Source organism: Sapajus apella, unplaced genomic scaffold (assembly GCF_009761245.1).
Source record: "Sapajus apella isolate SASKATOON/1434 unplaced genomic scaffold, GSC_monkey_1.0 scaffold4, whole genome shotgun sequence".
In the NCBI taxonomy this organism is placed as follows: domain Eukaryota; kingdom Metazoa; phylum Chordata; class Mammalia; order Primates; family Cebidae; genus Sapajus; species Sapajus apella.
This window is the reverse complement of record NW_022436944.1, coordinates 57,391,071-57,535,249: the sequence shown is the minus strand read 5'-3', so window position 1 is coordinate 57,535,249 and position 144,179 is coordinate 57,391,071. Positions and strand designations below refer to the sequence as shown.

General features: G+C 42.2%; 3 protein-coding genes, 1 long non-coding RNA gene, 1 other non-coding gene and 2 pseudogenes across 6 annotated transcripts in view; 4 read left to right on the top strand and 3 right to left on the bottom strand.

The window, feature by feature from the left end:
* Positions 1 to 18,916, bottom strand: part of SLC22A14 (solute carrier family 22 member 14) — a 35,168-nt gene extending 16,252 nt beyond the window's left edge. Inside the window, exon 1 of the mRNA XM_032270465.1 lies at positions 18,355 to 18,916. Within this exon, the coding sequence (XP_032126356.1) occupies positions 18,355 to 18,483 (129 nt within the window). The 5' untranslated portion in view covers positions 18,484 to 18,916. The remainder of the gene's footprint in view (positions 1 to 18,354) is intronic.
* Positions 1,034 to 1,138, top strand: LOC116544753. Its single transcript, XR_004266020.1, has one exon. It is a non-coding gene; the product is annotated as a U6 spliceosomal RNA (small nuclear RNA).
* Positions 3,379 to 4,250, top strand: LOC116544263 (annotated as a pseudogene).
* Positions 18,917 to 24,455: 5,539 nt separating the features above from the next.
* On the bottom strand, positions 24,456 to 35,529 carry SLC22A13 (solute carrier family 22 member 13). The gene is made up of 10 exons (XM_032270462.1): positions 34,997 to 35,529; positions 27,835 to 27,938; positions 27,432 to 27,586; positions 27,036 to 27,204; positions 26,705 to 26,825; positions 26,528 to 26,622; positions 26,093 to 26,307; positions 25,796 to 25,904; positions 25,067 to 25,282; positions 24,456 to 24,821 (listed from the first exon to the last, which is right to left on the bottom strand). Exons 1-10 carry the CDS (start codon positions 35,372 to 35,374, stop codon positions 24,728 to 24,730), a joined length of 1,656 nt encoding a protein of 551 aa, XP_032126353.1. The 5' UTR covers positions 35,375 to 35,529; the 3' UTR covers positions 24,456 to 24,727.
* A 7,058-nt stretch (positions 35,530 to 42,587) lies between these two features.
* On the bottom strand, positions 42,588 to 142,070 carry OXSR1 (oxidative stress responsive kinase 1). 2 transcript variants are annotated; one of them, XM_032270447.1, is made up of 19 exons: positions 141,656 to 141,946; positions 124,824 to 124,936; positions 118,624 to 118,732; positions 116,020 to 116,156; positions 108,807 to 108,948; positions 92,621 to 92,676; positions 86,383 to 86,492; positions 84,123 to 84,224; positions 83,303 to 83,436; positions 66,888 to 66,936; positions 66,212 to 66,277; positions 59,739 to 59,861; positions 53,694 to 53,729; positions 50,353 to 50,499; positions 48,916 to 48,980; positions 46,001 to 46,053; positions 44,432 to 44,500; positions 43,516 to 43,580; positions 42,588 to 43,101 (listed from the first exon to the last, which is right to left on the bottom strand). In XM_032270447.1, the coding sequence occupies exons 4-19, from the start codon at positions 116,108 to 116,110 to the stop codon at positions 43,027 to 43,029; spliced, it is 1,383 nt and encodes a 460-aa protein (XP_032126338.1). In that variant the 5' UTR covers positions 116,111 to 116,156; positions 118,624 to 118,732; positions 124,824 to 124,936; positions 141,656 to 141,946; the 3' UTR covers positions 42,588 to 43,026. The 2 variants fall into 2 exon arrangements, with proteins under 2 accessions (XP_032126338.1, XP_032126328.1); XM_032270437.1 differs by lacking the exon at positions 116,020 to 116,156 and having other exon boundaries at positions 141,656 to 142,070.
* LOC116545143 lies at positions 57,368 to 57,486 on the top strand (annotated as a pseudogene).
* On the top strand, positions 109,137 to 131,876 carry LOC116544240. Its single transcript, XR_004265863.1, has 2 exons — positions 109,137 to 109,179; positions 131,803 to 131,876. It is a non-coding gene; the product is annotated as an uncharacterized LOC116544240 (long non-coding RNA).
* Positions 142,071 to 144,179: the final 2,109 nt, after the last annotated feature.

Below are 144,179 nucleotides of genomic sequence, written 5' to 3'. Positions count from 1 at the left end.
GTAGGCAGAAGATTTAATATGTATCTAATTGGAAGCCCACAAGGAGAAATGGGGAAGCATTAAAGAAATAAAAGAATACCTTTTCTAAAATTTTTAAAACAAATTCTTAGATCCAGGAAATGTAATTTATCTCCAACCCATGGCTAGACACATTGCCGTGAAGCTGCAGGACACCAATGACAAAGAAAAGATCTTGAAAATCAGCTGGAGAGAAGACAGGCCACTGACTAATGAACAGCTTCAGCAGTCTCCTATTAGAAGCAGGCACAGGCGAGTAGATCGCTTGAGCCCAGGGGTTCAAGACCAGCCTAGGCAACACAGTGAAACCCTGTCTTTACAAGAAAATACAAAAAAAAAAAAAAAAAAAAAACTTAGCCAGGCTTGGGGGCATGTGCCTGTAATCTTAGCTGCTCAGGAGGCTGAGGTGGAAGGATCACCTGAGCCCAGGGAGGTCAAGGCTGCAGTGAGCCATGATCACGCCACCGCACTCCAGCCTGGGCAACAGAGCAAGATCCTGTCTCAAAAAAAAAGAAAAAAAGCACTTGGGAGGCCAAGGTGGGCAGATCACCTGCATTTGAGAGTTCAAGACCAGCCTGACCAACAGGGAGAAACCCCGTCTCTACTAAAAATACAAAATTAGCTGGATGTGGTGGTACATGCCTGTAATCTCAGCTACTCGGGAGGCTGAGGCAAGAGAATCACTTGAACTCAGGAGGTGGAGGTTGCGGTGAGCTGAGATAGTGTCATTGCACTCCAGCCTGGGCAATAAGAGTGAAACTCTGTCTCAAAAAAAAAAAAAAAAAAAAAAAAGAAGAAGAAGACAATGAAAGTTAAGCAACAAGGAAACCAGGGAAGTGAAGAATATTTTCAAAATGTGGATGGAAAATTATAGACCACCTAGAATTGTATACCCAGCAAAACTGTCTGTCAAGAACTAGGGTAAAATAAAGATAATTATAGAGATAACTAGAAATTGAGAGAACACACAAGCAAGAGACCTGATTTGATTAAACTTTTAAAAGAAAAGAAGGATGCTGGCTTCAGCAGCGCGTGTACTAAAATTGGAACGATATAAAGAAGATTAGCATGACCTCTGCACAAGGACGACACACACATTTGTGAATGGTTCCATATTTAAATAAATAAATAAAAGATAAGAAGGAAAATGTCTCTGGAGGACAGCTGGAGATGCAAAAATGAGCAGTCAAAATGGGAAACATGTATGCAAATTCAAATATTGATTGTATGAAATAAATACAATCATTGAGATTGTATTGAATCTACAGTGGGGAAGAATTTGTATCTTAAGAACGATATTGAGTATTCTAACCCATGAGCATGGAATGAAGATAGATAGAGCTGACAGAGATAAGAGATAGAGATAGCTCCATATGTTTTTAAGTTAAAAAAAAAAAAAAAAAGCTTGTGAATACATCACAAGTTAAAGAAGAAATCATGGTGGAAGATTACAAATATTTATAAATGAATGATAGTAAGAACCATAACATATCAAAACGCATGGGTGGTATAAAAAGTGGCACTTGTGTGAAGTTTAAAGCTTTAAGTGCTTTATAATAGAAAATCGGAAAGACTGAAAATTAACCAGCTAAACACCCATCATAGGAAGTGGGAAAAAACACAAAAGAATAAATCTAAAGAAAGTAAAGGAAGGAGGTAGTAAAGTTAAGACAAAAATAAAGGAACTAGAAACAGAAGTATAAGAAAGGGAATCAAAGTTCAAGGTCAGTTCCTTGAATAGAGATAGACGAGCCTTTAGGGAAATTATGTAAAAAATTCTTAAAAAGACAGAAGGTACAAATAAGTCTTTTATATATGCAAAAAGGAATATACAGATATAGCAAGACTGAAAATATTAACTGGATACTAACATCAACTTTATACCAATGAATTTGAAAACTTAGGTGAATTAAATTCCTAAAACAAAATTACTCAAAACAGATTTAAGAATAAATGGAAAGTCTTAAAAGTTCTATAGTGACTAAATAAAGTAGAAGTAAAAAAATCTTCCTACAGATTAAGTGCCTGACTACCAAACCTTCTTTTTTTTAATTTAATTTAATTTAATTTTTTCTTTTGGCAAGATTAGAGAACAAGACTACCAAACTTTCATGGGACAGATCATTCCCATGTATACAATTTATTTTCAGGGAATAGGAAAAGATATATACTGCCAAAGAATTTTACTTCAATAGCACAACCAGAAAATTACAGTACAAAAAAGGAAATCACAGATACATTTTATTAATAAAAATGGATGCAAAAACTCTAAATACAATGTTAGTAAATCAAATTTAATAGCATATTAAGAGAAAATATATCACAGTAAAGACAGTTTTTTCTTTATCTTTGAGACAGCGTCTCACTAGGCTAGAGTGCAGTGGCACAACCTCAGCTCACAGCAGCCTTGACCTCCCAGGCTCAAGCAATCTTCCTACCTCAGCCCCCTGAATAGCTGAGACTACAGGCGCACCCACCACACCTGGCTAATTTTTATATTTTTTGTAGAGACAAGGTCTTGTTATGTTGTCCAGGCTGGTCTCAAACTCCTGAGCTCAAGTAATCTGCCTGCCTTGGCAGTCTGCCACCATGCATGGCCAATTAAAAACAGTTTTAACCAGAAGTGCAAAGATGGTTTTACTATTATACAATATATAAATACTTATATAAGGAATAGATCAATACTTAATAGATCAATGGAGAAAACCATATGATCATGCTTATAGATGCAGAAAATGCATTTGATTAAATTTGGCAATTTGTGATTTTTAAAGAAAAATCCTAAGAAAAATGAGAAAGTCTTTGATTTAATAACAAAAACTATCTCCCTCCCAAAAAAAAATCCTAAAAAGGAAACATTAAAAGTGTTCCTTTCAAAATCAGAGGAAAGGCACAGATGCCCATGCTTATTCAACGTTATACTGGGTGGCCCTAGCCAGTGCAATGAGATAAGAAAGAGAATGAAAGACATAAAGACTGAAAAGAAAATAAAACCCAAAAGAATCTACAGATAACTAGAAACAATAGGAGAGCTCAGCAAGGTAGCTGCAAATAATGTGAATATATAAAAGTCAATTGCATTTCTGTAAACCCAGAACAATTAGAAAACATAATTTGCAAAAGTATGCCATTCAATAAAAAAATCTTCAAACTCACTCAAAATTTTCTAAAATGCTAATGTCAGCAACACTGTGATAACATTTCTCACCTATCACATTGGCACATTTTGTTGATGAGGCTGTGGGGAAACAAGCATTTTCATACACTACTGATGGGAAGGCCAACTGGTACAACCTTTCTGAAGGACAATTTGGCAATACCTGATAAGAAAGAACAAGGAGTGGCTGCTACACCGGAAAGATGGCTGAGGAAGAGCAAAGAAAAATCCCTTTGGTTCCAGAAAATCTCCTGAAAAAGAGGAAGCCTTATCAAGCCCTCAAAGGCACTCAGGCAAAGCAGGCACTTTTGGCAAAGAAGGAGCAGAGGAAAGGAAAAGGGCCCAGGTTTAAGCGATTGGAATCGTTCCTACATGATTCCTGGCAGCAGACACGTGACAAGGTGCGTGTCAGATGACTGGAAGTGAAGGCTCACGCCTTGAAATTGCCAGATAAACATTCTTTGGCCTTTGTCGTACGCATTGAAAGGATTGATGGTGTGAGTTTACTGGTGCAGAGAACCATTGCAAGACTTCACCTAAAGAAAATTTTTAGTGGTGTCTTTGTAAAAGGCACTCCCTAGAACCTAAAAATGCTGCGTATAGTGGAACCTTATGTGACCTGGGGATTTCCAAATCTGAAGTCTGTCCGAGAACTCATTTTGAAATGTGGACAAGCCAGGGTCAAGAATAAGACCATCCCTCTGACAGACAACACTGTGATTGAGGAGCACCTGGGGAAGTTTGGTGTCATTTGCTTGGAAGACCTCATTCATGAAATTGCCTTCCCAGGTAAGCATTTCCAGGAGATCTCATGGTTCTTGCACCCTTTCCACCTCTCAGTGGCCCGTCATGCTACCAAAAATAGAGTGGGCTTCCTCAAGGAGATGGGCACACGTGGCTACCAGGGTGAACGCATCAATCAGCTTACCCGCCAGCTGAACTAGAACCAGGGGCCAAACTGCAATAAATTTTTATCAATGAAGTGGAAGCGTGTGTTTTTGGGTTTGGAGAATTTGTATCAAGTATCTTCAGAGAAGATTATTTCCTGCTTTATCTTTAAAAACTGGAAAGGAAGGGTCAAAGAAAAGACAGTAGCTGGCCAGGTGCGGTGGCTCATGCCTGTAATCCCAGTACTTGGGGAGGCTGAGGTGGGCGGATCACCTAAGGTCAGGAGCTCGAGACCAGCCTGACCAACATGGCAAAACCCTGTCTCTACTGAAAATACAAAAATTAGCGGGCATGGTGGCCTATGCCTGTAATCCCAGCTACTCGGGAGGCTGATGCAGGAGAATTGCTTGAACCCAGGAGGCAGAGGTTGCTGTGAGCCAAGATCATGCCATTGCACTCTAGCCTAGGCAACGAGCAAAACTCTGTCTCAAAAGAAAAAAAAAAAGAAAAAAACAGTAGCTTATATTCATTGCAAGCACCTCTCATCACAATCCAGTTCCAAGGAAAAATTCCAACATTTTCTACATTGGCTGCTGCCTCGTCTGAAATCAGCACATTCCATGGAGGAAGGAGTTCTGCTTTGCTGCATCTCTTATCCTAGGGTTTAATGTTGGTAACTGAGTAACTCTAGCATTTGTTCAAGGTTCCCTAAGACTCTTGCAGCAGTGGACAAGCCCAGGGACATAATTGAATCCGGTGATTCCTGGGGCCTTGTGAGAAAGACTTGAAATACACATAGGAGGAAAGGTACAAAAATAAATGTTTACTTGTCTCTGCAAAAAAAAAAAAAAAATAAGAAAGAACGAGTTAACCCAGACACCCTGATATGTTTACGTCTTGCACATGCTCAGAAAGAACTGCTTGAATGATTCGTCCTTAGCTGACTTCTGGAATTGAACTTTTGGAGTGTTCTCTGTGCTACCTTTAAGAGTGTTTGGGGCCAGGTGCAGTGACTCATGCCTGTACTTCCAGCACTGGGGAGGCTGAGGCTGGAGAATTGGTTGAGGTCTGGAGTTCAAGACCAGCCTAGGCAATATAGCGAGACATCCCCACCCCTATCTCTAAATAAACAATAAAAAATTACCCAGGCATGATGGAATTCACCTATAGTCCTAGCCCCCTTGGGAGGCTGAGCCACTCCTGATAGCTTGAGCTCAGGAGTTTGAGGCTGCAGTGAGCAAGGCCTTATCTCTAAAAATAAGTTTAAAAAGAGTGTTTGGCATGGTTGGAAGTGTGAGCCATGCTGTACCAGCTTACCAGATAGCTTGTGCCTTATACTGAACAGCCTTCCTGCTTGGGTTCTGAAAGTGGGCAATGAAGTTTCAGTAATTACAGTTAGTCACGAAGGCACTGTGTGGCTTCATGTTCAACCCCAGTAAAAATGCTGGGCTCAGGCTCAGAGAGAGAGTCCCTGGCAGAAAAGACTTCACATAGGCTGCTGCAGGTCACTGCTGGGGGAGTAAGGGCATCCTGTGTACTTTCATTGGGAGAAGATGGGAAGATAACACCTGTATCCCCCAGACTCCACCCAATGTGCCTTTTAAACCCTTATTGACCTTGCATTGTACCCTTTTGTTGCAATAAATTGCAGTAGTGTATATAATCACTTTTCTTTTCTGAGACAGAATCTCACTCTGTCATCCAGGCTGGAATGCAATGGTGTGATCGTGGCTCACTGCAACCTCTGCCTCCCAGGTTCAACTGATGCTCTGCCTCAGCCTCCCAAGTAGCCGTGACAACAGGCACATGCCACCAAACCTGGCTAATTTTGTATTTTGAGTAGAGGCAGGGTTTTACCATATGTCCAGGCTGGTCTCGAACTCCTTACCTCAGGTGATCTGCCCACCTTGACCTCCCAAAATTCTGGGATTATAGGCATGAGCCACCTCACCTAGCCCTATAATAACTTTTGAGGCCCATGAATGCTTCTGGTGAATCACAGGGCCTAGGGGCAGTCCTACAGACCACCGATACCCCTAAAAAACTATGTATACACTTACTTTTTGATTTAGCATCCCACTTCTGGGAATTTACCCTGAAGACATACTTCCAACAATAAGAAAATACATGTGTACAAGATTATTTGCACAGCAGCATTGATTGTATTGCAAAATATTGGAAGCAACCTAAATATCCATATACATAAGAGACTGGCTGAGTAAACAATGGTATAGTCACTCAGTGCAACAGTAGAGCGGGCGCAGTGCCTCACACCTGTAATCCCAGCACTTTGGGAGGCTGAGGCAGGAGGTTTGCTTGAGCCCAGGAGTTCAAGACCAGCCTGGCCAACAAAATAAGACCCCATCTCTATGAAATATAAAATAATTAGGCAGGTGTAGTGGTGCGTGTTGTTAGTCCCAGCTACTTGGGAGGCTAAAGAAGGAGGGTCACTTGAGCCCAGGAGGTTGAAGCTGCAGTGAGCTGTGACTGCTCCGCTGTACTCCAGCCTGGGAGTTTCACTTGTACTCACCCGATAGGTGAGGCCATCTCAAAACAAAACAAAACAAAACGAAAAACAGTGATATTACGCAGCTGTAAGAAAGAATGAGGAAAAGTCTATTCATTGATAGGGAATGATTTCCAGACCATATTGGTAAGTGGAGAAGCAAAATGCTGGAGCATCTCTAGTAAGCTGCTCTTCATGTAATAAAAGGGGACATAGGAATATACATGTATCTGGTCATTTGTGGAGAAAGCTGCAGGAGGATAAGTCACAGACTAATGAGACTGATTATCTCTGAGGGTGAGTGGGTGGGAATGGGTGAAAAGAATGAGGAAATGGAATGGGGCAGACGGGAAGGGAGGGGAGGGACAGTTCTCTGAGTGTAGCTTTTTGTGGAATTCTCAATTTAGAACCTTAGCAAGGTTTCACATACACCCCTATTCCCAAATAAGTAATTAATTAAAGCCAACCTGTACAAGGAAGTAATCCAAACAGCAGCAAATAAACCTAATGTGATACAAATAACCAACATAACTGCATTGAAGGGGATGGGGAAGACGAGGACTAACCTAAGTAACTTTGAAAAATAGCATATCGCCGGGCGCGGAGGCTCACGCCTGTAATCCCAGCACTTTGGGAGGCCGAGGCGGGTGGATCACGAGGTCAAGAGATCGAGACCATCCTGGTCAACATGGTGAAACCCCGTCCCTACTAAAAAATACAAAAAATCAGCTGGGCATGGTGGTGCGTGCCTGTAATCCCAGCTACTAAGGAGGCTGAGGCAGGAGAATTGCCTGAACCCAGGAGGCGGAGGTTGCGGTGAGCCGAGATCGCGCCATTGCACTCCAGCCTGGGTAACAAGAGTGAAACTCCGTCTCAAAAAAAAAAAAAAAAGAAAAATAGCATATCAACTACATATTGTAAAGCTAAAGATGAAAAGAACTGTATACAAGTATTGTTACCCTACTTGTGAATTTGCTTTCCACAGAGATGGATTTGCAGTTCTGAAACTAAGTGTATGCTATATTTAAGCAAATAAGTAGATGGTAAGTGTTGGGTTTCTGTTAGAGAAAAAAGTTACAAAAAAGGACAGGGAAGCCGGGTGCGGTGGCTCACACCTGTAATCCCAGCACTTTGGAGGCCAAGGCAGGTGGATCACCTGAGGTCAGGAGTTCAAGACCAGCCTGGACAATATGGTGAAACCCCATCTCTACTAAAAAATACAAAAATTAGCTGGATATGGTGGCATGTACCTGTAATTCCAGCTACTCTGGAGGCTGAGGCAGGAGAATTGCTTGAACCCAGGAGGCAGAGGTTTTAGTGAGCCGAGATGGCACCACTGCACTCCAGCTTGGATGACAGAGTAAGACTCTGTCTGAAAAACAAAGAAACACACACACACACACACATACAATGGGGAAGGCTAGAATAAAGACTGTGGTGTTGGATTGGAACCAAAGGTGAGAGAATGAACTCATGATAGATTGATTGATAGACAGACAGATAATGTGTACATGTCTATTTTCTAGCTCTGTCCACTAGATGGCCTAGAAAAAAATATCAGCTTAGTAGCAATGAACACATCTAGTACTCAGATCTTGGTTCCTAAATAAAAGAAACAGGGTTCTTTGGAGAAATGGTTGATTCCAGGATTGGCAAAATGTGGGTAACATCCCCCATGGGCACTGAGGAAGGAGAATTGTCCAGACCCCAGGCACAATTAGTGCCTGAAGAATATCTTAGTTTGTAGTGTTATTACTTAGCTATTTCCTTTATATAATCCTTCATATATAATCATATATTAGTTTATAGAATTAGTGTCTGAAGTATAACTTACTGCTTACATACACCTAGCTTGTATAATCATACTTAATACTTATATCTACCATACTTTTGTCGTCAGAGCTGTACTGACACATTTAGTGCTGATTTATAGAATGCTTCTTTACATATATATATATAATTGCATTTTAGGTTCTGGGGTACATGTAAAGAACATGCAGGATTGTTGCTTAGGTACATACATGGCAATGTGGTTTGCTGCCTCCATCCCCATCACTTGTATCTGGCATTTCTTCCCATGTTATCCCTCCCCAACTCCCTACCCCCTGCTGTCCCTCCCCTAGTCCCCCGCCCAACAGACCTCAGTGTGTGATGCTCTCCTCCCTGTGTCCATGTGTTCTCTGTTCAACACCCGTCTATGAGTGAGAACATGCAGTACTTGATTCTCTGTTCCTGTGTCAGTTTGCTGAGAATGATGGTTTCCAGGTTCATCTATGTCCCTGCAAAGGACATGAACTCATCATTTTTTATGGCTGCATAGTATTCCATGGTGTTTATGTGCCACATTTTCCCTGTCCAATCTATCATCGATGGGCATTATAGAATCCTTCCATATAACCATATAGTAGTTTGTAGTAGGAGGAATGCCTAGAGCAGTCACAGAACAGAAGCAGTACATAGGAAAACAGCCAGACCAGGACAAGAACCAAAGACCCGGGCAGTGGCGTCCCTGCCTGAAAGGGCATACACTGTATGGCAGGCTTGGAGCAAGAGCCTCTCCTCCTGAGAAAGGAGTTGTAGTGCCTTGCATCCAGTTCCTGTGGAAAGTAGGCCTCAGGCCTGAGATCCTGGAAATAACTGAGGGAGAAGAACCCCTCTGGTGTGACCAGTCATGGAGGCTGTACACCCTGTCAGTCTTTTCTCACTTCTGTGCTGGCTCAAATCATCTGTCCATAAATATCTTAAGAGAGGAGCACAAGTCTGTCAGCTCCCACTGCACTGGTTTACAGTATCCTTCTATTAGAAATCCTTTGAAGTCTCCAGCCACCAGATAAGAAGTGTTGCACACGACACCTGTTGCACACAGCCCACCTCCTTGCCTCAGTGACCTAATGGGGATGGACCCCTTTTCTGTACACAACCCTCTACTACTGCACATGGCACGGCCCCCTACTGTGCACGGCCCACCTCTCTGCCCAGGTGACATAATGGGGTGGCCCCTCACTTGTGACTCATGTGATTATGTATGCCCTATTACTAAGCCTATAGATGATGACCTCGCTGATGACCCTGCCCCCTGCTTGTACCTAAGAAATACAGACTCTTCTGGGCATTCAGAGCTCTCACTGATCTCCACTCACAGGTTGCGTGGCCCCCCGAGTCCAGCTGCTCTTCACCAGTTCTTCAGTGTCCTGTCTCTTTACTTCCCAGATCCTGCACCTCAGCACAGCATAAGGGGCACCCCACGACCCTGTGAGGTCCCAACAGCCCTACAGAGAAGGGACAGTACAAGATGGTTATAAAGTATCTTTTGATACCAGAAAGCAAGAAAGCACCCTAAAATGATGGGGCATGTCGAACACAGGAGCCGGACTGAAGGCATCCCCAGCAGCCAAAATAAATAATGATAGTAATAGGTTAGAAGCCATAGAATAAATATATGAGTCCATAATGATGTAAATAAATAACCAAATAAATAAGTAGTATAAAAGGGACAGCTCTTCCTTACTGTAGAATTCTGCAGTAATAAGTACAGAAAAAATGAAAATACAAAAGTCACCATTAGGCAAGCACCATTTATAATTGTTGCAGGCAAGAATTATTGATGAGTATTAAAATTAGAGGATGAAAATATGAGAAACAGATATTTACATAGTATTAAAGTGCGTCTCACCATAAGATATTTATCATTTACAAAGGGGAAAATAATAACTTTATAGTGAAGAAATTTGGCAGATACCATTTTAACCAAGTAATCAAAATTTAAATCACCAGTCATGGGATGTGATAACATCATACATCCCGCTAACATCATACACCCTGCTAACATCACACACCCCGCTAACATCACACACCCCGCAAACATCACACACCCCGCTAACATCACACACCCCGCAAACATCATACACCCCGCTAACATCACACACCCCGCTAACATCACACACCCCGTAAACTTCACACACCCTGCAAACATCATACACCCCGCTAACATCATACACCCTGCTAACATCATACACCCCGCTAACATCTTATACCCCGCAAACATCATACACCCCGCTAACATCATACACCCCGCAAACATCACACACTCCGCTAACATCACACACTCCGCTAACATCACACACTCCGCTAACATCATACACTCCGCTAACATCATACACCCCGCTAACATCATACGCCCCGCTAACATCTTATGCCCCACTAACATCATACGCCCCGCAAACATCATACGCCCCGCAAACATCATACGCCCCGCAAACATCATATGCCCCCCAAACATCATACACCCCACTAACATCATACACCCCGCAAACATCATACACCCCGCAAACATCATACACCCTGCTAACATCATACACCCCGCAAACATTATACACCCTGCATATGATGTACATATGATGTACACCCCTGCATATGACAGCACTTCTGAGGTATTCTTGCCAGAAATACATGCCTTAATATGATCATAAGAAAACGCCAAACAAGGGGTGTTGGGGAAGGGAGAGCATCAGGAAGAATAGCTGATGGATGCTGGACTGATCCCTGGGTGATGGGCAGATCTGTGCAGCAAACCACCATGACACGCGTTCACCCATGTAACAAACCTGCCCACCCTGCACATGTAGCCCTGCACTTAAAATAAAAGTGGAAGAACAATTTTTTAAAACCATCACCAAACTATTCAGGGGTGAATAACTCCCTAGTACCTTTCAAGTGTCAAAGCACGAAGAAGGCTGAGAAATTTTCTCAGACCGTAGGAGACTAAGAAGACGTGACAACTATTGCAGTTGGGATCCTGAACTGGGTCTCAGACCAGGAAAAGGACATTGGTGGGATAACTGGCCAAGTTCAAGTTAGGTCTATAGATTAGTTAATAGTATTGTGTCGGTGTTAATTTTCTGGGTTAGGTAAGTAAGATGCCAACATTAGGGGAAGCTGGGTGTAGAAGGAATGGGAAGTCTGAACATTTTTTTGCAACTTTTTTCTTTTTTTTTTTTTTTTTTTTTTAGAGACAGAGTCTCACTCTGCCACCCAGGATGGACTGCAGTGGCGCAATCACAGCTTACTGCAGCTGAGCTCCTGGGCTCAAGCGCTCCTTCTGTCTCCGCCTTCTGAGAAGATGTGACTATAGGTGTGTGCCACCATACAGGGATAATTGTTTTATTTTTTGTAGAGACGAGGTCTCGCCTTGTTGCCTAGGATGGTCTTGAACTCCTGGCCTCAAGTGATCCTCCCATCTTGGTCTCCCAAAGTGTTGGGATTATGGGCATGAGCCACTGTGCCCAGTCTCACAACTTTTTTTAAAACCCTAAAATCATTTCAAATTAATACAATTTTTAAAAATGGGAAACTTTAAAAGATACCATTTATAATATTGAAATATAATTAGGAACAATCTAACTCAATATGTACAAAACACCCATTAAGAGGACATTATTAATTTTTTTTAAAGAAAAGGAAACAAGCATTTGTGAGGATGTGGAGAGATTGGAACCCTTTTGTATTGGAATGTAAAATGGTGCAGCCGTTATGGAAAACAGTATGATGGTCCCTTAAAAAATAAAAAATAGAATTACCATTTGATTCCACAATCTTCCTAGTACATACACAAAAGAACTGAAAGCAGGAGCTTGGTTGGAGATTCGCACACCCGTTGTTCACAGCAGCATTGTTCACAATATACAAAAGGCGGAAACCAAACAAATGTCCACGGAAGGACAGTGGATGAAGAAAATGTGGTCTATACATACAGCAATGGAATATTAGTCTTAAAAATGAATACAATTCTAATACATGTTATGGTATGGATGAACCTTGAAAGCATTCTACTAAGTGAAATACCAAATCACAAAAGGACATGGATGACTGCACTTGTATGAGGTACCTAGAGCAGTCCAATTCATAGAGACAGAAAGTAGAATGGTGGTTACCAGGGACGGAGGGAGGGGGAAAGGGGAGTTATTATTTAGCGGGTACAGAATTTCAGTTTGGGAAGATGAAATAGTTCCGAGAATGGATGGTAGTGAAGGTTGCACGATGATGTCAATTACTTGACGCCGCTGAACTGTACACTTCAAATGGTTAAACTGTTCAATTTTGTGTTATATATATATTACTACATTTTTTAAAAAAGGTTTAAAAATATGGGCTGGGCGCGGTGGCTCACGCCTGTAATCCCAGCACTTTGGGAGGCCGAGGCGGGTGGATCACGAGGTCAAGAGATCGAGACCATCCTGGTCAACACGGTGAAACCCCGTCTCTACTAAAACTACAAAAAATCAGCTGGACATGGTGGTGCGTGCCTGTAATCCCAGCTACTCAGGAGGCTGAGGCAGGAGGATTGCCTGAACCCAGGAGGCAGAGGTTGCGGTGAGCCGAGATCGCACCATTGCACTCCAGCCTGGGTAACATGAGTGAAACTCCGTCTCAAAAAATATATATATATGTGCAAAACCTGTGTGTAAAATAATGATAAAATGTACAGAAATATGTGAAGAAAGAAAAGTAAATGCAGAGCTACCTCATGGTCATGAATAAAAGTTGTCAATTCTTCTCCATATTGATCTACAGAGTCAGTACACCTCTAGTCAAAATCCAAAAGACATTTTTATAAAATTATTTTTGACAAGATGATTCTAAAATTTATATTGAAGGACAAAGGGTATAAATACCTAAGAAAATTCTGAAGAATAATAAGGAAGAATGATTTGCCCTGCAAATTATCAAAATTTATTATAAAGTTATATGAATTAATGAAAACATGCCAACATAGAAATAGCTATAGAAAGCCCAGAAATATATCCATGCAGACATCAAGTTGTGATATCTGAGAGAGAAGTGTCATGATAGGTCAGTAAATGGAAAAAAATTAAAATTAGATTCCTCATATCATAAACAAAAATTCCAGCCCTATTAAGAACTTGAATTTCAAGAACAGCACTTTCAATAGAAAATATAAGGGAATATATTTCTGACTTTCAGGTGAGGAAGGATTTCCTAATCAAGATGCGAAAACTATGCTATTTTGTGCTAACCATATAATTTTAAATTTGACTACAGGTATATGAGAATGCCTAAATTGTAGTATATTTATACAGTGGAATACAATGTAGCAATATTGTTTGTAGTCAAATTTAACAATATAGCAGTTTTAAACAGATAAAACTTAAAAATGAAAATCTTAAAGTGGAAAAAAACCCAGACACAAGTGGAAGGAGATATTCGTGCACACGTACACACACGTACACACACACACACACACACACACACACACACATCTGAAAAAGGACTAGAATCAAGAATATGTAAAGAACCACAAATCAGGGCCAGGTGCGGTGGCACACGCTGGTAATCCCAGTACTTTGGGAGGCCTGAGGAGGGTGGGTCACCTGAGGTCAGGAGTTCAAGACCAGCCTGGCCAACAAGGCAGAACCCAGTCTCTAGTAAAAATACAAATATTAGCTGGGTGTGGTGAAACACTGTAATCTCAGCTACTCAGGAGGCTGAGACAGGAGAATTGCTCAAACCCAGGAGGCAGAGGTTGCAGTGAGCCAAGATTGTGCCACTGCACTCCAACCTGGGTAACAGAGAAAGACTCTGTCGAAAGAAAGAGAGGGAGAGAGAGGGAGAGAGAGGGAGGGAGAGAGGGAGGGAGGGAGGGAAGAAGAAAAATGGGTCAAAGACCTGAACAGGCATTTCTCGAAGAGGAAACTCATGTGGCCTACAAATATGTGAAGATGCTCAACCTCTCCAATAATGAGGGAAATGCAAATCAAGACCATGGTAGGACATTTACACCCATTTGATTGACAAAACTTGAGAATTTTGATAATACCAAGTGGCAGAGAAAACTACTTTGGATACATTCCTGGAAGAATTATTCATAGGCCCACTCTGGAAAACAATTTGGCATTGTATTATAAAGCTGAATATCCATATACCTTACCACCCAGCAATGCTACTCTCAGGCATATACTCTAGCGAACCATTTGTACACATGATCCAGGAGATATGTATGAGTCAACATGTGTAAGTCTCAAAAACAGGAGGAAGAGTGAAAAAAGCAAGCCTCAGAAAACTGATGCTCTTTTCATAAAGCTGGAAACAAGCAAGACTAAAGAAATCATTTCAGTATATCACGCAATAAAACTAGAGGATTTTTTTTTAACAGCAAGGATGAAATTCAGGAAGCCATCTCTGAGGGGAGACAGAGGGAAGAGGTGGACTTAAATCATTAGAAACGCTCTGGTTCCTTGGTTGGGTCATGGGTTCACAGGTCTCTGTTTTTATTTTGAAAAAATATTGTGCCCACGGACCCTCTCCTGAAACATACACTCCCGCTCTTCCTGCAGGCCCCTCCCCTCTGCTGGAGACTGATAAAGGCGGCAGTCACCCGCTGTGATGACAGGAGAGGGTGTGCCCTGTTTAGGGAACTTCCCCCGCTACTACTTGCTCTTAGTACTTTCCCCAGCCAAACCCCATCTTCACAATGCTCATGTTAGTGGCTGCGGAATCTCTGTTAAGGTGCTGTTTACTTTCATGGCTGCTGCTTGGCACTGGGCTGTTCCTCACTGCTTCCTCACTATCCCAGGCAACTTTTCTGTACACATCAATGTGCAGAAAGCTCTCTTTGTTCCCTGGGCTCATGTCTAAGAAGGAAGGTTGTTTATATGGCTCTTGTAAAACAAGCTCATAGTGTCCTCCAGAAAGAGAAACCCATCTCAGAGTCCACGGCAGTTCACAAGGTTTCTGTTTCCTTCTGTTGTACTGGCCCCAGCACAGAAAGTCAACACCGAGACAAAAGTATGCCAAATTGCAGGGTCTTTATTGCCGGCGGCCACGGAGGACTCGCGTCTCTCCAACCCATGGCCCCGGAAGGAGGGTATCAAGAACTTTTATACCCATAAAACCACCTTGGCAGTGAGGGTGAGGGGCAGGGGTGGGGGTGAGGGGCTTCAGACATTCTGAGGGCTAGTGGATCCTGTAAATCACCTCCTGAGCAGAGATGTGGGTGAGGGGCTCCGGACACTCCGAGGGCCAAGGGACTTTGGACATTCTGATTGTTACTTAAGTGGTTCACAAAAGTCAAGATTAGCATTTGTTTACACATTGTCTGGGTAGGGTGGAAATCACGGTCCTTAATTACTTATTACAAGTTGCAGGGACCAAGATGGCATGGGCTTGGACTGCTTGCCTGTCACATTGGGGTTACAGAGAGCAGTTTCAACAGAAAGCCGAGGTATGGCTGAGGTATGCAGTTTTATGGGGCTTTTACCATGTCACATTCCAGTCCCACCGGCAGCATGACGCCTTATAATTCGTATTGATTTTTTGTCATTTTGTAGTATGATGAGATATCTTGTTTCTGTTCTTGTGATTTTTTTTTTTTTTTTTTTTTTTTTTTTTGCGGGGAGGCTGATCACCCACATTATCAGTCCAGGTGTCCTCGAAGGGGACATTCTTCCATGTATTCTCACATTCCTACCCTCTGGTCCTCTGTCTCGTGGGAGCTTGCTCCCGAAGCACTGCAGGAGACACTGAGGCCTGTTGTAATGACAAACCGAGGCATCCTCTCTAAGCTGCTCCTCTCATTTCTGCCAAGATCCCTGCAGATCCCAGCATTCTGGAAAAGTTTCTCCAGAGAATTCTTTAGAGGACGTGTCCTGGCTGAGACACTAGGGTCCCTTGCCTGGCTGGGGATAGCACTGTGGTGGGCCTAGACAGCAGGGATCTGTGGGGAGGCCGAGCTGCATATGCCAAATCTAAGGCCAGCCCTGGAGGAGTGGCCCTTCGTGGCCACCAGCCTCCATGGGGTCCTCACCTGGGAATGTTACCAAGCTGCCCTGCTAACCCCTGCCAAGGCTAGGACCACTTTCAGAAGCCACCACGAGCCCCTCACTCTGCTATTGGACAGGGTGGACAGCCTGGAACAGAGTTCACTGTCTGCTTAGGGAGAAGCCCCCTTTCCTGCTTAGGCCCCTAGTTTCCTGCCAGTCACACTAGGGGGCTGCCTCCTTCTCAGACTGCGACTGCAACTCCGTAATCCAGGGAAGAGGTCTCCAACTCATCGTCCATGGGACAAATCCAGCCTGCGACACAGTTCCCTTGGCCAGTCTATTTGCTACCTCACTGTATCTTGGAATGTGATTTAACTGCCAACAGGCAATTTCACATAAATGCAGCATTTTCTTTTTGAAGTTTGGCCGATGGGACAGCATTCCCATCCGGCAACAATGAGCAAAGCTGAGCAGCGGCCCCTCCTTCAGACTGAGAGTCTGCTTTGCTACTGATGGATTGATTGAGACAGAGTCTCACTCTGTCGCTCAGGCTGGAGTGTAGTGGTCTGATCTTGACTCACTGCAACCTCTGCTTCCTGGGTTCAAGCGATTCTCCTGCCTCAGCCTCCTGAGTAGCTGAGACTACAGGTGCGCACCACTATGCTCAGCTGATTTCTGTATTTTTAGTAGAGATGGGTTTTCACCATGTTGGCCAGGTTGGTCTCGAACGTCTGACCTCAAGTGATCTGCCCGTGTTGGCCTCCCAAAGTGTTGGGATTACAGGCATGAGCCACTGCACCTGGCTCCGGCTGCTTCTGATTTGTGCGTGCAGGAGGCCCAGCAGGGTCCGGCGCCATTTGCTCTTTTCGCTTGTCTTTGCCTCCTGCCTGGCTCCAGGCTTGGGATTCCTCATCTCAGCAGGATTTGGAGGTGCATCAGAGGCAGGGAACACAGAGAGAGAGCACGCTCAGATGTGTGTGTGCTGGGAGGTGGGGGGGGGGCTGCATAAGCCCCCCCAGAGAGATGTATGGCTAATCCTCAGAACTCGTGAATATGTTTCCTTACACGGCAAGGGGGGAGTTAAGTTGCGAAGCTAAGGTTACTACTCTGCTGACTTTAAAATAGATTATCCTGGATTGTCCAGCTAGGCCCTATTAATCCCAGGATCCTTAAATGCTTAAGACTCAAAGAAATGCGCAGTGAGAAGGATTTGGGCAGCCATTGCTGGCTTTGAAGATGCAAGGGGTCCCGAGCCCAGGAATGAAGGAGGCTCTAGAAGATAGAAAAGGCAAGGAAGGAAATGAGCTCTGCCCTGGAGCCTCCAGAAAGGAAGGCAATCCTGCTGACACCTTGATCTTAGCCTGCTGAAGCCCAATTGTTCTTCTGACCCCCAAAACCACAAGGTAATAAGTCTCTGCTGTTTGAAACCACCACGTGTGGGCCTTTGTTACAGCAGCAATAGGAAACTGTACAGGAGGCACATGTGTAAGGCTGGAGGGGGCGGAGGAGGATACAGACTTCCCAGGGAGGGATGGAGAAAGCCACCACTGTCCTCCAACACTGACCTCTCAGAGATGTGGCTTCTGGACCAGAGCCAGCTGTACCAGCCTCTCCCGGCAGGGACCGCTTCAGCATCCCCCAGCACCACCTGATACCCCAAGGCCCTGGAGCACACCCTCTACAGATCCCAGAGGTCCCCCATCAGGTGGACAGGCCCCAAGCAATTGGTTCTCAATGTGCCAAAGAGGTAACAGGCTGGGAGAGGCACAGCCAGGAGCTGCACGCCACCTGCGACAGGAGAGGGCCAGACGCCACACCTGAGAACTCACCCTTTCTGGGAGAGCAATCTGCTCCTTCCACAGACTCCCCACAGCCAAACAGGCCCAGGCAGTCTCCTGTCTACACCTGTGCTGAGAAGCAGCCGCATAATTGCTGGGAATCACCATAATTGCCACCCTCCTGGCCCCGCCCCCCAGGAGACAGGACCACAAGCCAAAGCCAGGACCCACCTGACCACAGTCCAGGCCCAGCCAGACCCTCGGAAACAGACCGTTTAGGTTCCACTGGTGTCCAGGAAGTCGTGTCACAATGGAGTGGGGAGGTCCGTGGGATGGGCTGGGAATGGTGAGGGGCAGCATTCTACTCCAGGGGCAAGGCAGGTTGGGAAAACTGCTGCCTGATCCCGCGCTTCCTCCGTGTGAGGGCTCCACCTCCACTCCGGGAAATCCTCCTCTCCTTCCAGATGTCACTCATTGGTCAGCTTCCTTCAAGCGTTCCTGAACCCACAGCTGGAAATAGCTTGGCCCTACCCCACTCACCTCTGCTCTGTCTCTACATGACGCTCCCTTGCAAAACAGCCTTGGTCAGAGCTGCCCGTGACTGATCTGTCTCCCGCATTAGCTGGAGGCCTCCTCTGCCAGATTGTTGAATGGGGCTTCAAGCTTCATACTTGGGGGAAGGGAGGTCAAGGGGGCAGGACGGCGAATCAGCACACGTCCTGGTACACGGCAGACCCGGGAGGGGAGCTGACAGCCCCTTGCCGGAGAAGAGAAAGCTGTGCCCTCCCTCGGAGCAGGCTGAGGCCCAGCAGGGGACAAGCCCCACTCCCCTGCAGCTTGCTGGATCCACCTCTGCTTCCTGAGGTTGTAGCAAAAGACAGCTCTCTTCCTGTTTTTATTTTTATTTTTATTTTTGAGGCAGAGGCTTGCTCTGTCGCCCAGGCTAGAGTGCAGTGGTTCGATCTTGGCTCACTGCAACCTCTGCCTTGCGGGTTCAAGCGATTCTTCTGCCTCAGCCTCCTGAGTAGCTGGGACTACAGGCATGCATCACCATGCCCAGCTAATTTTTGTATTTTTTAGTAGAGACAGGGTTTTTGCCATGTTGGCCAGGCTGGTCTCAAACTCCTGAACTCAGGTGATCTGCCCACCTCGGCCTCCCAGAGTGTGGGGATTACGGGCGTGAGCCACCGCGCAGGGCTGAGAGCTCTCTTTTTTTTTTTTTTTTTTTTGTCCCCTGCTCAGGACATGGCCCAGAGAAGCTCCAGAGAAAAAAGAGCAGCAAGAAAAGCTGATTTCCCAATCAGCAGACACAGCATGTACTCAGGACCTCAGCAAAAGTAGGGCATTGCTGTGGTTTAACATTTGTCCTCTCCAAAACTCATGTTGAAACTTCATCTCCAGTGTGGTAGCGTGATGGGGCCTTTAAGATGTAATTGGGTCAGGAGGGGTAATCTGTTAACAATCGCCGTTCATTAATAGATTAATGGGTTAACGAATTATGGGAATCGGGCTGGTGACTTTATAACCAGGCGAAGAAAGACAAGCTAGTTCACTCAGTTCCCTCACCTCTGTCCTCTTGGGACTCTGCAGAGTCCCTAGCAGCAAGAAGGCCCTTACCAGACGTATCCCCTAAACCTTGGACTTCCCAGCCTCCAGAACGATGAGAAATAAATTTCTTTTCTTTATAAAAAACTCAGTTTCAAGTATTCTGTTATCAGCAACAGGAAATGGACTAACACAGACACTAAAACAAAAAAATTAAAAGAATTTCATGTATCTGAAAAAAAACATCGAGGTATTAATCACAGGGAAACCTACTTACAACTATTTTGCAGTTTCCTGCTGCTCAGTCTTCACTTGTTTGGGGGCAGGGGACTGCAATCTTATTAGTATCTGGGACATCGTTCCTTCCTCTTTCACCAGACCTCCCTCAGGGTGTCTGCAGGTCACCTCAGTGGCTGGTCCTAGGCCCCTCAGCCTCTCTCAAGTTCCCCACTCTTGAGCAGCAGCACTCTGGGGGCCAAAGGGACCCGGCAGGCCGCACAGCGAGCACCCGGCAGCCATCACTTTCACACAGCTGGGCTAAGTGCTCAGGACTGAGTCACCATTGCCCTGACCTCTGAGGAGCAAAAGCAAGGAGGTGCACAGCCAGGGTGCAGTGAAGCCAACACCGATACCCTGCAGAGCAAGGGCCAGCCCTAGGGAGACCCTGGGCACTGGGAAACTGGGTTTTTCCTGGTTTCCAGACCAATTACTGTCAAGGCCTGTCCTGGCTCAGACCCCAACACCTCTGCAGAAAAATGGCATGGACCATCCATGGATGACACCAATCTTGCTTCATCTGAAGACCTCTGGGAGCAGGAAAACCCCAGACAGAGTGATAGTATTTCATCTCCAAAGAAACTTAGAGGCAAAGGCAAATTCAATTCAGAGGCTCCCCACCAACGGCCTGACCCCGGTCTCCTTGCCTACGGTGGAGAAAATGGAGAAGAGAGGTGAAGGAGGAAAAGGCCCAACCTTCGGCAGCTCCCAGAATGTGTGGGGGCAGTAGAGTTAATGGCCTCGCCATCAGCTGCTTCACTGACATCTCCGTGCAGCAGAAGTGCAGGTGATGGAGTAGGTTAAAGGTTTGGTGGTGGGAAGTTTGGGGAGCTGCCGCAGGATGGTTCTCTGGTTTCTAGCACTCTGCTAGAAGGTGGGAGGATGGGAGGTGTGCAGAGTGGAGGGTAGAGGTAGCCGCGGGGGAGGGCTGGGCAAAGCTGGCGGGAGCGCCGCGCACTAAGGACCCAGTTGAGGCTGGTGAGCGTTGGTTCAGAGAGGAACCGACTTGTCCAGGGTGTGACTCCCTATAGCAATGGCCAGCAGTCTGGGAGGCAGGGAAGGAAAAGGCCGATAACTGGGCTCATTCGCTGCTGCGGTTTTGCTACTTGGGTACAACCAAATGGTAAAAGGATCAAAGTGTCGACTATTGGCAACAGAGACAGAAATAATTTCCATCTCTCAATGGAAGTGAAAATGATGGCTTGCTTCCTCTAATCAGAGTAGAGAGGACTGTGGGAGGTGAGGAGAAAGTAAAAGAGTCAACAGACCATAGGGCCCAGTGAGGCTAAGGATGGTATTATGGGAAGAAGGTTCGTGTCCCTCCCAAATGTACCTATTAAAGCCCCGCCCCTCAATGTGATGGTATTTGGCGGTGGGACCATTGAGAGGTAAGTAAGATTGCATTAGGTCACGAGGGTGGGACCCTCAGGATGGAATTAGCGGCCTCATAAACAGAGGATGAGATGTCAGATGCGGTGATGCACGCATGATGTCCCAGCTACTCAGGAGGCTACGGCGGGGCCCAGGAGTTCCGGTCCAGCAGAGAGAAATTCTTTCTTTCTCCATGTGTGTGCACTAACTAAAGGTCATGGGAGGCCCAGAGAGACCGGGACATCTGGAGCCGGGGAGAGGAGAGAGGGCCCTCACCAGAACCTGACCGTGCTGGCACCTGATCTTGGACTTCCAGCTTCCAGAATTGTGAAAACATTCATTTCTGTTTTTCAGCCATGCAGTCAGTGGTAATTCATTGTGGGGGCCTGAGCTGACTCAGACAGACGGGAATACCGGCAAACGAGCCAGAAGGCTAGCGTGCTGGGCTCAGGGCATGAGAAGTCAGTCGGAGAGTCCTTCAGCTATGCACTCAGATGCCAGCACTTCCTGAGATTTTGGAGGTGGAGATGGATTTCCCCAAGCTGATGGCAGGGCTGGAGTGGAAGGGACAACCTTGAGTCAGGTAGTGGAGTTCTGGATGGATGAGGCTATGGTCTAGAGGGGAGCCCGGAAGAGAGATGGGTTTCCGTGAGAGGAGGCGTCACAGGTGGGAGGGGTAGTGGCTGAGAAACTGTCATGGTGGGCAGCAGCCTCCCCATCACCCTCCCTCCTGTGGGAGAGAGGAAGAGGCAGGAGGCAGAGCACCTTACAAGCAGCCCTGAGGACATGGACACCCCTGCCAGAGATGGAGACACCGTTCCAGCGACATAAGGTAGTGCCTGTGGTGGAAGTGGGTGAGGTGGTGGACAGGCCAGTGTGGCTGGAGTCAGTGGGGACCGTGTCAGTGCAGACCAGCAGTTGGCAGGGGAAGTGTGGGGCCATCTTAGACATTGGACATTCTAACACGGGAAGGCTGAGGCCCAGAGTAGGAGGGTCCTGCCCCCAAGACCTGAGATCTGAGTCTTCCACCAGCCCCCACAAAGCTAACCATAGCACTGAGTAATGGGTTCCTTGCTGGCATGTCCCTCAGATCCAGGCTGTTCTGTGTTCTGTAACACCCTCTGGGGACAGCGGTTCAGTATGTGCTGGCCACTGCCTGGCCCTGTTTTGCTTCTCAGAGTAGAGTCATGATCAGGCTGCATACCTTCTCCTTTGGGGACCCAGAGGCCTCAGCAGCCAACCTCCCATCAGTCACTGCTAAAGGGCATTTACCCATTCATCAGAACAAACTGGAAAAAAAAAATCTTTCTCCCCAACTAACCATAATCCCCTCAAAAAGAAAAGACAAAGTCTCCAGGGGCTGGGCACGGAGGCTCGTGGCAGTAATCCCAGGACCGTGGGAGGCCAAGCTGGGCAGATCACCTGAGGCCAGGAGTTTGAGACCAGCCTAGCCAACATGGTGAAACCCCGTCTCTACTAAAATTACACAAATTAGCCAGTCATGGCCGTTTGGGTCTCTTCCTGGAAGTGACAATCATTCTGTCTTAAAGGGAGCAAGTGTCCACATCTTAGAGAAGTAAACTGCCTTTAGCTGGGAAATGGCCCTTTCCCCACCTCTATCCAGTCTTCTCCACACCTTGGCAGTTTCAGCCTGGGAGGCACATTGCACCCAGAAAGACGTGCGAGTGTCCCCGAGAGGACTCCAGGGTGGGCACACAGTAGGAAGCTAAATAAAGATTTTGTCAGCACTTCAAGGCTGAGAACTGTGAGTGAGGAATATCCATGTGTTTGGAGGAGAGGTGCTGTGTGCTTCCATGCTGGGTGTACAGGAAACTGGTCCAGCACCTACCCCCAGTCCTGACCCAGCCATGTAGGAGAAGGTGAGCAAGCATGGGGGGCTGGGGAGCTGTGAGAAGACAGACTGGAACCTTCCCCCGGTGGGAGGTTAGCTGGGGGCAAGGCAGGGGCAGGGGTGGCCAGGCAAGCTCTTTTTCTGCCATTTGGTGAAACAATGATGTATGGTGTTCTTGCGGGCCAAGGAGGTGCTGAGGAAGGCAGCGTGGCTCGAGGTCTCTTGATGGGCACCTGTCCAAGATGGCCATCTTTTTTTATTTTTTTATTTTTTTTGAGACAGAGTCTCATTCTGTCACCCAGGCTGGAGTGCAGTGGCATGATCTTGGCTCACTACAACCTCCACCTCTGAGGTTCAAGCAATTCTCTGCCTCAGCCTCCCGAGTAGCTGAGATTACACGCATTCATCACCACATGGGGCTAATTTTTGTACTTTTTGTAGAGACGGGGTTTCATTTTGCTGGCCAGGCTGGTCTCAAACTCCTGACCTCAGGTGATCTGTCCACTTCAGCCTCCCAAAGTGCTGGGATTACAGGTGTGAGCCACCACGCCCGGCCAAGAAGGCCATCTTCTAAGGTCAGGGGCTAACAGCTGTAAGAGAGGCTGTGGGAGCAATGCTGGCTGGGGCTGGAGGAGTGCATTGGGAGCATACTGCTCATTCCGAGGAACAGCACCAAGGCCTGGGAGGATCTCTGAGAAGCCCATGAAGATGCCCCCTGGAAAGGCAGCTTTCAGAAGCCTGGCAAAGTGCACCAGCTGGCATTAGCCAATGTGTGCCCCAAAGAGCTGTGGCCAGCAGCAGCTGGGTGAAAGGACCTCTGGCCTTTCCCTTACCCTGCGTGGACCCTGGAAGGCCCAGAAGCAGCTGAGCACGAGCAGGAGGCAGGGGAGCAGGGGAGAAGAACAAACCTCCTCTCCCTCCCCACCCTGGTCCCCGAGCCACTCATAGGTTAGGCATGAGCTGACTGTAGGGCGGGCGTTGGGCAAGGTGGAAGTTTCAATTTCGGCTGAACTGAATCTTCTCTCTCCAGGAGCCAGCGACCTATGGGGCCATACCTTAGCCAGAAGGATCTGGTCCATCTGCAGAAGGAGCCACAACCTTCCCTCCATCCACAGCCTTTTCATCCACCTGCCTGGGTACAGTCCACAGCTTCACATTTGTTTTCTCTCCCCTCCTGTTCCCACAACTTGAAAAGGCCTTATCTTGTGTTCTGTTCTGAGCTTTACTGTGTTTTGAGGGCAGGGGACACCAGATTGAGGAGATCAAGACAGCCATACCCCGTGAAGACTGTTGGAGGACAAGTAAAACCCAAGATCCTTCCCAGACAAGGTATCGGGGGCGGGGCTCTGGAGAGGAGAAAGGGGAAGGAGGCCAGGAGGTCCTGTCCCAGGTACTTCTGGGACTGGGCTCAGTGGCAGGTGACAGTCATGGGCTGGGTTGTGGTGTACTGCCTCCATAGCAAGGCTGGTCTTGCACTGTGTCCCCACGGGTCCTGGCCATATCCAAGGGGGTGTTTAGGTAGCTCCCTGCTGCTGATGGTCCAGCTCTTAGAGACCTCAATCAGAAGTACGTGCTGCTCACAAAGGCCACTCCCGGGCTGGAAGTTCTTCCTGTGGCTTCCATTTCCTTCTCTGAGGGCGCTGATCTGGGGGACCTAGAGGGGGCAGAAGGCTGTCACTGGCGACCCAGGAATTGGCCCCATGACAGTGTCCCTCACCACCCCCTTCCTCAGAGTAAGGGGAATCTGAACCAAAGCCAGCCAGACGTCTGTGGTTCTGGAGGACCCCATATTCGCCTCTAGGCAACAGTGGACTAGGGATGAGGTGGAGGCCTGGGCATGCAGAGTGTGTGGCCAATGTGGGACCCAGGTCATGGTTTCAGAGCAAGCAAGCAGCTCACCGTGGGCGGGGCTCTGGCTCCAGGTCCTGGATGGTGTCTTTCAGGTCCTGGCCACGCGTCTCTGGCAGCAGGGCGCAGAGCAGGCCGGCCACGATGGGGAGGCTGCCATAGATGAGCATGGGGAGGGCAGCGTAGCACTCTCCCAGCAGGATCACTAGTGGTGTGATGATGCCCCCAAGCCGGGAGAAGGTGCCTACCAGCCCCATGCCTGTCTGCCTGGGGGAAAGCCAGGGCAAGCTGAGTAGACCTGGGCCCAACTCTGGGCCTCAGCTTCACCCCAGTCTATTTCCTTGGGAGAGCCTAGACCCCAAAGGTCAGCAGGGTCTCCAGCCTCACCCAGCCTGTCCAGTGCTCCTGCTGTCTGCTCCCAACTGCACCCCTGTTCCCTGCCTGCCACACCCCTGCTGGCCTGTCTAGTCTCAAGTTGGAGGCTGCACGTGCTGACCACCCTCCCACCCCGAGTGTTCCTTCTCTGGGGCCATTCATTCTTAGCTGTGTCCCACATTCACATCCCAGCCGCCAGGGCATGGCCTACTTGCACGTCTGTCCTCCACCATCCTGGGGACAACTTGAGGGCTTGGGCTAGATTTCCAGGTGCCCTGGACCCCGCCCAGCACTGCTGCCCCAGAGCCAGCCCTATCAAGTTGTGGCACAGGGTGAGGGCCGAGAAGGGACGGCCAAATCAGCGTCACAGCAGCAGAGGAGCAGGAGTCACACCGCAGTTCTTACCGGAGGACAGTGGGGAAGAGCTCGGCAGAGTACACGTAGGAGATGGTAAAGGCGGCCGATGTGGCCATCTTCCCCACCACAGCCAGCACGGTGACCACCAGGGGCAGATCTGGCAGAGGGCAGACAGCCTCATCACCTGGGCCCTGCCCCCAGCCCCGTCCACTGAAACTCCCTACCCCATCTGTACCCAGACCCCAGGGAAGCCTTCACTCCTGGAAGCAGAACAATGGCCACTGGTCTAGCCCTGGCAGCTGGTGGGTGAGGGGGCATGGGGGTGGGGACAGCCAGCCCTGGTACCTGCTGGGATGAAGATGATGATGATACACATAAGGCCACCCAAGACCAAGTTCCCCAGCTGGCTCCACTTGCGGCCAAACCTTTCCATCATGAAGATGCTGCAAGAGCGAGCAGGCACCTCAACAGCTCCAAAGATGAGCTGCGTCAGGTAGATGTCTAGGCCGAAGTCCCCTACTTGGAGGCTCAGCCCGAAGTACCCCACACTGTCCACAAACCTACAAGGTGATGAAGCATTCCTGTCTCTGCTGGGTGACGAGACACCACCCACAGGGAGAGCCTGCCTTGGTCAGCAGTCACAGCACGGGACACTGGCACAGCCAGGGAGAGACCCTCCCCGCCAGATAGCCACAGGCCACCCCTCTGCTGACACAGACCAGGGAGACTGCAGTCCTGTGGCTGTGTCCTCGGGCAGGGGCCCGGGCCCTGGGCGCTCACCAGACACAGAAGAGAATCAGGGTCATCTTCCGGAGCTGGGGGTGTCTGAACAGATCCAGGGCATTCCCTGAGGGGCCTGTCCTCTCTGGGACCAGCTGGGAGGAAGAAGCAGAGTGAGAGCCAGGCAGGAAGGTCCGTGTGGGTCTGATGCCCGCCTGCCTGGGCCTGCGGGAGTACCTGGCTCAGGAGCTCTGGGGAGAGTTTCCGCCTGTTGACCGAGGCTGCCTTCTGGATCAGCTGTTTCGCCTCATCCATCCTCCCCTGGGTCAGGAGCCACCGTGCAGACTCTGGCAGAACCCTGTGGGTCAGGAACAGCTATGACTTGGGGCCTGGAGTTCTAGGGAGCTTTCTGGCTTGTTCCAATGCAAACTGAACCCACACCCAGCCATGACAGGCTCTCTCTGTCTCCCAGGCTAGCCGTGACTGTCCCAGGAACGTGGGTGCTGCACTCCAACCCCCCCGTAGCACAGCTAACCCGGGGGCTGCTCCTGGCACGTCTTTTCCTCACCAGAAGTAGAAGAAGAGCAGTAAGCCAGGTGCGGTGCCGGCCATCTGGAAGAGTCTCCAGCTGCGGAAACAGTAGGCGAGTCCAGCGAGCGCTATCTGCCCAAGGGAGAAGCTGCACTGGGACAGGACCACGGCCTTCGTCTTCCACGAGGGCCCCACCCACTCTGTCACTGCGGAAACAGGGAGGTTGAGGCGGGGCTAGTCCCTGCCATTCATTCCCCGTTCCTCCCAGGTGCCACCTGGTCCGGGCCGGGCCTTGGGGCCAACGCAGGAAGCGCCGGTGTGACCGTTTCAGGCGTGGGGTACCTGACAAGACCTCCACAGGCAGTTTGGGACCGTGGCCCTCCCCGGCCCTGAGCCTCGCCCTGTGGCTGACCGCCGAGGCCCAGACACTCACGCAGGGTGACACTGCTGAAGCTGAACCCGGCGACAGCGGTAGCCACAGCAAAGCGCAGGGCTATGTAGAGCTCAAAGCTGGGCACAAAGGCGGTGGCCAGTCCGACGGCAGAGAAGAGCAGCAGCTGCACCAGGATGGTGGCCTTGCGGCCGATCCTGAGAAAACAAGGCAGATCTGCGGCAGGGTCCCTTGCAGGAGGCATCTGAGGGGAAGGCCACACGGGGGCCAGCCCTCTCCCAGGGTCTCTGTCTGAGGGAGGAGACATGGCATTTCCCAGAGCCCCATGTGAGGGTCGGGGGACAAAGGCTTTGCCCTAAAGGCCAGTGTGAGGGGCACAAGGGGGCCTGGGGCCCGTGCCGGAGCCGACAAGCGTGCTAGGCCGGAGCGGGCAGGGGGTTCTTACCGGTCACAGAGGGGCCCAAACGTGAGGCTGCCAGCAAGGAGCCCGGCCATGAACACTGACTGCGAGGTGTCCTTCAGGTGCTTCCGATCACAAACCAGGTCGAACTGAGGGGGACGGAGGCAGATGTGAGGCCAGGGGCCGCACGAGGGCAAGCTCTTCACCACTCGGCCCACTGCAAACCCTTCAGGGCAGGAGCTCCTGGCTGCCGAACTGCGTGCCCAGGCGCTCCAGGGCACTGCAGGGAACTCACCAGCGTGGCAGGGCATTTCCGGCTCCAAAGGGAAATACAAGTTGACATCTCTCTGACATGACACAAACTACTAGCTCAGGATACTTCACGCTTTCAACGTGCGACCATGCTACTTTCCTTCCAGTGACATCATATCTATGTGAATCTGACATCAGATCTATAGCAAACCGTTTTTGGTAGTTACTATTAAAAAAAAAAAAAAAGCAAATGCCGCATGAAAATCGAAGTGGAAGAGAAAGTGAGGGGGGCAGTGTTTAAGGACCGAGAGTTGTACAATGCCCGGTAGGTGCATTCATCCTATTAGTAAGTAATTCTATTTCAGAGTAAAATTAAAATATTTTTTTCTGTCAACTTATGCATTTATTCCAAAAAATGTCTACTAAGTCGTTGGGAAGTAAGTGCATGCTGAGTGAACGTAACGACTTAATGCATGGGGCCATTAGGCATTTCTTTCGGCCTGGAGATGCCATGTGAAATTATGGACACACTAAAGATGCAAATTGTGGGAACCTGCGACAGACCATTAATGGCTGCTTCCTAACAAATGGAGCCGCTTCCCCATAGCCAGGGCACCCCAGGACACACTTGGGCCTCTCCGTGTTTTCCTACCTGATTGCAAAATCCCCCTGAGGTGCCCACCATTCGCAGGCAATCAGAACCCTAAGGAGCCCTCACACATGCCTTGAGGAAGGCAATTAGGACAGAGGAACACACACACACACACACACACACACACACACACACACACACACAGAGGGAGGGAGGGAGAGAGTGACAGAACATGCAGGTGTGAGACAGAGAGAGACCCAGAGGATGCTAATCCACCCAAGACCTATAGAGAGAATCCCACAGCCTGAGAAACCAAGAGAAGATAACTGGGTCCACACCCCTCCGTACACGTCCGCTGTACGTGCACCAGACTCACTGGACTGACCCCCATCCCGCTGGGTTGTGGGCCCCTCGGGGAGCCCCTCATGCCCCTCGCGCAGAGCTCAGCTCCACACACAAGTGTTTGTTGGGGAACCGTCACGCGTGCTCTCCTCCGGCTTCCCAGCAGCAACCGCTTCGTGCTCACCCTGTGCTGGGTGCTTGCTAAACACTTTACATGCATTAACTCACAGGACTCTAATAATAATCCTTCACTTAGTGTCATCTTCCTGAGAAAGGAAAGGTTAAGCAGCTAACCCTAGGGCCCACAGCTTGATGGTACCTGGTGGCGTTGAGACATCTCTCTTGCCCTAGACAGGGAATGAATCTGAGTGAAGGCTAAGAGGATATCTGCTGAATGAATGGATAAATGAAGGAATAAACTAATGCCTACAGCTAGCTAACTAACCAATCACCATCAGTTAAATAACTTTTAGCAGGAAATGAACCAGTCCAGGAGTTACCACTGCGCTCATACTTCTGCTGTCAGTAACAGCTGTTAATGTTCAAGAACTTTCAACCGGCATCAAGTGATGAACTGACTGCCCCTGGGAATGAAGTGGTGAAGGACAGAGGACTTGAAATTGGGGCTCCAGCCAGTTCTACCCCTTTGGTTCTTGTCTAGCAGCCACAGATTGCCTTTGTAGTAAGGCGGCATTTAAAATATGAATGATCAAGGCCTGCTGTTGCCAGGCTCAGGGGTCGGAATTGAGTGGCTTTGTGTGACCTCGAGCCTGTCAGCCCACTTGTCTATGTCTTGGTTTCCCAATTACAAAATGTGAGTTAAATATACTACATAGTATCAGCAGAGAGGATGAAAGGAACTAACACCTGTAACATGGTCAGCCCAGTGCCTGTGTCACAGGATGCTCTCAACACCTGTTATCTAGGTGGCTTCTGCGCTCACAAAGCTCTCAGCTGGTGGCAGACAGCTCAGACACAAGGGGGTGAAGTGCTCTGCAGGCATGAGTGCCAAGCCAGCGAGTATTCTAAGCTGGCACCCCTGGTCAATAGCCAGCATTCACTACCTGTCTTCAGTTTATACACCCCTTATGACATTAAATCCTCATTCTAACGCTGTGATGGCTTATCATTCCCTTTGTGCAGTGTGCCCTCAATCACGCCGGGGTCACCACCTAAGACGTGGGTTTGGTCTCACCACCTGCAGAAGTCTGACCTGCTGACCCTGACTCAACATCGGATGCGCGAATGCACTCTCACACCATCAATGTTCCAAGTGGGCTAGGGATGACTGTCGGCTACTGTCAGAGGGCGAAATGCAACCGATCAACCCAGACCCTCTGTCTGTCCACACATTTATTCCCCTAAGACTTTACAACAGAGGTTCTAACTTAACACACTTGTGGATAATTAACATGGTTAAGAGAGGTTATATGAAGGATAAAGCTTTAGGTTCCCGGCCGAGAGTAAATGCTATCAACAGGTAATTGCCCTTTGATCTTCCCCGGAGAGAGCCATGGTTAGGGTGGAGACAAAGGGCTGTGGGATGGACAGACTTAACTGGGAAAGCCTCGTCCCCATTTTCCCCCTAACTTGGTGGACGGGCTGGCCGCCTTCGGCATGCCCCAATAAAACCTTTCGGCCTTCCAAAAGGTTTGAGACTTATCTCCAACTTTTCCTAAAAGTTAATATCTTTACTATTTTGCCAGCCACCCCGAGTGAAGAGCAACAGTGCAGCAGCAGAGACTGCGGCCTGGGGAGCTGCTGAGGTGTGCCCAGGCGCTCACGGTGTTGTCCTGTTGCAGGTGTTGGAGATGAAGAGGCACCAACTTGAGATGCCAGTCATCCTCCCCACCCTGGAGAGTTCTGTCTGCAGCTTGCCATGGTGGTCTACAGAATCCCACCCTCATTTCTTGGAGCACACCCCATCCTGTATCCCTCCCCTGTTCCAAAACCTTCAATGGCTCCCTTTGGTCTCTAGCAGAAAGCCCAAATTCCTTAGCACCATGCCTAAGGCCCTTGAAGAGCTAGCTGTTGCCTAGCTCCCAGCCTCTTTTGCTGTGTCAGCATTCCTAAATATGCTAGGCATTTTCACGCCTCCCGGCCCCAGAAATGGCTGTTCTCTCCACTTCCCCTTCCCTTCTATGCCTACTTCTTTGGTTCCAGGATAGATCACATGATTGTTACTATTCACTGATGGTCTTCCCACCTCCCATTCGGAGGTCCATGTAGACAGGGGAGTCACTTTTTTCTTTTTTCTTTTGAGAAAGGGTCTCCCCAGGCTGGAGTGCCGTGACATGAATGCAGCTCACCCCTAGCTCAAACAATTGTCCCACTTCAGCCTCTGGAGTCGCTGGGGCTGTAGGCATGTGCCACCATGTTCAGCTGATTGCTCTATTTTTTGTAGCGATGAGGTCTCGCTATATTGCCCAGGCTGGTCTCAAACTCCTGGGCTCCAGTGATCCTCTTGCTTCAGCCTCCCAAAGTGTTGGGATTACAGGCACGAACCACTGCACCCAGCCCATTTTTTTTTCTTTTATCAGGGATGGACACCCAGAAATGTAGGTTGAAAAGCAGAAACATATTCTGACCTTCAAGAGCACATAGCCTATAAGGAAATACACTTTTTTCTTTACAATTTAGTATTGTTTGCATTTAAGTTTAAATATGAAGTTGCCATTTACAATAAGGAAGCTTGGGATGTCAGCTCAGAGAGGGTCCTCTGAGTCAGTGGGCAAAGCCCATCCTCACAGGTGAAAACCAGAGATAGAAGAACTCACACCAAGCCGACTGCACTCGAACCGAGCTTGGGATTATCTGTGGTGCAGGGCACAAAGTGTACATTTCCCTGGGAGTCACAGTCTTTGGAAGAGTGGGAGTGAGGAGAGCATGTTAACATAGGGCAAGAGGCCCAAGGTCCAAGCACAGTGCCAGCACCGTCTAGGAGAGAGGTCCTGAGTGCCGCCACACCCAAGGGAGAGACTGAAGTCAACATTGAGTCTGAAATATTTAAAGTAAATACAAAACTGTTTCAGCAATGCAGACCATTAAGTGTGCTGTTGTGAGCAGTGATGCCACTGGTAAAGCATATCTACCGATATCCTACACAACCAATTCACATCTGAAAATGTACGGTTTCTGACAACCGTGTGGTCACAGTTGTGGTTGGCGGAGAGCCGTATACTCGGACTTTTTGATGCTTCAGGGCAGGAGGGTTGTAAGAGATCACAACTGCTGAGTATCCACAAATAGATGGATTTCTAGTCAGTTTTGCAGTGGTATCTCCGTCCTCATTCAAAAATGTGAAAGAAGAGTGAGTGCCTGAGACAGCCCACCACGTCCAAAGACCCTGTTCTTGTCTGTAGAGACCCAGATTCATCTCCGAGATGATCCCTCTGCTGTTGAGGAACTTGCCAAGAACAAACGGAAGCCTATCACTCCAAAGACTCCCGAAAAGCTGGCCCTGGACTGGAAGGCTGCTGAGGATGTGGAGTGTTCTGCACTCACAGAGAAGGCCTGAAAATGCAGTTAACGAAGCCCCCAGAACCAGAGAAGAGCCTCAGGCGGGCGCTCCTGTGAACGTCTCAATAGAGCCCTTTCAGCTCAGATTGCGTCCGCATCACACTAAAAGCAATGTGTAAGTCAAACTAAGGGTCAAAAATTAGGCTGGGAGCAGTGACTCACGCCTGTAGTCCCAGCACTTTGGGACGCCAAGGAGGGTGGATCAAAAGGTGAAGTAACTCACCTTTTGAAATACATCAAATGGTGTGAGTTCATAATCTGAAAAAAAAAAAAAAAAAGTCTCTCCTGTCAGTCATTCTCTCATATGCTTAGCATAAATGGGCAGCTTAAGAGTGCGTGACATGGTGTTCCTAGAACACAGCTGAAGACCCAGCACGCCGAAGACATGTGAGGGCGACGCTATCTATGGGACGGATGTCTGTGGAATTCTAACACCCTCTTTCAAGTTAGGGAGGTCTGCTTCATCGAGGAGCTGGGGGTGGAGAAGGGGTGGCAGGGGACTCCCCTTGTTTCTGTTTTGGTGTGAGGAATCTTCCAACAGCCAGTGTAGGCTCTCTAGTTTAACAGATGTCATGGGGAGTCTGCTGAAGACTCTTCCTCAGTGTTAGAGATACTATCGGCTTGTTTTGGTTGTGGTTCCCAGTTGCTAAAAGTGTTTAGGTAATCTTTTTACACCCCCCACAAATCCTAATTCTTACCTTGGTGTTAACCAGTGCTTTCTCACGTGATAAGTCTTTGTGTCTGCATTCTTTTCAGATGTGTCAAACAAAAACCAAAGAAGAGAGGTCCCAAACCCTTGAAAACATCCATCTAATTTCTATACCCCTGCCTGTCAACCCCGACCCACTGCAGGCACACCCACTGCTCCCAGACATCCCGCCTGCTTCCTGGGGCCAGGCCTCTCCTGTGCTATTCTCTGCCTGCAAAGGCTTTCCTCTCTCCTCTAGCAACATTTTTCTAGTATCTTGGTGCCCAGTTCACACATACCACCTCCTTCGGGAAGTTGCCTGCCCACTCCCACCCTCACCCCGCCACCATCAGGAGGAAGCAAATTCCAGGCCTTAGAATCCACCCAGCCCTTTCCTGACCACTAGGGGTCCTCCTTGTTGAAGGGGAACAAAGTACCTTTCTCCTCCGACTTCTCCCCGCACAGTTAATCCTCAGGGGGCTTTGGCTGAATACAGTTGCATGAACAGCCCAGCACGGGGTGTGAACAAGGCCTAGGGTAGGCTGTGAGCAATCAGGAAGGTTTTCTGGGCTTTGAGAATGAGCATATTTGGCCAGGTGGGCAGAGAGTTTAACACATACAAACCACACCACGTTTGGGTTGGTGAAGGCTGGGATCCACGGCTGTGATGCTGGGGTGATGATGGAGAGCCCGGTAAGGGTCAGAAGGGGCTAGGCTGGCCAGCCCCAGAGCCTGGGAGCATGCATAGGTCCCCCTAGAGCTCCAGGTGGGGTAGGGTGGGGAGAGTCGGGAGGGGACAGGTCCACAGGCTGCCAGGCTTTTGGGAGCAGTGTTATGGTCACATATAAAAAAGCAAAAGTTAGGCTTTGGTTGGCATATTGGTCTCTGAAAACCTCTAAAAATAAATACTTTTTCAGCCATAGGATGGGGCGGGGGAAGTGAATGTTTAATCCCAGATTTTCCACCATAAAGAAGATGGGAATTACGCAGATCCCCTCCAGCACCCGTGCCCCTCAGGTTTCTGGACTATCTGTGCTGCATCCTACTCCTGTGGGAATCTAGACAGCGGGAGTCTGGCACGAGAGCCCCAGCTCCATGATCAACTCACTGCCTCGCCCTAGCTAAGCCACCTCCTCATTGTGGGCCTCAACCCCACCATTTGGGAAGCAGCGGAGTGGGACCAGATGCTTTCAGAGGACCCCGCTTGCTTGGAGGCGGCCAGAGTGGGAACCTTCCTGCCTGCGTCTCTCCTAACAGAACGAAGTTAGCAAGAATGAACGCTTAGTTATCCACAGGACAATCCTCGAGTCCAGACTGTTCTCCAGCTTCCCTAGGGCAGGCTGGCAGAGAACTAGAGAGAAAAGCTGAAAGGTTTGAAGCCCAAGTCCAGCAAACAGGAAGGCGGTCAAATGGACAGGGAAAGGGATGGCATTAGAGGGCTGGGAAAAAGGGGCGTAGGCAGACATGCAGGGACAGACTGAAGGAGAGAGCTGGACAGACAGATGAGCACATGGGGTTAGAGAGAAAGGTGTAAAGACGGGAAAAGCGGAGAGGCCAGAAACTGGGTGGATAGCCAGAGAGACAAGGAAAGAGAGGGACAGACAAAAGGATGGGCGGAAATGGACAGATGGGCAGACAGACCGGACGGAGATCATGACAGACAGATGGGTCAACAGGCATGGGTGCCCATGGTCAACCACAGGGGCATAGGGGCAGATATGGAGACAGAAATAGGCAGTGACCGAGGGCGAAGACTCGCGCAGGAGCTGACAGACCCACAACAGGTAGAGAGACCGGCAAAAGGACAGCCCTACCTCATTCTTTAGGGAGGGGAGCCTGTCCTCAGGATATTCCCAGCCCAGATCACAAGGCTGCGTCTCATTGAAGCGGTGGCTGAGGATGTCCTGCAGGCTGGCATTGGCGGGGGGTGGCCGGAACATGAGGCAGGGATCCGGGCGGCCTGCATCGTCCAGGGGCACGCTCAGTGCCAGCTGCTCAGCAGCACTCAGGTTGAAAGTGTGGTTCTTCACCCAGGCCACTGCACAGTGGTGGGGCTCATCCAAGACCATAAAGACATGGGCAAAAAAGTAGAAGGGACACAGGAAGTTGGGAATACACAGCAGGATCCATAGCCATATCTGGAAGCGACCAAAGTCACCTATTTCAGCCAGGACCTGGACAAACTGAGCCATGTCTGCTGTCACCACTTCTGCAGCCTGAGTACACTAAGTAGCTCTGCAGCTTGGCTCTGTGAACTTGGTCCTCTGGGCAGTGGTGACAGCAGCTGCATTAATGCTTAATCCAGCCTTGTCCAGCCCCACCTGTCACGCCTTAGTCCCCTAGCCGTGAATTGGGAAGGGTCGAATATTATGAAAAAATAGTCCACGTGGATGAAGCTGGAAGCCGTCATCCTCAGCAAAGTAACGCAGAAACAGAAAACCAAACGCTGCATATTCTCACTCATAAGTGAGAGCTGAACAATGAGAACATATGGACACAGGGAGGGGAACATCACACGCTGGGGCCTGTCGGGAGGTGGGGGACAAGGGGAGGGAGAGCGTTCGGGCAAATACCTAATCCATGTGGAGCTTAAAACCTAAATGATGGATTGATGGGTGTAGCAAACCACCACAGCACATGTATACCTATGCAACCAACCTGCACGTTCAACCCATGTATCCCAGAGCCTAAAGTAAAAGAAAAAAAATAGTCCACTCCAGCTTGTATCATCTGAGGATGTTTTACGGACTGTGTAAAAGACAGAGGCATCACAAGAGGAACCAGGAGGACCGTGTCAGGCCCAGCACACAACAGTGAGCTTAGCCAAATGTCAGATGCCTTATAGCAGCCAGGCAGCCCGCACCACCTCTAATTGCAACATCCTAAACAATTCACACCCAACTCAAATGACAGACAGGTAGATGGGTCAACAGGCAGAGGTAAAACTGCTACGGTAAAACCCGGAGAGTAGTTGCAGCACTCAGAGGGACACAGGCTTCCCTTCTAGGGACAGCCCATACTAGGCAGTGTGGATACGCAGGAGAGCAGCGAGCACCCAGCCTGCAGATTAAATTTGCCAGCAGCCCAATATGGCCTCTCGATCCTGATGATTTTTCTCTCCTGTGAGTGTCTGGCATGTGGTGATATGCAACACCTGCCAGTCTTAGGAGGCAGCATACAGGCCAGGAGCCCCACCAAAAGCAGAGGTACACGGCCTTTTCAATACCAAAGACACCAAGAACACAGAGCAATGACAGTTGTACTTTGAGCTCCGCTTCAATCAAGAAGGAAACCATTAATGTACTGTAAAGGTGTAAACAGATGCAAGTAGCCCAGCCTCCCCGAGCCCTCTCAGTGACAATGCACACAGGACAGAGTGTGCCTCCACCGCAGCCCACACGCCCCAGGTGCATACGCTATACATGCCTAAGAAAGCATTTTCACGTTCTGCATTTTGAACGATTTTAAGGGATCAGCAGAGGAACATTGCTGAAGGGAATGCAAGGAAGCAAGGTTGTGTGGGGCAGCCCTGGCCCACAGCTGGAGGGAGCCTGTTAATCAGTCAGCCTGCAGTGCAGGTCAAGGCAGGACAGACAGTGGAGGGCAGAAGCGAGGCCAGACATGCTGCTCAGGGACATGCTTTGCTCTTTGCCCCACCCCAAGCCCTCTCATCAGGATCACCATTGTCCCCAGCTCCTTCTGTGCCAGACCAGAACACTCCTTGAGTGTTCTTATCCTCAGCATTGTCTCTATTGAGTTGCCAAGAAAACAGCTGCTACCAGTCGCCACTGGCTAGTCTGGCATTCCCCTTATGGGGAAGACCTGAGGTGGAGACATAAGCCTCGCCTCTGCCCTCATCACCTCCTCACTCCGGTCAGGAAAGGGATTTTTGTCTTGTTTGGCTCCGAGTAACCAAAGGAGCTAGAGCTGGGAGGGAGGACACGAGCTCTGCCACTGATCCGCCCTGAGAATCTGTCCCCCCCAGCTCTGGCTCTCAATTACCCATCTGGATAAAGGATGGTTTCTAAAGATTTCCACGTCTCGGTGTGTAATTCTAAAACAGAGAAAGAGTACGGTTGGCAGATTCCTGACAGGAGTGAGGCCTGACCAAAGACCCCCTGGATCATATTTCTCCAGCTGAAATACGATCCCCAAACCTTGGAACAGAGGCACTGAATGTCACTGGCCTCACGTCACCGCCACATTCCCCTAACCCTAATGTCTTGGTTTACTTCTTTCTCCCCTTGACTTTGTCCTCCCTTCCTGCTCACCGCATCCTGTAAAAACCGCCAAAGGCTCTCTGCACTGCTTCAAGGCCCATGACAAGGTATCCTCTTGGAAGCTGTCTTCCTCATCTTCCTCTTGGTACCTGCTTTCATTCAAGGCCAAAGCTAAGAGTCTTCTAACCAGCAGAGCAGTTTAAGTGGAATGAATACTCTCCCCATGTGGGAAGCATCAGGAAGACCACCGGCAAACATGGCCAGGGAGCGGAGGGAGGTGTCTGTGTGCGGGCGGAGGGACAGGGAGACATTCCTCAAAGATACCCTGCAGGGGTGGGCTAGATGGTGTCTCAAATCTCTTTCAAATTTGCAATGTAATGATTCTATTAAATAAAAACTGGTGGTAGAACTTCTGGTTTCTGGTCTGGCACAGAAGGAGCTTGGAAGTTACCACTCTTTTTTAACAAGTAAAATGTTGAACAAACTGAAAAATGAATCTCTTCTGAGATCTGTCAGAGAAGTAAAGTCACAGGGCAAAACACTGCCCACAAAGCTAGAGACACACAGGTAAATACAGAGAATTGCAATTTAGGCCAGGTGCAGTGGTTCACGCATCTAATCCCAGCACTTTGGGAGGTCGAGGCGGGTAAGATCACTTGAGGTCAGGAGCTCGAGACCAGCCTGGCCAACATAGTGAAACCCTGTCTCTACTAAAAATACAAAAATTAGCCAGGCATGGTGACACGTGCCTGTAATTCCAGCTACTTGGGCGGCCGAGGCTCAAGAGTTGTTTGAACCGGGGAGGCAGAGGTTACTGTTGAGTCAAGATCACGCCAGTGCACTGCAGCCTGGGCAACAGACTGAGGCTCCAACTCAAAAACTAAACAAACAAACAAACAAACACAGAAATAGAATTTACCTGACCAGAAATCCACAAGAAACCTCTGCAGGAACCAGCACCAGGATAAGAAAACCTGAACTTCAAATGACGAATTGCTGGAGACTCGATGAACTCCAGAGGAGGACCCCCATGTCGCTGTGGCTTTTACTTCCCAGAGCTCTACTGGGTTCACACAGTGAGTATCAGAGAAAAAGTCTCTTATGCGTCCAGCAAGGAGAGGCAAGTAACCATTTGAAATAAGCCAGAGTGTTCTGTTCTTTACCAGGCTTGCCCTCTGTCAGACCCTATCCTACCCAGGGGAAGAGAAAGACCTAACTCAAGCCTGCTCTAGCCAGCCTGTCCCACTTGAGAGGGAGTGGGAGACTGAAAAGCACTGGTAACGTTCACAGAGCAGACACACAAGCTCACTAAAAGACCGAGACCTAATCACAGGACTATAGAATGCTTTCCCTCTCCCCATGCTTTCCCACATCATCAAAGGCCTATTTACTGGAATTCCCTTTACCCAGTACACATCATGTCTAGCTTTCAACAAAAGATTACAAGGCATACTAAAAGGCAAAAACACAGTTTGAAGAGACAGAGCAGGGATCAGAACCAGACTTAAATACAGCGTGTTTTTGGGCAGTGTTTTGCCCTGTGAATTCACTTCTCTGATAGCCAGGAAGAGTTATTCATGTTGGAATTACCGGACTGGGAATTTAAAACAACTATGATTAAGATGCTCTTAGGAAAAGTCAACTTTTCCTCTTCTCTCCTACCCACACAATAATTAAAAGCAAAGACTTCTGTGACCCCAAATACGTGGAACTTCTCCCCACCAGCAAGCAATCAATCCTGTAGCAAACACCAGCTGGGATTCTTCCAATTCAATGCCAACACTATCTACCTGCAGACAGCACCAGACCCCATAGGGCTTAGTTCCCAAGGCTGGGGCTCCCACTTTCAGACACCAGTTGCAAGTCTGGGTCTCTGGAACTTCTGACTGACCCACCTCAAGCTGGAGTTCCCCTGACACTTCTTTGGGTTAATTTTGCTAGAGCAGTTCAAAGAACTCAAGGAAATGCTTATGTTTGCCAATTAATCATAAACAATATTTAAAAGGATAGAAATAAACAGCTAAATGAAGAGATACATAGGATGAGGCCTGAAAGAGTCCCAAGCACAGGAGCTTCTGTCCCCGTGGAACTGGGCTGCACTACCCTCATAGCATGTGGATTTTTTTTTTTTTGAGACAGGGTCTTGCTGTGCTGCCCAGGCTGGAGTGCAGCAGTACAATCATAGTTCATTGCAGCTTCATACTCCTGGGCTCCAACAACCCACCCTCACCTCTGCTTCCTGAGTAGCTGGGATTACAGGTGTGTTATTGCACCCAGCTTCCAGCACAAGGATGAATTCTTGTTCACCTTCCCTGTCAACCTCCATGTGTTCAGCTCACTAGAAGCCCCCAGTCCTGTCCTCTTGGGCTTTTTTATGCAGACTTTACTGAATAGGCATGATATGAATAGAAGCATGGACAACCATATCAAAATGTGATTGTACAAAAAGGGTATGATCTAAACCCAGCAAGGCCTGTCTGTTCAGATTCTTCTTGGCCTCACTGTGTAGCATTCCTTCCTCCAGGATAGAGGGCAGGTTCCCCTCTGGAATGAGGGCCTTATGACCCACAACCTAAGATTAGAGTCTTGCCTTGGGCAGAGGAAAGGAGGCTGGAGAAGGTAAGAGAGAGAGATTCTGTTTACTGTAACAAGGGTTTATGGGAGTTATGAGTCAGGAACCATGGACAAAAACATATACATACACACATGTACATATGTCACAGATGCTAAGGGCAAGATAATAAAAGGAGTTCCATAACCCACTCTATCAAATTCCTTGGGTTGACCTCATCCCTCCCTTTTAGGGTTGCAGTTTCCCCAGCTATGTGATGGCTTTAAGCACTTCTAGATAGTCTGTAGATCAATACACACACTTTACAGTTTACGTGTACTTTGGCTTCTATTCACATGAAAAATTAAAGCTGGTGGTGATTCCCTGACCCACAACCCAAAGCTCTCTGCCAGTGGCCACTAAAATAAAGCATCCGTACACCACTAAGGGCAATGTCCTCTTTATTGATTAAAAAGGAAGGAAACATGCAGTAAAATACAAAGTCCAAAAAAAGGAGGAAAAAGTTGAATATTTTACATCTTCCATAACCTAGCATACATCGTAAGGAGGAATCTCCACTTATTGGTAATCATTATTCTATCCTCCAGATTATTAAATATTATCAGCTGGCTCTAGGATTTGGTTGAAAACTTACGCAAAAACCCCAACAAATCCATTAGTCATTTAGAAAGACCCAACATTTCACAAATAGCATTGGCACATAATACTTTGTGCTATAGTTTGCCCCTACTCCAGGGACAAGGGGATCCTGGGACCTAGTGACAGAGGTGCACTCTGAACCAGCACTGCCAGAAAGGAGTACGGTCACTCACTAGGTTACGTGCTGTTCCACCTGGGCAGCGTCTGTTCATGTATCTTCTCAGTATGACTGCACAAGCCAGCAAAGGGAGTCTACCACACATCATGCCGAAGAAATAACACTGTCCTGGGACTTGGTGCCTGTCTTCTAATTCCTAGCAGGGCAAACAATGAACTGAAAAAAGACAGAAAACCTCAGCCCAATTCTACTTGTCATGCCTGCCCCACTGCAGTTCACAGGTAATGACGGGCTGGAGAAAGTGAACAGGGGGATGGGCTGCTGCTCACTCTCAGCTGGGCACCAGACCATCTCCTCGTAGAATGCTAGAACAGAGTGATACTACTCCCCCTTGGATTCATAAATAAGTAGATTATGATGGGTTTGTTTGAAATCAAAATAATAAAAAAAACAAAACACACTCTAAGGTAAGCTACTAGTCTTGTGCCAAATAGGATGCTATCTCTTTTCTATACCTCATTCCCATCTCCCCATCCTTGTTTCTCTCCACCACCACAAAAAAGAAAAAGAAAAGCTAAATAATTTTCTGGCAAGCTGGTCAATCTTCTTTTCTCCCTCCTGGCTCAGCAAGCTCCCTCCTTTTACCAAGACTGTTGAGACCTTGGACTTGGGTGTCTGATCTTACCTACTCTCCTCCCAACTCCCAAAATCCATCCCCTCTCTTTCTCCCAACGTCCATCTCTTTCCCAACATGCCTTTGCACCTAGGGCAGGTGAAGAAAGCCCATGACTAAAACTAAAGGCTCAGAATCAAACAAAAGGTGTGACAAGTTATTTGTGGGGAAGGCTTTCAGATATGTTCTGAGAGAAAAGGTAACCTTGTTCATCAGACCAACAATGCTGGAAAGGGCTTGAGCTATTCTGTAAGGGCAACTCCCCACCCTTCCCAGGGGCCCACAGCCCATCTTTGAGTCCCCCCTTCCCAGGGGCCCACAGCCCATCTTTGTGTATCTTTTTAAGGCCAGATCGAGTATCCCACTCATATATAAAACTCAGTAGGGTTACTAGCAGTTAGACAAAGACTGACTATGAAACAGTAGGAAAAAAGAAAAATCAACCTCACTGATTATTCACATATTGCATTATGAGTGCTCTTTTTTAAACCTAAAGAATAATTTATATTATTTCTGTAGAAAATCAAATGAACACTGTCTACTCATAAAACCTAAAGGTCACGGCACATGTGGTTTCACTTTCCATCTTGAGTTAGCTTCAGCACACAGAGACCTCCTCCAAAGGGTCAGTGCAGGAGGGCAGGCAGAAGGCAGGCCTCTCCGGCCCAGTGTGAGTCTCCTTTATTGCTGTAGAAATCCCAGCCTTGTATACCCATTTCCTCACGACTTGGAGGCCAGACGAACTGATTTTCATGGGAGGATTGAGTTTTTCTTCAATATTTGAAAATAAATACTTCTCCAATGATATGAATTATGATTTTCCTGTTCAAAAACCACCTCTGGCTTCACATTTACAAGCCATTACTTGATGTTGTCTGTAAAAACAATCCAAAGTTCCACTCTGAAGGATCCGGTGGCTGAAGTTCGGCTACAGTCAGATGTTTTGCACCAGCTGAAGTTAAGGCTAGCAACCCTTTCTGGAGAGAGCAATGAAGAAGGGGGTGCCTGAGAGCAGCTTCAGCAAAACGCTTAGAAACACCATGAACAAAACAAGAATACAGTTTAGGCTGCCTCCATCTGAGGCTGTGCTTTTTCCTAACAAAGGTTGCTAGAATTCACATCAGGTACAAAGAAAAAACACTAAATTAAATTCTCTGGGCTTCAGCTGAACAATCAACTTTGAATTCTACTTCAGTGGTAAAGAGATATCCCAAGATGTCCATATCCTGGCAGGTGTGGGAGAACAGGCAGGATGAGGAAGCCCAATATAGCTGCTACTTTTCCACCTGGGCCATCACTGGAGTAAGGCAAGAATGAGCTGACAGATCTCCCTCCTGGGCCTTGAAGCACATGGGCCACTTCTCAGATGGAGGAAGACAGGGGACATATGAAGTAAGTTTACTAACGGAACTCTGGGGATGCTGGCCACTGGTGATCCAACTTTACTTTCCCTGTGGGAAAAGGAGGAATGATGGCAGGAAGAACATAAAGAAAGACTTCTAAAGCTCCTAGCTGGGAGGTTTGTTGCTGGGTTCTTTGGCAGTAGTGGGTTCAGGCCAACAGAAGCAACAGAGATACGCATGTGTGGAATCTCCTTGGGCCACCTCTTCCAGGGCTGTGGTTTAGCTGATGCTGAGCTGGGCAAATCCTATTAGTTTACCATCATCAGGAATATCTGAGCCTTCGACACCAGATGCCTAAGAACCAAACAAAATGAGAAACTGTGATTATTTATAAACAAACTTGCAGGTAGCAAATAAAGCTGACATGGAATAGTGGGAGGTAAGCACTGAGCAACAGATCCCTAGGAGACTGACGAAGCTGTTTATTCCAGAAAAGAGGGCAGGGGAGCTGGGTGAACAGCCTGAGTCAGAATGGCTAATAGTTTCTCTTATGAATAGCCAAGGGTCTGGGACAGAGGTTTCCTAACATGGAGAGAGGAAGAGTCACCACTCAAAGGGAAACGTCAGCCCAGGGCACAGGGGAGGCTAAATGAATACAATCTACCACATTTTAATATTCTCATCACTCAGGGCATATAGAAGCTGGTCTGAAGAAGCCACCAGTGTGTAAAAGGTAAGATGTTTTCATAAGGAAGAAGAGATAAGTACCAGTTTGAAAGTGACAGATCGATTTGATTGAGGTTCTTCCACAATTTTCTGCAAATTTGCTGCCACTGTAATCATACAAACGGAGAGGGTGTTTGATGAATGAGAAGTCACATAAATCCAATTTCAACCATATTTTAAAAGCTTAAATGGTAGTTAAGAATATGCTCTGTACAATCAAAATGGAAGCAGACAGATGAAATAATCACTCCCCAAATGAAAGGGTCTTTTAAACTCATTTCTAAGTAGTACACACCTTGAACCACTGTCAAATTAACTTTCTTTAAAATGTTGCATTAACCTAGGATAAAGACATGCAGGTAAAAGAGGTATGATTTGCTTATTTATGGATCAGAAAGCCCAAGGACAGAAATCAAAAACGAGCCTGTGGTCTGTTTTTGTTCCCTGGCAAGCTAAGAGTGGTTTAAAAGTGACAGATACTGCACCTGGCCAGCAAGGCCTAAACTATTTGTTACCTGGTCTTTCACAGGACATCTGTGCCTACAGACATGTTCTCTCCTTCAGTAACATGGACCTGTGGCCTCACTGGGCCTTCTTTCTTCCTTCCTGCTTTTCTAGGACTAAATCTCCAATGATTTTTGCTCCACTTGGGCCACAAAAATTATGTATTTAAAATAGATCAGATATGGCCAAGCCTACTTTAACTTGTGATCTTTGCCATAATTTCTACTAGTCTCCTAAAGACCTTGGGTGTGCTCTCACTTACTATCACTGAAGATCACAAAGCAAACTCATAAGTGAAATTTTGTCTGTGTGTAAGAAACTGTCCCCATTACCTATAATTTCAGCAAAGCCAAGAACCATTTCAAGAACCATCAGATCTACTCAGTGGAATAAAAACCTGCTTTTCTATGTGCTAAGTAAATAGACAGCGACACAGGAGCACATGGGCAGTTACCTATTACTAAATCCCTTCCGTCAACCAGGCCAGCAGAAATGAGTTCCTGTGAGACACCCTCCGCTGTATCTGCAAGGACAAAGAAGACAGTGCTCTGTTTTTTTGTGCATGCTTAAAACTGTTAACTCCCAGAGCAGTGTGGGTACCAGTACTGCCAAGCTAGGCCCAAGCTAGCTGCTAGATCCACAGAACCAAAAAGACAGGAAGTCCTCCCACACACAGACTTCCTACCACTGGGATTGTCTCAAGTGAGGAATTCTCACAGATCTAGCTAGAGAGTAGACTCTGTATAAACCAGGTGGCAAATATCTGGTTTACAGAGCTCAATGTAAAGACAACTTTCTAAATGGTGTGATTTAGATGGGTTCAGGCCCAATCAGAAGAGCACTGACAGTGACGATGCAGAGGAAATTCCTGTTTTTGAGTACAATCCTGGACTGAGCTCTCAGAGCTCCGTGGCGTGATGCTGAATACTGAACATCTCCAGGGCTAAAAAACCAGAATGATTTATTCTAAAAAAATTGAGACAACAAATTGCAATCTCTTCTCTTTGGGAATCAGACTCCAAGTTTTATGCTAAAATCATTTAATTTTTCATTCTGGGGAGTTTTGTTTCGTATCTAGCTATCCCAGGTGGTACAATCTGAGCAATGGGTATAACTACTAAAAAGATGAGGACGGAATATCCCCAATTAACCTCATCTTCAACCGACTCAGTGGCACTGATTCCCAAGGGTTTGACACTGAGCTCCTCAGAGGGAACAGGAAGACTGCTGGGGAGAGAGGGTCCACACATTCACAAAGACGACCAGCAATTTAAATTAATTCCTGAAAATGTGACATTGCCTGGCTTTAAAAAAGGAAAACAGATACACCTCTGTACACCTGCATCTGTTCTTTCCGTGGTTAGTTGCTCACAATAGTGAGACAGCAAGAAGAATAAGCATGATACACAGAACAGATATTTGCTGGCGACTCCCCAAATTAGAACACCGAGTAATAAAGGCAAGAAAGAAAACACGCTGTGTTCAAGGTGAAGTTCAACAGCCAGAAACAGTATATGACAGGGCTCAGCTTCTGTCAGAGAGAGGGGATTGCAGGCCTTGTTTCTTTACCATCCTGGAGGACTACGTATAAAGCAAGAACTTTGGACTCTGACAGACCTGGTTTGAATGCCGCCTATACCCCTTTCCAGCTGTGTGACTTTGAACAAGTTACTTTGTCTCTCTAAGCCTTGATTTCATCATCAATAATATGAGGATAATAATTTTTCTGTAGTAGGCTGCTATGAGAATTTAATGAGATAACGCTTAAGACAATGCCTGGCCTATAGCAAGCTGTGAAGAGCTGTTATATATTTATTACTGTCTGTGTTACTATACAAGGTTTTCTAAATGTGTTTAGTGGTCAACGAACTGCATTTTTATCTTACTCATATACTCTCCAAAACCAGGAAAAATTGTATTATCCTTTAAAAGCAAAACTTCACAAAGGACAGAAACTTCACAACACATTTCATCACATCTCAAATTAGAAGCGATTTTGTTTTCAATCCGTTTGATGCCTCACCTCTTCCAGGAGTAAATTCAAATCGAATATCATTTAGTTCTTTTTTGGAATTCCTATGAAAAAAGCAGAATGCATAAAATGAGAATTTCCAAATTTATGCAAAGAGAGTCTGCCAACATATATTAAGAAAGCTGTGCCTCAAGAAAGACTGCTTTGTTCCCATAGATCACATGATTTATTCAGGTATGTCCACACTGCAGAGCTCAGAGCAAAACCAATTCAGAATGACCATCTACTTGTCCTACAACCCTTTGAATCTATGTCCCTTACTGATCAATATAAAAATTTCATGCCTTTGAGAAGATTATAGGCCCACTCCCATCCTTATTCCTACTAAGAGGAGCATATAAAACTAAGAGGAAAATATGTATGAGCAAAGGGAGGTGTGAGTAAAATGATACAGGATGCCGTTTTCATCCTAATCCCCACTCCCACATGCTCACAATCCGCTGCCTACCACTGGTGATCAGTCTTGGCAGACTCATAAGATGAAATACATGATACTCCCTTAAATTCCATAGGAATTCAAAGAATGCACGAGAGAGGGGGATAATAAGGAAAAATTTTAGAGGTAGTTTTTAGATAGGGCTTAATGCATAGGCAGGATTTGGGTAGGCAGAGAAAATAGGGAAAGGAATTGGGTCCATACTGGTAGCAGAGTTAATGCATGACTCCAGAAATTCAAACATGACTGGTGAGGTACAGTTACAGTGATGACCCCACCACGTACTGAGATTAAACAGGATCCCTGGAGGTTATGGTTAAAGATAGAAATTAGAACATTATATCTAAGGGCAGATATGCCTGCTCACTTAGGACTCAAATCTATTTTATATAAACAATGGAGAGAGTTTACTTCTATTTGATGAATAACATACTTGAGGGTGTTACTGAAATTGTGCTTAAAACAGAACTACCCATCTCAAATATTAGCTGCCCTGAATGATTTTCCCATGCATTGCATTCTCTCTATACAGATACATATAAACTTATACTTCTGCATGTATATACTATCTGAAATTTGCTTTTAGCTGTGTTAGTATAGTTCAAATCAACTTCCAACCTAGACTTGATTATCAAGGGAGTCATTTAATTTTCTCTTTTCTAGGTATCCATCTTTCCACAGTACCGAAGAGTGCTATACCTAGTCTGTGCTTAATACATAATTATTCAATCTGTTCTTTCTGAAAGTGCAATAAAATTCAGATTGAAATGTTCAGCGTAAGTTTAGTGATTTAACTGGCACGCCAGGCACAAATATCTTCAGAGATAAAAACATGGTAAATTAGATTAAATGTATTCCTTATCATCACTTCTGGCCACTTAACTTCAGAGTCTTTACCAATAAGAGTAAGAATCCAGCCTCCTACTTCCATAACAATCTTTACAACTACTCTCAAGAAAGCTAAGTACACATCACTTACAAGTATCTTCTCCACCTTGTCAAACAGAATTTTGTCTTTTATTTTACAAATAGAATTTTTGTACTGTCTATTAAGATGTCACAATAATCTTCTTAAAGAGACAAGTGGTACTCTTTATGTAGAATTAAAACAGCATGAGGTTGTCAAGACATCCTAGTAATGCAGAATTATTTGAGATGAGACCAGGTATACTGAGTAGGCTTCTGTAAAGGAAAGGTAACCAAATCTGCTTTGTTCACATTTGTGGCATAAATGCATTGCTCCTAGTGGCAAGGGGCAATGATGTTCTCCTTACCACATTCTCCAAAGAGCTCTTGCTGCCTGTATTTCCAATTATGACCTTACTGAAAGATGACTAGGAATTCATACGTACAAGGGTAATGAGTTAATAGCAATTCAGTGGAACTCTTTTTTTAAATGTTACTATAGTTTTAAAAGGTCTAAGTTGTCTCAAGTGACACTTTAATTTTTTTTTTTTTCCAAATGCATTTATGAGTAGAAAGAGACCTAACTAGAGCAATACAACAGCCACAGCTATTCTGACAAAAAAGCTCTGGAATTTGAATCCAGCTACTGGTGGTGGGGGGAGGGCAGTTAAAATGAACAGATTGCTACCTATGGTACTTCCTGTTGACCAATCTGTCAGGCCCTCTCTATAGGTTCCCACCAAGAACCACCAATTTAGAGTACTTGCGGCAAAACAGAAACAGAGTACGAAAACATTTAGAGGTTTCCTTTTAATCTTCTAAAAACAAGGCATTTTTTGACCTGTCACAATAAAAACGTCCTCCCCAGGGCTGGATGTGGTGGCTTACGCCTGTAATCCCAGCACTTTGGGAGGCAGAAGTGGGCAGATCACGATGTCAGGAGTTCGAGGCCAGTCTAGCAAACATAGTGAAACCTGGTCTCAACTAAAAATACAAAAAATTAGCCAGGTGTGGTGGTATGTGCCTGTAATTCCAGCTACTCGGGAGGCTGAGGCAGAAGAATCACATGAACCCGGGAGGTGGAGGTTGCAGTGATCCGAGATTGCACCACTGCACTCCAGCCAGGGCAACACTGTGAGGCTCCGTCTCAAAAAAAAAAAAGTCCTCCCCTTCTTGGGTTAGTTGATCTCACAGTCCATGGTGCTTATATGGTCACAATTATAGGACTGATGTTCAGATAAGCCTGTTAGTGCTGCTTCCCTAAAAGCTGTTCCTCAATTACGGACCACACTTCCTAACCACACTAGCTACACTGCAAATGCACAAGCTCATCACCAGTTAGCATAGAAACAACGAAGAAACACGAGCATCAGTTAGTCATAACACCGGCTAACATCCTGGTCCTCACACTGTTGCTATCATTTCTGAGGAATATAATACACCACCAAGCAAACAGGGCTTGATGCTAGAGGACATGCAATCCAATTCCATCCAATTACTCTCAGGCACAGACTATTAGAGCACATGCAGAATATTCAGAAAACAAAACAAAACGTCTACTTACCTTAATCTTAGTACCAGACTGATTGGGATCTTGGTTTCTTGTGAACCTGATCCTGAAGACAAAGCCTAAAAAGCATTCAAAGGTATCAAGTCATTGCCTGAAACATTAAGTGGGGAAGTGACTAATGGTCACTGGCAGAGGAATCATCTACTTGGCAGCAATTTTCTTCATCTCCAGCTGAGGTCATACTAATCCCAAGGACATTCCCTGCTGGAGGAGGACATGCACTCCAAGGCAGCAACAAAAGCATTTACATTTTATATTTCTGAAACCCCTGTTCCCTGCTACAAGAGTGAAAAACACGAAGCTAGGTTTCTCATTGTTTAAAAATCTGCCAGAGCACCATATGGCAATACAAAAGGTGGAGCCTGAACCAGCTGCCCTTCAGGAATCCCATCCAACCCATACATAGGTTCCAATCTTTTTATGGCTAAACTAATCCTCTCTGAAAATTGTATAGCTATCACTTGCTTATGAGAGGGCATGCATTCAATTTAAGTTGTTTATAAAATGAATCTAATTTTTCCATCAGTTTTCTTAAGACAACTGTATCTTTTCCCATATGCGGGGCAGAAGTGGAAAGCTTGAGGGATGAAAAAGTTAAGCGAAGTAAGTGCCACGACTAATTGGAAATGCTCAAAGCCGTGATCTCCAAAGGTAGAACACAAGATGATCTACTGGGGTGCAAAAGAGAAAAAAAATCAGACCTTTAATTTCTATTTCTTTTCATCTAAAATGTTAGACAAAAAAATGGAACTTCTAATATTTAATAAATGAATGGACACTCAAAGTTCTACTTTAACCATGTAGGGTAAGGCCACATGTTGCATGCAGTATCTGAGGTTTCTTAAAGAGAGCACAGGAGTTACACAGCATGCAGGAGCTCACTGGGGGGCCTCCAATCACTTGGCTGCTCTCAAAGGAATATAATTTAATAAAGTTTGTGTGCACCTGACAAATGAGTTCACAGATTATAATATGAAGACTTAACAAAATCAACCCTCACAAAATTGACAAATAACTTAAAAAGAGAAAAACCATGGATAGCAAAGAGTATTAATAAAAATATAAGCCTGAGTGAACAACAAAAACGGTACAGCCATCCGATTCTCCTAGTCTCTGTTGAACTCCATGAGCTGCATTCTGAAACAGTAAATGTAATAATTATCTGATACAAAGCTGACAAGAAATTAGCCCCAAATTTTTGATGTGTGGAATATTTCCATCATTAACTTATTCTGTTGCTTAAAAACCTGCATGCGATCCTTGTAAAATTATCTTTCCTGTACATGCTTAAAAATGTGAAGAGAGAATTTCTAACTTGTTTCAAAATCTACCAAGACATTAACCTGATTACATTAGGTTGTGTTCCACACTAATATCTGCTCTTTTTAGCTACCCAAAAGAATGACCATTAAAGCATATCCCCGGCTTCACCTGAGCTGGTTTTGCTGGCTCTGCGGCGGGTGGGACAGAGACTTGAGTTGGCTGTGTAGGCATCTGCCCAGCTGGCTGAGGTAGATGAGCAGAGATCTGCTCTGGAACTTGGAGCAAAGTACCCACAGGATCAGTTGTTGGAAACAGCTATAACAAAAACACACATACAGTGCTGCTTAAGTTGTGTGGAAAGGGAAGCAGGTCGCTGACAGCAAGTGCAGCCTTTCAGGGTGATATTTTCAAAGTAGTTTTTGGGCAGTGTACAGTTTTTGTGTCTACTCTGAATATATCTATTCCAAATGGAAGTCAAGTACTTCTAGGCTTTTAAACTTTTAACAACTCTGTGAGGTATAATTTATATTCCTCTAAATTTATCCACTGTAAGTATACAACTTGGCGATTTTTGCACAATATATAGAATTGTGCAACCATCACCACAATCCAGTTTTAGAACACTTTCATCACCCCCAAAAAGCCCTCTCGTGCCTTCCTGCTTCCACACCCTGCTATAGGCAACCACTGATCTACTTTCCATAAATTTGCTTTTCTGGATATTACATGTAAGTGGAATCATATAATATGTAGTCTTGTGTCTGTCTTCTTTCACTTTGCATTATGTTTATTTTTAACCACATCTATTCCATTCCTTTGTACAGAAAAACTGCAGGTCCAAAATACAGATTTAAGTATGTAGTACAAAATTACAGAAGTTGTATTTTTCCATGGATGGGGACTTCGTATTTCTTACAAAGACAATCAACAAATAATTCCTTAACATATCTGAAATGCATTTTAAAAATGAATATGATGCTTTAAAACTAAAAAAGATATTTTATATATGTCATTTTGTATGTCTGAAATATTTCATAAATTTTAATTATGTAGTTTGGGAGAAATGACTGATACTGAGTATAAAAACAAGCTAAACGTATTCAAAATTATGCAGTTAGTGGGGGAAAAAATGATGCAATGTCCAAAATGTAAAGTTGAAAGAGAAAAAAATTCAAAGAGTAATAACAGAGGCCTGATAGAGGTGATATTATATAAGCAAAATCAAGGTGACAAAAAATAAAATTTTGTGATCATTTAACTTCATACATAAAAATTCATAAGTTGCTCATTGGTTTTAGATTTTTATAGAAAAGTAGGCCTTTAAGAGGACTTTTGAAAATGTATAAATACTATTTCAAAAGACTATTTAGCTTCCAAATTGTTTGTACTTATATTTATCTAAAGTAAAGACAGAAAGGATATATTTTTAAAAGTAATGAGAGGATGCACAGAAATTGGAACCCTTATTGATAAGCACATAAAATGGTGCAGCCTCTATGGAAAACAGTATAATGGTCCCTCAAAAATTACAAATAGAATTACCATATAACCCAGCAATTCCACTTCTAGGTATACACCCCAAAGAATTGAAAGCAGGGTCTCAAAGAGTTGTACACCTATGTTGACAATGGCATGACTGACAACAGCTAAAAGGTAGAAGCAAACCAAGTGTCCCCCGACAGATGAATAAATTGTAGTGTGTGTACACACACATACACTCGCACACACACAGAATGGAATATCATTGACCCTTAAAAAGTAAGCACATTCTGACATATGCTACAACACTCATAAACCCTGAGAACATTATGCTGAGGGAAATAGGCTGGTCACAAAAGGATAACTACCGTGTAATTCCACTTATATGAGGTACCTAGAGTAGGCAAATTCGTAGAAAACAGAATGGTGGTTGCCAGCAACTGGGGAGAATGCAGTTACTGTTTCATAGCCACAGAGTTCTAGTTTGGGAAGATAAAATAGTTCTGAAGGTGGATGCTGGCTCCCGTACAGTGTGAATATACTTAATACCACCAAACTATTTACTTGAAAATGATTAGGATGGTAAATTTTACATTATGTGAATTTCATCACAAATTTAAAAACTAAGTAATGAGCATGAGAATGTGAGGAGTTCATGTGGAGATGATATTTAGGCAAAGGAACAAGACTGAAAAACTAGATAATCTGTAAAATAGCCTCTCATTCAATTTCTGAGAAATCAAGTATTAGTTAACATAGGTTAAATTAGAAGTAAATAATCCTGAGGTGTCAGTGGATTAAAACAATAAAAGTTGTTTCTTGGACACACTTCAAGTCTATCTCTCGCCAGCAGGGGCTAATAAGCTCCATAATCATCCTCACTCAGGGATGCAGGTCGTGGTAGCAGGAATAAGGAGGCACAGAGAATCACGAGCGGTTCTCACTTCTGTTAACATGTCACTGGCCAGAGTAACTGACATGGCCATATGTAACTTCAAGAGTCAGGAAAAGGCAATTCCCTTACCAAGAAGAGGAGCCACACATATAAGTAAACGGCAGTTCTAATATAAGTTGACTGATATCAGTCTGTTAATATGTGAAGGAAGAGTATTTGTTTTTACTCTTAAATAATATAGTTCTATGTAAACAAATAAGGTACACAGCCATATATACAAATGTACTTTCTATACAAAAGAAATGAAAAAAAGGTTACTTTTTAGCAAAGAGACAAGAATAGAATTGGTTTAAGAGCAAGAGATGTGTTTAAACCAAATACTGAGCTCAGAATGAAGATGCTGCCGGAAGTAAGACTATATGACAGAACAGATCATAGAAATGATTGTTTTCCTCTGGTAATGAGAATAAGAAAAATCAGCCCAACAAGAATTTGTTTAACAGGATTTCCTATCACATTGATGCAGTAACTACAGAAAATAGAATTTATTTCATAAGAGAAGAGGCTGAAAAAGTTCAAAAAGGACAGGTGGCATATGACAAATTCCCACACAAATTAATGCAAAAACACTTCTTTTTGGCAGGGCACGGTGGCATATTCCAGCACTTTGGAAGGCCAAGGCAGGGGACTGCCTGAGCCCAGAAGCTTGAGACCAGCCTGGGCAACATGGTGAGATCCCATTTCTACAAAAAATACAAAAACTAGTCAGGCATGGTGGTGTGTGCCTGTGGTTCCGGCTACCCAGGAGGCTGAGGCGAGAGGATCACTTGAGCCCTGGGAGGTCTGTCACTCCAGCCTGGGAGACAGAGTGAGGCCCTGTCTGTAAATAAACAAACAAATAAACAAATAACTTTTCACTTCAAGCAGCCCAAGATAAAAAAAAAAAAAAAAAATTCATAAAATCAAGGATACAAGGAAGAACATTCTGAGTTCTTAGGCCAACTTTTAAAATTTGATTGGTATAAAGTTGCATTCCCATTTAAGCACACACATACGCAAAAAAAAGTACTTAAAATTGAAACCAAAACAAAAGTACATATACTTGAACAAGAATTCAAAAATCACAATTTCTTACCTCAGAATTTGATATTGATTCTTTCACTCGGGGAGACTAAAAGAAATACAAAGAGGATGCTTGTTAACTCACAACTCAGGTTACCTGTAGTCAGTCCCTAACTGCAAGTGATGTTAAATGCAAGTCAACTCCATTTAATTCTGATCCATATATTAACTCACCAGCAACTCTACCAAAAGTTTTCTGGAAAAAATAACTGTCATGATAATACTGTATTTGTTTGTCCAGGGAGCCTGTAACAAACACATCAATGTACTTACCATAATTTAAAATTCCATATTTTAAAATTGTGAGTTTTTAAGCAAACAAAATGGGACTGTCACATTCTTCAAAGTAAAATTCTTTCTACTAATGGTGAATATATTATGTGTAAAAGATCCCAGACAAAGCCTAAACTTTTAAGCTAATAATCCAACACATTCTCAGAGCAGAGTAATTCTGCCTGGGCTTTAATGGAGAAAACTCTTGAGCCAAAATTGATCTGAATGCTGCATGTCAAGAGTCTTCTACCCTTACTCTTAGTGTTGGATACTTGGGAATCTTGTGTGTGAAGAAACATGGGTGGTCCAAAAATAAAGCATGGACCACCAGTAAAAAAAAAAAAAAAAAAGGAGTGAAAATAAACTGATACATTAATACAAATTGAGGTGAGGTCTCAAATATCTGGTGTAACCACATTTATTAGGAAATTACCAATTATAATCTGTCATATGAAAATTTAAGCTGTTTATCTGGTAAATCATAAAAGTTAGCAGTAATTCTGGATATAGGCACTGTAGTTTACCAAAAAACTTACCTCTAAACACATAGCAAGTTATGGTAAATTCTGCCAATGATGGATTTAGTCACAATATGTAAAAGATAAATTTATGTTTTTTCAAAAAAAAACTTTTATCACCATTTCATTAAGGAGTATCAAAGTTCAGGTAATAGCTAATATAGCACACCAAGTAAGTGGCCAATCTAAAACCTTAAAAAAAAAAAAAAAAAACTATGTAAATACTGAATTCATCCAGAGTACAAGAAAAAAAACTTTGTAAATAATTTCAAACTTACAGAAAAGGTGCTAGAATAATAATACAAGAACATAAGTACACCCTTTACCCTAGTTCATCTATTATTAACCTTTTTCCCCTCATCTGCTTTATCATTTGGGTGCTCACTTTGTCTTTCTTTCTAAATATATTTTTCCTATACCATTTGAGAATACGTTGCATTTATCATGGCTGTTTACCACTTAATAATCAGAGTGTACATTTCCTAAGAACAAGATGTTTTCTTATATAACTTCACACTACAGTTCTCAATAAATTTAACAGTGATATAATTTTATCTGATTTATAGTGTAAATGTCAACTGACCCTAATGTCCTTTGTAGCCTTTAGTTTTTCTTCCAGTATAGGACGCAGTCTAGGATCATGTATTATAGTTTTCATGTTTCTTAAATTTTTAAAATCTGGAACATCAACATTTTTGGAGAATTCACTCTCTCCACTCCCACCACATACTTTAATATATGTCCCTCACTTGGGATTTCTCTGATATTTCCTTATTATTAAATTTACATGAATTCCCACTTGGAATTCTACAAACTGACGTGTCCTTCTTACTGTATCACATGTTCATTTGCCCCTTGTTGGTGATGTTAATTTTAATCTCCTTGTCAAGGAATTTTCCTACTTCTCCAGTATATAAAAAAAACAACAACTATTTCTTCCCTTGCAATGAATAGGTAGTATGTGGGGACACACTTTAAGACCTTGAAAACATTCTGCTTATCAAAACTTCCCCCTATATTTAGCTTCATTGATGATTCCTGCCTAATCTTGTCTTTATGATGATTATTTTAAAATGATGACTTTCCATTTCTAACCCTCATCCGTATTTACTGGTCAGCACTTGGCCGTCTATTGTAATGAAGAACCATTCCTTTTCCCCCATTTTTTTATATTTCTATTTGTTATTGATATGGACTCATAGATACCTATTTTCTAAATTATTTATAATTAATTATTGCACTTTATTTCGATGGTTAAATTGTCTCAGATTTCAACAGTAGGACTAACTTCAAGCTGGCACTTGTGTCCTTATGAGTTTTTTTTGAAGTATCTTTTCCTTCCAGCAAAAGAAGATAATATTCAAGATTCCTCTTATATTTTCCCTGCTCAAGCCCTGGAATCAATAATTTCTCAAAGGAGCCCTGGTTTCCTTTAGTAGGGAATGGTATTACAGGCCATTATCTGGGTATAAGCCATGTCATTATTGGGGTTTCTTTGCTTCCAGGCCCTTCAGTAGACAAAGGTGAGAAATATATGAAAGTGTAAACACACATATATACATACATGCACACACATTCATTCACACACATACTTTACAAAGCTTGAATTCTGACCAATGCCTCCAATTCAAATTCATCCCCACAGGATTCTTTCTCACCTTGCCCTGCTCCATACTTACATATAATCTTCTTCTATAGTGAGAATCCTGGTTCCCAAGAACAGAGACATTTACTCATTTGCTCAATCCTGCAAGAGTTTCTGAACTGCTGTGCATATATAACTATGAAAAATAATCCTAATAAAAGGAGTTTAAGGCTTAAGTTTTCTCTTTCCTCCATCAACTCCACCTGACTGAGCACACACAGTCAAATGCTATATCACAGGTTGCTTGAATTCTTTCTTTTTATATTCCCCTTTAGTACATTCACTTAAAATAGAACTGCAGGCTTCCACTGCAGGCCATGATGAATAAACAAGGACCATATTTATCCTTCCACCTGAAACAACCCCACCTCTGCAAAAAAAGACAAAATATATGAAGCAAGAATTTTCAAGACATTCGAAATTTGTCAAACAGTGATCCATGAAAGACATGGAAAAAAAAGTGGTGGGCCTTGTCCATGTATACTGCTTTGAAAGCTTCCAAGCTGTGGCACAAGGAGATGAAGCCCAGATGAAATCCAAGGAACTGCCTGAGTTGAGGAAACAGAGGTAAGAGTCTGGGATACTAAGGCACATTAAGTTAATAAAACAGTAAAAGGAAGGAGAAAGCTACAAAGAGTGAACCCTAGAGAGTTGCAGAGGGTCACTTGTGAATGTTTGACAGAATACTTATCAATGAATGCACGTGAGGAAATGCCTGAGAAGGGTGGGGGAGGACACCAAAAAAGATGAGAGGGAACAGTGCATAGCACTCACACACAGCCAGCAACAATGCCTATTTCCACCAGTCCGACTGGAAAAACTGGTAACTCACAGGGGATTGGGTAGTGTTCTTAAAAAGGTCTTGTCTCAGTAGTGGGGAATAAATAGCTGTAGGCCAAACATTACTCCAGATCCAGCCAACAAATCATAAAAGCAAGATCTAAAAGCATTAAACTATTTCCAACTAACTTTAATATATACCAGAACAAGGCTCAAGAAGATTTATAGAAATACAAAATTGTCAGCAAGCAATAACATGGAAATTACAATGTCTGGCATCTAATCAGATTACTAGATATAGAGAGGCAGGAAAACACTTCTCAAACCATAAGGAAGAGAACAATTAACCAAACAAAACCAATTCAGAATTGACATGGATGTTAGAATTAGCAGAGAAGAATATTAAAATAGTTACCATAATTGTAATACATATCTCCAAAAAGTTAAGTAGAGACATAGAAGATGGGGGAAAATAATTAAACTTCTACCCTGAACGCGCCCGATCTCGTCTGATCTCGGAAGCAAAGCAGGGTCGGGCCTGGTTGGTACTTGCATGGGAGACCGCCTGGGAATACCAGGTGCCGTAGGTTTTAAAAAAAAAAAAAAAAAATTAAACTTCTAGACTACTACAATGCCAGAGATGAAAGAGACTGGACAGGATTAGAAGATTAGATATTGCAGAACTTGAAAGCTAGCATAGAAACTACACAAAAGTGGCAGAAAAAAAAGAATTTTAAAAAACTTAAGAGAAACAGTGAGCTGTGACTTTGAGCTGCCTATTATATATGTTACTGAAGGACAGAAAAAAATGTTAAGATATAATGGCTGAAAAATTTCCAAAATTGATAAAAACCTATAAACCCGCAGATGCAAGAAACTCAACAAACCTTAAGCGCATGCGCGCGCGCACACACACATACACACACACACACACACAAAAGATGAAAAACACACCTAGGCATATCATAATCAAATTTTCCAAAAACATTTGTAAAGAGGAAATATTAAAATTAGCCAGGGAAAAAAGGCATTTACTTATAAAAGGAACAAGAATAAGAATGTCATAAAAATTTCTCAGTGGAAAGATGCAAGCAAGAAGATAGTGAAGAAACATCTTTAAAATGCTGAAAGAAAAAGCCTGTCAACCTGGAACTGTATATCCTGCAAACATACCTTCTTAAAACAAAGATAGACATTTTCAGACATAAGACCTTAAAGAAATCATCACTAACAGACTTACAACACAAAAAAATATTAAGGAATGTTTTTCAGGCATAAGGGAAATAATATAAAGATGGAAATCTGGACCTATAGAAGAGCATTATGAAAACGGGCAGAATTTTGTCAAAGCCATTCTCAGAATCTAAGAAAATAAAAATGATTTTTCTCCTTAAATGATTAACATTAAATCTTATAATGATTAGTATTATGAGATTTCTTAATACTGAACCATCATTGCACCCCACCCCATTTGCTCATGGTGTATTCTTTTCTTAATATAGTTCAATTTAGTTTTAAAAGATTCATGTTCTTAAAAAGATGATCTCAAAAAATGGCTATAAAGATAACATGAGAAATACTGGACAGAAAACTACTTACTCTGTGGCCAAAGTATATGTTTCTGTGTTGTTTAGATATCAATGTATTAGATTATAAGAAAGCTACTATAAACTATTTCAAAATTACCAAATTTCTCTATAGATAGCTAGAGAGTAATAATTTTATACTGAAAAGCTATAATGTATCTCTCCAAATATTTGTTAGTCAGAAGAAAAACAGCATCATCATCCCTTTCACAGGAACCTAGAGCTACAGAATTCATGTAGCTCTAGCTTCCTCTGGTAGCTTTAATAGAACAATACACGAGAGTATCAATTCAGAGAGGAGTCACATGAAAAAGAAAGAAAGAAAGGATGCCATAGTCTCACATTTATAAAGAAAACATTAAACTCACAATTGTATGTAAACAAATGTTTGCATTTGTTATCTTCTAAACAGTGTTTCCAAGCTTAGCACTTAATAGATTTTTGCCAACTTCCATTGGCAAGGCCTCTACAAACTTAGCTCTGCAAAAGGACTAGACTCAAAGACCTCATTGGATAAACAAGGTCAACAAATATTTAATGTTGATCAGCAGAGAGTTGTAAGTGCTTTCAACAAAGCAGATCCTAAAAGCAGGAAGAGATATGCCAGTATATTCACTATTCATCCCAGAAAAATAGTCCTAAGTAGTCAAAGGTGTAACACCCTCAAACATTTATATTTCCTTATAAAAACACTTCCAAGTCTTAGGAATTAGTCCTGCCAATCCACTTGAGGAAGTGCTTTTAGGCAAGAGTGATGAAATGAACCAAAAGGAAGACTCTTCTCTTCACTGTTTTTAGCAAACACACACACACACACACGCACACACACGCACACACAGGTGCACGTGCCATATATAGTTAATATATCTAGGATGTATCAACTGAGTAAGAGATAAACTGTTTTTCCTGAGGTAGGATAACAGACTTCAGGGGAAAAGCTTCCATTGCTGGGCCTTCAGGTTCACTAACCTTTTCTTCTGCAATGTCTAATTGGCCACTAATCCTATCCAGTGTATTCTGCATCTCAGACATTTGCAGCTTTCGTCTCTAGATTTGGGTCATTTTTATATACTCTAAATATTATCATATTCACGCAGATGTCCAAGGCCAACTTTCCATGCAGAATTAACTGGGCTCCTATTATTAAGTTGTTCAAAAAAATCCTGTCACACTTGTGTTCTTTCTATTTTAGCTGGTTAAACTGAACAAGAACCACACACAGTTCTAGCTAAAGTACACAGTTTAATAAAATTTACCCTGAGTTGTGAAATTGCTGCCTTCCCTTCCTCACTTTCTTCATCAAATTCATCATCACTCCACTCCCAGCCTCCATCCTCTGTCTTATGAAGACGGCCACTGGAACCTGGTACTCTCCGAACCTGCTCATTAGAAAGAGAAGCAGATTATGGTAGTGTTCATATTTACTAAGTAGAAAACTCCGTATTTCTCTCTTTTCCTGTCACTTCAATCCATTAAGTAGATAATCATTTTCCCCATAAATGTTCCCATACAAATTCATATCCTCCAACCATCACTTGCTCTGTTGACAATCTCTACCACCTGTCTGTAGTAACAAGCACTGTACTTCTATACCTGAACCCAAACAACATCAAAATCCTATGTAAAATCACAGGTAAAATCTGATTTTTCATGTCCTGAGACATTTAAGGGAAAAAAAGAGGTTTTGGGTGCTCAAAATGAATAAACACAAGATTTAAAATCTGTTATTTTTTATTTTTAAGTCAAAATTATGCTTGCATATAATTTCCAAAGTACTAGAGCTGTGCATGTTTTGTTAAGAAAAGCAGCAACCTTCTAACCTTCATCTTCATCTCCAACGGCAACCACTTTCAACTCATTTTACTTATCCTTCTGGATATTCATCTCTTGAATACGTGTTCCTATCGTTGATTTTCTGGTTTTAGGAATTATCTGTGGGACTTCCCACAATAGAAGATGAAACTTTAACTCTGTTATGAACTCTCTATTCTTTTCTCAAGATAGACTATAATTTTGGTTAGATCAATATTCAGTGTTTACAGAACATGACTTTATATATATATCATATTCAGAGCTGAGCCTTATTGTATATTACCATTTCTATTTCCCCTGTAGTTAGTATTTATTCTGTCTCAGCTATTTAAATCTCCTTTCACCACATTCAAATGGGTATTCCTATCAGTATCATCTTCTTGAAGAAGACTCTCACCAGAACCTCCTGATATCCTAGACTGGCTTCACAGCACGTCTGCTATTTCAGATCAAACTCTACCATCATCCAGAGGATTGTATGTTCTGGATCACATGACTTCTGTTTTTACTTTAAGCACCATCTCCATTATTAGCATTTATTAAAGCCATGCATTTCTGAACTTATCTTGATTCCACCTTCATACTTCATTCGTTGTTTGGTTAAAAAAGAAAAGGCTGCATCAGTAAGCACTTTCTTTCATAAATTGAAGATAACTGCATCATTGTATCTGGCTTCCAGAAGTGCTACTGAGGTAATCATGACTCCTGATACTGTCTGTGACATTTCCCCCACTCCCTGGAAGACAACAGATTATTCTTTTCGCTCTAGTATTCTGACCTATCATGGTAATGTGTGTTAGCATTACTCTATTTTTATTCATTGTGCTGAATGCTCAAGACTCTTTCAATCTGGAAATTCATGACCATCCAGTTTTGGACATTTTTCTTGAATTATTTTGTCAATGATTTACTTTCTTCTGTTTTTCTCAGTTTTCCTTTTCTGGAACTCCCTTTACTTAAATGCTGAACCTTCTCAAGTGGTTCTCTAATATTCTTTTTTTTAATTTTTCCTACATTTGGATCTTTTGAATTCTCCTTTTTGGGAAATTTCCTCAACCTTTCTATTGAATTTTTCATTTCTCCTATGTTTTCAATTTCCAAAAGCTTTTTGTTGGTAATGGTCCTGGTTCTCTGAAAACTTCCTTATAATTCATACAACATACAACTGACTCACTGAAAGTACACAATTCAATGATTTTTAGTGTATTCAGAGTTGTGCAACCATCACTACCATAAAATTTAGGACATTTTTATCACCCCTCACAAAACATGCCATATTCTTTGGCAATAAGTGCCCATTTCTCTCCAAAGCCACCAGTCCTAAGTTGTCACTAATCTACTTTCTGTCTCTATACATTTGTCTATTCTCAACATTTCACATAAATTGAATCATACAATGTGGTCTTTTGTGACGAGCTTTTAAAACTAGCATAATGTTTGAAAACATCATCCATGCTATAGCATGTATCAGTACTTTGTTGCTTTTTATTGTCAAATAATATTCTAGTGTATGAATATACCACATTTTATAAATCTCATCATCAGCTGATGAAACACGTGGGTTGTTTCCACTTTTTTGGTTATTATGAATGATGCTGCTATGAGCAGCATACACATTTTTCTGTGGACTTACGTTTTCAATTCTCTTGCGTGTGCCTAGGAGTAGAACTGCTGGGTCACATGGTGACTCTGTTTAGGCTTCTGAGGAACTGCCAGACTGCTTTCCAAAGTGGCTGCTCCATTTCACAGTCCCATGACCAGTGTAGAAGTGTTCCAATCTCGCCACATCTTTACCAACAGCTGTTACTGTCTTTTTGATTATAGCCATCCTAGTGGGTGTGAAGTGGTACCTCTTTGTTATTTTGATTTGCATTTTTTGATGGCTAATAATATTGAGTATCTTTTCATGTGTTTATTGGCCATTTATATATCTTCTTTCAATAGATTTCTATTCAGATGCTTTGCCCATTTTAAAAAATGTGTTGTCTTTTTATTATTGAGTTGCAAAAGTTCTTTATATATTCTAGATACAAGTCCCTTATCATACATATGATTTGCAAATATTTATTCCCATTCTGTAGACTTTTTGCTTTCTTGCTAGTGTCTATTGAAGCACAAAAGTTTTAACTTTTGATAAAATCAATTTACCTATTTTTCCTTTTATTGGTTGTATTTTTGGTATCATACCTAAGGAAGTTTTGCCTAGCTCAAGTTCCCAAAGATTTATAGCTATATTTTCTTCCAAAAGTATTATAACTTTAGCTCTTTTCAGTCCATTTTGAGTTAATATTTTTGTAGGATGAGAGGAAAAGACCCAACACTTCATTCTTCTGCCTGTGAATATTCAGTTGTACCAAGGCCATTTGAAGATGATTCTTTAGTCTTCACTGAATTGTCATGGCACAAATGCTTCTTTAAAAGTATCACGTTCATTTTTTGTGAATGTAAACTCTTTTTTTTTCTTTTGAGACAGGGTCTTACTGTGTCACCCAGGCTGAAGTGCAGTGGCGCGAACATGGTTACCTATAGCCTCTACCTCCTGCACTCAAGCAATCCTCCTGCCTCAGCCTCCCGAGCAGCTGGAACCATAGGCACATGCCACCATGCCCACCATTTTTTTCTTTTCTTTTCTTTTTTTTTTGGGGGGGGTAGTCTGGGTCTTGCCTTCTTACCCAGGATGGTCTAGAACTCCTGGGCTCAAGTGATCCTCCCGCCTTGTCCTCCTAATGTGCTGGGATTACAAGCATGGGCTACCAGGCCTAGTGAATATAAACTCTTCTCTTTAAAGAGAGCCATGATTTTTATTTAAATTATCTTCCTACAAAGTCTGTTTCCTATAAGTTTCTTTTTTTTTCCTTCTATTTTGTCCTCTATCTTTCACATTAAGAGGTTTACTTCAGTTATCCTGTGATCCTAGATCTATGCTCATATTTAACAGCAAGGAACTAAAACACTGATTGGAAGCACTGAGCTTTTAGGTGAGTGGGGTTTGCTTCACTGCAGAATGATCTGGGCATTTCCCACCTCCAATGTCAGTATTTTTGTTTTTCCTCTTGGGTTAGTCAGACTGATCAAATAAGGATTTTCCAATGTCTTGTCTAGGGGGTAATAAGCCTTAATGTTTATGCTACGGGAGGTGAATGAAGTAATATGAACAGAGATTCTTAACATTCAGTGTGTAAACAATTACTTAAAAGCCCTTTTTCAGTAAGTGATTCCCATCTTTAACTGTGCCTGGGGTCCTTCAGTTCAGACACCATTTCTTTTACTCTTCGGCAGGATAAACCTCCATCTCTTGGAGTGCAACATGGAGTGAGGGAGGGAGGGAAACCAGAGTCTCTAAGACTTTCAACCAATCCTCCAGTTTTTAGCCTTACTTTCACTCTCACTTCTGGAGGAAGCTGGCACTGTTAATTCCCTTATCTTTTGGGGTTCTGTTGTTTAAGGAAGCTTCTAAGCTTTTCTTAATACTAGCTTAGCAGTTATAGTCCTCTGATTTGCCAAGTCCCTTACCACTAACTTGCAGGCATCACAGTTTTGCAAATTTGGTTGCAGCTTTCACTTCTCCCATTTGTAGTCCACTAGGGGTTTATTCCTTTTCTTTTCATTCTCTTTTTTCTTTTCTTTTTGAGATGGGGTCTCTCGCTCTGTCACCTAGGCTGGAGTGCAGTGGCATGATCTTGGCTCACTGAAACCTCTACTCCCCAGGCTCAAACAGTCCTCCCACCTCAGCCTCCTGAGTAGCTGGGACCACAGGCACACACCACCATGCCCGGCTAATTTTTGTATTTTTAGTAGAGACAGAGTCCGCCATGTTGCCCAGGCTGGTCTTGAACTCCTGAGCTCAGGCAATCCGTCCACCTCAGCCTCCCAAAGTTCTGGCATTACAGGCATGAGCCACCGTGCCTGGTCTCCTTTTTAATTCTCTTAACAATTCTTTCAGTAGATTATTTTTGGCAGGAGAGTGGAAACAAATGTAGGTATTCAGCAAGGCTGGAGTGCAATGGTATGATCACAGTTCACTGTAGCTTCACCCTCTCAAGTGATCCTCCCACCTCAATATCCTAGGAAGATGAGACTAGATGTGTACACCACCACACCTCATTAATTTTTAAATTCTTTTTGTAGATATGGGGTCCCACTATGTTGCTCAGGCTGGCCTTGAACTCCTGGATTCAAGCTGTCCTCCCACCTCAGCCTCCCAAGCACGAGTCACCACATTCCCAGCCTGAGGCTCACTTTTTTCTTTTGAGACAGAGTCTCGCTCTGTCGCCCAGGCTGGAGTACAGTGGCACAATCTCGACTCACTGCAACCTCCCTCTTCTGGGTTCAAGTTATTCTCATGCCTCAGCCTCCCGAGTGGCTGGGATTACAGGCATGTGCTACCACGCCCAGTTAATTTTTGTATTTTTAATAGAGATGAGGTTTCACCACGTAGGCCAAGCTGAGCCTGAACTCCTGGCCTCAAGTGATCCACCTGCCCTGGCCTCCCAAAGTGCTGGGATTATAGGTGTAAGCCACCGTGCCCGACCTACTCTTCTTAAATTAATCAGATTTCAGATACTAAATCAAGATGTCTCTCAGGTGGGATTTATTATAAACAATAATAAGCACAGAAATTTTAAGATATATATTATTTAAGAATATCCTGTGTGTCAGGAGCTATTCTAGGCTCACTGAAGATATGGTAATGAAAAAAAGTCCCTGTTCTCATTAAGCTTTTATTCTAATGGTACAGAAAGACTGTAAAACGTCAGATGGTGATAAGTAGGATAAAGGGACAGAGAGTCATGGGAGGGTATTATTTTAGTAATCAGAGAATATTATTCTGAGGAAGGGTCATTTGAATAGACTTGACAGAAAGCGAAGGAATTAGTCAAGTGAGATTTTAGCCTAGATTTTAGATTTTAGCTATCCATAAGGATAATCTTCCAGGTCTCACCCACTAGAGACATGACTTTGATTGGTTTTGGATGACACTGTTTACGTTTCTTAAGTCCCCAACTGATTCTGATATGTAACAATGAGTTACAGCCACTGAAAATGGTGTATCTCTAAATCAGAGAGACAAGTTGACTATTCTACCAGTGCTTATTAAGAATATCATTTCCAAGTATTTAATATACTTTTCTGGTTCTTTATTGTGTTAAATTATTGGAATAATATCAAAATTTCCAAGCAGTGAGATCTATGGAAGAGAGTAAGTCACTGCTAGTATAATTCTTCTAACTTCTTGGACAGGCCTACCACTATATTATATAAGGTATAAATAAGACCTTTACCTTCTTCAGGTCTACCTCAGCAGAAGCCCAAGCTGCCTCCTTTCCTGCACATTGGATAAGTCTGCTTGAGTGAGTAAGTAAGAGAGGGGAAAAGGGAAAATTTTCTTCTCCCTGCTCTCACTGAGGTTCATAAAAGTATCATGGACAGGAAAATTAATATATGCTGCCCAAACTGAGATATTACAGCATTCTCTACACTCACATTATGACCTAATCTCTTAGAAATTACGTATGCATAATAAGGTTCTTTCAGTCTTTCAGTAAAAGTAACAGAAAATTTGGAGTTACAAGAGGGTACTGTGACTTATGGTCAAAGCTATAAATGCTATGTAAAATCACAACTCACTCTGGTAGCTGGAAACAGTTATCAAACAGAGTTTGTGACTGATTTACCAATTAATTTCTAGCATACCTTTTCATCCTAATAGATAGCAGAGTAATACCAAGGCATACAGTAGACCAAAGATATCTGCTGAATGAATGTATCAAAGAATGCTTTAGAAAGGACTGAAAGAAAACCAGTAATACTCATATACTGTTAACAATGTATTACTTAACATATTTTTAAAATGCAAAAATAAAGTAAATCTACTCTAAGTAATTTTTCAGGAAAACTGAGTTAAATTCCGATTTACCTTTTTTGCTCTTTCAGAAATGGTTGGTGCTCTCTGCAATATTTTTTCTTGAAGAAATTCTTTATTCTGGAGAGGAAAAGTAAGTATTTTGTTCTTATAAGTTTTTATGGAACCGAACAAACCCCACAAAAATGTTCACCATAATCAAAATGTGATATAGTGACAGGTCTGTAATGAAGTATGAGAAAAACTTTTTTACTCTGAAGCTCCTTTAGTACATTATTATCACAATTTCATAAATTGAGACAGAAAATTAAGATGTAGCACACCGTATGAACCATTGCCTATGAAAAGTTTGCTGTACTGTATGTTCTTTGAGATCATGGTCCTCCATTTCCAACTACAGTAACATCCCACCACCTGATATCTCCAGGAAATGAGATGTTTACAAATTCAGCAGCAAACCTTAGTTAAAATCAGAGTTCATTATTTTTCACAAATTATATTTATAATGGCAAAATAATCATTGTTCCTATGATTAGTTTAACCTAATATTTAAAAATGGATTTACTAAAGTATCTTAATTACCAAAGATTGTATACATAGTGCTTTCTACAATTATTTTATCTACCATCATTTTTCCAAACATAATCATGCAGCTCTGAGCAGTGAACATAATCTGAGTAACTGAGGAGCATCCTATGAATACACATAATCAAAAGCTGGGATTTCCTACCTTTGCTTTCTGGAAAAATTTGTGCCTTAACAGTTCTGCTGCTGTTGGTCTAAAACCACGGGGGGAAGGAAGAAAAGTTTTTACAGTTAATTCAAGTGTAATGTGAGATTTCATCATTAAAAATGAGAAAATAAATTTTTCAACAGTAAAATAAAAACTCAGTATACTCTACTTTCCTTAAACTGCTAAAAAGCAAAAATAAAATAAACTTGGTATAAGACATTCAATAAAATAAAAAACTCAAAACAGAAATACTCTGACTGTAATTACTGTAAATTGAGAAAATCATTAGTGAAATGTTTCTTCTGGAAGCATGATTTCTTAATGGAGTCTAATATATTTGTTATTTAATAATAATTAATATTATTCATTTAATATTATTTCCCAATAAGTAAGCTAGACAATCTCTATCTAACATTTTTAGCAAGGCATAAAAACATACTTAAACATACAAAGAAGAAATGGATCAGATCAAGACCTCCACTTCTTGCCACACGGTAGCCTGCCAGCCTTCAATTTAGGTAACCACAGATCCTTAAAAATAGATTTCACAATCTCCCTTTAAAAATGAAAATTCTAAAAGTAAAGTATATTCCCCAAATTTAACAAAACTCAGTGTTTAACTCATCTCTTCTTGGTTTTATTTCATTTTGAGTAAAGACATGACTGTCAATTTTACAAGCTTTTAAAAGAGTATTATTCAGAATAAAGAACTTAATATTTAAGAGACTGGACCTGATTTTGCCACACACCTACCATGTGATCCTGGACCTGATTTTGCCAACACCTACCATATGATCCTGAGCAAATCACAGCTTCTCTAAGGTTCAGTATTACTTAGCCAAGCCCCTAAGAGCAGTTCTTAAACACTGCAGTACATTAAACTATCTGGGAAGAATGTAAAAACCCCAATGACCAGCTGGGTGCAGTGGCTCGCACCTGTAATCCCAGCATTTTGGGAGTCTGAAGCAGGTGGATCACAAGGTCAGGAATTCAAGATCAGCCTGGCCAATATGGTGAAACCCTGTCTCTGCTAAAAAAAAATACAAAAATTAGGCAGGCGTGGTGGCACACACCTGAAGTCCCAGCTCCTTGGGAGGCTGAGACAGCAGAATCACCTGACTCCAGGACCTGGAGGTTGCAGCAAAATAAGATTGTGCCATTACACTCCAGTCTGGGTGACAGAGCGAGGCTCCGTCTTAGGAAGGAAAAAAAAAAAAAAACAAAAAAAAAAAAAACAATGACCAGGCTGTACCTCATACCAATTAAAGCAGAATCTTCAGGACAGTTAACTCTTCTTATTGCACTGATCCCTTTACCATTATGTAATGCCTTTCTTTGTCTTTTTTGATCTTTGTTGGTTTAAATCTGTTTTATCAGAGACTAGAATTGCAAACCGTTTTTTCGTTTTGTTTTGTTTTTTGCTTTCCATTTGCTTGGTAAGTCTTCTTTAATCTCTTTATTTTGAGCCTATGTGTGTATTTGCACATGAGATGGGTCTCCTGAATATAGCACACAGATGAGTCTTGACTCTTTATCCAATTTGCCAGTCTTTTAATTGGGGCACTTAGCCCATTCACATTTAGAGTTAATATTGTTATGTGTGAATTTGATCCTGTCATTATGATGCTAGCTAGTTATTTTGCCCATCAGTTGATGCAGTTTCTTCATAGTGTCAATGATCTTTATCATTTGGTATGTTTTTGTGGTGACTGGTACTGGTTTTTTCTTTCAATATTTAGTGCTTCCTCTCTCAGCATTTGCTTGTCTATAAAGGATTTTATTTCTCCTTTGCTTATGAAGCTTAGTTTGGCTGGATATGAAATTCTGAGTTAAAAATTCTTTTCTTTAAGAATGTTGAAGGCCAGGCATGATGGCTGATGCCTGTAATCCCAGTACTTAGGAGGCTAAGGCAGGTGAATTACCAGAGGTCAGGAGCTCAAGATCAGCCTGGCCAACATGGCAAAACCCCATCTCCACTAAAAATACAAAAATAAGCCAGAAGTGGTACTGCACGTCTATAGTCTCAGCTACTCAGGAGGCTGAGGCAAGAGAATCACTTGAACCGGGAAGTGGAGGTTGCAGTGAGCCAAGATTGTGCCACTGCACTCTAGCCTGGACAACAAACACTAAAGACCCTTCAAAAACATCAATAAATCCAGGAGCCGGTTTTTTGAAAAGATTAACAAAATAGACAGACTGCTAGCCAGAATAATAAAGAAGAAAAGAGAGAATCAAATAGACACAATAAAAAAAGATAAAGGGGATATCACCAGTGATCCCACAGAAATACAAACTACCATCAGAGAATACTATCAATACCTCTATGCAAATAAACTAAAAAATCTAGAAGAAATGGATAAATTTCTGGGCACATACAACCTCCCAAGACTAAACCAGAAGGAAGTCAAATCCCTCAATAGACCAATTTCAAGTTCTGAAATTGAGGCAGTAATTAATAGCCTACCAACCAAAAAAAGGCCAGAACCAGACGGATTCACTGCCAAATTCTACCAGAGGTACAAAGACGAGCTGGTACCACTCCTTCTGAAACTATTCCAAACAACAGAAACAACAGAAAAAGAGGGAATCCTCCCTAACTCATTTTATGAGGCCAGCATCACCCTGATATTAAAACTTGGCAGAAACACAACAAAAAAAAAGAAAATTTCAGGCCAATATCCTTGATGAATATCAATGCAAAAATCCTCAATAAAATACTGGCAAACTGAATCAGCAGCACATCAAAAAGCTTATCCATCAAGATCGAGTTGGCTTCATCCCTAGGGCATAAGGCTGGTTCAACATACGCAAATCAATAAATATAATCCATCACATAAACAGAACCAACGACGAAAATCACATCATAATCTCAACGGATGCAGAAAAGGCCTTCCATAAAATTAAACACCGCTTCATGCTAAAAACTCTCAATAAACTAGGTATTGATGGAACATATCTCAAAATAAGAGCTATTTATGACAAACCCACTGCCAATACCGAATGGGCAAAATCTGGAAGCATTCCCTTTGAAAACCAGCACAAGACAAGGATGCCTTCTCTCAGCACTCCCATTCAACACAGTATTAGAAGTTCTGGCCAGGGTAATCAGGCAAGAGGAAGAAATAAGAAATAAAAGGTATTCAAATAGGAAAAGAGGAAGTCAAATTGTCTCTGTTTGCAGATGACATGATTGTATATTTAGAAAACCTCATCGTCTCAGCCCAAAATCTCCTTAAGCTGACAGAAACTTTAGCGAAGTCTCAAAATATAAAATCATTGTGCAAAAATCACAAGCATTCCTATACACCAATAACAGACAAACAGCCAAATCATGAGTGAACTCCCATTCACAATTGCTACAAAAAGAATAAAATATCGAGGACTACCACTTAAAAGGGATGTGAAGGACCTCTTCAAGGAGAACTACAAACCACTGCTCAAGGAAATAAGAGAGATCACAAACATAACATTCCATGCTCATGGACAGGAATAATCAGTATCGTGAAGATGGCCATAGTGCCCCAAGTAATTTATAGATTCAATGCTATCCCCATCAAGCTACCACTGACTTTCTTCACAGAATTAGAAAAAACTAATTTAAATATTACATGAAACCAAAAAAGAGCCTATATAGCCAACAAAATCCCCAAGCAAAAATAGCAAAGCTGGAAGCATCAGACTACCTGACTTCAAACTATACTACAAGGCTATTGTAACCAAAACAACATGGTACTGGTACCAAAACAGACATATAGACCAATGGAACAGAACAGAAGCCTCAGATGTAACACTATACATTTACGACCATCTGATCTTTGTCAAACCTGACAAAAACAAGCAATGGGGAAAAGATTTCTTATTTAATAAATGGTGTTGGGAAAACCAGCTAGCCATATGCAGAAAATGGAAACTGGACCCCTTCCTTGCACCTTGTATGAAAATTAACTCAAGAAGGATTAAAGACTTAAATGTAAGACCTAAAAACATAAAAACCCTAAAAGAAGACCTAGGCAATACCATTCAGCACATAGTTATGGGCAAAGACTTCATGACTAATACATCAAAAGCAGTGGCAGCAAAAGCCAAAATTGACAAATGGGATCTAATTAAACTTAAGAGCTTCTGCACAACAAAATAAACTACTATCAGAGTGAAAACGCAACCCCTACAGAATGGGAGAACATTATGCAATCTATCCATCTGACAAAGGACTAATATCCAGAATCTACAAAGAACTTAAAAAAATTTACAAGAGGCCGGGCGCGGTGGCTCAAGCCTGTAATCCCAGCACTTTGGGAGGCCGAGGCGGGTGGATCACGAGGTCAAGAGATCAAGACCATCCTGGTCAACACGGTGAAACCCTGTCTCTACTAAAAATACAAAAAATCAGCTGGGCATGGTGGCGCGTGATTGTAATCCCAGCTACTCAGGAGGCTGAGGCAGGAGAATTGCCTGAACCCAGGAGGCGGAGGTTGCGGTGAGCCGAGATCGCGCCATTGCACTCCAGCCTGGGTAAAAAAACGAAAACCCGTCCCCAAAAAAAAAAAAAAAAAAAAAAAATTTACAAGAAAAAAACAACCCCATCAAAAAGTGAGCAAGGGATATGAACAGACACTTCTCAAAAGAAGACATTTATGTGGCGAAAAAATATGAAAAAAAGCTCATCATCACTGGCTATTAGAGAAATACAAATCAAAACCACAATGAGATACCATCTCACGCTAGTTAGAATGGCGATCATTAAAAAGTCAGTAGACAACAGATGCTGGAGAGGATGTGGAGAAATAGGAACGCTTTTACACTGTTGGTAGGAGTGTAAATTAGTTAAACCATTGTGGAAGACAGTGTGGTGATTCCTCAAGGATCTGGAACCAGAAATACCATTTGATCCAGCAATCCCATTACTGGGTATATACCCAAAGGATTATAAATCATTCTACTATAAAAACACATGCACATGTATGTTCACTGCAGCACTGTTCACAACAGCAAAGACTTGAAACCAACCCAAACGCCCAGCAATGATAGACTGAATAAAGAAAACGTGGCACATATACATCATGAAATACTATGCAGCCAGTAAAAAGGATGAGTTCATGGCCTTTGCAGGGACATGGATGAAGTTGGAAACCATCATTCTCAGTAAACTAACACAGGAACAGAAAACCAAACACTGCATGTTCTCCTTCATAAGTGGGAGTTGAACAATAAGAACACATGGATGACAGAGAGGATCCAAGATGGCCCTTTAGGAACAGCTCAGGATTGCAGCTCCCAGTGTAAGCGCAGAGGGTGAGTGGATGCCGCATTTTTATTGCCCGCAGACTGGGAAATTTCCAGGCGGAGGAGCTCCACAGGTCACCAGCGCGGTTGTTTCGGCCAGCAAGGCTGTGCAGCCAGCGCCACTGCTTTGCCCCGTACGGCGGCTTTGTCGGCGCCCCGGAGCAGCAGCTCTCCGTACAAAATACACCGGTCCGGGTGCCCTTTTGGCTGGCGATTGGAGCCACAGGAAGTCGCACATTCATCTGTTTAAAAAGGGGACTGAGCGGAGAACCAGGACAGTAGATTCCAGGGCAAAAAAAAAAAAAAAAAAAAGCGCCACAAACCTCAGTGCCGCTGTTTAAGGCAGCACAGTGAGTGGCCGCAGGGGAAAACAAACAGACCCCGGCGCCTCTTCAACAGGCGACTGGAACACCAACTTAAAAAAAGGCTCTGAGGCAGGGAGCCAGGCGATCAGGCTCGGCTGGTCCCACCCCCACAAAAGAACAGCAATCAGAAACTCTGGATTAAGAGTTTCACAGCAAGCGCAGCTCAACCCAGGATGGTCCAGCTCTGTGGGGGAGGGGCATCCGCCATTACCGAGGCAGCCTGCCAAGACAGAGGTAGTCAGCCAATGCTGAGGCAGCCCGCCGTTGCCAAGGCAACCCGCCAGAGCACAGAGACTCCGCCTCAACAGAGGTGGGCCACCATCGCCAAAGCAGTTCTAACTATACCCATATAAACAGGACTGCAGGGAAGTTCACTCGGCAGCTGGGTGGAGCCCACAGCAGCTCAGCAAAACCTCTACAGGCAGACAGTGACTAGGCTGTCTCCTTGCTGGGCAAGGCAGGTCTGAAGGGAAAAAAAAAAAAAAACAAGGCAGCAGCATAACGGAAACTCATAAATAAAGCCCTAAATCCCTGGGACAGAGCACCTGGGAACAAAAAGCAGTTTATGAGTTCTGCTGCAGCAGACCTAAACATACCTGCCCAGCAGCTCTGAATGAACAACAACAGAGCTCACAGCTCACCATTTGAGCTCCTATAAAGAAGAGACTGTCTCCTCAAGCAGCTCCCTGTCCCCCATATATCTAAAGAGACACCTCATAAAGGAGAGATCAGATTGACACTAGGCAGGTATCCTTCTGGGACAAAGATAGCAGAAGAAGAAAACTGGTAACAACCCTTACTGTTCAGCAGCTGCTGCAGGTAAACCCCAGGCAAGCAGGGCCTGGAGTGAACCTCAGCAGACCTACAGCAGCGGAGCCAAACTGTCAGAAGGAAAACCAAGAAACAGAAATAACCTCATCATCAACAAACAGAACGTCAATCTGAAATATTTGAGACCCAATCTGAAAGCCAGCAACTACAAAGTCGACAGGTGGATAAATCCTTAAAGATGGGAAGAAACCAGCGCAAAAAGGATGAAAACACCCGAAACCAGAACACCTCTCCTCCCACAAGGGATCACAACTCATCAGCCAGGGAACAAGGTTGGAGGGAGAACGAGTGTGATGAAATGACAGAATCAGACTTCAGAAGGTGGGTAGTAAGAAACTTCTGTGACCTTAAAGAACATGTTCTAACCAAATGCAAAGAAACTAAGAACGTTGAAAAAAGATTTGACGAAATGCTAACGAGAATGGACAAAATAGAAAGGAATATAAGTGAATTGATGGAGCTGAAAAACGCAACACGAGAACTTCGCGAAGCATGCACAAGTATCAACAGCCAAATTGACCAAGCAGAAGAAAGGATATCAGAGGTCGAAGATCAACTCAATGAAATAAAACGGGAAGGCAAGACTGGAGAAAAAAGGGTAAAAAGGAATGACCAAAATCTCCAAGAAATGTGGGACTATGTGAAAAGACCTAATCTACGTTTGATAGGCGTACCTGAATGCGACGAAGAGAATGAATCCAAGCTGGAAAATACTCTTCAGGATATTATCCAGGAAAACTTCCCCAACCTAGCAAGGCAGGCCAATATTCAAGTCCAGGAAATACAGAGAACACCACAAAGTATTCCTCAAGAAGAGCAACCCCAAGGCACATAATTGTCAGATTCACCAGGGTTGAAATGAAGGAGAAAATACTAAGGGCAGCCAGAGAGAAAGGTCGGGTTACCCATAAAGGGAAGCCCATCAGACTCATAGCAGATCTCTAAGCAGAAACCCTACAAGCCAGAAGAGAGTGGGGGCCAATATTCAATATCCTTAAAGAAAAGAACTTTCAACCCAGAATCTACTATCCAGCTAAACTAAGCTTCATAAGTGAAGGAAAAATAAAATCCTTTGGGAACATGCAAGTACTCAGAGATTTCGTCACCACCAGGCCAGTTCTACAAGAGCTCCTGAAAGAGGCTCTACACATATAAAGGAACAACAAGTACCAGCTCAACTAAAGGGCAAAACACCCAGCTAGCACCAAAATGGCAGTATCAAATTCGTACATAACAATATTAACCCTAAATGTAAATGGACTAAATGACCCAATCAAAAGACGCAGACTGGCAAATTGGATAAAAAGCCAAAACCCATCGGTGTGCTGTATCCAGGAAACCCATCTCACATGCAAGGATACACAAAGGCTCAAAATAAAGGGATGGAGGAAGATTTACCAAGCAAATGGAGAGCAAAAAAAAGCAGGAGTCGCAATTCTCATCTCTGATAAATTAGACTTTAAAGCAACAAAGATCATAAGAGACAAAGAGGGACATTACATAATGGTAAAAGGATCGATGCAACAAGAAGAGCTAACGATCCTAAATATATACGCACCCAATACAGGAGCACCCAGATACATAAGGCAAGTTCTTAATGACTTACAAAGGGACTTAGACTCCCACACAATTATAGTGGGAGACTTTAACACCCCATTGTCAATATTAGACAGATCAACCAGACAGAAAATTAACAAGGATATCCAGGACTTGAACTCAGACCTGGACCAAGCAAACCTCATAGACATTTACAGAACTCTCCACCCCAAATCCACAGAATATACATTCTTCTTAGCACCACATCACACCTACTCTAAAATTGACCACATAATTGGGAGTAAATCACTCCTCAGCAAATGCAAAAGAACGGAAATCATAACAAACAGTCTCTCAGACCACAGTGCAATCAAGTTAGAACTCAGAGTTCAAAAACTAACCCAGAACCGCACAGCTTCATGGAAACTGAACAACATGCTCTTGAATGGTGACTGGATAAAAAATGAAATGAAGACAGAAATAAAGTTGTTCTTCGAAACCAACGAGAATGAAGACACAACATACCAGAATCTCTGGGACACGTTTAAAGCAGTCTCTAGAGGAAAATATATAGCAATAAGTGCCCACATGAGAAGCAAGGAGAGATCAAAAATTGACACCCTATCGTCACAACTGAAAGAGGTAGAGGAGCAAGATCAAAAAACCTCAAAGTCTAGCAGAAGACAAGAAATAGCTAAGGTCAGAGCAGAACTGAAGGAGAAAGAGACACAAAAAAACCTTCAAAAAAATCAATAAATCCAGGAGCTGGTTTTTTGAAAAGATCAACAAAATAGACAGACCACTAGCCAGATTAATAAAAAAGAAAAGAGAGAATAACCGAATTGATGCAATAAAAAATGATAAAGGGGATATCACCGCAGATTCCACAGAAATTCAAACAATCATCAGAGATTATTACAAACAACTCTATGCACACAAACTAATAAACCTGGAAGAAATGGATAAATTCCTGGACACTTGCCTCCTCCCAAGCCTAAACCAGGAAGAAGCCGAAACCCTGAACAGATCCATAACAAGGTCTGAATTTGAGGCAGTAATTAAGAGCTTACCACCCAAAAAAAGCCCAAGTCCAGACGGGTTCACAGCCGAATTCTACCAGACATACGAAGAGGAGCTGGTACCATTCCTTCTGACACTATTCCAAACAATACAAAAAGAGCGAATTCTTCCCAAATCATTTTATGACACCAACATCATCCTGATTCCAAAGCCCGGCAGAGACTCAACAAGAAAAGAAAACTTCAGGCCAATATCCATGATGAACATAGATGCAAAAATCTTCAATAAAATACTGACAAGCCGATTGCAATAGCACATCAAAAAGCTTATCCACCATGATCAAGTAGGCTTCATCCCAGAGATGCAAAGTTGGTTCAACATACGCAAGTCTATAAACGTAATTCACCACATAAACGGAACCAAAGACAAAAACCATGATTATCTCAATTGATGCAGAGAAAGCCTTTGACAAAATTCAACAGCCCTTTATGCTAAAAACCCTCAATAAGCTAGGTATTGATGGAAAGTATCTCAAAATAATAAAAGCTATTTATGACAAACCAACAGCCAATATCATACTGAATGAGCAAAAACTGGAAGCATTCCCCTTGAAATGTGGCACCAGACAAGGATGCCCTCTCTCACCACTCCTATTCAATATAGTATTAGAAGTTCTAGCCAGAGCAATCAGGGAAGAAAAAGAAATAAAGGGCATTCAAATAGGAAAGGAGGAAGTCAAATTGTCTCTATTTGCAGACGACATGATTGTATATCTAGAAGACCCCATCGTCTTAGCCCCAAATCTCCTGAAACTGATAAGCAAGTTCAGCAAAGTCTCAGGATACAAAATCAATGTGCAAAAATGACATGCATTCCTATACACCAATAACAGACTTAAAGAGAGCCAAATCAAGAACAAACTTCCATTCACAATTGCCACAAAGAGAATAAAATACCTAGGAATACAACTAACAAGGAACGTAAAGGACCTCTTCAAGGAGAACTACAAGCCACTGCTCAATGAAACAAGAGAGGACACAAACAGATGGAGAAACATTCCATGTTCATGGTTAGGAAGAATCAATATCGTGAAAATGGCCATACTGCCCAAAGTAATTTACAGATTCAATGCTATCCCCATCAAGCTACCAATGACCTTCTTTGCAGAACTGGAAAAAACCACCTTAAACTTCATATGGAACCAAAAGAGAGCCCGCATAGCCAAGTCAATTCTAAGCAAAAAGAACAAAGCAGGAGACATCACACTACCAGACTTCAAACTATACTACAAGGCTACAGTAATCAAAACAGCATGGTACTGGTACCAAAACAGAGATATAGACCAATGGAACAGAACAGAGGTCTCGGAGGCAACGCAACATATCTACAACCATCTGATCTTTGACAAACCAGACAAAAACAAGCAAAGGCGAAAGGATTCCCTGTTCAATAAATGGTGTTGGGAAAGCTGGCTAGCCATGTGCAGAAAGCAGAAACTGGACCCCTTCCTGACACCTTACACTAAAATTAACTCCAGATGGATTAAAGACTTAAACATAAAACCTAACACCATAAAAACCTAGAAGAAAATCTAGGCAAAACCATTCAGGACATAGGTGTAGGCAAGGACTTCATGACCAAAACACCAAAAGCATTGACAACAAAAGCCAAAATAGACACATGGGACCTAATCAAACTCCACAGCTTCTGCACAGCAAAAGAAACAGTCATTAGAGTGAATCAGCAACCAACGGAATGGGAAAAAATTTTTGCAGTTTACCCATCTGACAAAGGGCTGATATTTACAAAGGCAGAATTTACAAAGAACTAAAACAGATTTACAAGAAAAAAACTAACAAGCCCATTCAAAAGTGGGCAAAGGATATGAACAGACACTTTATAAAAGAAAACATACATGAGGCCAACAAACATATGAAAAAATGCTCATCATCACTGGTCATCAGAGAAATGCAAATCCAAACTACATTGAGATACCATCTCACGTCAGTTAGAATGGCGATCATTAAAAAATCTGGAGACAACAGATGCTGGAGAGGATGTGGAGAAATAGGAACACTTTTGCACTGTTGGTGGGAGTGTAAATTAGTTCAACCATTGTGGCAGAGAGTGTGGCGATTCCTCAAGGACCTAGAAATAGAAATTCCATTTGACCCAGCAATCCCATTACTGGGTATATATCCAAAGGATTACAAATCGTTCTACTATAAGGACACGTGCACACGAATGTTCATTGCAGCACTGTTTACAATAGCAAAGACCTGGAACCAACCCAAATGCCCATCGACGATAGACTGGATAGGGAAAATGTGGCACATATACACCATGGAATATTATGCAGCCATCAAAAACGATGAGTTTGGGTCATTTGTAGGGACATGGATGAACCTGGAAACCATCATTCTCAGCAAACTGACAGAAGAGCAGAAGGTCAAACACTGCCTGTTCACTCATAGGTGGGTGTTGAACAATGAGAACACATGGACACAGGGAGGGGAGCACTACACACTGGGGTCAGTTGGGGGGAAACAGGGGAGGGACAGTGGGGAGTGGGGAGCTGGGGAGAGACAGCATGGGGAGAAATGCCAGATGTAGGTGATGGGGAGGAAGGCAGCAAATCATACTGCCACGTGTGTACCTATGCAACAATTTTGCATGTTCTTCACATGTACCCCAAAAACCTAAAATGCAATAAAATAAATAAATAGGGGGAAAAAAAAAAAAGAACACATGGACACAGGGAGGGTAACATCACCAGGGCCTGTCGGGGGGTGGAGGTCTAGGGGAGGGATAGCATTAGGAGAAATACCTAACGTAGATGACAGGTTGATGGGTGCAACAAACCCTCATGTAAGTGTATACCTATGTAACAAACCTGCACATTCTGCACATGTATCCCAGAACTTAAAGTACAATTTAAAAAAATAATAAAATTGGCTGGGCACGGTGGCTCACGCCTGTAATCCCAGCACTTTGGGAGGCTGAGGCGGGTGGATCACAAGGTCCAAGAGATCGAGACCATCCTGGTCAACATGGTGAAACCCTGTCTCTACTAAAACCACAAAAAATTAGCTGGGCATGGTGGCACGTGCCTGTAATCCCAGCTACTCGGGAGGCTGAGGCAGGAGAATTGCCTGAACCCAGGAGGCGGAGGTTGCGGTGAGCTGAGATCGCGCCATTGCACTCCAGCCTGGGTAACAAGAGTGAAACTCCATCTCAAAAAAAATAAATAAATAAAATAAAAAATAAAAATAAAATAAAATAAAGCAGAATCTTTAATTGCCTTAATTTTTAAAACTCACCAAGTAATTCCAATATGCATTCAAGTTTAAGAACCAGCACCTCAGGTGATTATAAAGCTTAAGAAACTGAATAAATGTGAAAGTGCTATGCAAACTGAAATTCTACATTATCATTCTTATTTTCCCATTCACTCAAGATTTCAGTATGTTCAACAATGTGATTGTGGGCTGGGCGCGGTGGCTCAAGCCTGTAATCCCAGCACTTTGGGAGGCCGAGGTGGGTGGATCACGAGGTCAAGAGATCGAGACCATCCTGGTCAACACGGTGAAACCCCGTCTCTACTAAAAATACAAAAAATTAGCCGGGCATGGTGGCGTGTGCCTGTAATCCCAGCTACTCAGGAGGCTGAGGCAGGAGAATTGCCTGAACCCAGGAGGCGGAGGTTGCGGTGAGCCGAGATCGCGCCATTGCACTCCAGCCTGGGTAACAAGAGCGAAACTCCATCCCCCGCAAAAAAAAACAAAAAAAAAACCATGTGATTGTTCAACATTGCTTATTATTCATTCCTTTCGTATGACTTCATTTCCTTCTTTCTAAAGTACAACATATGGGTTCTGTAAGTTATACAACGTAACTGGAAAACTCAATTTATGTGTGCAAAATAATTTCAAGCTTATTCTTGAGTGATAGCTTGACTAGCTGGAGAACTCTGGGTTAAAGGGACAGTCATGAGCCTCTTAATGCTTTGGCCAAAAACGTACTGGGCATCTGACAGCAGTCAGAGCAACAGGCTACACTAAACAGCCTAGGCACACAGTAGGCTGTACCACCTAGGTTTCTGTAAGCACACTGCACGATGTTCACACAATGACAAAACTGCCTCATACACGTATCACAGAACGTATCCCCATCTTTGAGTGACACATGACTGTATCTTCTCTGAGCATTTCACTAAATGCTGGCTTCAACGGTTGTGTTATTGAGGAAGTGGCTGTCAACCTGCTAATCCTCAGTAGGTAATCTGTTCCTCGAGGTTGCATTTAGGAGCTTGTCTTTGCTTTGTGTCCAGCATTTTCACAACGACATGTACAAGTGGAAGAAGGGGAATTGGAATTCTGAGGGGATAGTTCTTTACTCTGAGAATATAGGTCTTTCATCAACTCTGAAAAATCTCAGCTATTATTTCTTTAAATATTGCTTATTCTACGTTCTCTCTAGTCTCTCTTGGTAAGTTCACATATACGTACATGTACGTGTGTGTGTGTGTGTGTGTGTGTGTGTGTGTGTACATACACACAAACATACTGAACCGTCTCATTCTACCCTCCAAATGTTAATCTTTTTTTTCATATTTCCCTCTTTAATCTTTCTGTGCTACATTCTGAGCAATCTCCTCAGTATAGTGTAGTCTGATTTGAATGGGCACTCTAGTCCAATTGCATGGGTTGGAATTCTGATTTCATCATTTATTAGCTGTGTGACTTTGGAGAAGGTTACTTAACCTCTCTGTGATTCAGTTTCTTCATCTGTAAAATAAAGAAAATAATAGTGCTATCCTCAAAGGATTCCTGTGAGAATTAAATGATATATGTTAAGTGTTTACCACAGTGCCTGGTACTTGATGAGTAAATAATCTCTTTTTTGTTTTACTGGTTGTTTTGTTTAACCAGTCCACTGTGTGTGTTATTTAACTTAGCAATGTTCTAAACAAAATTTAATTTCGGTTTACAAACTAGAATAGATTTTCTATAGCTTCCAGGTTTTTACTTTAAAAAAAAGTTTTATAATAATTTTAGACTTACAGCAGAGCTGCAAAGCTAGTACCGCGTTCCTATATGCCCTTCACCACTTTCTGCTATTGTTAACCTTTTACATAACCATGCTACAATAAGGAAATAGACTAAAATATCAACATTGGTACAATACTATTAAGTAAACTACAGACTTATTCAATTTCTCCAGTTTTTCCACGAATGTCCTTTTTCTGTGCCAGGATCTAGTACAGGACAGTCTGTTGCATTCAGTCTTCATGTCATCTTAATTTCCTCTAATCTGTGACAGTTTCTTAGTTTCTTCTCCTTGACAGTTTTGAAGAGTGCTGGTCAGGTATTTTGCTGCATATTCCTTAAGTGGGTTTGTCTGATGTTTTCTCATTCTAGACTGAAGTTACAGATTTGGAGGAAGAATACCTCACTGGTTATGTGCTCATCTTGTTGCACTGTATCAAGAGGTATATCAGTATTATCAATGTCTTATTAATAGTGATGTTAACCTTGGTCATTTGGTAAAGGAGGTGCATTAAAAGTTGCTATTTTTCCTTTTCATACTCTACTCACCAGAAGTGAGTCAGTAAGTCTAGCTCACACTCATAAAAAGTTTCAAACACTAATTACTGTATTTTTCATTTCTGGCATTGCTATTTAGTTCTTTTGTCATAGTCACAGTCTTTTCTTGTGGTTTTGATTTCTTCTCTTATGATTTTAATTATTTTCAATATACTTAATTTTTTAATCTTTTCAGATTATCACTGTATTACCTAAATCTCTTGGGGCACTAATCCTTCTGCTTGTGTCTGTTAACTAGTTCATAATGTATTGTTTCACTGTGTGTTTCTTAATTTTGGATTGTGACCTTATCTTACAGTGGGGCATTATGTTCAGGAATCCAATGGGAGCTAGAGTTTAAGTGTTCTTCCAGTGCAGCTCTGTGACTGCTTCTGACAAAAATAAAAGTGATTTGTTTTTTTAACTTTCTAATCCTGTGGGTTCCCGGATAATATAGGTAGTACATAGACTCTAAACCTGTAGAATGTCCAGGTTGAAGGGCTTGATTATTCAGGAGAGATTTTTGTTTTCTGTTAGTGATGACTGACAGTTTTCATTCTTGTCTATCCTTTTACTGAGGATACAGACATCTGAAGTTCTTACTTTTAAGAAGAATCTCAGTTCAAACTCCCCACAGGGTGGGCCCGAGATCTCAATTCCAGTCTTCACATGGGAGTTACAAATCCAAATCAGTAGGTTATCAGAATGAATAGTGACCCACTGAAGACAGCCACAGGGTTTGTTCACAATTATTTCTTCTTTAATTTAAGGCTTTCCTCATTATTTCTGGCATCTGAGAATCTTTAAGTTGGATAGATTTTATCTGGCATTTCTTGTTATTTGTAACAAGAGAATTTTGTTTCTTTAATCAACTAATTTGGTAAAAGAAAGTGTTCCCTGTCTTTTTTAACCGTTTACTCCGAAACAGGAAAAAAAAAACTATAAAACACAGGTATAAATTTTGCTACCTGTTTTTCTGGCCCTTTCCAACATTTCCAACAATAAATTCTGAAGCCTTATTACATATGCTACAGATGTGATCAACAACATCAGAGTCTTTCCCTTTTAATGATCTTTAGAGAAACAAAAATTAAAGAATTCAGTGCTTAGAAGCTGGGTGGAATATATATGTAAAACAGACAAATAAGATTCAGAAGAAAAAGAGCCCTAAATTAGGAATCAGAACTTTGAGATTCAAGTCCTACCCCTATGACTAAGTACCAGGTGACTTCAAAAATAAAAGGTTGTGCCCAACATTCTACGATTATGTTTCATTCACGAAGCTACACACATTAGATGTTCTTATTTATTTGCTTACTTGCCATTCAATCTAATATTGATAAGGAAGCTATCTGAATTTTTGGTCCACTTACTAAAATACTTTTCTAACATGGAAATAAATATGATTATTTGATACTAAATATAAATTTTCTATGTGTCTTTCCTTTATTAATACTGTAAATGGCATTAAGACATCCATTTATAAATTTTAAATGCAAATTGAAAACAAACCTCTCGACTAATTTGGCATTTATTAATACAGAATTCACAATGTACAACTTTATAAGGAATTAATCAGGAAAAAGCTATTTAGGGTACACTGTATGCTACAAAGAGGGCAGAAATCATTTCCAATCTAGTATAATGGTCTCTGTATACTTTCTTAAAGTTTACATTTAGTTCATTTGAATATGTACAAATAATTTCCTGTACATACATGCGTGTGATTCTTAGACTTCTTCACGATATTTTACTTATTAGAGAGAAAAGTAAACTTTTTCTTATGTTTTACCTTTTTTCTGGATCTTTTTGAAGGCACAATGAAATCATTTTTCTAAATGATTTTCCGTATTTTTTCAGCATTTCTTTATCTTGAACACCAGTTTCCAAAGAAGGAGGATCATTCTGCAGTGTCAGCATTAAGACCTGTAAGAATTTTCAGTATACTATAAACTTGTGATGACTCAGTAAAGTTTAACTATTGTGGCCAAGATTTTTCCATAATAGGCACCCCATACCAACATATAACATTTTATTTTCTATCTAAATCAACTGTTTAAAACCCAGAATTATTATGTGTATTTCACATAAATAATATGCTGTAGATGGTTAGCTTCTCAAGACACGCACACAACGGAATATTATTCAGCACTAAAAAGCAAGAAAATTCTGCAATATACTACAACATGGATGAACTTTGGGGACATTATGCTAAGTGAAATACCAGTCATGTAAAGATAAACATTGTGTGATTCCACTTATATGAGGTATTGAGAGTAGTCAAATCGTAGAGACAAACAAGGGGCTGAGAAGAATGGGAATCAAGAGTTACTATTTAATGGGTACGGAGTTCCAGTTTTCAAATGAAAAGAGTTTGGATATAGATGATAGTGATAACTGCACAACATTATGAATGCATTTAATACCACTGAACTATACACTCAAAATAGTTAAAGATGACTATTTAAAGTTAAAGGTCAATTTTATGGTATGTGTATTTTGCCACACACACACACACACACACACACACACACAAAATTAAAAGACTGGCAAATGGTTCTGAAAAGGAATTGGGACCTGAGCTGGGGTAGTATTTGGAATATGAACCTCACCTTCATTGGTGGATATTTATGATAAGGAGCTGCCCCTGTGGCCAATTCAATTGCTGTAATTCCAAAACTCCAAATATCAGCTTTGAAATCATAACCTCGGACCTGCAAGAACAGATTTGCATGATTATTTTTTATCAGCATAAAAGGACTTTCAAAAGTTAGATTCTGAGGCCAGGCACAGTGGTTCATGCCTCTAATCCTAGCACTGTGAGAGGCTGAGGTGGGAGGATTAGGTGGGCTTGAAGCCAGGAGTTCAAGACCAGCCTGGGCAACATGGTGAGACCCCATCTCCACAAAAAAATATTTTTTAAATTAGCTAGGAGTGATGATGTACACCTGCAGTCCAGCTACATGGGAGGCTAGCTTGAGCCCAGGAGCTGAAGGCTGCAATGAGCCATGGTGGCACCACTGTACTCCGGAGTGAGTGAGAGAGCAAGGCTGTCTCTAAAAATAAACAAACAAAAAAGCTAGCTTCTAATGTGTACCAAGAACAATGAAAGTGTTCATAAGCATTAAACCAGTAAAGTAGGCAAAAGCTAACTATATTTGGTAATAGAAAAAATAAAGACACAACCTGAATGTTCACCCACAGTGAAGAAACTGTTAAGTATAGTATATTTTAAAAAATTAGTCAGTTAAAAGTAATATTCATTAATACTATATGAACATATAAGAAACATTTGTGACAAAACATGAAGAAAAAAACAAAATTGCTCATGAGTCCTAAAACTTTTACAAACAGTAAAATACTGGAAAGAACGAAAACAAAATGTTTTGTAGTGGGGTAGCTTTTTTGTTTTCCTAAGGAGCTACATTATGGCACCTTAATTTCCACAATGAAAAAGTTACAAAGATTGTGAATACTTTTAAACTTTTTAGAGTGAATATGTTGCCAAATTTCTCTACTTATACACTGTCACCAGCACATTATGTGGCTATAAATTTTAATTTTCTATCCTAAGCAATATAGGAGAAATAGGTTTGGGAAGTGTGTAGTCTGAAAGGCCTAAAAGTAAGGATCAATAGTATGTGCTGCCTTGTCCTCTGGTAAAACTGAAGGGCCTTTAGTGACCTAAGTACAAGTTCCCCTCTCCACTCTGCTCTCGCAGAGAATGCCTCCTAGCCCAACAATCCTCCTTAGCAAATGACCAGGTACAGTTCCTGCTTGGCCCTGAGAAGCAGGTTTCAGCTCCCTGTCAGTCAATCATATCTTCTCAAGGAAACCAAGGACCATCACACTCTGTTGGTACTACAAACCCCGTCTCCAAAGCCCCTTCTCATTCATTCTGCCACTGAGTGCAACCCCACTGGTGCAGCATGGCATGCAGGGTCCTCCTCCCCAGGCTGTGAGTATATGTGACTAAGAGATGGCTGTCAATTTCATCTGTCCAATGTCAGGTGTTGTACGTTCAGCCATTCCCATAACTTTACAGTGGGAATCCTTCCCTCACTAACAGGGTGAATGCAGGTGATTAAAACAGAGTAAAAATGAATTTAGTTCGTAGCACACTGAGTTTGATATACCTATAAGGCATTTATGTGAAGCACTTATTAAGAACTAGAAATATCTATATGGAGGTTTTGGGGAAAAACTGGACATAATTTAGAAATCATTAATAAGAAGCACAAATGGGAATACCTAGTGAGTGTCTGCAGTCAGAGAAGAGAAAAGCTCAGGAATAAGGTCATGGGAAGCAGTGTCATTCAGGAGAATGAGAGCCAGCAAAGTCAGAGGAATGGCTTGACAAACAAGACAAGAATGAAGAAACAACATTAAGGAGGCTAGGAACGTGAATAAAGTTGGCATGGTCAACAGTTTCAAATATCACCAACAGGACAAGTAAGATAAGGAGTAAGAAATGAGCTCTGGATTTGAGAAGTAGCAGAATTTCCTTAAAATGATGGGATGCGTGGCACCAGACTGCAACTGTTTGAAGAGGAAATGGGAAATGGAAACATAGACACAACCAGTCCTTCAAGAAACACAGCAGTAAATCTCGATGTAAAAATTAGTCTAATTTGTATGAATAAAATTAACACAAACCTTGATTATATTATTCCTGAGTTTCATATATCCTTTGCAAAGTCCTAGAGTGTTTTTGTTGTTTTGTTTTCAAGGGTGGACTAAAGTCCTAACCAAGAAACAGGGACATGTTTCCCAAAGCTAACCTGGTATGCCAAAGAAAAGCAAACACTTTAAGTTTTCTCAGTTTCATAACAAAGCCCTAACCCATTTAAAACAGAAAAAAAGACACAGTACCTGTTCCATAACTTCAGGTGCCATCCAACAAGGGGTGCCAACAAAGGTCTTTCTCACTTTATTTCGGGTAATATCACCACCAGTTGCTAAAAAAGCACTAACCCCAAAGTCTGAAACAGAATACAACAGCAAGGTTGTATGAAAGTGCATCAACCCTCATAAATAAATAGAAAAACAATAAAATGTAGTCACCATCCTATATATAAGATAAGAAGCATGATAGTTTCTCATCTTTTTGCTGAACTTCTTGGCTAAATTAAGACATAGCTTAGACTGGGAGCAGTGGCTCACGCCTATAATCCCAACACTCTTGGGAGGCCAAGGCAGGAGGCTTGCTTGAGCCCAGGAGTTCATCTTCGCAAAAAAAAAAAAAAAAAAAAAGACATAGTTTAGCAGGTGCCTCATTCCATTCCTCTCCACCCCCACATGTTATCATGTTCTCAGATTTTCCTCCTTGCTCTAATCCATTTTACATACCATTATTAGATTCATTCATTCATTCATTTTTAAATTATCACTTTGACATGGCCCTTTCAGCTCAGAAAATCCTATAGAATGAAATTCAACCTTTTTAACTTAGTATTCAAAGAGCTCTCAAGAACTTGGCCCCAAATAAATTAAAGTTCATAATTCTTAATACATATCCTAACTTCTTTCACCTCTTAGTAGGTATATGACAATGGTAAACTTAGTTCACTTCTCTAAGCCTCAGGATTTTCTCTACAAAGATTTTATCCCACAATACTGAAGCCAAAGTACCAGTCACTGATAAGGAGGACTGCTTGTCTCATCAGGATCCCTCTTTTTCTGTAAATAGCCCTGGGTGTGTATCTGTACTCCCTCACCTTGACCCCTGGGCATACTTGATTTGAGCCAGGGTTAGACACCTTAATCCAAGGTAGGTCTATCTTAAATCTAGAAATGTACAGCTTGAATGGACAGACAAAGAAACTAAGGGTCAATGAAGCTGAGCCATGCTAACAGCATCCTGAAGGTCACCAGCACAACTGGGTTCCTGCCCATTCTGAGGCTTAGCTGTTCAGTCGATTTTTTTATTCTGTGTACTTCCTAGTTTATTTCAATAATTCCTGCTTTGTTAAGTCAGCCGGTGATAATTTCCAATACAACCAAAAGAACTTTAATATAGTGAGGCTCTCATATACCTTATCCAACTTTTGTACACCTTTTCTGACTCCACTTCTGTGTCTGTTCGAGAACACTCTGCATTATGTAAAATGAGCCCATATTTGTCCATAATTTATTGTATTTTCAAATTTATTTGTTTTCATAATTTCTATTTTATACTTTTTTTTTCAATTTGAAAATACAATAAATTATGGACAAACTGATTGTGTGAAGGATAACTTTAGCATAGTAAACTTTAAAATTCCAGATTCAGAAGTCTATGAATTCTGCCACTTTCAAGCAATTTATTCGAGATAATTGCTTATCTATACAGTACAATTTAAAAATAACAAGTCTATACAGGTTTAAAAAACAATAATCTTGTCTAAATGTACTTAGAATTATGAAAAATTAAAAAAAAAAAAAAACAATAATCTTGGCTGGGCACAGTGGCTCATCCCTGTAATCCCAGTACTTTGGGAAGCTGAGGCAGGAGGAGCACTTGAGGCCAAAAGTTCGAGACCAGCCTGGGCAACAAACACAGTAAGTTGAGACCCCATGTCTATAAAAAATAAAAAATTAGCTGAGCATGGATGGTGGTGGGCACCTGTAGTCCTAGCTACTTGGGAGGCTGAGGCAGGAGGACTGCTTGAGCCTAAGAGTTGGAGGCTGCAGTGAGCTACATTCATCCCACTGCACTCCGGCCTGGATGACAGAGCAAGACCCTTTCTCTAAAATAATAACAGTTTTCAATGCTCCTAAACTGGCAAATTTCTAAGAGCTTTAAAATGTTGTTCCAATTGTAACAACAATAGTAAAGTAAACATTTTAAAGTGCACTTGAAAGGGGAAAAAGTGCATTCAGTGCATTCAGCTCTGCCACTAGTCTGCTGAACTTGGGCAGGTATTTTCAATCTTTGTGCTACAATTTCTTCATCTATAAAAAGGAGGCAATAACAGTACCTACTCAACAAGGTTGTTGTTGAGGATTAAATGAATTAATAATATACTTGGAATAGTCCCTGTAATATATTTTAACACTAAACACTCAATAAGTACTAGGTATTTTTATCACTAACTAGAAAGGAAGCCGTGCCTTAAAATACTTAAATATGATAAAGACTCAAACAACTTATACACAACATATTTTTTAGGCTCAATTATAAAGAGTTTTTACTTTTTAAAAACCTACTAAAAACCTTCAAGTAGTTTTAAAATATTCAGAATTTTAAACGCAGAACTTAATAATGATCCAGAATTTTTGGATATTCAGCTAGTATACCTCAGCTAGTATACCTCTGCTTGTTCACAGCTAGTGAACCCTGAAGATCAGTTAAAATATTTAGCTAAGGAATGTAAGTCAGACTATCCACTATACCAAAATATTCTTGTTAAACAACCTGCACAGCTACAATGCCAAGGAAACATAATCAATCCAACTATAAAGTTAAGAACAGAAACCAAAGAGCAAAAATGCCATTTGCCTTTTGTTTTAAATTGCCAACTAAAGAGAAACAGTAACTTAATTGTGAAAAAAAATCACTTAGCTCCTTTGTTAATACAATTTCAGTTAAAGTACAAGATGGACTTTGGTACCTACTATGTGACAGGATCAACAGTAATGACCAGGCCAGCACGGTTGCTCATGCCTATAATCCCAGCACTTTGAGGCTGACACAGGCGGATCACCTGAGGTCGGGAGTTTGAGATCAGCCTGACCAACAGGTAGAAACCCCTTCTCTACTAAAAATACAAAATTAGCCGGGGGTAGTGGTGCATGCCCATAATCCCAGCTTCCCGGGAGGCTGGGGCAGAAGAACCCCTGAAGCGAAATTTGGCGGTGAGCTGAGATTGCACCACTGTAATCCAGCCTCGGCAACAAGAGAGAAACTCCATCTCAAAAAAAAAAAAAAAAAGAAAAAAAGTAATCATCAAGGAAGACAAGGTCCCCTCAGCCTTTTGTGCAACTTCTAAATACAGAAGGTGGAATCAGGCAATTATAATATATTATAATTAGTGCTATCTATAATAAGGTGTGAAAAAATTAGAAACCCCTAAACTATAAAACTCTTAAAACATAGGAGAAAAGCTTCATGACACTGGAGTTAGCAATGATTTCTTAGACATAATACCAAATTCCAGGCAACAAAAAAAAAAGTAGATAATCAAAATTTTAAAACTTTTGTGCATCAAAGGTGACTATCAACAGAATGAAAGGCAACCCACAGACTGGGAGAATATATTTTGCAAATCATACATCTGATAAGGGATTGACATCCAAAATATGTAAAGAACTCCTACAATTCAGCAACAGCCACAAACACTCCAATTTAAAAATGGGCAAAGGCATTAAGTAGTCATTTCTCCAAAGAAGATATACAAATGGCCAATAAGTACATGAAAAGATGTTCAACATCACTAATCAATAGAGTAATACAAATCCAATCACAATGAGGTAGATACCACTTTACATCCCTTAGAATGGCTACCACCTGAAAAAAAAAAACCCCAGAAACTAACAAGTGTTGGTGAGGATGTGGAGAAATTCGATTCCTGTGTGCTCTTGGTGGGGTTCCTGCACACTCTTGGTGGGAATGTAAAATGGCACAGCTGTCATGAAAAATAATACCTCGAAAACTTAAACATGGAATAACCATATGATCCAGCAATTCTACTTATGGGTATATCCCAAAAGAAATGAAAGCAAGAAACTCAGACAAATTTTTCCACACTCATGTTCATAGCAGCATTATTTACAATGGCCAAAGGTGGAAGCAATTCAAATGCCCACTGATGAATGAATGGATAAACAAAATGCAGCATATAAATACAATGGCATTATTATACAGCTTTTGAAAGTACTGAAATTCTGACATATACTAGAACATGAACCTTAAAGACATACAAAATGAAATAAAGTCAATCACAAAAGGACAAATACTGTAGGAGTTCACTTAGGTGCTTAAAGTAGTTAAAATTCATGGAAACAGAAAAGAGAATGGTGGTCACCCACAGCTGGGGTGAGAGATGGAATGAGGAATTACTATTTAGTGGGTACAGTTTCAGTCAAGTAAGATGAACTAGTTCTGAAGGCAGATGGTGGTGACAGCTGGACAACAGGAATGTATTTAATGCCATAGAACCATACACTTAAAAATGGTTAAGATAGTCAATTTTATGTTATGTATATTTTACCACTACAAAAAATAAAAAGAGTGAGTCAGGAGGCAGTGTTGGCAAGATCTGGTGACAGACAACATGAGTAAAAGCGAGACAGAGAGCAAAGTTGTTCCCAAATTCTTGGTTTGTGCAGGTGGCTGGCTACGGTGCCATTCATACTAGATAAGGAAACCCATGTTCAGTCCATCTCCCATATATTTTTATGATTTATTAATTCTTTCATATGTAGCTATAGTTCTATCCATTTTCATCATTATATAGTATTCCAGTATAGGCTGGGCATGGTGGCTCACACCTGTAACGCCAGCACTTTGGAAGGGCAAGGTGGGTGGATCATGTGAAGCCAGGAGTTCAGGACCAGCCTGGCCAACATCAAGAAACCTTGTCTCTACTACAAATACGAAAATTAGTCAAGTGGGGTGGCACATGCCTGTAATCCCAGCTACTTAGGAGACTAAGGCACGAGAATCTCTTGAATCTGGAAGGCAGAGGGTGCAGTGAGCCAAGACTGCCCACACCACTGCACTCCAGCCTGGGCAACAAAGTGACACTGTGTCAAAAAAAAAAGTATTCCAGTATATAAATTAACTACAATTTACTTATCCATTCACTAACAAAGGGCACTGGGATTACTTCAAACTTATAATGATTATGAGTACTGTGGCACACATACAGATGAGTTTCTCTAGGCTATACACCTAGGAGCCAAAGACTTACAGTATGTATATCTTCAACTGTAATAAAATGGTTGTACCAATTTACATTCCCATCATCAGAAATGAGATTTATTCCTTGCTTTACACCCACACCAACAATTAGTACTGTCAGGTGTTTTTGCCAGGCCAACCAATTTAACATGTTATCACAATGTGATTTTACTTTGCATTTAACAAATTACTAGTGTAAGGCTGAATATCTTTTACTACATTTATATTTGGATGTCTTCATTTGGGAAGTGACTATGCCAGTCTTCTGCCCACTTTTTAGAGCTTTTTGTTTTTCTCAATGAGTTCTTTATACACTCTACATTTGAGCCCTTTAACAATTATTCATGCTGCAAATATCTTCTCTACTCTGTGGTTTGCCTTTTTACTCTGTTAATAGTAAAAAACCATTTGTTCCTCTTTTGATGAGTAGAAGTCGCTACTTTTAAAGGTGTCAAATTTATCAATCTTTCCCTTTATATTAGAACTTTATGTGACTTGGTTAAAGTAGTTCCTTACCTCACGGATATGAAGATGTTCGCCTAAATTATCTTCTTAAAGATGAAGAAATAACTTAAGATTTGGGTGATTATCTTCCTCCTGCCAAACACCTGACTGTTCTAGCAGTCTGGGACCAAGCTGAGGTTTTTCTCAGATGATCTGCTTGCTAGACAATCCCTGGGTACGGTCGTTCTGGAGTCTCAGCCTGGAGGAGGGGGTGTTTCATCAGGATAGCCATTTCTGGCAGGCCCTGGACTAAAACTCTTATCCCTTCAGCTCTGAAACCGCCAAAGGCACACCTCTACCAAAAGCACCTCAGGTGCTTTTTCCTAACTGACACTCAATTTCCCCCAGGACAGAAGCAGCTCTGTACAACCTCTATATAACATATTTATTCTTTAAACACAGTGAAGATCCTCAGCTATTTTTCCTTTAAAGGAAAGTACAGAATGCTATGAGAACACATAGCAGAAGACCCTCATGGAAGTAAGAAGTGATTAGTTGGAAGGAAACAAAAAATGGTCAGAAAAAAAGTCTAAGAGCAGAAATGAAGGATGAGTATGAGAAGATATGTTGAGAAGTTGGTGGCATCCTATGATGTGCCCAGAGAGGACACTTGAAGAGAGATGGTCCAGGGAATAGGAGAGAATACTGATTAAGAAAACATACAAGGTAAGTAATGTGGTTCTACAGACCATTAAATCAAATTTTAAAAATACTAATCATTACCTGCAATCTGTACTGAGCCATCTTCTCCAAGAAGAATGTTTCCAGCTTTCACATCTCTTAAAAAAACAAAAAAAAAGTTACATATCAAAAAACACCTATTCTTTGGAGTAACATAATTTAAGCAAGTGATTACTATATTCATGTAATACTAGCAATATTTAAATGTTCTACTTTAAAGAATATTAAGAGCAACAGTAAAATTTTAGTCACTGGTACTAGGAATACAAACATTAAAAAGGAAGCTAGAAAGGTTCTTACTATAACATCTAGAAAACACAAGTGATTACATATTCTTGATTGGGATAAAAGTGGCCAAAGAATGTGACCCTCACCTCATTCTACATTTTGAAATATATTTTTTCCTACACCCCAATGAGTTATCAAAGTTTTAAAATCATCCGCATGCAGGTGAAAACGGAATATTCTATGCCTGTTAACAAAAAGATGAAAATTACTCAGGCATCTCTATATTTTTAACGATTTATAACAAGTAATACATGAAAATATTCTTGTTTTAAAAACTTAAACACAACTAAAAAAGCCAAAATCCCTTTGACCATCATTCTCAAGTCTAGTAAGTACTCTCTCCAAAGTTTTCAACAATTATCAGTCTGGTTAATAGAATATATACCTATGACATACCCGGGCTTTTCTCCCAATGTAAATCGTATTATACTATCCATTCAAATCTACAACTTGGAGTTTTGTTTTTCTTAGCAAAAACAAATTTTTGGCAAAATTTAAAATCCCCAAATCCTAAGAGTAGCAAAACCATTTCTTGATAACCTAGAGAAATTCTCAGAATTTACAAGGAACGTACAAGGGGGTTCTGCTGCAGCACTGTTTGTAATAAAAAACAAAAACTAGTCACAGCCAACAATAGAAGAAAGCTTAAATTAATTCTATTACATCCATGAAATGAATATTAATCAACATACTGTGACATGAAATGCTAACAAACATTATTAAATAAACAGATCAAATAAGAGACCAGTGCATTTTACATGACACCATTAATGTTGCACAAACACACCCCTCTCCTTTGCCAAATGGGATTTTTGGGACATTAATGGAATTGAAGTCTAGGGGAACAGTGTTTGAATGCCCTGTGGAAATATAGTCATTTTGTAATTAAAAGTAAATGTAATCAAATAAGCAAAAGAAAGGCAGCCCTTGAAGCTACACAAGAAAGAAAAGCAAGTCCAGCTCATGGAAGAACGTCTTATTTGTCATGAAAAGGAGCCAATGAAAAGCACAGCACTCCCCTTTATCCTCCATGTTTAGATATAATCATTCCCTGGCAAACAATGAACAAGGGTTCCATAACTGTGTGCAGCAGCAGCATCATACCACAGTATACAATGCCTTCCTGAATATATACTGAAGCATAAGGAAATCATGTTACTGAGTATTTTCCACTGCTTATAAGCCCAAGCAATTTATAGGTTGTTCTCCTGGAGACTGACTTAGAGTACAAGCCAGCTTGCTTTACTCCATCAACCTAGTTTCAGATTCTAGTAGCTACAAACAGGAGAGAACAGAGGACATTCTCTTTCCTTTGTGACAAAGATCATCCAACTGAGTCAATCACTAACTTCCAACTCCCTTTTCTGAGCTCATCTAAAAGCTAAGTGGGGAGGGAAGAAAAAATAGTTTAGTCACTCCCTCCTCTGTGTCTTTACAGAAGGCTGTACTATAATGTTAGCATAATGTATTACATGATCATATTTCTAGGTCTGTCTCTCTTATTTCACCATAAGCTAAATCTGGGCCTGTAACTTAATATATTACTATAGTCACCTGTAGTTACTTAGCATTATGATCAGTACATAGGAGGCATTCTTCAAATAGGAGGAGATATTCTTCAAATAGATTTTAAATAACTATACAAATTTTTAACAACTATTACATAAGCACTGAGGAGACGACCTGCCTCAAATCCTCTTCTGGAAGAAAAAAAAAAAAAAAGAACATAAAAAAGAAAGAAAGAATGTCAACCAAACACTTAAAAAAAATACTAGACTGTTCCCTTTCTCTTCCCCAATCCCCACTCCCCACCTCCTAACTCTATTCCAAATGTCAGGGTTATAAACTAATACATTACAGTCAAAGAATAGGAACAATCTAATTATCCATCAAAAGGAGACCAGTTAAGCTGTGGTATATCTAAACCATAAAATACTATGAATACTAATGAACATACATGTCGATATGGAACTATCTCCAAATACATTATTAAGTTAAAAATGAATGCTAAACATAGTATGTGGCCATTTGTATTTTCTTTAAAAGGAAAACAAGACACAGAGACATACATCATGTTTATACTGGCAAAAAATCTCTCTCAAAGGACTCACAAGAAAATGGCAACAAGTAATTCCCTTTGGATCAGGGTACTGTGGATTCATAAACGGAAGAAGGCTTTATGTTTTAGAACAGTTTTAGATTTACATAGAAGTTGAGAAACTAGTGCCTAGGAGTTCCCACACACCTCACACTTAGTTTCCCCTATTATTAACATCTTATATTAATTAGTACAGTACTTTTGCTACAATAAATGAACCAATATTAATATATCATGATTAAAGTCCACAGTTTATTCAGATTTCTTTAGTTTTTACCTAATGTCCTTTTTCAGTCCCAGGATCCTGCCCAGGACACCATATTATATTTAGCTGCCATGTCTCCTTAGGTTCCTTTTGGTTGTGACAGTTTTTCACACTTTCTTTGTTTTTAGAGAATCTTGACAGTTTTGAGGAGTAATGGTTAAGTACTTTGTAGAATGCCCCTCTACTGGAATGTGTACAATGTTTTTCTCATTGTTAGACTGGTGTCAGGGCATTTTGTAAGGAAAATCATAAAAGGTGTCATTTTCATCACATCATAAGAAAAGCACATCGTATCAGTATAATTCAGCACTAGTGATACTTAGAAGGCTTACTGTGTACCATACGCCATTTGGTGCTATTTGAATTTTTAAAGCCATATATACATATCACCTACTCAAATCATGTTTTATTAAGTTTTAGTCTTTCATAAGTGAAGACACAATAATCCATTTGTAGCAGAGCCTGCACTTCGAATGACTACTTTTCCTGATCAATTCCCCAGATAATCAATACATGTTTCCCTTTTGAAACCAAAAGTGCAATCTGTAGAATAGTTTCCAGGAGTAAAAGCAGAATAGCATGATTCACTGGACAATAAAAACACCACAGTCTGCCCTCAAACAGGACAACTAACTTTTAGGGAAAAGATTCATAACTAAATATCTGGAAATCAATATAGTCCCCAGTTAAAGAACTTTTTTACTCCACCACAAAGAACATCAAGCAAGCCAGCAGCTCTAAAAGCTCAATCCTCCAACCTCTCTTAAGTAACAAGAAGAGTGAGTTTTTGTTTTTTTACGGCTTAATGCCATTTCTCACATGTCACTGTTGCCCCAAAGTTACACATTCCTTCTAAAATTAAAACAAATATCACAGACATTCTTGACTTTTCATTAATACAGAACACAAGTTTCTGCCCATAACATTTTTATTACTCATCAATAGGCACCATTTATGGAAAACTTGAAAAAGGGTCAAGAAAAGCAGTGAATCAAAACCAAACCTCTGTAAATACACTGTATTTAAGCATCTTAAACTAACAAAATGTCCAACATTTCTGTCACAGCCAGAGAAAAGTCTAATTTAGAGACCCATTCATCCTACTCCAAGCCTCTAAAGCCTAGAAGTCACAGAGAATACACAGTAGACATAGAGGAAAATTACTTTACCTGATCTACTAGGCTGACATACAAATCCACCTGAAATCACAACTGGACTTTGAAAATATGAGAAGTAGCAAGACATACTAAAAATATTTTCCTCCGCTTCCCAGTAAAACAACTTTCTCCTAAGCCTAAGTCTCAGCATATTACAGAGCTGGTTACTGCTAAAGTCTAAGTCCCAATGCTGGCTAGGCGCAGTGGCTCACACCTGTAATCCCAGCACTTTGGGAGGCCGAGCAGGTGATCGCCTGAAATCGGGAGTTGGAGACCAGCCTTACCAACATGGAGAAACCCCCGTCTCTACTAAAAATACAAAATTAGCCAGGTGTGGTGGCACATGCCTGTAATCCCAGCTACTTGAGAGGCTGAGGCAGGAGAATCATTTGAACCTGGGAGGCGGAGGTTGTGGTGAGCCAAGATAAGATTGTACCACTGCACTCCAGCCTGGTCAACAAGAGCAAAACTTGGTCTCAAAAAAAAAATCCCAATGCCAAGGCCTCACTCCAAATCAATTAAATAAATTTCTGGCAGTGGACCCAGGTATCTATACTTTCTAAAGCTTCCCATATTCCAATATGTAGCCAAAGTTGAAAGTCTACGATTTAAAGTGTCAGAGAATTCCCATTCCAGCAAAATGGCAAACTGTGCATTGGAAAACAAACTTTCATCACTACTACCGAGGCCCTTGACCCAAAACCCTTCCCCTGCTACAAACACAAAGAGATGCTGGATAAATTAGGGGAAAAAAATATCACACAGCTAGATGCAAAGTAAAGAAAAAATCCTCTAGGTTCAGAAATGAAAGAGACACTTAAGAGGCAGATCAGTAGGTGAGCCCTGGGAGACAGAACAGGGAAACTGGCCGAATGGCTAGGGGGCTCAGGTTTTCAAATCCAAACATAATAGAAAACATGGCACTGGACCGATATAAGGTTAGGAGCTAAAACTGAATCGCCCTAATAAAACCAAGACCCTTGAAAGACTAGGCCACAATGAAAGATATACTTACCAAAGGTAAGACAGTATAGTTATATTAAAATAAGATCTAATTATCTTTATAAAACATTTAAGACCTAATTATCTTTACAATAAATAAGATCTAATTATCTTTAAAACAAAAACATTTCTAAGAGTAAAAAGGTCATTTTATAGGCATAAAAAGGTCAATTTACAGGAACAAAAGGAATAATTCACCCGGAAAATAACAATCCTGAACCTGTATGCACCTATAACCTCTATCACACTGTTCAAAGGAGTCATTAGGGTTGTAGGGGTTCCTGAGACCATGCTACAGACAGCTGGACAGGTTCCAATGCAACCTGACAGACTCCCGCTCAAAGGATGCTGATTTGCAGGCTGGCTGATATGAAGGACCAGACAGAATGTCCAAGGGAGGTACACACTGTCTAATGCCCAACGAGTCCAAATAGAGTGATAGGCCTTTTTGGTGGTATGGTGAGGGTAGGGGAGGGTCAAAGAGACAGCAGTTTTTCCTTAATTGTCAAAGGAACTAAACATTGTGAATCTGTCCAAATAGTCCCATGAAAGTTTACTTGGCAAGAAGGGCTTTGAATTTTGTTGCATCCATCAACTACCTCTGCTGGCAGAGGTGTAATAATAGTGCAAGTCAGGGCCACTATCTTGCTAATAAACAGGACATCAAGAGATCATCTACAGAGGAAAAGCTTTGGACATCAGAAGGTAAAGGAATTTTAGGATATAATCTTATCCAGTTCAATATGTCAGGAGTTTGTCACTTCTGTCTTCATAACAGTAAAAAAAGTTGAACTGAAAATCAACAACTCTTCTTAGATCCATCAAAGACTGAAGTCACAGAGCAAACCGCTGCCTCCAAAAATGTAAAGACGGGAAGACAGAATTACAGTTTAATTGAACAGAAGCCCAGCAGCAAAAGACTATTACTGGAGTCAGTACTAGGGTCTAAAAACTTAAATTGTAATTGACAAATGTCTGGAGGCTCAGTGTGGACCAGATGGAGAGTTAAAAACCGCAGGGGAACCAGTCTAATGGAGACTCATACACTTGGATGAGTTGGATGAGTTTTACCTCCCACAGCCCCATGAGGTTCTCAGGGTATAGATAGCAGAAAATTTCTCTAGTTTCCCACAGGAGGAAGAAAAAAGTAATCAATATGAAATACACCCTGAACATTCTATCCTCCCTAACAAAAACCTACCCTGAAGGGAAACTGTTTTATCAGAGCCCAACCATCTTGGTTTTACCAGAACCTAACCCAACTACAAGAAGAGAAATACCCAGTCTCAGTCCCACCAAGCCTTCCTGTCTCACCTTAGGGGAGGGGGGCTGAGAAGCACTTGTGCAGGTGACAGCCCAGGAGCATAGGCTCACTAAAAAGACTGAGCTGGGCAGGGGAGACAAAAATCTTGATGAAAGACAGAGGAAAAAGAACAGCTTACCAGGAACAAAGGTACAAATTAACATCCCACATCTCAGACACCAGGCAACCAGAAGAAAGTGGCATGAACTGCTCAGTGTCAAGAGGGAAAAATAAACAACCTAGAATTCTGTATCCAGCAAAAGTATCCTTCAAAAGTGAAGGAGAAATACTTCTCTCAGGCAAACAAAAACTGAGGCACTTTGCAAGTGAGCAGACCTGCCTTGCAAGAAATGTTAAAAGAATTTCTTGAGAGAGAAGACAAAACTCGGATCCACACAAAAAAAAGGAAGAGTATGACAGAAAAAATACATGAAAATATTTTATTTCTCTTATTTTTAATTGATCTAACAGTCAACAATTTCTTCAAAATAATAACAGCAACAATGTATTTAATGATTAAAACTTGTGGGTAGGTGAAATGAATGGCAATAATATTATAAGGGAGGAATTAGGAATATTCTGTCATAAAGCACTTGTGCTACCCAAGAAGCAATAGAGTGCTAATTGAAAGTGGACTTGGATTTCCTGTAAAACATATACTGTATAGGCCAACTACTAAAAAAGGTTTTTTAAAAAGTATAATTGATATCCTAAGAGAGGAGAGGAAATGGAATCACATGAAATGCTCAACTGAAACCAAAGAAGAGGCCAGACATGGCAGCACATGCCTGTAAAAAATCCCAGCACTTTGGAAGGCCAAGACAGGACTGCTTGAGCCCAGGAGTTCGAGGCCAGCCTGGATAACATTAGAATTACCTGGGGAACTTGTAAAAAGTCCCAATGCCAAAGCATAGGACCCTGTGTCTATAAAAACAAAAATAAAAAAATAGGCATAGTAGTGAGCGTCTGTGGGCCCAGCTATTTGGGAGTCTGAGGCAAGAGAATTACTTGAGCCCAAGAGGTCAAAGCTGCAGTGAGCCGTGTTCATGCTGCTGCACTCCAGCCTGAGTGACAGAGTGAGCCTCTGTCAATCAATCAATCAATAACCAAATATGGAAGAAAAAGAAGGAAGGACACAAAAAGATGTAATCTTAAAAATTAATTATTTAATCCTAATCCTTGAGCAAATAGGAAAGCAAACCCCAGAAAAGTAACTGATTAAAAAAAAAAAAAAAATCAGACAACTACAAATTGTAAAGCTGAGGTTTCAATGAGTATTCAGAATATGGAGCAAAAAGCAAGGTACTATCATACCCCACAAAACATACACATACACATACACAAATACACACACACACACACACACACACGCACGCGCGCGCGCGCACACACACCCCTTGACTGAATTACTCTTAGAATAACAGCATTTTTTAAAAATCCATATATGATAGGTAAAAAATCAGTCATCTACAGAAGCATTCCACACTAGGAAAAAATGAGTAATTCTTTCTAGTTGTCTAAATTTTCTTACCTGCTTCAGTCTTACAAAGGAAAAGAAACCTCTTTTTATGAGGATGAATGAGAACACTAACTCTAAAAAATAATGTATACACTAGGAATCTTGGAAACACCTTGGAAGCTTGGGTTCCAAGGGTCCCTAACTTATGATGGTTCAGTTTTGACTTTATGATATTTTCTATTTGCAATGGAGTTAAGTCCCAATAAACCCATCCTAAGTCGAGAAGTATCTGTAATCTTAAAACAATAAGAATTTCCATCTAAAATTGTACCTAATCGTTTTTGTACCTGGTTAACATATTAAGAGATCACTAAACATAGGATATGGCCAAAGAGAAAACATTTGGGAATATTTTCCCAGCACTGTTAAGTAGAAAAAATGTCCTGAAAAACAGAAAATTCCAATCTCTGGATGATGATAATTGTATGTATACCTTGATATTAGAAATTAACATAATTTAACTATCTCAGTTCTGATTCCATGTTCATTAAGTAATCTTGTGAGAAAAAAGTGCCACAGACTGCTAATTGGCCCTCAGTATGTCTCCCCTTCTAGAAGAAAGGGGGAGGGGAGGGGAGGGGAGGGGAGGGGAAAAGGAAGGAATTTTTACTGGGGACATGACCATCCCGAAGAAAGGCAACATTTCACAGCCTTCTATGCAGGCTAGATATGACCATCCATGTGACTAAATTTCTAGCCACTGTGGTGCAAACAAAAGTGGTTTCTACCACTTCCTAGTTGTTCGCTTAACATAGGTGTTCTCAATCCCAGCACTACTGATATTTGAGCTGGGTAATTCTGTTCTAAGGGGCTTCCTGGACATGACAGGATAAATTTAGCAGCATCCCTGGCCTCCACCCATTACATGTCAGTAGCACATTCTACTACCCAACTCCAGCCCCTGCTGTGACAACCAAAAATGTCTCCAGGTATTGCTAAATGTCCTGAAAACCACTGCTTATAGGAAATGGCATAACCTCTATTTCCCCTTTCTTTCCTCCCTGCTGCTGAAATGTGGATGAGGTGGAAATAAGCTTGGGCCATGCAGCAAAAACTCAGAGCTGGGAGAGCAAGAAAATCAGAGCCGGAGTCCCAGACTCCACGGAGTCATCATACTGGACTGATGTCATTTATGCCCAGACTATTATGTGAAAAAAAAAACAAAGTAATCCTCTGTGGCCCTGTAAATCAGAGGTAGCATAGCCCACAAGCTGAATCCAGTCCATTTCCTGTTTCTGTAAAAGATGCAACCATGCCTATTCAGCTACAGATTGTCTATAGCTGCTTTCATACTACAAAAACAAAGTAGTGGTGACAGAGAACATCTCACCCACAAAGTCTAAAATATTTGCTATCTGGCCCTTTACAGAAAAGGTTTGCCAACCTCTGGTGTACAAAATAGTGACAATGAGCGTTCACTGATTCTTGTGTGCTAAATACTATTCGAAGTGCATTGTATAAATCACCTCATTTAATCTCCACAACTACTTTATGAGATAGGTATTATCATCCCTATGTTACAGATGAGAAAATAAGGCAAAAGAGAGGTTAAATAACTTGCTAGAGGTCACCCAGTAAGTGACAGAGCTGGGATCTGAATCTAGGCAGTCTGCTTCTAAAGCCTGCTAAGACTGTGCTAATCAATGAAGCTGAGTATCGACTTAATATCAGTTACATTTTTTTGGTCACTAAGTCAACAGAATTTTAGTCGGCCACTGAGATTAATTTTAAATGTATTGTGCTGTCCTCTTTTATTTAGCATATCCATATATCTACTTTTTCAAGGCAAAGCCTTTACTTCAGAACGCTGATGAAAGTATCTTCTTTTTCCTAAATGTTTACATATCTACAATTTCTATAGCAAACAGCAAAATTAACCCAAAATATACACTGAAGTATACTTTAGGGTCATTTTAAAAAAAAAAAAGAATGCAATGAGTGGATACATACCAAGAAATTCGGTTTCTGCTTTACTTTGTATGACTGTAACATCTGCTTTGCATAATGTATCAACTCTCACGTAACTGAGTAATTTCCTTTCTAAAATTGACCTAAAATGCTGCCATTTAAACAGCATTACCTTGATGTAATGTCACTGTTACAAATGTCCTGGGAGTTCCCATTCAGAATTGCCCTCAAAGTTAGCTTATAAGCCACTGAAAAACTCTATAGACACATTGTACAACCTTGAGCAAATCCCCTAAGAAGCACTTTTTCACCAGCAAAGTAAGATTAATAATAGCAATATATTACCCATGCATGTCATAATATATAAAGTTTATTTCAAAATTAATTTTAAGAATACAAAATATAATAATGTTTTTTCTTTACAGATTTTCTTTAGGAATTTCTTTAGATAAAACAAAAAGGTATTTATTTCTTAGGATAATCTCAAGGCAACCAAATGCACATGAAGAATGGGGTCTTCCAGCTCCAGAGGAGTGAAGAAATAGACAAATCTTCCCCTTAAAAAGCAACCTTAAAGCTGGACAAACATGACAAAACAACCATTTCAGTGATCTAGAAATCAACCTGAAAAACATGTTATGCTTGAAAAACAGCTGTACTTCAGGTAAGAACACTGAAACTCTGTGGTGTTCTGCTCTGGGACTAGCCCCATCACTTCCTGGCCCCAGCTGAGTCAGCATGAACTTCTAAGGTAGATAGACCACGATGACTGGCAACTTCTCAGCCACGGTTCAAAGAGGCTCCTCGGACTGGACATGATGGGCAACACCTACTCTCTGTGACACTGTCAACTGAAGTGACGTTCTGAAGGCTGACCAGCAGGAGAGGGTCAACAGTGGCTCTACTGGCCTGTCATAGCAGTCTAGATGGAGACAAAGATATTCTTGGCCAAGGTACACAGTGGAGACAAGAGAAGAGGTTCCTACTATTCACACACTCCTGGCCAACCCTGAGGATGTGCACATGAGCACAGGAGACAAAAGGGCCTATCCAAAAATGAAACCCGGGCAAACTGGAAAACAGAAACTAAACTTAGAAAATGTTCATTTCTAAACCCACAGAAAGATCCAATGGAAGACAGCCAAATAGAAGCTCCCCCCCCCCGATCATCTTCCTTACAGGAACACCAAATTTAACTACCTACATGAAAAAGCACCTTTATAAGAACCGAAAATCAGGTGAGTAATCACAGTCCTTGGTTTCAACTTCACATCACTGTTAGAGACACTAACAGTGGTAGGAAAGACAGCCTTGAATTATCAATGCCACCCCTTCCCCATCTCCCGGCAGAAGCTGCAGAGCACTGAGAGAGAATCTGTGCTTGCATTGGAACTCAGTGCTGCTCTGTCACAGCAGAAAGCAATGCCAGGCAGAACTTAGCCAGCACTCATGGAGAAAGCACTTAGACCGCCCTAGCTAGGGGAACTGCCCACCTCAGCAGTCAGAACCTAAGTTCTTTCAAGCTGCCCCTCTGCAGGCTAAAGCGCTCTGGGGTCCTAAATAAATCTGTAAGGCAGTCTAGGCTACAAGGAATACAATTCCTGGGCAAGTTCTGGTGCTGTACGGGACTTGGAGCCAATGGACTTGCAGAACACACAACCCGGTGAGACACCAGTGGGGCAGCCAAGGGACTGCTTGTGCCACCCCTTCCCCCAACCCAGACAGCACAGCTTGCAGCTCTGGGACAGACTCCTTTCTTCTGCTTGAAGACAGTAGAGGGAAGAGTAGAGGACTTTGTTTTGCATCTTGAATATCAGCTCAGCCACAGCAGGACAGGGTACCGGCTAAGTCTAGCTCCTAGATGACATTTCTAGACACACCCTAGGCCAGAAGGGAGCTCACTGGCTTAAAGAAAAGAACATAGTTCTGGTGGGATTCATCCTCTGCTAACTAAGGAGCCATTGGTTCCTGAATAATTAGCAGCAGCAACAAGGCAGTACTTGCCGTGGTCCTTAGGTGAGACTCAGAGATGTGCTGGCTTCAAGTGTGACCCGGCACATTCCAAGCCATGGTGGCTACAGAGAGGGACTCCTTCTGTTTGAGAAAAGAGGGAAGAGTACAGGGGACTTTGTCTTGCAGCTTAGTTACCAGCTGGACCCTGGTTGGGTAGACCACCAAGCAGGTTCTTGGAACCCCCACCCAGGCCTTGGCTCTTGGGTGGCATCTCTGGACCTGCCCTGGGCCACACGGGAGCCAGCTGCCCTGAAGGGAGAGTCCTAGGACTGGCAGCATTCACCACAAGCTGACTGAAGAGCCCCTGGACCCCAAGTGAACATTGCGGGTAGCCAGACAGTGCCTGTCATGAGCTTAGGGCAGTGGTGGCCATGGGGAGAGACTCCTCTGCTCAGGGAAAGGGGAGGGAAGAGTGGGAAGGGCTCTGTCTTGTGATTTGGATGCCAGCTTAGCTGTAGTAGAATAGGGCATCAGGTAGGTTCTTAAGGTTTCCAACTCCAGGCTCTGGCTCCCTGATGGCATCTCTGCACCCAGCCAGGGCAGGGGTAAACTCACTGCCATGAAAGGAGGAACACAGCCCGGATGGCTTTGCCACCTGCTTACTGTAGAGCCCTCGGGCCTTGAACAACACAGGCAATAACTGGGTAGTGGTTACCATGAGCCCTGAGGGAAACCCAGTGCTGTGATGTCTTCAAGTCTGATCCAGGACAGTCCCAGTGGTGGTGGCACAGGGGTGCTTGTGTCACCCCTTCCCCAGCTCCAGACAGCTCCGCCCAGAAACAAAGAGTCTCCATTTGCTTGGGAGAAAGTAAGGAAAGAAAAAGAAGTCTCTGCCTGGTAATCCAGAGAATTCCCCAGGATCTTATCCAAGACCACCACAGTGGTACCACTATGAGTCTAGAAAAGTCCAAGACTTGTCTGGGCAACATAAGAAGTCCTCATCTCTACAGAAAAATTTTAACAATTAGCCAGGCATGGTGGCACAAGCCTAGAGTCCCAGCTACTGGAGAGGCTGGGGCAGAAGGATTGCTTGAGCCCAGGAGTTTGAGCTGCAAGTGAGCTACAATCATGCCACTGCACTCCAGCCTGGGTGACAGAGAGAGAATCTCTCTTAAAAAAAAAAAAAAAAAAGTCAGTTCCCTTCAGATGCATGCCATCCAGCTTTAATATTATACTTTCTCTCTCTTTGTTGTTCATTAAGTCTTGCTCTCCAAGTCATTTTGCCTTATCCCAAGAAACTTCAACAATCACAGAGACAATCATACAGTATCCTGCCTCTGAGTTCACTGATGCCATCTCTAAAGACTTCCTCCTCCACTCCACGTGGGTCATCTACTTCCTCAGTTTTCTATCTTGTTATCAAAACTAACCCAATTATGAAATTACTAATTCAGACACCCCACTCTCCTATTTTTCAAGATAACTATTCAACTACTCTACTATGACTACTCTGCTTCACTGATCACCAATCCATTGAGCTGTCTTGGTTTTCCATCAGCCTCATCTGGTTTTCAAGATTTTAAACATGCTCTAATAACCTGACTCCCTCTTGCCCCATTGTTCTACAAGTAGCCTGTTTAGAGCCCAAGTCCCAAACAGCATATCTTTTAGCAACACTAAAGGATAAAACCTGAGAAAGAGTAATTTTTTTTTTTTTTTTTTTTTTTTTTTGAGAGAGAGAGTCTTGCTCTGTTACCCAGGCTGGAGTATAAGGGCATGATCAGAGCTCACTGCAACCTCAATTGCTGGGGCTCAATTGATCCTGCCACCTCAGCCTCCTCAGTAGCTGAGACCACAGGTGTGCATCATCGTATCTGGATAATTTTTAAAAATTTTTTTACAGAGGCGAGGGCTCACTATGTTGCCCAGGCTGGTATTGAACTCCTGGGCTCAAGCAATCCTCCTGCCGTGGCCTCTCAAAGTGCTGGGATTATAGGTGTGAACCATCATACCAAGCCGAAAGAGTAAGGATAACAAAGGTGGCCGGGTGCAGTGGCTCACGCCTGTAATCCCAGCACTTTGGGAGGCCGAGGCGGGTGGATCACGAGGTCAAGGGATCGAGACCATCCTGGTCAACATGGTGAAACCCCGTCTCTACTAAAAATACAAAAAATTAGCTGGGCATGGTGGTACGTGCCTGTAATCCCAGCTACTCAGGAGGCTGAGGCAGGAGAATTGCCTGAACCCAGGAGGCGGAGGTTGCGGTGAGCCGAGATCACGCCATTGCACTCCAGCCTGGGTAACATGAGTGAAACTCCGTCTCAAAAAAAAAAAAAAAAAAAGGATAACAAAGGCAGCAAGATACCAGTAGAAAAATAGGCAAACGTTGAGCTGGGCTCAGCAGCACATGCCTGTAATCACTGCTACTTGTGAGTCTGAGGGAGGAGGAATGCTTGAGCGCAGGAGCTCAAGGCAAGCCTGGGCAAGACAGCATGACCCCATTTCAAAATAGAAAAAAAAGGCAAAAATCACAAGCAGATGCGTCACAAGAGGAAATACCAATTGCTTCATATAAATCTGTGTCCAACCTCACTAATAATCCAAGATGTCAAAATTGATACTATTCTTCATCTATCAAAATGTGTAAATTAAAAAACTTAACAGGCAAGGCCAGCAAGGGACCAATGAATCTACCATTCTTAGGAACTGCTCATAGCTGCATAAATCACTGCATTTCTGAAAGTCAATGTGGCAATATCTTTTAAGATTCTTTAAAATGTGTTTTACAGAAAGCTAGATTTTTTAAAAGTATAAAAATCACAGAGGAAAATGTTTACCACAACGCTGAAAACAATATAAACATAAAACATGTGGAGAATGGTTCCATATATTGCATAACAACATGTCACACTACACACTCAGAATCTGAACTCAGAAACAAAATAAATTTAAATAAAACTGTCTCCATTCCAAATCCAGGGACTAGTTCTGGTCCTGAACCAAATGGCGTAGGTTCACATTTCCTTGTTCCTCCCCTTTAAGTATATCTAAAATTCCCAGAAATAATCTAACAGACAATCATAAAAGAACTCTGAAAGGCAAAAAGAGGAAGGCAGGGTGGCTAGGGGCCTCAGGACTTGAAGAACAACACGACATTACATTTCCCAAGTTTTTCAGCATCATACGAAAGATTAAAAAAAAGTTTCCTGAGCATTCCTTTAATCTGCTATAACTCAGACTGGGCACTAGAGAGCCCGAAAACCCAGAACTATTAACAGACTTAGATCCAAAAGGGCCCCCAAGCCTGCCTAAAGAAGCAGAAAATGGACAGCCTGGGGGAAATCTAGCAGGTGGTCCCATCCCTGACTCCATACCTGGAGTTGCAGGAGGGCCCACCATGACGGAATGAGCAATGCCAATAAAGATCAGGCAGGGGAACTTCATCTCCTGCCCCATATGCAGCACAGCAGGTAGGCCCACATTACCCACATCAGCAGCACCAGTCGGCACAGCTGGCATCTCTTAGCCTTCCACCCAGCAGCAAAGAACTATGCAGGTCCAGTGTTTCCCAACTTCCCACCCAGGAGCAAAGAGTGGCCCAAGGCAAGAGCCTTCCTTCCACCCCCACAGGCAATATCAACAGTGACTGAATGGAAGCCCCCCTGGCACCAGGTAGGAGTCCACATGGTGGGGCTAGGAGAATGCTCACAGACCCATGAGTCCTAAGCCCACCATCTACCATGCATTCTCCACTTGGCAGCAACCAGCCCAGAAAAATCCACTCCACTCTCACAGGTGGCATAATCAAGGATTGAATGGGAGTCCCAACAATGCCAGGAGAAAAAAAATTCAGACTAGAAAAGCACGGCAAGAGCTCTAAAAATCAAATCATCATTGAAACCACAGATTTCAGTAGTATGCCAGGACCTATATACAAAACCTAAACAGGGCAATTACCCACTAAGATAAATCATTTAGATAGGATCATGAAACATTAAAACATTCTTATTTATTAAAAAAGAAAAGGAAGGGCTTGGCACAGTGGCTTATGCCTGTAATCCCAGCACTTTAGAAGGTCATGGGAGGAAGATCACTTTGAGACCAGGAGTTAAGAACAGCCTGGACAACATAGTGAGACCCCATCTCTATAAAAATTAAAAATTAGCCAAAGTGGTGGAGCACACCTGTAGTCCTAGCTACTGGGGAAGCTGAGGTGCGAGGATCACTTGAGCCTAGGAGTTTGAGGTTGCAGTGAGCTATGATCATGGCACTCCAGTCTGGGTGACAAAGAGAGACCATGTCTCAAAAAAAAAAAATAAATAAAATGGAAAAAAGGCTGTAATTTTTAAAATGTTATTTTACAAAAGGCTTTTAAGAATTTAGGGAAATACTGAAGGTATAACGTAAAATTTTTAAAGCAACAGACAAACTTACAAATACAGTATTGCTTTAGATATTTTTTAAGCATATAAAAGAAAATGGAAAGCAATATTCCAAAATGTTATCAGTCATTATGCCTCTTGGTAAGAAATTATGAATTTTTCCTGTTTTTATATTTTTCAATTTTCCTAAAGTACTTGTCTAATGTTTACTAGCTGTATAATTAAAATTTTAACCACAGGGTACTAAAACTAGTATACAAAGAGCTGTGATAACACGCAGATCATGATTCTGTAAAAGAGTGGGAGTGACCTTAATGAGATGATATAACACAAGTTTGTTGTCTTTTACATACCTGTGGATCTGTCCATTTTTATGCAGATATTCCAGCCCTTCCAGTACTTCTCGTAGTATAGTAGCAATGGTAGATTCATCCAGGACTCCACTTTTGTGTTCCCCTTTTGCCACAATGTGCTTAATAATATCCAGAACAGAACCTGAAAACAGAAGACACAATTTTCTAAAAATCTCTAAATCATTCAATATAATTCAGATCCATTTTAGAATCAAAACACATATGAACCTTCTCATAAATTAATTGCATAGGAATGGAAAAAAAAAAAAAAAAACAGCAAATATGAGGAAATACAGAATTTTTAAATGAGTAGCTTATTTTCAGCCAGGCATGGTGGCTCACGCCTGTAATCCCAGCACTTTGGGAGGCCAAGGTGGGCAGATCACGAGGTCAAGAGATCAAGATCATCCTGGCCAACATGGTGAAACCCTGTCCCACTAAAAATACAAAAATTAGCCGGGTGTGGTGGTGTGTGCCTGTAGTCCCAGCAACTCAGAAGGCTGAGGCAGGAGAACTGCTTGCACCTGGGAGGCAGAGGTCGCAGTGAGCTGAGATTGCGCCATTGCACTCCAACCTGGTGACAGAAGTCCAATCGAAAACAAAAAGTAGCCTACTAATATTCAAATAGAATGTTATGCTAGCCTCTCCTTTGGACATCTAGTGAGAATCTGAAGAGGTGGTAGAGGATATTTAACTCACCCTAAATAATGCCTAGGTAAGCCATGCTCATCAGTAATACTGTAAGATACCACAAACCAATGTAGGCTTTTAACACCAGATTAGAATATGCACTGCTGTATGACTAAAGATATAAAAATACAATTGAAATGTCAATCAAATCAGGAATGGAATACTTGGATCACATATATATATACACAAACTAACTTAGGACCAAAATTATTTTTTAGGTTAATTATAGAACTAAAATAGGCAAGGAAAAGACAAATACAAAAAGAATAAAAATTACAGTTCTTTTTGAGTAACACCCCAGATGTATTATCAATCCTAAACTTCCCAGAATAGGAAATAATGCTCCTAGTAAAGGTTGAAGGCGGGGAGGAAAAGACACCTATATAGTAATTAAAAGCACAACGCTGCCTGCCAAAACTGAAAATCATAATCAGTAAAAAGTTTGGTGGAAATTCATAAGATTTCTGGCAGTATAATGGCCCATAACAATCACAGAACCAAAACAAAACAATTTCCAATATTAGCAACTGTGCCAAGAGGTCTAGAACATTACATAGACTGCACTGAAAAGATTCAATACTCATTTCTTGGTACAAGACTTCAGTGATCAAGACTAAAATCAAAACAACCGCTTACATAGTTCTCTTGAAAACTTGCCCTACTGGGTACTTTTACTTCATACTCTTAACAAGAAAAAATATACTTCCCAATACACAGAAAGAAACAGAATTCTCAAAAACATGAGGGATTGAACACGTTTATTTCAGCTCCCACTTAAAATCCACTAACTTGGTAAACTTGATTAAAAAGACATAAACCCACAATTTAAAAAGAGGACCAGAAAGATGACAAAAGACAGATGGCAACAATATTCTAGAAGATAGAAGAAAAAGAAAAAGTAATCAAGCACAGCGGAGAAATCTGAACTTCAGTGCTTGCAGAGGAGCTATGCCATTTAGGACAAAGTGATCCCTACCCAGAGCTCCAGGAAGGCTCAAAAACACACACAGCAAGTACCATATGTGAGGGAGGAGTGGAGGACAGGGTTGAAAACAGGAAAACTGGTTGAAAGTTCAGATAAGAGAGAATAAGATTCTCAGATCCCTCTTCCTCCCGGAGACGTGCCCTTTAGTACTCTCCACCTCCAATAGGAGATAGGCAGTTTAGTCTCTGTGCACCAGAGAGGCTCACTCTTCAGAAAGCTCTCAGACAGGTTTCCCAACACATTACTACACTGGTTCTTTCCCCTCTCCATTGCTGGGATTCACAAGTTTGTGATCCAAAAGTGGAGAGACCTAAGGAAGAAGTTTGTTCTGCTTAGTTTAATCAACGACACGTGAATCCTCGAAGCAAAATGATTATACCAAAGGCCCACATGTTCCACTGTTCAAGAAATCCAGGCCACATAAGTACTTCAGTAAGAAAACAATTATGTTAATTAACACTGATCAAGTTCCATGTTTGTAATGTAATACCTAAAATAAGGAATGCAAAGGAAAACCAATTCCTACTGGAAATGAAAAATTATCACAACTCATTCATTCAACAATTAAGCCCTATTACATTACATGTGAGATCTAAGACTGGGTGCCCCCAAATATGACAAGCTATATATGACATGATTGCTGACTTTAAGGGAACTTCCAGTCTGATAGATCAAACAAATGCAGCATCAAAGATCTTGGGGCACCTAAAAAGTGACTGTATCTGTAAAGAGTTTGAAGTAGGAGCTCCTTTTCAAACTTTCAGATTTTTACTGACTTCACACCGTCCAATGATCAATGAGGAGATTGATGCAATGCTCATCTCTAGCCTATATGTCCAGAACAGACATTTTGAACAAAGCCTATATATGAAACCCTTCTGATCTGGCTAACAATTTCAGTTTCAAACTCCTCCCAACAATATTATTATTATAGGTGGAGGAATCATCATGTGACCAAGACCTTCATCCTTAACTGAGAGACACTGGTCCTGTAAGGTACCCCCCTGCCACTTATCCATTTAGTTTTTTAAGCCTCTGGTAGCCTCTAACTCGATGACAGTGTTTATAATCCTCCATCCTCAAACATCAAAATTATAAAGAATTCTTCACGTCAACTAAGAGAAAGGTGAAGAGAAAATATGCTAAGCAAAAGGAGGCAGCAGATTATCACTGAGTGATTCAATTAACACCTAAGGTAGGAATAATGAGGGAAAGCTATAACTGTGTATGTAGTATTTTGTCCTCATGCCTAATTCGTAAGAAATAGTATATAGGAATAATCTGTTCTCAAACTTTAACGTGTGAAGGAATTACTTGGCAAATTAGTAAAAATGCACATTCCCAGGCCATGTACAGTCATTCAAGAGAACTGAGGTAGGGCCCAAGAAGCTGCATTTCAAAAGGCATTTAACAACTTACAGACTGCTTTAATGAAAGCTGTCCATTAAAATCCAAACATTTTTCAAAGTAAAATTAAATCAATCAAATAATGGGAAACAAGGGTATTTTTGTTTGGATACAAACAAAATTTTGTAACAAAGCAAAAAGTTTAAATGTAGATCATCTATTCCCAAAAAAGAATCCCCATCAGACTTCATGGCCTGTGGCATGGAACATGTTTAAAGCAATGCAAAAATTTAATTGTCCAACAAAATAATGACAGAATATGAAAATAATATTTGACAAAGTAGTGAAGTAGCTGCTGGCTTCAGACACTTGTTAAGTCTGAAAATTAGAGCTCAATCAAATTACCCCATCAACAAGTTAATTTCCTCAGTTTACTTGTATAAGAAGCTACTCTTTAAATATAAAATCAACTCATTCAACTTAGTTACTGGTATCTCTGCTAACAAGTTTTTTGTTTTGAGACGGAGTCTCACTCTGTCACCCAGGCTGGAATACAGTGGCAAAATCTTGGCTCACAGCAACCTCCACCTCCTGGGTTCAAGCAGTTCTCCTGATTCAATCTCCTAAGTAGCTGGAACTACAGGCATGCACCACCATGGCTGGCTAAGTTTTCTACTTTTGGTAGAGACAGGGTTTCACCATGTTGGTCAGGCTGGTCTCGAACTGCTGACCTCATGATCCACCCACCTCGGCATCCGAAAGTGCTGTGATTACAGGTGTGAGCCACCGCACCCAGCAAGAAGTTTTAATCAATCTTTAGCTACTACTAGTAGTAAAAGACTTGACTGCTTATGTCTTCCTAAGCCTCAGAAGATTTCAAAGGGGCCACAATTTGCTTGGTCTGAGTATTCCATTTTAGACCAAAAGATGTTACAGAAATAACACCCTGAATTGTTACTTGAACATCCAAAGCTGGTCCCCACTAATATGAGACATTTTACCTGGGTCCTGCTTTAGATCAAGGAAGTCCCCGTGTTTTTTATCTCTTAGAAAAAGACAAAGTTAGGCCAGGTGCGATGGCTAACGCCTGTAATCCTAGCACTTTGGGAGGCTGAGGTGGGTGGATCACCTGAGGTCAGGAGTTCAAGACCAGCCTGGCCATCAGGGTGAAACCCCATCTTTAAAAAAAGAAAAGAAAAGAAAAGTAAAAGACAAAGTTGAGGGCATGCTTAAACAACTATCTAAGACAGTGAATTTACATTAGATTTCTGCATTTCTACACTTACTCCCTTTAAGTACTACAGGTACCTCCTTTTTCACCTCAGAAGTTTTTTTTTAATTACTTTGATTTCTAAAAAGCTTACATTTGTAGTTTGGTGCTAATAAACTGTGGAAATAACTATTTATACCAAAAGTGCTTCTAACTTCTGAAGCTTAACTTCCTGTAGTAATAAATCCCAACATTCAATATGAGAGTTTTAATTAGAAAAGATAGGAATATTACAGTTATAAGGAAGCATCATAAATTGATTATAATATTGACACAATTAATTAATTATAATATTAACCAGGATGTACACTTGGTTGGTGGGCTTAAGAGTGACTCATTAGGCCGGGCGCGGTGGCTCACGCCTGTAATCCCAGCACTTTAGGAGGCCGAGGCAGGTGGATCACGAGGTCAAGAGATCGAGACCATCCTGGTCAACATGGTGAAACCCCGTCTCTACTAAAAATACAAAAATTCAGCTGCGCATGGTGGCGCGTGCCTGTAATCCCAGCTACTCAGGAGGCTGAGGCAGGAGAATTGCCTGAACTCAGGGGGCGGAGGTTGCGGTGAGCCGAGATCGCGCCATTGCACTACAGCCTGGGTAACAAGAGCGAAACTCCGTCTCAAAAAAAAAAAAAAAAAAAAAAAAAAAAAAAGAGTGACTCATTATTCATTTTATGAATTAGTTTATTAAATTCTACATCAGTACAATGTTCCTAAATCAAAACTATGCTTTTGTTTTCAATATTCTGACTAAAAACATTGATGTGAAAGAAGGCACCCTGTACATATTTCTGTCAACTCTGGTTATTTATATTTTTTAATTTTGGGAGTCTCTGCTTTTCAGTAAGCCTCTTCCGAGAGTCCTCGTCTCTCATTCTCTCTGCTCCAGCTATGAATCTGTCAGTTCTCAAGACACACACGCTGCATCCTGTCTCCATCCCCTTTTTCACAATATTCTAGCTGGACCACATTTCCCATCCTTCCCGAGTACTAACTCCAGCCCCCATTTCACCTGGCTAATTATTAGTTATTCTTTTTTATTTTAAAATTTTTTTTAGAGACAGAGTCTCAGTCTGTTGTCCTGCTAGACTGTGGTGGCAGGATCACGGCTTGCCTCAACCTCGAACTCCTGGCCTCAAGCTCTCCTCCAGCCTCCCAAGTAGCTAGGACGACTAGTCCAAGCTTAGCAAGTTGTTTTATTTTTGGTCCAGACAGGGTCTTTCCATGTTGTCCAGGCTGGGCTGTTGAACTCTTGGCCTAAAGCAGTCTTTCTGCCTCAACCTCCCAAAGCACTGGGATAGCAGGCATGAGCCACCTCACCCGGCCAATTTTTACCCTATTTGTTAGCTCTCAGCTGGACGTCACCTCCTGAAGATAAGTCTTTGTTAATCTCACTGCAACTGTTCTCCCTCAAGGTTAAGTTCTCCTGGAACTTGTTCCCATAGCCTACGAGAGCAAGGAACTGAAAACTTTATTCACCAGTGTACTAGAGATCAGTAAGTATTTGATGAATGGCATTTTAATTAAGCTACAATCCTGACACATCTTCCTCCTGTTTAAAAAAAAAAAAAAAAAAAATTTGGCTGGGCGTGGTGGCTCATGACTGTAATCCAAACACTTTGGAGGCCAAGGTGGGCAGATGACTTGAGGTCGAGAGTTCAAGACCAGCCTGACCAACATCGTGAAACCCCATCTTTATAAAAAAAAAAAAAAAAAAAATTAAGCTGTGCTTAGTTCTAACTTTTGTTTTCTTTTTTTTTTTTTTTTTTTTTTTTTTTGAGACGGAGTTTCGCTCTTGTTACCCAGGCTGGAGTGCAATGGCGCGATCTCGGCTCACCGCAACCTCCGCCTCCCGGGTTCAGGCAATTCTCCTGCCTCAGCCTCCTGAGTAGCTGGGATTACAGGCATGTGCCACCATGCCCAGCTAATTTTTTGTATTTTTGGTAGAGACGGGGTTTCACCATGTTGACCAGGATGGTCTCGATCTCTTGACCTCATGATCCACCCGCCTCGGCCTCCCAAAGTGCTGGGATTACAGGCTTGAGCCACCGCGCCCGGCCTAACTTTTGTTTTCTAAATGTTGCCTAATGTATCAACTCAGTTTAAATGTTTATTCATTTTATAACAAAAAAAGCAAGATTTCATTTTCCTAAAACAAATGCAAAATTTTTAATATTTAAAAAGTTTAGGCTGGGCACTGCAGCTCAAGAGGCTGAGGACCATCCTGGCTAACATGATGAAACCCCATCTCTACTAAAAATACAAAAAAATCAGCCGGGCATGGTGGCACACGCCTGTAGTACAAGCTACTTGGTAGGTTGAGGCAGGAGAATCACATAAACTCAGGATGCAGAGGTTGCAATGAGCTGAGATCATGCCACTGCACTCCAGCCTGGGCGACACAGCGAAATTCCATCTCAAAAAATAAAATAAAATAAAAAGTTTAGATATAATGATCATGTTGACTCATAAAAATATAAGCACTTATAAAAAGGGTTATGAATAAATGGAACATGTTTGAAAATTATCCTCCAAGAAATCTGCCAAGTGCTAGTCTTGAAAAATTGGGTAATGTCCCAGAAAACTTAAGACCAGACCAAAAGGGACAAAGAGCCACATTTAAAAGACATCCCACCCATTTACATGTCCTACCCCTTCCACGATCAAGACATATACTCACTGAGAGAGGAACAGGAATTCTAAAAAAAAAAAAAAAAAAAAAAAAAAAGCCATTCTTCTTAGGAGTAGCAGAAAGAATGATGGGCTAGCATACAGGTACAGACAGGAGAATTAAGCAATTTATTCCCATTCATCAGAGGACTTTTTTGCAAAACATTAAAACCTTTGTATTACATATTCTTATAAATTACAAATAAAAAAATTATGTTATAGGCGATCAATAATGAAAGATACAGTATTACCTAATACTCCCATATCTCTCCATACAGAAAGAACCACGCTTGACCACCATCTTGAAAGGTGGTTGGTGTTAGCAAGGCTTCCAACCATCATATGAACAGGGCCTTTAACAAAGCAATCCAGTTTCTCCAGTGTGTCACTAATGGGATTGAAATAAAAAGGTGATTCTGGCTACACTGAAAAGCATCAAATAGCAAGGGATTATTACTATTAATGACTAAAATTTATTGTGCACCTATTACATGTCAGCACAGTGGTGGACGATTTACATATATCATCTCATTTGCTCCTCATCAATTCTCTGAAATGCAGAAAGGTATCCCCATTTAACAGATAAGTAAAAAGGTTCAAAGAGATGAAAGAGTTTTCCCAATGACATACGAGTGCTAAGTAGAAACACCGAAATTTAACTCTAAAGTCTATGCTGTTTATAGTCTCTCTGGGGAAGTATAGTGTTCAGTGAGATATAGCAATAAAATTGCAAACTAAACAAACATGGATTCTCTTTTCTGTAACTCTACATTTTAGGATGGAAAATAATACTCCCCCACAAAATACACATGCAAGCCAAAACCAAGCAGCACAGTGACAGGAAGGCCAGTGTGGCTCCATCACTCACTAGTCCTACCAGTCTTGCTGCCATGTGATTCAAATCCATGCCTTGGTAAAATGACTAATTTACCAAATGGCATGGGGCTTTCGGGTAATCATAACAAAATGTTCAATCTATACGTGCCACGGTTTCACAGTTTACAATCAGCAATATTTATATTTTATTGTAAGAATACAGCAGAAATAACTATATATATATTACAAGATAAAGCACTTCAGTAATTATCTTAATATTGGGTATCATGATTTTCTGTGTAAAGGAAAAGAGATTCAAGTATAATATTAAAGAAGTTTAAAAAGTCAAGGACATTAAACTTGTATTGGAAATATTAATGTCAAATTATGATTTATTTTTAACCTACTATATTTCCAAGCTCTAGAAGCAATGACACTAGAGTGGTAATGAGCACTCCAAGCATCCAAGTTATGCTTTCTTCTAAGTACATTCCCGAGTAAAAAATATCAAAGCTCATTAGAATATTGGCTGATTCAGGGTCTGGGAAAATGAATAAAAATATAACCCTAGGGAATCCTGAATTAAAATGTAAGGATATAATGAAAGACTGATGGGTTCATATCAAGAGGACGCAAGAGTGACTTTGAAAGGGCTCCCACTGACAAATTTTGGACAACTTGCATATCAGAAAGAATAGAGTATAACTGATGGAAAGACACTGAATACATAAAAATCCTTGGGCCTTTAATAATACTCCAAAAAGTGCAGGTCCTACCCAACTGGAAAAAGGGAAATTTTTAAACCCTCTCAGTTCCTACCATTGCAGATGATTACTAGACCAAATTTTTACTCCAAAACTTGGTACTTAAAAAAAAAAATCAATTATTTATCTCGCCTTTTCAGTAGGAACTAGAGTACAGATTAATCAGTGTCCCAGTTGATAAGGAAAAGTTCTACACAGAAGGATGCCAGCTTACAAATATAAAAGAAATGATGCTGTAAGAAAAATCACCATTTTACAACCCCTGATTCAAACAAGGATTCAAACAATGAAGGTGAAAATCATTAGACAAAAGACTTATGGAGAACTGGACACTCTTTAGATACTCACAAAGTATCATCTCACAGATTACTTGCCAGCTACAGAAGGGAAAATGTTACCTTTTCCATGGAGAGGCCTGGTTGTCCTAATCTTAAGCAAACAAAACTAACATCACTATTAAAAAGACAACCAGATAGCGATTTCCTGACATAATGCACTATGAAGTACACAGCAACACCCAGAAGTACCCTCCCCCCAAAATATTTAACTTGAATTTATTCAAGCCTTTAGATCTAATTTTCAATATGCAAGAAAAAGAGGAATACAGATCAAGCTAAATGCCGCCAAGAAGAAATAAGCAGATAAATCCAGAAGATGGCACACTCTACACGGTAACCGGACTAGACTCTTCAATAAGTTTACATCATGGAAGGGAGGAGGCAAGAAGGAAGCATCCTAAATTAAGAGAGACTTCGACCAGGCACAGTGAGTGGTTCACACCTGTAATCCCAGCACTTTGGGAGACCAAGGTGGACGGATCGCTTGAAGACAAGAATTGGAGATGAGCCTAGGCAACATAGTGAGACCCCGTTTCCAAAAAAAATTTATGTTAAATAACAAAATTAGTTGAGCACGGTGGTACACGCCTGTAGTCTCAGCTACTTGTGAAGCTGAGACAGGAGGATCACTTGAGCCCGGGAGTTCGAGGCTGCAGTGAGCCATGATTGTACCACTGCACTCCAGCCTGGGTGACGGAGCCAGTCTGCCTCTAAAAAAAAAAAATTGAGAGATTTAAGCAGCATGACAACGAAATGAACCAAATGCAAGGTATGAAGCCTGTCTTGGCTCACAGATTAGCATCTTCAGCAAATACTATATTTTCAGTACCTCCTCAAATGCAAATGGCCATGAAAACAAAATCAGGATAAAAAAGAAGGAAATTTTATTAACTTTTTAAACCATGGTACTTATAACATTTCCTTGTACTTTACTCACCTCCACTTAGCAGTTTCATGACAAGCCACAGCTCATCTTTTACCACAAAAGACGTGTAGTAAGATACAATATTAGGATGATGGCATTGACTCATGGCTTGAATTTCTTTCTACAAAGAAGAGAAAACATGATATTTCATTATATGCAAGCCTAAAACAAATGTTCTGAGTTAGCAAATCCAGATTTTGAAATCTCAAGACTTTGTCACACCATTCTGGGATGTCCATAGCTCTGATTTCTTCAAGAATAGATAAACCAATAAAACCACCTTGTCTCCCTCAGTCCATTCTGACTCAACTTCTTCCTCCACTCATTATACTAGTAATCTTTCAAACTAGAAACACACTATTTAACACATCCTGGCACAACGCTCCAGGAGGCCTCCTTTGGGACATGTATTTTTGCTTCAAGGTGCCCTTGAAGAACCATCTTGGGAAATCTGGTTATATAGGTACAAAGGATATTAACTAACAAACAGGGTTTTTTTAATTATTATTATTTGTGTAGGGTTTTTTTTTTTTGCAACAATATTACTTCATTCCATTTTTGTGAAATGATTAATAATTCTCACACTAAAGAGAAACTGAAACAGGACAACATCAAAAACTAAATCCAGAGCAGAAATCTGAGCCAAAAGTTTAAGCTTACTCTATCTCAGCTTATGATTTTAAATTAGATTTGGTATGACAAAATGCCTTATAAATCCCTGTGTGATCAGGGCCCTGTTTACCTCTTTGGTCTCATTCCTGTGCCCCTTCACAGCCCAGTACCTGATCCAGCCACAGAAAACTGCAAGTGAGTCATGCTTCTTTTAACTATGGACATTTAACCCTATTATGCCTCAGCCTCAAATACACTTCCCCCATCATCACTGCCCAGCTAACTCCAACTCTTCCTCTGATCTCAGTCTAGACAGAATTTCCTCCCAGCTTCCCAGCTTTAGTTAGATGCTCCTTCTCAGCTTCCAAGTACCCTGTATATCTCCTCCCATCATGGTACACAAAATACTGGATAGCACACTGTGTGCTTATTTGTCTGTCTCTCCCTGCTAGGCTGACAGCTCCATAAAGGCAAGTACTTAAAAGTAGATTCTTAATCACTATGGAATTCATCTGACTATACTATAACTGCCCATTTGTTTACACATCCCCCACAAAACTGCAAGCTCAGTGATAACTCTAAAACAGTTCTTAGCATATATCATTGTGCCTGGCACATAGTACACCTTCAATAAATATTTGCTGAATGAATGAAATACTGCAGCACTTTATATGGCTTTTCACTTATTAATGTACCTGCCCTATGCCCTTGGTATTTGTTCAGTAAGATCAATTGCGTGAAAGTCATCCATAATCCCTGATTCGTAAGGAATGCTCAATAAATGCTAACTTTCCATTTTTCACCTTCTTTACTTGAATGTAACTTCCTTTATGGCAAGGATCTTGTCATACACATCTTGCAACCCTGAAATCACCAGCACAGCCTTCTGTACTAAAAGCTAAGTAAATATGAAAGAAAAGGAAAAAAGGATCTGGCTCTGTCACTCAGGCTGGAAGCATAGTGGCACAACATCTCGACTCACTGCAATCTCCACCTCTCAGGCTCATGCCCATCCTCCCATCTCAACCTCCCAAGCATCTGGGACTACAGGCATGCAACACCACACCTAGCTCTGTGCGTGTGTGTGTGTGTGTGTGTGTGTGTGTGTGTATTTTTTGTAGAAACAAGGTTTTGCCATGTGGCCATGTGGCCCAGGCTGGTCTCAAACTCCTCCTGCCTTGAAATCACAAACTGCTAGGTCTATAGGCATGAGCCACCACACCTGGCCTCATGTTAAATTTTTTAATGTTTGCAGCACATTAGTATTAGAAATGTGTTCACACACTTGAAAGGATTTTTAAATAACAGCTTTATTTTTGAGATGGGGTCTCTCTCTGTCACTCAGGCTGGAGTACAGTGGTGTGATCATGGCCCACTGCAGCCTCAACCTCCCAGGTTCAAGTGATCCTCCCACCTCAGGCTCCAGACTAGATGGGACTACAGATGTGTGCCACCATACCTGGCTTTTTTTTCTTTTTTTTAATGAGACAGGGTCTTGCTTTTTAAACCAGGCTGGAGTGTAGTGGTGTGACCCAGCTAACTGCAGCCTCAACCTCCTGGGCTCAACCTCCCAGGCTCCTAACTCAGCCTCCCAAGTAGCTGGGGCTACAGATGTGTGCCACAATACCCGGCTAAATTTTGTATTTTTGTAGAGCTGGAGTCCTATGTTGCCCAGGCTGGTCTTGAACTCTTGGGCTCAAGCAATCCACCCAACTTGGCCTCCCAAATGCTGGGATTACAGGCGTGAGCCCTAGTCCCTGGCCTGGCTAATTTTTTTATTTTTCACAGACAGAGTCTCACTATGTTGCCCATGCTGGTCTCAAACTCCTGGACTCAAGCAGTCCTCCTACCTTGGCCTCCCAATGTGCTAGGATTACAGGTGTGAGCCATTATTTCTGACCTATAACAGCTTTATTGTGATATAATTCACACACCATAAAATTTACTCTTTTAAAGTGTCCAATTTAGTGTGCTCAGAGAGTTGTACAACTATCACCAATTAATTCCAGAACGTTTCATAACTCCAAAAGAAACAGTGTACAGTTGTCCCTCAGTATATGTGAGGAATTGGTTTCAGGACCCCCAAATATACCCAAATCCATGCAGAACACTCCTTGTGTGAAAACTCAGCCCTCAGCATATGTGAGTTTCTCATTCTGTGAATACTGTATTTTCCATCTGCATTTGATTGGAAATAATCTTTTTTCTTTTTTTTTTTTTGAGACAGGGTCTTGCTCTGTTGCCCAGACGGGAGGGCAGTGGCATGATCTCAGCTCACTGTAACCTCTGCCTCCTGAGTTCAAGCAATTCTTTTGCCTCAGCCTTCCGAGTAGCTGGGATTACAGGTGCGTGCCACCACCCCCGGGTAATTTTTATATTTTCAGTAGAGACAGGGTTTCACCATGTTGGCCAGGCTGGTCTCAAACTCTAGACCTCAGGTGATTTGCCTGCCTTGGCCTCCCAAACTGCTGGGATTACAGGCGTGAGCCACCATGCCCGGCCCTCTTTCAAATTACTTTATACCTCCCCTGAGACATGTGTCACACTCTGCCTTGTACAACAGGCAAGAACCTCAACTTTTCAACTGAAACACCTGTTACAAGTGTTTTAAGCCTCTTGATGTCCCCCATAGATGTCCAATGACTTCAGTCTTACCATCTATCGGAGAAGAGAAACATTTCAAAATACTACAACATGTCTTTCTTAGAGAAAAGCCTAGAAGTACAATCTCTGGAAACAATAAATATAGTAAGATTTGATAACTGATTTTCCCATCACACTTAGCAAAGCTTATCAGATAGAAAATACATGACAAGAGAAAGGAGCAATACACTGCCCACTCACTAGTAACTATCACACGATACACACCTGTTAGCCCAGTTTACATGAGTGCTCTTTGGAGAACCCAAAGACAACAGTGTTCTTTGGAGAACCCAAAGACAGCTTTGTAAATAAATTTTAATATCACAACATCAAAAGTTTAGTACATTGATCTTATAGATTTTTTTAAGGTAAACTGAAGGGCTTCACATCTCTCAGAAATAGAGTCCCTGGCACTCAGATCTTGGTATCCCATAGAACAGGTCCTGGTACCACAAATAAACTAGGTATTCTCTACATTCCTGATATTTCATCAGTATCTGGTGAGATCTTACCTGCTTGCCTTCCCCAACCCCAAAAACCCAAGTATCTTAAACTTGCTTTACTAAAATTTACTTTTCCCCTTTACTTATTTGCCAAGTATTAATATATGCAAACTATATTTGCAACATAAAACGTATTGAAACATGAGCAAAATGTACATATATCAAATTTTTTCTTTTTTTTTGTTTTTTTTTTTTGGGACGGAGTTTCGCTCTTGTTACCCAGGCTGGAGTGCAATGGCGCGATCTCGGCTCACCGCAACCTCCGCCTCCTGGGTTCAGGCAATTCTCCTGCCTCAGCCTCCTGAGTAGCTGGGATTACAGGCACGCGCCACCATGCCCAGCTAATTTTTTGCATTTTTAGTAGAGACGGGGTTTCACCGTGCTGACCAGGATGGTCTCGATCTCTTGACCTTGTGATCCACCCGCCTCGGCCTCCCAAAGTGCTGGGATTACAGGCTTGAGCCACCGCGCCCGGCCTAATTTTTTCTTTTTAATAAGATATAATAAATTTGCATTCCTCTAAAAGCCGCCACTGTAAGAACAAAAATATTGCTTTCAAGAATGTCAAATGATATTTAAAAAGAAATGTTTGGCCAGGCACGGTGGCTTACACCTGTAATCCCAGCACTTTGGGAGGCTGCGGCAGGCGGATCACCTGAGATCAGGAGTTTAAGGTCAGCCTGGCCAACATGGTGAAACCCCATCTCTACTAAAAACAGAAAAATTAGCTGGGTGTGGTGGCGTGTGCCTGTAATCCCAGCAACTCAGGAGGCTGAGGCAGGAGAATCACTTGAACCCAGGAGGTGGAGGTTACAGTGAGCCGAGATCACACCATGGCATTCCAGCCTGGGAGACAGTGAGACTCCATCTTAAATAAAAAAAGAAAAGAAAAGAAATGTTCTTCCTACTTTTGAACTAAGGCTATAATCATTTTGTTAAGTAGACAATAATAGACCTGATAGACCTGATTTTTAATCCAGACTCTGTTATTTATTATATGATTTACTTCCTTCATCTATAAAACAGAGCTATTATGTAGCTCATAGAAATGTGTGTAAGGTTAAAGTACACTGCAGTGCCTAGTACTGAAAGATGTTTGCTATTATCATCATGTGAACTTAAGTTATTTGAACCTTAAACCTCAGCTTAATCATGAAGTAGTTTAAATAATAAGACATTCATTTTACTCTATCCTTATCAATTAAATAACTGGCAAATGATAGGGCTTCATATTGGACTTCTCAAATTTTAGTCTTTTTTTTTTTTTTTTGAGACGGAGTTTCGCTCTTGTTACCCAGGCTGGAATGCAATGGCGCGATCTCGGCTCACCGCAACCTCCGCCTCCTGGGTTCAGGCAATTCTCCTGCCTCAGCCTCCTGAGCAGCTGGGACTACAGGCACGCGCCACCATGCCCAGCTAATTTTTTGTATTTTTAGTAGAGACGGGGTTTCACCATGTTGACCAGGATGGTCTTGATCTCTTGACCTCGTGATCCACCCGCCTCGGCCTCCCAAAGTGCTGGGATTACAGGCTTGAGCCACCGCGCCCGGCCAAATTTTAGTCTTAATATGTAGGTTAAAATTTTTGTTTTTCTTTAACAGAATTAGTTTACAGTTATAGACAAATATTTTATCATCACTGCAGTTCAAATGTCTAAATGGTGCTCTAAAGTATTATGGTATGTATCAATCCAAGATCTTTAAATAAGATTTCAATCAGCATTTCCTTCCAAGTACGCATTCTCTCACCAAAGATGGCTCAAAATCATTCCAGCAACCAATTCCTTCAGTTTCTGCTCATACATTACCAATCCTGAAGAAATACATTTGTCTCATCCATCTCATATATAATTATATGTTATGCAATATATAACTCCATTACCTCTTTCTTTAATTCCAATTATTCCCTAATATTAACTATAGACACCGCCAGAAATAAAACACAATTTGGGACAGTGAAAAAAACTTCTAGATGTACAGGTCGTTCCAGTCCTAATCCCTGACCTTTCTACCACAGCTGTGTACCCTCTTAAAGAAATGACTTAATAAAATAACAGTATTAGTTCATATTTGTATGGCAGTGTAACAAATTGTGGTCTATTCAACAGAATACTATATACGTTGTAAATGATACTGATCCATATTTACAGACACAGAAAAAGTTCTATGATAAATTGTTAAATGAAAAGGGCATATGATTACATTATCACAAAAATACAAATATATTAAAATGTTCACTCTGAAAGGTTATATAGTAAAGGTTAATCTCAGAGTAAGAAAATTATAACTAATTTTTTTCTTTCTACTTATCCAGACTATAAATTTTGCAATGAACATTATTTATGAAGAAATCATTAACCTTTAAAAAAAAATCAAAAACTTCAAGTTATTTCCCACTGTGACATGAATATATACGACTATATCTCTCCATTTAAGAAGTATGAGATGTGCATACCAGGAGCTCATCCATGCTAGTTTGACATTTCTCAAGGTTTATCCGTTTGATTGCCACTTTCTCCTTTTTAGGGGCACAATAAGCTGCTTGGACCACAGCAGTTGCTCCACTCCCTAAAAACAAATATATAAAAGAGTAAATAAGTGGATGGATATATAAAAACATGACATTTTTAATTTCCATACAATTTAAACAAGAGTAATCCTTATCTTGTTCCTACAGTGCATAACAGATGCAGAAAAACACTCTAAAGAGTGTCAGTTAAAGCAAAAGCCTCAACCATTTCATATGTATTGCCAATAAATACCAGTGCAAAAATAAATTTCAAAGCTGCTAGGATTCCAGTTCTCGAAAACAATGGCGTAGGCTCACATTTCCTCACTCCTCCGCTCCAAATACAACAAAATAGCAGAAAAATAATTCAACAAACAATCATAAGAAGATTCTGAAATGTAGAAAGAGAAGTAGACTAGTTAGGGATCTCAAGACTTCAAGAAAACACCACAGTAAGTTCACTGGGTTTTCCCTTTACCTCCCAAATATCCCGACTGGACACTAGGGAGGCTTGCAAACTGGAACGAACATCACAAATGGATGGATAAGGTAGGTAGATAAAGACAAATAAATAAATGAGAAAACTCTGCTGTCTCTGGCCAACAGACTGTGAAAAGGGCAGCTCAGCAGAGACCTAGCAGAGAGATACATTTTCCTGTCCCCATCCAGGATAGTGGTGAACCCAATCCACTGCAGCATCAGCAGGGTCTCCACACTAGACCTGAAACAGTGGCCGGCCAGATTCACCACAGTGCCAGCCTGGTATCTGCCCCACACCTGTGGCAATGTCAAGTCAATCTGCCCTTAGCAGCAGCAGAGCCAGGGCCCCACACCCACAAGTCAGCCCAGGGAGCTGCAGAGATAGAATGGGAGTTCTAGCTGAATAAATGAGAGTTCTAGAAGAATAAAATAGAAGAAAATAGCATTGCAAGCGATCTGAAAACTGAATTACCATAGGATTACAGCTCACAAAAGTAGGACAAGAGCTATACACTAAACCTAAATAGGGTAACTGCCTATTAAAATAGAAGAATTAAACAGGATAAAGAGTCTCAGCCAGGTGCAATGGCATGCACCTGTAATCCTAGATAATCAGGAGGCTGAGGCAAGAGGATCGTCTAAGGCCAGGAGTTAGAGACCACCTGGGAAACATAGCAAGACCCCGTCTCATTTAAAAAAAAAAAAAAAAGTCTCCTCACATAATAACCTAAATGTCCAAGATACAATTACAAAACAAAAAAATGACATGTCATACCAAGAGCCAGGAAAAGCACACTTGAATGAGGAAAAAAAAAAAAGATGATCATACTGATGCCAGCACCAAAACAAATCAGTTGTTGGAATTATCTCACAAGAATTTTAAAGCAGCCATCACAAAAGGGCTTCTACAAACAATTACAAAATCTTTTGAAACAGACCAGGTGCTGTAGCTCACACCTGTAATCCCAGCACTTTGGGAGGCCAAGGTAGATGGATCAGGAGATCACGACCATCCTGGCCAACATGGTAAAACTCCATCTCTACTAAAAATACAAAAATTAGCTTGGTGTGGTGGTGCAGTACTGAAATCCCAGCTACTCAGGAGTCGAGGCACGGGAATCACTTGAACCCAGGAGGCGGAGGTTGCAGTGAGCCAAGATTGCACCACTGCGCTCTAGCCTGGCAACAGAGTGAGACTCCATCTCAAAACAAAAAAAAGAAAAAAGAATTGAAACAAATAAAAAGCAGAAAATCTCAGCAAAGAAGCTACTTTTTTTTTTTTTTTTTTTAGACACAGTCTCACGCTGTCGCCAGGCTGGAGGACAGTGGCGCAATCTTGGCTCACTGCCACCTCCACCTCCCGGGTTCAAGCAATTCTCCTGCCTCAGCCTCCCAAGTAGCTGGGACTACAGGTGCACGCCACCACCCCCAGCTAATTTTTGTATTTTTAGTAGAGACGGGGTTTCACCATGCTGGCCAGGATGGTCTCAATCTCCTGACCTTGTGATCCGCCTGCCTTGGCCTCCCAAAGTGCTGGGATTACAGGCTTGAGCCACTGCGCCCGGCCAAGAAGTTACTTTTAAAGTACCACATGGAAATTATATAACTGAAACATACAATTACCAAAATAAAACATTTGCTGGATAGACTCAATAGGAGAATGGAAATGACAGAAGATAAATTTGGTGAACGTGAAGAAAAGATCAATAGTTTGCTGTATCTAAACAACAGAGAGAAAACAGACTGAAAAAAAAAAAAAAAAAAAAGAACAGAGCCTTAGGGAATGGTGGGATAATGATAAAAGATCTAAAGTCCATATGTTAGGTAGAATAATGGGCCTCCCAAAGATGTATGTGTCTTAATCCCCAAAGCCTGTGAATGTTACCATATGCAGCAAAAAAGGACTTTGCAGATGATAAGGATCTTCAGATGGGAAGATTATCCTAAATTGTCTGGGTGGGCCCAAAGTAAGTGAAAGAGAGAAGCAGGAGGGTCAGTCAGAGCAGATGAGAGAATAGAAGTAGTCAGAGTTAGAGCCAGGTGCAGTGGCTCATGCCCATAATCCCAGCACTCTGGGAGGCCAAGGTGGGAAGATGGCTGGGGTCCAGGAGTTCAAGACCAGCCTGGGTGACATGGCAAAACCCCATCTCTACAAAAAATACAAAAATTAGCCAGGCATGTGGTATACACCTAAAATCCTAGCTACCTGGAAGGCTGGGGTGGGAGGATCACTTGAGCCTGGGCGACAATAGTGACAGTGAGCCAAGAACATGCCACTGCACTCTAGCCTGGAAGACACAGTGATACTCTTGTCTCAAAAAAAAAAAAAAAAAAAAATGGAGTTATGCAGACATGAGCCGGGAAGCAAATACACATGCTTAAAAACAGTTTTCATTATGAAAACACATTAAGTGACACCAGGCACAAAAGTCCATATATAGTATGATTCCAATTATATGAAATACCAAGATTATAAAAGTTCATAGACACAGAAAGTAGTTCTTTCTGTGGTTACCAGAGTCTGGAGGGAGGGAGAAATGGGGAGTACAGCTAATGCATACAGTTGACCCATGAACAACGTGGGCTTGAACTGCATGAGTCCACTTACATGAAGATTTTTTTCCGGCTGGGCACAGTGGTTCATGCCTGTAATCTCAGCACTTTAGGAGGCTGAAGTTGGCAGATCACTTGAAACCAGAGTTCGAGACCAGCCTGGCCAACATGGCGAAACCCTGCCTCTACTAAAAATACAAAAATTAGGCTAGGCACAGTGGCTCACCCCTGTAATCCCCAACACTTGGGAAGCGGAGGCAGGCAGATCACATGGGACCAGGAGATCAACATGCTATTAATATATTTCAGGTTTTGCATATATAAGATACACTGATCAGTGTTAGATTATCCAGGGGTAGAATAGCTGGTTTGAAAACTAATAGTGGTTAAAAAGAATACCACTGGATAGTACATTTTTAAAAATATTGTAAAGAATCAGTGAACACATGTACATTTTGGAAGATGTCTGTTATCTGGGACCAAAGGTACCTTGTAGAGGCCATGCTATGTCTCCTGTGACTTGAGAAATGCCTTTTTTGTAGATTTTTGACCAGCATGATTAGCTTCCTTCTCCTATTCACAGATGTTCCCAAGAGTCACTGAAGGCAATTCAAAGGAGTTAAACTTTCTTCAGGGCTTCTATGCAGAAATAGTTAGGAGAGGATGGGATGTGAGAGGGAGGGAACTTAATGGCAAGCATTACCATTCTGCCTCTCTGTCTTCCACACGTAACAAAGGGAGCTCAGCCAAGAAGCAGATAAACTGCAAATATTTAAATAGCAGTCTTTGGGTAATTTTTAAGAAGTAATACGTTAATGTTCCTAAACTGTTGTCAAAATTGTTCATGTACACTATGGGATGATGTTATTGAATGCTAAATGTGTTCATTTGTTTTTGCTTTTTTTCTTTTTTGTTTTTTAAGGCAGGGTCTCACTCTGTCACCCAGGCTGTGGAGTGCAGTGGTACAAACATGGCTCACTGCAGCATCGACCTCCTGGGCTCAGGCAATCTTCCCACCTCAGCCTCCCAAGTAGCTGGGGCTACAGGTGTGCACCACCATGCCTGGCTAATTTTTTTATTTTTCATTTTAGAGACGGGGTCTCACCGTGTTGCCCAGGCTGGTCTCGAACTCCTGGCCCCTATGATACTCCTGTTTCAGCTTTCCAAAGTGCTGAGATTACACATGTGAGTCACCACCCCCAGAAGTATATTCTTAAATATTGGATTTTATTTTAAATTTTGCATTATGTGAGTTTTGTGCTGTTTCTTGTTTGTTTGTTTTTTGAGACAGAGTATTGTTCTGTTGCCCAGGCTGAAGTGCAATGGTGTAATCTCAGCTCACTGCAACCTCTGCCTCCTAGGTTGAAGCCATTCTTATACCTCAGCCTCCTGAGTAACGGGGATTACAAATATGTGCCACTATACCCAGCTAATTTTTGTATTGTTTTAGTAGAGACGAGGTTTCGCCAGGCTGTTGGCCAGGCTGGTCTCGAACTCCTTGGCTCAAGTGATACGCCTGCCTTGGCCTCCCAAAGTGCTGGGATTACAGGCGTGAGTCACTGCAGCTGGCCCTGTGCAGAGTTTTTACTTAGTTTGTTATAACTGTGATTGGGATTTGTCCATGTTGGTTTTGTCTATGGTTGTGTTTGTGCGGCTTTAGTGAGAGGTTTTCAAATGGATTTAAATGTAACAAACACAAATTCTGTTAAACTATATAGTTATATGTGTAAATCACATATATATATAAATATATATTTATATACTTATTTTTGAGACAGTCTTGCTCTGTTATACGTGTAAATGATATATATATATAAATATATATTTATAGTTATGTGTAAATCACATATATATATTTTATAGTTATATGTGTAAATCACATATATAAATATATATTTGTAGTTACATGTGTAAATCACATATATATAAATATATATTTATAGTTATATGTGTAAATCACATATAACTATAAATATATATTTATATACTTATTTTTGAGACAGAGTCTTGCTCTGTCACTCAGGTGGAGTGCAGTGGGACGATCTTGGCTCACTACAACCTCTGCCTCTTGGGTTCAAGCGATTCTTCTATCTCAGCCTCCAAAGTAGCCGGGACTACAGGCATACACCACTGCACCTGGCTGGTTGTTTTTTTTGTTTTTTTTTGTTTTTGTAGAGATAAGGTTTTGCCATGTGGCCCAGGCTGGTCTCAAACTCCTGGGCTCAAGTGATCCTCCTGACCTGAAATCACAAAGTGCTGGGGTTAAAAATGTAGATAAAGAAATGTTTGATTTTAACTTTGGTTGTTATTATTTTCTAGTCATTATTAAACACAGAATCAATTTCACTAATAGCAAAATACCAAACATATTATCAATCATAATTGTTTATATACTAAGGTATCTTTCTTTCACTCAAAGTTTAATTTGATTAATGAACAAATCTTCTCAGACCATGATATTGTGCTCTGGTGTGATTTAACAATGGTCAAATGACAAGATGCTAATGTTTCCCACACCAAATGATAAAAAGGGACTTTCAGGCTCCAGTTCTTCTATGCTGTCACTTTCTTTTTTTTTTTTTTTTTTTTTTGAGACGGGGCTTCACTCTTGTTACCCTGGCTGGAGTGCAATGGCACGATCTCGGCTCACCACAACCTCCGCCTCCTGGGTTCAGGCAATTCTCCTGCCTCAGCCTCCTGAGTAGCTGGGATTACAGGCACGTGCCACCACGTCCAGCTAATTTTTTGTATTTTTAGTAGAGACGGGGTTTCACCATGTTGACCAGGATGGTCTCTATCTCTTGACCTCGTGATCCACCCGCCTCGACCTCCCAAAGTGCTGGGATTACAGGCTTGAGCCACCGCGCCCAGCTATGCTGTCACTTTCATCCATCTTCATATTATCTTCCCAAAATATGTATCAAAATAATGTACAGCAACTAAAAAATATTTTAAGGTTCTAACATAAAGGACTATGGTAATGCAGTAAAAACTCACTACTTTCAGCACTAACTCAATGATGTTCTCTCATTAGAAAAATATTTACTTCCTAGAAAACAGCAATTAATAATGTAAATAAGACTATCTAAAAAATTTATCATAATTATTTTAACGATTCTCCAATATTCTACAATAATCTAATAACATAGGAGGATTAGAGATACAAATAAAAAATATTTCATCTCTTCTTCAAAGTAGGGTTCCTCAATAGTTTTTAAATCTACAAGTCAGTTTACTGAGTTTACCATCATTTTTCTTGATGTAAATAGGATCAAACAGAAAACATCAGTATACACTGTACATAACAAAAACAAACGCTATTTGTAAAACTGTTACTTTAGTATAAACATTCATACATATGGGTAAAATGTATCTGTTAGGAATGGTTTGGTCTGCCGTAACAGAATGTTTTAGAAAAAAAAAATTAAAAAAGAACAAAAGGAATGGTTTAGTCAGTGTGATAGCTACGTCCCTAATGCCCTTGACTAGGTATTGGCCTAATCTGAAGACTAATATAATGGAACATTTAAAACAATTTCCAATAAAACACCCTAATTCAGCCTTTTGCTATTTCACACTGGTGTGCATCCTCAATGCCCCACCCCACATCCTCACATCTTCCACTCTCCTTCTGTCCTCTCCTAGTCAGCTCTTTAACTGCAACCAACATTAGCACACATTACACAGCAAAATGAATTAGTGTGCGGAAAATATGGATGAACCTTCTCCTTAAATCTTTCAAACCGGGTAACTCTACTTCTTGAGAGAGAAGGAGCTGCCCAAGCATGAACAGGACTAAGAAAAAATTTCAGCCTCTCTCTGCTTTTCTATACTGAGAAATTTAAAAGAGAGAATGTAGGGCTGGGCACAGTGGCCTCTTTGGGTGGCCGAGACAGGGAGATCACTCGAGCTGAGAAGTTTGAGACCAACCTGGCCAACATGGTAAAACCCTGTTTCTACAAAAAATACAAAAATTAGCCTGGCGTGGTGGCACACGCCTGTAGTCCCAGCTGCTTGGGAGGCTGAGGTATGAGGATGGCTTGAATCTGGGAGGCAGGGGTCGCAGTGAGCCATGATCATGCCACTGCACTACAGCCCGAGCAACAGAGCGAAACTCCATCTCAAAATAAATACATCTTAAAAAAAGAGAGAGACAGAATGTAAAACTAGATATTCCTGTGAGGAAAAAATGAATTAAATGAATCAAATCAAATGAATATATTGTCCCCAAAATTGGGTCCAACCATCACTATAACAGGGTTAGAGTCTAAAGATTTTAAAGTATATTTTAGTCAGGTTTTACATTCACTAAAGAAAAGCACTAGCCCAGACTGTTTGTTTTGAAAGATGACTAAAACATTGTCACCTAAACCATGCAAAACACAGGAATTTACAATTTTGTTAACCCCTTTTCTAAATAAGGTCTCTTGTCAGAGTCATGTTGAAAATTAACTGGCAGAACAGCTGTAAGAATAGTCATCATCTTAAAAATTATGCTATTCTCTTCATACAAAGATGAAAATAAGACACACTGCCATATGCTTCAAGTAATTATTCAAGCAGCCTGATGGTTCTGTAATGAATCATCACTCACTCTCCTGTTCACTCTGGTGATCTCCCATCTCAGCGGATGGCAACTCCATTCTTCCAGATGCTCTAGCCAAAAGTTTTGGAATCATCTCATCTTCCCTTTCTTTCACATCTAATCCAACAGCAAATCCTCTAACTTCAAAAAAATATGCTACACCCAGAATCTGACCACTTCTCACCGTCTCCACTATGACTTCTCTCCCCTGGATAACCTCCCTCCACCCTTGTGCCCTTACAACACTATTCTTCACATTGCAGTCTGAGGCTTCTTTCGGTTTGTTTGTTTTGAGACAGCATCTCATTCTGTCACCCAGGCTGGAGTGCAGTGGCAAGATCTAGGCTCACTGCAACCTCCGCCTCGCGGGTTCAAGCAATTCTCGTGCCTCAACCTCCCAAATAGCTGAGATTACGGACATGCACCACCAAACCCAGCTAATTTTTGTATTTTTAGTAGAGATGGGGTTTCACCATGTTGACCAGGCTGGTCTTGAACTCCTGGCCTCATGTGATCCACCCACCTCTGCCTCCCAAAGTGCTGGGATTACAGCCATGAGCCACCTCACCTGGCCTGCAGCCTGAGTTTTAAAACATAAGTCAGGTCATTTAAATCTCTGTTCAAAACCCTGTAATGATTTTCAATCTTACTCAAAGCAAAAGCCAAGTTCCTACAACGACTTGCAATCTGACAATAAGGACCATGCATCCATACCATCTCTCCTTTCTAACCTCTTCACTTATCCGTCTCTTCACCCTCTGACTTACTCTGCTCTAACTGCCCTCACACCTCCTTAGCATTCCTGAATCACATCAGCATGCTTCTACTTCAGAACCTTTGTTCTTGTCATCCTCTGCTTGGAACAACAGAAAACCACATCATTCCCTTCTTGACCTTCTTCCTCAAATGTCACCTTCTCAGTGACATTTTCCCTGACCTATTTAAAACTGAAACACCACCTCCATCCCTAGCAGTCCCTACCCCCTTTTCCTGCTTTATTTTTCTTCTTTAGAGTTTCTAGATTATAAAATCTGCGGAAGCAGGCATTTTTGTGTTTGCTTCACTGTTTTATCTCCAGCATCCAGAAAAGTGCCTGGCACATAACAGTTCAATAAATATTTGCCAAATGAATTAATCAAGTAGTGGAGTATATTTTCAAGGGGAAAAAAAACTTGTCAGGGTAGAACGAACACAAAAATAGCCCCGTCTTCATGGGTATTATTTCATTGTTACCATCATGTACATTAACACTCACTGAGCATTCACTCTGTGGCTGAGTCTGTGCTGAGCACTTTCTTTACTTACATTTCTTCTGTTCATCTAATAATTACAATAATCCCATGCATTAGATATTAATGGTCTTACAAGGCAATGTAAGTAAAGCAATGTAATTAAGGTAAAACTTAGGTCATACGGTTAGTTAGGCAGAGTAGGGCCTAGAAATGAGAACTACCTGAGTTTCAAAACTACACTCTTAATTGGTAGGCAACTGCCTCTTCAGATTAAAGCTAACATTTATTAACTGATTACTACGTGCCAGATTACTTACTTGCACATAGTAATAGTAAATACTTATTTAACTATTTTCATTAAAAAAAAAAGAAGAGGCCAACATTTTTAGTTGCTTAGCCAACATATAATTTCCCCTTCTTTAGTAAGAGAATCCTGACCTATTTTGTTTGAATGGGTCCAGCTAAAGCTTCATTTCCCAGCCTCCCTTGCAAATGACAAAATTATACAGTTCTGGTCACTTGTAAACTACAAGTGGAGGCCACTGAGTAAGGCATCCATGGAAGAAAGCTTTTTGAAAGACAGCCAACTCAGCTGTCATGTGTCTTTGTCCTTTTGTCATATTCTTCCAGACTAGAACACAAGCATGAGTCTAGAGGTGGCACGACCATCTTCCAACTACGAGAAGGAGAATCAGGTGCTAAGTGTGGTGGCACAGAAAACTAGGAGCCTGGGTGCCTGACAGCACCTAGGCTGCCACCTCCAGTCTTCTTGTTACATAAGAGGAGAGAAGGATTTTATTAAGCCGCTATTATTTCCATTTTCCCCACATGCAGAGAAATGTAATCCTTATTTGATACAACCCTATGAAATGCTGGCCTCGTAGAAAATGTCACTTAGCTGAATCTCTCAATCAAAGGAAAAATACACTACTAAGCATCATTCTATTGAAAGCATGAAGTCCTTCACATTTATGGAGGCACTAAAGGTAAAGGCCCTGGAATCTGCATTTGAAAACCACAACTTCAGATTCAAAACGTGTGGCTAGTGAACAATTCATGAAAATTAAAAAGAAGGGAAAGTCAAAAATAGAAATATATTGCATTGCCTTCACCAAAGTGTCAAAGCTAGGTGAATCATACCTTCAACCTAGTATGGAGTTTTCGATTTTCTAGTCTGAGGTAAATAGTAAATACTTATGGAGACTTTTCAAGATGCAGGACAATAAAAGCTACATGGCGCAGCCCTCTGCCATCATACTGTGTTACTGGCAATATCATGGTGATGGTCCTTACAGTTATACTACCATCTCCAACACAAATCCCTAAACCCATCTGAACCTGAAGGAGGCTTGGACTGAGAAAAAAAAGATGCAATAATGTTCCAATAAGCATTAAAAACAGATTTAAAATATTTTAAGTGTTACAAAATTTCACATCACATAGTATTTTATTATTTCATGGCAATACCAAAAATTGGGAAATATAAGGACAAGGAGAAGGGTAAAAAAAGTCACAGCTAACAACAACTATCATTTTATACAAGCTAAACACTTCCCACAAATAATTACACTCAATCCATATAACAACCCAGTGACATAGGTACTATTCTCCCCAGTATACAGACAAAAAGCTGACATGGAAACTAATTATATGATTTGTCCAAGACCACATAACCAGTAAGAGGCAAAGCCAGGATTTGAATCTGGGTCAGTCTAACTCCGAAGTCCAAATTTTTACAGCTGTTCTAACACATGTCAAATACAGTATAACACATGCTCAGAAATTCTAAGACTAAGGGCTAGGAGCTAGCTCAAAAATACTGAAAGATCAATGATTAATTGTGAGAATGATACTAATATCTTTTACACATAATCATACTTAAAGAACTTCAAATTTTGCCAAAGCATGCTTAAGATGATACAATTCTTTTTCAAGTCCCCTGAATTTTCAATCCATAGACTTTTAATATGTTCTCAGGAGGAGATTCTGTTCTCTGCAGGATTTTACCAGAAAGATGAAGAACAAAACAGAATGTGAGAAACAATCCCATAAATAGTATAGTGCTAAGTAACAACTGTGAAAAAAATACAGTTCAAATAATTTAAGTTGAAATAAACGTATGTGTTTCGATGGAGATGACATCATTGCATTGATTTCTCTAGAATACAATCCTTTGAAAACAAAATTTAAATGATCCCAAACCCCTTTTTCTAGATTTTAATCTTGTCTCCTGAAAAAGTTGAGTGTAATCTGAAGAAATCATAAAGATTCTTTTGAAGACTATAGCTTATCATAAAATACTATGTACCAAACATTTAGGTATGGAAGCAGCGTTAAAATGAGAATACAACGCTTTATCGAACCTTGCTACTTTACTAGCCTGTAGCTCAAGAAAAACTTTTTTTTCTCCTTGTTGGGAAAATGGAGAGAGGCAGTAAGAAGACTGGAAGGATATGACAGGCGTGCAGCATCTAAGGGTAGATATTTTTTCACTCTAAGGGTAGATATTTCCCTTGGCCAGGCACAGTGCCTCACGCCTGGAATCCCAACACTTTAGGAGGCTGAAGTGGGAGGACTACTTGAGCCCAGAAGTTTGAGACAAGCCTGGACAACATATGAGACCCTGTCTCCACAAAAAATAAGACAATTAGGTGGGTACGGTGGCATGTGCCTGTAGTTCAGCACTGGGGAGGCTAAGGCAAGAGGGTCACTCAAGCCAGTTCATACAGTGAGACAGTGAGCTGGGATTGCCCCACTGCATTCCAGCCTGGGTGACAGAGTGAAACCCTGTCTCAAAAAGAAGTGGAGGAGATATTTCCCTTAATCTGTGGGACAATGACCCCCATCTTCCAGTTTATATCCAAAAACCAAGCAATGTAGATACAGGAACAAGAATCCTGAATTAGGCTACAGGAAACGTAGATGCCAGCTTTAGGCAGTCATTTTAGCTTTCTGTCTCTATGTCTTCAACTGTAAAACAAGGTGATTCACCTTACTTTACACCCTACACAAAAATTATGTATCAGAGGCTTAAATGCAAGACCTAAAACTGTAACACTTAAAGATAACATAGGAAAAAAAAAATCTTCACAATGATTGAGTTAGTCAAGATTTCTTAGATACAACACCAAAAGCAAAATCAATAAAAGAAAAAAGTGATAAGCATCAAAACTCAAAACTTTTGTGCTTTTAAAAGACACCATTAAGAAAATGAACGAGGTCGGGCACAGTGGCTCACACCTATAATTCCAGCACTTTGGGAGGCCAAGGCAGGCAGATCACTCAAGGTCAGGAGTTCGAGAGCAGCCTGACCAACACAGTGAAACCCAGTCTCTACTAAAAATACAAAAAATTAGCTGGGGTTGGTGGCGCACACCTATAATCCCACCTACTCGGGAGTCTGGGACAGGAGGATCACTTGAACCCAGGAAGCAGAGGTTGCAGTGAGCTGAGATTACGCCACTGCGCTTCAGGCTGAGCCACAGAGCAAGACTCCGTCTCCAAAAAAAAAAAAAAAGTTAAAATGAAAGAAGGCTAGGCGAAGTGGCTCATGCCTGTAATCCTAACACTTTGGGAGGCTGAGGCAAGCGGACCACCTGAGCCCAGAAATTAGAGACCATACTGGAAATGTGTTAAAACCCTGTCTCTACAAAAACACAAAAATTAGCCAAACATGGTGGCATGCACCTGTAGTCCCAGCTACTCGCAAAGCAGGGGTAGGAGGATCACTTGAGCACAGGAGGTGGAAGTTACAGTGAGCCCTGATCACACCACTACACACCAGCCTAGGTGACAGAGTAAGACTGTCTCAAAAAAAAAAAAAAAAAAAAACTACACTATCTCACAACTGTCATCCCAGCACTTTGGGAGGCTGAGATGGGCAGATCACCTGAGGTCAGGAGTTGCAGACCAGTCTGCCCAACATGGTGAAACATCTCTACTAAAAATGCAAACATTAGCGGGGTGTGGTGGTGGGCGCTTGTAATCCCAGCTACTCGGAAGGCTGAGGCAGTAGAAGGATAATCGTTTGAACCAGGAGGCAAAGGTTGCAGTGAGCCAAGATCACACCTCTGCACTCCAGCCTGGGTGACAGAGCAAGACTCCATCTCAAAAAAAAAAAAAACAAGGCCGGGGGGGGGGGCCAAGCCTGTAATCCCAGCACTTTGGGAGGCCGAGGCGGGTGGATCACGAGGTCAAGAGATCGAGACCATCCTGGTCAACATGGTGAAACCCCGTCTCTACTAAAAATACAAAACATTAGCTGGGCATGGTGGTGCGTGCCTGTAATCCCAGCTACTCAGGAGGCTGAGGCAGGAGAATTGCCTGAACCCAGGAGGCGGAGGTTGCGGTGAGCCGAGATCGCACCATTGCACTCCAGCCTGGGTAACATGAGTGAAACTCCGTCTCAAAAAAAAAAAAAAAAAAAAAACAGATAACAAAACAAAGAACCCAACAGGCAGTCCAAGTGGACAAAGGATTTGAATAGATATTTCACCAAAAAAGAGCTATGAAAGCCTAATAAATAAGCACATGAAAGGATGCTCAAAACCACAGTGAGATACCACTTCATAGCCAATAGGATGGTAACACACAAAAAGACAACAACTATAGAGAAATGAGAACTCTTATAATTACTAGCAGGAACATTAAATGGTACAGTTACTTTGAAAAACGGTTTGGCAGTTTCTTAAACAGTTAAATTTGTGATACAACCCAGCAATTCCACTCCTGGGTATATATCCAAGGAAAATGAAACATATTCATATGAAGACTTGATGTGAATACTCACAGCAGCCTTATTCCAAACAGCCAAAAAGCAGAAACAATCCTACATCCATCAACTGGTGTCCAATAAAAAGGAACCATGTATTGCTACGTGCTAGATGGATGAACCTCAAAAAGCATTATGTGAAGTAAAAGCAGCAGAACACAAAGGACTATATATTATATGATTACATTTACATAAATGTCCAGAAAGGGCAAATCTATACAGACAGAAAGTATATGTGATTGCCTGGGGCGGGGGGTGGGAACAGGGAGTAACTGCAAATGGACATGAGGCATCTTTCTGGAATGATGAAAATGTTCTAAAATTGGATTGTGGTGATGACTGAACAATCACATAAATTTACTGAGATTATTGGGTTGTACATTTTAACCAGGTAAATTTTATGTTACATAAATTATGCCTCAAAATTGTTTTTTAAAAATTAAAAGATATTTATGCTAAGTGAAAGAAACCAAATATGAAACACCACGTTATATGATCTCTTTTATATGCAATGTCCAAAAAAGGCAAGTCTATAGAGACAAAAAGTAGACCTGTAGTTGCCTAAGGCTGGGGGTGGAAAAGGGGATTAACTGTAAGAAAGCACAAGAGATCTCATGGGGATGATAGAAATACTCTAAAACTGGATTATGGTGATAACTGCACAACACAGGGAATTTACTGAAAATCACTAAATGTTACACTTAAAATGGATGTATTTCATATGAAATTATACCTCAGTAAAGTTGTTTTAAATCTATGAAAGATGGTCACATCACATTGGCGTTCCTAACCTTTTAAAAGCCATGGACCACTTTGTGGGTGTGAGGAACACTAACCCTATCCAGAAGACTGAGAAACTCCCTTTTGCCCACTCAGATATCCTATGGGTCCGAGGACACCAAATTAATAAATCACAAAATCTCTAGCGCCTTTGCAACTCTGAAATTCTTTGCCACCATAACAGCAAAGGCTTTGAGAATGACTACAACCATCCTCTTCACCCTAGAAAGATGGACACACTACCAGAAAAAATTCTTCTTCTAAAATGATAGGGAACCTCGTCTTTACTTATCTGACATCATTTCAGAATCTTCCATTTAATCCTTTCCTTCAATATGACAGTCTGACTAGGGGAACCAGAAGCCATCAATCAAGACTGGGAACTAGCTAACTGTCTTTAGAACCAAGCAGTACATGTCAAAGACCCACTGTGTAGCAAGGCACAGGCCCATGATGCGGCTTCCGCAAGATATGATGTCTTTCAGATTACACTTAGTCCAGGTGTTTCTGTTTTGTTTTGTCTTTGTTTCTCCTACACAAACCAATATTACTTTAACCCCAGATGGTTTTAAAACAAGAGGCAAATAAAGTAAAAAACAAATTGTTTGGCCGGGCATGGTGGCTCACGCCTGTAATCCAAGCACTTTGGAGGCCAAGGTGGGCGGATCACCTGAGGTCAGGAGTTCAAGACCAGCCTGACCAACATGGTGAAACCCCGTCTTTAAAAAAAATAATAAAAAATAAAACAAATTGTCTGACATTGTTTTATCTTTTATTATTTTTTTAAACACAGTGAAATAAACACTGACACCCCCAAGGCAGCTAAGGAGTCTTCAGTTGGTCTTTTATTGTAAAACTAATTTTAGTGCAGGATGCTGGCAAAGTAGACAATTCTCCTTCCTCCAATACACAGGGGTCTGCTCATGTCAGTTGGACTGAGCCTGTATGGCTAAACTCATTCTCTTTTGATTTCCAAGGTCACTGGGTTATCGTTGTCCAACAAATACTCCCCTCATCCCCAGTCCGCAGCTCCTCCCAATCCGTAGGCTTCTGTGAGTATTACAATCTATGTTTGTGCAAGTTTTGGTCTCTGCCAACTGGTATTCCCGGACCCCCTTCAAATCTTTTCACACACCAGCCCAATTTATCGGATCACGTCAAGGCACTCTTTGAGGGTCTCCAACGATAAAATATAATTCCAAAGTCTGTACCAAGTCTGAGAAGATCCCTAAGCTGTGGCTCCTCCCTTCCCTCTTCTATCCCTGCCAGCCTTCCTTCAGGTCCTAAAACACATCAAGCTCTTCCCCTACTCAAGGCCACTGCATCTCCTCATCCCTCAGTAAGGAAAAATCTTCCCGAGGCTCTTAATCCTCACTTCTTTTCATCCTTCAGGACTCAACTGCAATGTTATCGCTTCAGAAAAAGAATTTTCCTTTAAATCATCCTAACTAGATCTCCATGTTATTCTCTATCAGAACATCTTGTTTATCTCCTTCATAGCACTTGCCAAAGCCTCTTCTTTTTAATTCTTTTTTTTTTTCTTCTTCTTTCTTTTTGAGACGGAGTCTTGCTCTGTCGCCCAGGCTGGAATGCAGAGGTGCGATCTCGGCTCACCGCAACCTCCGCCTTCCAGGTTCAAGCGATTCTTCTCAGCCTCAGCCTCCCAAGTGGCTGGGACTACCGGCGCCTGCCACCACGCCCAGCTAATTTTTGTATTTTTAGTAGAGACGCGGTTTCATCATACTGGCCAGGCTGGCCTCGAACTCGTGACCTCGTGATCCGCCTGCCTCGGCCTCCCAAAGTGCTGAGATTACAGGCGTGAACCACCGCGTCCGGTCCTTTTTAATTCTTTGTGTCTACTTATTTAACATCTACCTCCTCGACTGGAAAGTCAGTTGGAAAGAGTCGGAAGTTGGGTCTAGGTTGCTCAGAGCGGTTCCTGCAGCTTCACCTGGAGGATCCCCAGCTACCAAAGCTCCTTTTCTATCCCACAATCCCATAAATCGATGGCTGTGGCCACAAGTTCAAGATCCCGTTTCTCCCACAGCCTCGGAAAGGCCTGTCCCACACCTGCACTTTCTTTCTCTACAAGACACATGGGTCGCTCCTGTCCACACATCTGAGAATATTGTACACAAATCTCTCCTGAGCCCCCTCAAGCCCCACCCCACCCGGCCTCTCAGGCGCGCGCCTCAAAACCCCCTTCCCGTCTCACACGCGCTCCTCGACACATGCGTCCTACAAGCCCCTTGCACCGCAGGCGCCCCACGAATTCCTATGAGGGCTGCGCTCCCCGAACTCCCGCGGCTCGCCACGTTCCCGCGTGTCCCCCACCGTCCACCGCCGCGCCTCCCCCCTCCGCGGCGCCTGCTCTCACCGATCACCTCCTGCAGCTCGTAATCGTCCCTGTTGATGGACCAGGGCAGGGCGCTCGAGTCCTCGGACATGACGGCGGCAGCGGCTCGCGGTCCTCGCTCAAACTCGCTGACCTCGCTCGTCTCCTCGCCGCGCGTCTCCCCACCCCCACCAGCCGCCGCCGCGCCCCCACCAATCGTCTCTCAACAGCCACGGGTCGGACGGCGCCGGGGCGCGGGGTCACCGCGCAGCAGAGTGGCGGGGGCTCGGAGCTCCGGCGGACCTCGCCTCCTGCTCCTCTGTGTCCGGCACTGCCCGGCCCAGCCCACGTCCTGTCCTCGGCCTCCGCAGCACCAGCGACAGAAGCTTCGCCTGGGCCCAGCCCCTCTGTCCCGCCCTCACCCCAGCCCCACGCACGGGCCAAACTTTCCCTTCTCCCTCCACCTGCCGACACGCAGCGCGCTGACGTCACCGCGCCGGTCACGCCCTACCTCGGCCCCGCCTCCGGCCGCCATCTCCAGTGTGGCTGGCTATAAAGTAGGCGAGCTGGAAACCCGAGAAGGTGGGATTTGGCGGTGGAAGGGAAGAAATGCTTAGGAAGGGGTTCATCAAAGGCATCGAAAGGCCGTGAGAGAGCCTAAAGTAGCACAGAGGCAGTAGCCACACGAAGCATGGCGACGAAAGGGCAGCCAAGTAAAAGGGGCAGAGCCTCTTCTAGCGCCTGGGGCACGTTGCTGTCTCCGTCGTCGCATTCATTGGTTAGTTTGAGAAGGAATCAGAAAAGCAATGGGTGTGGGTGGATGTCAGTCATAAATTGGTCCCGCCTCCAGGCTCTCTGAGCGCTTGTCTGTTTGGGTTGCAGCCCTTCAACCTGCTCGTCTTACCCCTTCCTCTGTTCCTCTGGAGTGACGTCACGGCGTAACCGTCACACCCTCGAGACGTGCTAAGGGCTCCGCAGGGTGTGGAGAAGCCCTGAGGGAGCGGCTGGGTGGGGTAGCCCTCGGGTGTGGCCCACTGCCAACTGGGATAAAAGGCTGTGGGCCACCGGACGGAGAGAAACTAGGAGTTTGCCTGGTGACGTTCTCTCAAGGCGGACGTTCTTCTAACGCTTGTCGCGGTGCTGTCTCCCGCAGTTCCCTCCTGCATTGGGCGGAGACGGGGTTGTGTCTGTTCGCAGCTTTAGCTCAAATAAGCACCTGCCTTGGGGACTTTGTTTTTTGCCCCCTGACAGGGCTTGGGCGTACAAGTGAGACGGACCCACGAGTTTGGGGGTAGTCTCACGGGCCTTGACTTATGTCACCCCGCCCCCACACCACTGAACTTCAGTTTTCTCCGTTTGACTACGTTAGGGCCGTTGGAGAAATGAGCGAGCTGAAGACTGAACATACTTGGTAAATTGGATTTTAAAAAATAAACAGCAGCAGGGATAGGGCTAGGTGCGAAAGTGTCTTAGGTTGGACACCTTTCAGTCCAATGGCAGTCATAAGGAAGAGACCTTGGGCCGGATACGTTGGCTCACACTTGTAATCCCAGCACTTAGGCTGAGGCGCGTGGGTCACCCTAGGTCGGGAGTTCAAGACTAGCCTGGCCAACATGATGAAACCCCGTCTCTACTAAAATACAAAAAATTAGCTGGGCGTGGTGGCGGGCGCCTGTAATCCCAGCTACTTGGGAGGCTGAGGCAGGAGAATTGCTTGAACCCGAGAGGTGGGGGTTTCAGTGAGGAAGAGACCTTCGCCGAGGCCCGGCTGACACGAAGCAGGGACCCCTTTTAGGGCCTGTAGGCCCCTAACCATAGAAATAAATCAAAATCTTGAGTTTCTTCAAGAGAAACTCTAGGCACTTAGCTAGCCTTGAAAAGTTAATAAGCAGCTTGATAAGCAAGAAGGTGGTAGTAACTTAAAACAATAACCAAAGACGCTAAAATAACTGGATGTTTGGTTCCCTGTAAAAACTAAAGATAACATCAACACATGTCCCTGAGTTGTTTTTTAGAAACCTAGACCCCCACCAAATGGATCTGCTGGCGCATAGACCTCAGAGAAGGGGGAGCTGAGGACTGAACTATGACTGCTGGTTTTGTTGTTTTCTCGTTGTTGTTTCTCTAAGTTTCTAACTCCTGAAGAAGGTCATGCCCACAAGCCATAGCTAAAATTCTTTTTTTTTTTTTTTTTTGAGACAGAGTTTCGCTCTTGTTATCCAGGCTGGAGTGCAGTGGCGCGATCTCGGCTCACCGCAACCTCCACCTCCTGGGTTCTGGCAATTCTCCTGCCTCAGCCTCCTGAGTAACTGGGACTACAGGCACGCGCCACAATGCCCAGCTAATTTTTTGTATTTTTAGTAGAGACGGGATTTCACCGTGTTGACCAGGATAGTCTCGATTTCTTGACCTCGTGATCCACCCGCCTCGGCCTCCCAAAGTGCTGGGATTACAGGCCTGAGCCACCGCGCCGGCCCGCTAAAATTCTTTTCTCCTGATCCGAAATTTTTAGAACAAAGCTTCACCTCCTGAACCAGTCGCAAGTCAGAAAATCTTTGAATCCACC

What these genes read in the sequence shown, in the direction of transcription:
- SLC22A13 (XM_032270462.1), bottom strand. Translation starts at nt 35,374, where the DNA reads ATGGCTCAGTTTGTCCAGGTCCTGGCTGAAATAGGTGACTTTGGTCGC. An exon ending in CTTCAGCAGTGTCACCCTGC is followed by an intron (nt 27,205 to 27,431) that starts GTGAGTGTCTGG and finishes CTGTTTCCGCAG; the next exon opens with TGACAGAGTGGGTGGGGCCC. An exon ending in GAGCCAGAGCCCCGCCCACG is followed by an intron (nt 24,822 to 25,066) that starts GTGAGCTGCTTG and finishes TGCCCCCTCTAG; the next exon opens with GTCCCCCAGATCAGCGCCCT.
- OXSR1 (XM_032270437.1), bottom strand. Translation starts at nt 141,725, where the DNA reads ATGTCCGAGGACTCGAGCGCCCTGCCCTGGTCCATCAACAGGGACGAT. An exon ending in TTTCTGAAAGAGCAAAAAAG is followed by an intron (nt 59,862 to 66,211) that starts GTAAATCGGAAT and finishes TCTAATGAGCAG; the next exon opens with GTTCGGAGAGTACCAGGTTC. An exon ending in AGTCTGGTACTAAGATTAAG is followed by an intron (nt 46,054 to 48,915) that starts GTAAGTAGACGT and finishes CTTTTTTCATAG; the next exon opens with GAATTCCAAAAAAGAACTAA.